We start from the raw sequence: 144,179 nt of genomic DNA on the forward strand, positions 1-144,179 counted from the left end.
AAAGGTATCTCAGATGACAGCACTGCAGTATAGCCATCATCTATGAGAACTACATATCTGTATCCATTTTATTTATTGATTAATTACATCTTTTGTATCTTCTGTTATTGCGCAAATCTTTGTCTGAACATTGTATTCTCAACGTTTACTCAGCAAACGATAACAGCATCAGTAACTCATATTGTGTGATACTGCTGTTTTCATTTTGGCAGTAACTTTATTTAAATGTTGATTGCAAGTGGTTTTTTTTAAAACTGCACTAATTTAAAAGTAGTCAGTTACATGTGTTAGCGGACACTACAATTTAAAATAAAACTAAAAAACGCTGAAAATAAAATCAAAAGACTCTTCTGTTATGAAAGCATAAGGAATTGTTTAAATAATATTTAACGACAATTCGTTGCCATTTAATGTAAGCGCACTTGTGTGGAATACTAGCTTATTTATTTATGGACATTCCTTTATTTGTAATTATTGTGAATGATCTGAGTGTGACGGAATATTTATAATATTTCTTTATTAAAATATTGTTTTAGTGTTGCTTTATTGTAGGTAAGGGGTCAAGATGAGTCAAATCAAGACTGGTGAGAATAGCGTTCAGACTATGATAAACAGATAGTAGCGGAACACTACAGGAGTCATGGGGAGACTAGGACTTTCTCGAGTGAAGAGTTCAAGTGAGCGATACTGGGCACTTTTATGTCGAGTCCTTGTATCTGCTGTGTTAATTTATAAATCATCAAGTTGAGCTCTGAACTGTTTTGAGTTGGTGAATCTTTCGTGTACTGCGATCACGAAATGGACTTAGGTTTCGTGTATCTTTGATGACTATTTAGTTTCGGGTTTTTGCAACCATTCTCGTAACGCTCTCAACGTAACTTCACTGCATTTGATGAGAGCATTTTTTGTTTGTTTGTACTTAAATTGAGTATCGTAGGACCACTTCCCATTATACGAGATGTTTCTTCTTGAATAAACATTGTTCTACGTAATTCTCTGCCATCTAGTAAAATTACAAAAAAAAAAAATGGTTCAAATGGCTCTAAGCACTATGGGACTTAACATCTGAGGTCATCAGTCCGCTAGGCTTAGAAGTAAGTAAACCTATCTAACCTAAGGACATCACACACACCAATACCCAAGGCAGCATTCTAACCTGCGACCGTAGCAGCCGCGTGGTTCCGGACTGAACCGCCTAGAACCGCTCGACCGGGTTGCGTTGTTTTTTAAGGAAGCAAACTATGCCCCACACTGTTACTTGTGAACTTATGCTGATGCATATCGTTCCCAGAATGCTGAAACCCTGTTTTAAATACAGTGGTTAAGAATGAAAGTAACTTTCGCATACTGATTCACTCCCAAGTAACATAGCTCGATGAAACTTGAACCATACACAGAAGGAACTTCTAGAGTGAAGTACAAGAAGGTAACTGAAAGAAATGCGCAATGAGACTAATAGAAATGATGGTTTTATTCAAAGACAATAATTACACTGAAGTCGCCGCCATTTATGAGTGTCCCCTGGACGTTACAAAAGGCTACACAAAGTTGTTAATAACGTGTGTATTCACCACAGACGGCTAGGCATGCTATGCTACATGTTCTGCCTGCCAGAGGGTTGGTGACGAGTTCTTGTGGTAGGATGTTCCTTTTCTGCACCAGCGCCGTTTGGATGCTCGCTACGAACGCGGACGTGCTGTAATACGCCTCTCCACCGCATCCCACACGTGCTCTATGGGATTTAAGCAGGAGAGCGGGCACGCCAATCCATTCGCCGAAGACCCTCTCGTTCCAAGGGCTCCTGCACTTGCGCTGAGCAATAGGGTCGCGCACGGTCGTCTATAAAAATTAAGTCAGCGTCGGATGCACCCCTGAACAGACCCAAGGGGGAAGAAGTATCGTATCACAAAAACATTACCGGTGACAGCACCGTCTTCACGGATTTGGAGGACAGTACGACCGTGAAATCTTATGTCTCCCCCAGTATAACACTGGATCATCAACTGACTGGCGCCGTCATTGCTTGATGAGAGTAAGATCATCATCGTGGGAAAGATAGAAACTTGTGCTCATCTCTAGATGAAAGATACAAATCAGCGAGCGAATCACGACGTAAATAAATCTGCAGACATTGTTTATTTTAAAGCGTTACGTGCATGTGTCGGGCACAGGGAGTACTGGATAGTACTGGATGTGCTTGTAATTATATTACTTCACTGTTTCACACAATGTACCCGCCAGGTTAGCCTAGAGCGGTAATGCGCTTCTTCCTGGACTCGGGTAGGCGCGCTGGCCCCGTAATGAACGACGAGGACTGGAGTGCTGGCCATCGTGGATGTGGTTTTTACTCGGTTTTCCACATCCCACTAGGTGAATACCGGGCCAGTCCCCACGTCCCGCCTCACTTGAACGACTCGCAGACATTTTAAAAACGTTCGCACTGTTTCATGATTTACACTGGACGCAGACAGCTGGGCTACACTAATTCTGTCTCAGGGGGTACAGGATGGCGACAGGAAGGCCATCTGGCCACCCTCTGACACTAACATCGCCAAATCCATAGTAACAATGCCGACCCTTCGTTGAAATGGGACAAAGGCCAAAAGAAAATGATGATGATGAGTGTTTCACACAATGACAAGAATTTGGTAAAACTCAGGTGTGAAATTCTGGTCAGGAACAGTCGTAGCAGGATAGCTTAGGATGATTTGTGTTAGCGTTTCTCAAGGTACTCATCGGACAGATGAAGATCTTGTGATTTGTGCATCAACTGCATTTTTAGTGACATACGGTTGCCATACAATATCACCAAAAGCGAAAGAAAGAATTAAAAGGGAATGTATCGAATTCTGTGTACTAACCTTGCGGCCATTTGAAATACTCAACATAGTATGACAGTCAAAGTTTGCGGAGGCTGCATTAAATACTGATACTTATATCGACAGGTCACTCCAAGAAATTACTACCTTATCTCACAAAAAATGGTTCAAATGGCTCTGAGCACTACGCGACTTAACTTCTGAGGCCATCAGTCACCTAGAACTTAGAACTAATTAAACCTAACTAACCTAAGGACATCACACACATCCATGCCCGAGGCAGGATTCGAACCTGCGACCGTAGCGGTCACGCGGTTCCAGACTGAAGCGCCTTTAACCGCACGGCCACACCGGCCGGCCCTTATCTCACAGCAATGTTCAGTACATAGCCTGGATACATCCACATTCATGTTCTGCGAACTACTGTGAAGAGCGTGGCAGAAGGTCTTTCTCACTGTAACACATTTTAGGATTCCTTGCCGTTCCAGTCACGTGTGGACGACGGGAAAAATGACTGCTTAAATGCTTCTGCGCCTATTGTAATCTGTCTCATTTCTCTCCACCGTCCTTACTGGAACGATACGTAAGGAAGTGAGAAACATCTCCAGAGTTCTTCCATAAATACCTAAAAAATTTTAAATAGGGTCTCGTGGGATTATTGGCGTCCGTCCTCAACTGTGTATCAGATCAGGTCTTTCAGCACTTTCGCAACACTCTCCCGTGAGTCAAAAAAACCTATGACCATTTTTGCTGCCCTTCTTTCTATATGTTGAATATCCCTTGTTTGTCCCATTTGGTACGGGATCCACGTACGTGAGCTATTTTCTATGATGGGTCGCGTAAGTAATTTGCAACCAGTGTCATTTGCAGACTTACTACTTTTTTCCTGCGTTCTGCCAAATGAACTGAGCTGGCCAGCTGCCTTACCTACTCGTGGCCGTAACTCATTCTAATTACGACTTACGGACGTTTTGGTCTTATGATGCTAGCTTCTGCGTTCTGTGTACTACAAACTGTACCTTCCTTGGCACCTACATTGATCAACTCAGCCGCAAAAATCCTACCTATTCGTGGCCGTAACTCATTGTAATTACGACTTACTGATGTTGTAGTCTTATGATGTCAGCTTCTACGTTTTGCGTATTACGAACTGTACCTTCCTTGACCCCTACACTGATCTACACAGCCGGAAAAAAAACAGAAGGGCAAAGTCATTTTAGTGACAACCAAAGTGCTAGGTAGTTCATCATTGCAGAAGTATATGATAACAAATTGTGACCAAATGAAACACACAATAACAATAAAGAGTGACCAAACAGTCGCATCAGTACCCAATGCATCAACCTGACGACAACGCAGGCGCGTATTCTAGCATACAAACGATCACCTGCAATAGACTGTCCCAAGCATTTTGTACCTTTTGATGTAATTCGGCTATAGTTGTTGCAGACCCTGGAGAACGAGTTAGAACCCGCTTCATCATGTGGTTTGAGATCTGGTGATCTTGCAGACCAGGGCAGTTGTTGTTCACCACGAATAGCACTTTGCGTCGCAGCAACCATATGTGGATATGCGTCGTCCTGCTGTTAAAACACATCACCTTCATGTCGAAGAAATGACAGTAGCTCGGGAATTACGGTATGTTAAATGTAGCGGGCACTGGTTGCTTTACACTATAGAAACACCAAATACGACTGACAGTTGTGACTTTTGGCCCCCAAGATCATGAAGCCTGGGATAGGACCTTCGGCTTGTGGACGAATGTTCACCAGGTCTACGCCTTATAAGCGTACGTCCACCACTCACTACACAAGACACAAGACAACACAGCGCCATTCCACACTTCAGTCGACTCTTAGGCGATGTCGTCCCGTCTGTGCTAGCCTGGCCAGCGGAAGACGCGATCGCAGCACTGGTACAAATACACCGTTCTCAATGGTCTCTGATGCCACAGCAGTTACAATATGTACCCTGATTTCTTCCCTGCATGATGTTCGGTCAAAAACTGCTTCGCCGTCCGTGGTGGCCGAGCGCTTCTAGGCGCTTCAGTCCGGAACCATGCAGCTGCTACGGTCGCAGGTTCGAATCCTGCCTAGGCAATGGATGTGTGTGATGCCCTTAGGTTAGTTAGGTTTAAGTAGTTCTAAGTCTAGGGGACTGGTGACCTCAGACGTTAAGTCCCATACTGCTCAGAGTCATTTAAACCATTTGAATCACTGCTCGGATAATGTGTCGCTCTTGACGTGTGTCTGTACTATGCGGACGTCCAGGTTGGTTTACCCTATTGAAAAACCAGTTATGACTATGCAGGAATATTCTACAGACCAGTGATGTAACCAGTGACACACTACCGTACATTGTGCCCAAAATTTGCAGCAATCCGTAGATACGTCCATCCAGCTTCCCGCAGGACGAGAAGTGACCCGTTGAAATGATTGGAGCTGTTCAATAGGAGTACATCTCGTCGGCGAGGCCTGATTATAACCTATGAAGAATGTTCCAAAACTGCTCACCTCTAAACTTAGTACAGTTACCGCCTGCAGAGTCAAAATGGAGGGTGTACTGACAGCCGTCCTGAGTGCAATCTGATCACCGACTACCATGACTCGTGAGTCACTAGCACTTCAACACCTCAGTATGCACATATTATACCCCGGTCCCACTGAACACAGTCCTTGAGTGTGATGCAGTGTATATCCAGTTGGCAATCTTTGCGTCACTTTGAAATCTTATCCAGATTTTTGCTGCATATGTCACACAATACTTCATAATACTGGGTGAGTTATTAGCTAATGCCACCTAGAGTAACTCCGAAAGTATGATACTAGCTGAAAAGTTTGTGAGACAAATGTTGCATGGGACAACGGCGGCCACAATATAACGTTGGTTTTCTGTTGTTAGGTGAGGTCACGTCAGAGATATGAAGGTAACTTTTTTTTTTAATGGGATACTATAGTTTGGTACTTATTTTCTGATAGCAGCTATCGGGACGAATCCATTGATGTTTAACAGTAAGGTCTTTGAAGGTCAACGGAGGTCACAAAGGATGCATGAACGTCCATTTACAGAAGGTGCTCGAAGTGATGACTATTGGTATTAGCGCAGTGCTGCAATCTTCTTATCATGGATTGAGTGGTATTCCTTATCACTTCGGCACTTATTGAAGCGCATGTTCTGACAATTCTCTCTCGTATATAGTGCAAATAGTAAATACTCGCCGAATGCGGCGTATCCATCTAACGTGCCACTGATATGTAACACCATTCGACGGTTTCGCAATACAACACTAATAGGAGCGATAAGAGTAGTATTGTCGAATCAGGCGAACGTGAATGATGTATTCCATCGATCCTTCGAAGAACAAGTCGATATGCTTCTCATTTATGGAGAATGCCAACGAAATTCAGTGAGATCTAGAGACTTATACGATGAAAGATATCCTCAACGTACTCACCCTACACGTCGTACATTTAAATATGTGTATGATAAATTGAGAACATCTGTATCTTTAACGCATCCGAAAAATATCCGGCGAAGGAAAGTTATTAACAAGGAAACGGAAATTGGTACTCTTGCCACTGTGGTTCGAGATCGTTGTGTTAGTTCGCATCAATTCTCAAGGGAATCTGGCATGAGCCAGAGTAGTGTTGTTCGTATTCTGCATCGCCATAAATATCATCCTTATGATATCAGTCTCCACCAAGAATTAACTGGTACGGATTGTATGCGAATTCTGCCGATGGGCCCAACTTCAGATTCAGAGGGCTGACACATTTATTAATTTGATTTTATTTACTGACGAGGCTACATTCACGAACCATGGAAATGTTAATTTGCATAACATGCATTGTTGGGCAACTGAAAATCCATTATGACTGCGGCAAGTTGCAAACCAAAAGCCGTGGTCGGTGAATGTATGATATGGGATTCTGGAGGACAGAATTATAGGCCCCTATTTCAACGAAGGAAATCTTAATGGTAGGAAGTACACTACATTCCTGTAAGAAACATTAGGTCTGTTATTGGAAGAAATACCTTTAGAAACAAGGAACGGAATATGGTATCAACACGATGGGTGTCTGGCACATTTTTCGCTGATGGCTAGAAATGAGTTGCAGAGACAATTCCCAAATCGTTGGATTGGACGCGAAGGACATGTGTCGTGGCCGGCTTGTTCGCCAGACTTGACGCCTCTGGATTTTTTCTTGTGGCGATTCGTAAAAGACATTGTTTTTAAAGACGTTCCAACTACACCTGAAGATATGCGAGAGAGAAATGTCAGAGCATGTGATTCGATAAGTGCCGATATGATAAGGAATACTACTCAGTCCATGATAAGAAGATTGCAGCACAGCATTGATACCAATGGTCATCACTTCTAACACCATCTGTAAATGGACGTCCATGCCACCTTTGTGACATTCGTTGACCTTCAAAGATCTTACTGTTACACATCATTGTATTCGTCTCGATAGCCGCTATCAGAAAATAAGAACCAAACTATGGCACCCCATCTATAAAAATAAAGTTGGCCTTCATAAGTCTGAAGCGACCCCATCTAGCAACAAAACACCAACGTCATATTAAGGCCCCCGTTGTCCCATGCAACTCTTGTCCCACAAACTTTTCAGCTCCTACCATACTTTCGGAGATATTCTTGGTGGCAATAGTTAGTGACTCACCCTGTATAAGGGGCGATAATCGCCACAAAAAGCTTCCATTCTGAGGCCACACTAACCCATTGCATACCTGTCGGTGCTTGTAAAATCGCATTGGAGTCCCGTTGCGTTGCATATACTCTGCAGTAACTCTCTCGAACGTAAATATTTTGATCGCCTTTTATAGGTAACTGCATCATCTACGAGCAGTCTCAGGTTGCTGTTAATATTGCGTGGCGGGTCATTTACGCATAAAATGAAAAGACCAATATCCTTAACATCGGTTTGTTGCAGGATTCTCGAACATATTCTCAGTTCGAATATAATGAATTTTCTTGAGACAGAGAAGTTGCTGTCCATGCAGCAGCACGGCTTTAGAAAGCATCGCTCCTGCGAAACGCACCTCGCCCTTTTTTCACATGATATCTTGCGAACCATGGATGAAGGGTATTAAACGGATGCCATATTCCTTGACCTCCGGAAAGCGTTTGACTCGGTGCCCCACTGCAGACTCCTAACTAAGGTACGAGCATATGGGATTGGTTCCCAAATATATGAGTGGCTCGAAGACTTCTTAAGTAATAGAATCCAGTACGTTGTCCTCGATGGTGAGTGTTCATCGGAGGCGAGGGTATCATCTGGAGTGCCCCAGGGAAGTGTGGTACGTCCGCTGTTGTTTTCTATTTAAATAAAGGATCTTTCGGATAGGGTGGATAGCAATGTGCGGCTGTTTGCTGATGTTGCTGTGGTGTACGGGAAGGTGGCTGTAGGAGGATACAAGATGACTTGGACAGGATTTGTGACTGGTGTAAAGAATGACAGCTAACTCTAAATATAGATAAATGTAAATTAATGCAGTTGAATAGGAAAAAGAATCCCGTAATGTTTGAATACTCCATTAGTAGTGTAGCACTTGACACAGTCACGTCGATTAAATATTTGGGCGTAACATTGCAGAGCGATATGGAGTGGGACAAGCATGTCATGGCAGTTGTGGGGAAGGCGGATAGTCGTCTTCGGTTCATTGGTAGAATTTTGGGAAGATGTGGTTCATCTGTAAAGGAGACAGCTTATAAAACACTAATACGACCTATTCTTGAGTACTGCTCGAGCGTTTGGGACCCCTATCAGGTCAGATTGAGGGAGGACATAGAAGCAATTCAGAGGCGGGCTGCTAAATTTGTTACTGGTAGGTCTTATCATCACGCGAGTGTTACGGAAATGCTTCAGGAACTCGGGTGGGAGGCTCTAGAGGAAAGGAGGCGTTCTTTTCGTGAATCGCTACTGAGGAAATTTAGGGAACCAGCATTTGAGCCTGACTGCAGTACAATTTTACTGCCGCCAACTTATATTTTGCGGAAAGACCACAAAGATAAGATAAGAGAGATTAGGGCTCGTACAGAGGCATATAGGCAGTCATTTTTCCCTAGTTCTGTTTAGGAGTGGAATAGGGAGAGAAGATGATAGTTGTGGTACGAGGTACTCTCCGCCACGCACCCTTATGGTGGATTGCGGAATATGTATGTAGATGTAGATGTCGATGATTCTCCATCCGAGATAACATTCTGTGTCTTGCCTTCAAAGAATTCCTCAACCCAGTCACTAACTTTGTTCGATAGCCCGTGTAATCGTACTTTCGTTAGTGAACGTTGCTGTGCTATTGCCGAAGTGGAAGCGCTGCACGTGCCATTGTGAACACGGCACTATACAGGGCCCTACCCACTAATTAGCAAATAAAGCACTCGTCAATTCGAGGGGGAAAATGAGTATTGACGACTTTAAAGGAATATATAAGAGAACACAATGTTAGAGATAAAGACAACGGATCTGTAGTCCACTATTGACATATTTAAGCATGCCCCCTGCAAAATCTTAAAGGAATAGCTCTGCAATATTTTAGAGGCTTCTTTGTATCTAATCCCGTCAAGATTGTTTCATTTTGACATATAACTATGGTCGTGATTCGGAAAGAGATTGAGGAATACCATATTATTATCGAGACAGCAAAAACATTTATGGCAGATGTGAACACGTTCATAAGTAAGGAACGAATGAGGAATATTGGTTTCTTTAACACTATCAGACAGAGGGGGGAAATGAGCAGCTGGTGAGTTCGTAGCTCTGCACACACTTTTCTCCTTTTCTTCGTGCCTTTTCCTTCATCTACATTGAACTTCCTAAGGGTGTGAGGAAACTTCACAAATCGACAGATATTTCATTTGTTCGCAGCACGATATCAAGTAACTTGTCGTAATATCGTCTTTCTTTTCATTCTTGACTTACACACTGACGAGCCAAAACATTATGATTACCTGCTTAATAGCTTGTTTGTGCGCATTTGGAACGAAATAGATCACTGAGTCTGCGTATCAGGGGTCCGACAGTCTGTTGGTAGGTTTGTGGAGATATGTGGCATTAGATGTCTACTTGTAATTCGCGTAAATAACGAACCGCTGATTTGCGTACGAGGGGATGGTTCCCAATAGCGGCCCAGATGGGTCCCATAGGATGTACATCAGGGCAATTTGCTCGCCGAGACATCAACGTCAGTTCACTATAATGCTCCTCAGATCGCTCCAGCACGGTTGTATCTACGAGACACGGACAATTATACTGCTGAAAGATGACATGGCCGTCGGAGAAGTCATCAATCATGAAGGGACGCAGGTGGTTCGAAGTTATCAGCGTCTCTTCGGTTACTACCACAGATCCCATGCAAGCGCAGGGGAATGTCTCCCATAGCAAAATACTGTTCCTACGAGCCTGCATCCATGACACCCTGCACGTTTAGATATGTCGTTCAGTTCAATGACGGCGTTTGTGGAGACGACCATCGATCTAGTGTAGCAAGAATGTGATTCACCTGAAGAGCCGACGGATTTCCACAGATCGACAGTCAAATCCAGAAGGTCCCGAGCCCACTTCAATCGTAAATAACGATGTCGTTGGGTCCACTTGTGAACACGTAGGTGTAGTTTGCTGCGGAGCTCCCAACAAATGTACAGTGTGCTCCGAAACACTTGACTGTGCACCGGCAGTGTGCTATTTCAGCAGAGACGCCACACATCACCATCTGTCATACTTTACAGAGCAGGCAAGCCTCCGAACCGCACGTTCTATGAACAGTCGTGGGCGTCCAACCATTTGACATGTAGTGGTAGTTTCACCGTCCTTCTACGTCTTTCCGTATACGCTTATGACAGAAGCACGCGAACATTCGACCAGCTTCGCCATTTTCGAGATGTTCATAGCCTCTGCGTAATAATAATCTGTCTTTTGTCAAAGTCGCTTATCTCCATGGATTTCCTCATTTGCAGCCCATATTTTCGCTAGGTTGATCCCCCGTCCGTGTCTGCTCCGCTTACATACTTTTGCTATCGCGTCACGTGCCCGCAACGCAATCAGGCGGTATGTAACGTCGCGGTGGGCAATGGTGATAATGTTTTGGCTCTTCAGTGCATTTTTCTCAACAACTGTATGTTTGTGAAGCGATTCCATGTAGAAGACAAGAGGTAGTTTTGAGATTATTTCCTCTTGTAAATAAAGTTCACAATTACTAGGTTGAAGATGACTATTGTTCAACTGTGATATTAAGTTTGAATTTATATCACTGAATAGTATTTTTATTTAAATGTATCTCATTGTTTTTCCCACTTTGATACTGTTTTAAATAACTTCACGTTTAGAGTGCAACTTTATTAATTCATTTGAGATATAGACTCTGAGTTCCATAAATTTCCTTTCCGATAAATCATCTTATGGGCCGGCCCATGTGGCCGAGAGGTTCTAGGAGCTTCAGTCCCGAACCACGCTGCTGCTACGGTCGCAGGTTCGAATTCTGCCTCTGGCATGGATGTGTGTGATATCCTTAGGATAGTTAGGTTTTAGCAGTAGTTCTAAGTCTAGCGGGCTGATGACGTCAGATGGTAAGTCCCATAGTGCTTAGAGCCATTTGAACCATTTTAATCATCTTATGTCACAGTTCATTGGACACAACGACTGACTGTTCTCTGAGTGCACGATACAAATAATATCAGCATGAACGGACCACATCCGTCGTCAGTCAGATATATAAGCCGACTAATCATTTTCATTAAGTTAATTACAAATGCAGTTGCAAAGCATTTGATTTGTATTAATTTAATTAAGCTAATAAAGTGCAACGCGGCTCTTGACAATCGGCGGCTAAAACATCATGTCAACAAGTACGGCAAAAATCCGCTTCGAAAAAGAAGTTCGAAACCGAGATGTCTCGATCTTGTAACCTCGATATGAAATAAAAAACAAACCAAATTGCAAGAGAATCTTCAAATAAATCTAATTGATGTACTCTGAAATATAACCTTATAAACGTTTGACTGATGTCCTTCTGCGGTGAGGTATGTGCTACCGTCAATGTGTGCAACTCTACAGAGCATCGACGGTAGATTAGCGATAAAATTTTATATTTGTTTGTATAGAAACAAATCCAATTTGCCGCAGCAACAATATATCCGTGGAGCAACTACACTGTAGGGATTAAAAGTGGAAATGTGATTATCTACCACGTGAAAAGCTTTTTACATTCGATTCTCAGTCGCATGTTGATGAGAGATTATTACTTTGCGTTTCCCGGTCAGGATACAAAAACTACAATCACATTGAACAGTGTTTCACCAACAGAGATCTTTCATTAAAGATATGTCCTCCAAAGACAATTAAATACCAGGTGAGCAAGGTAAAAATGGAACGGGAAGTATTTCATGCACCCTGAGGTAGGCAAATCAACATATTATCTGATCTGGGTATGAAAGATGTTAGATGTGTTGCCTATCTTCAGGTGCGCTAAATACACTCTAAGTAAAAAAAAAAAAAAAAAAGACCTACCACGAAGGAATTATCCGAACAGTACGGAAATCGGTGGATGTGACGTACATGTAAGGACAAATAAATAATTACTGTCTCAGAAAAATTGGTGATTTATTCAAGAGAAAGAGCTTCGCAAGTTGAGCAAATCAATAATATATTGATCCATCTCAGGCTCTCATGTCAGCTACTATTCGGCTTCACATTGACTGACAGATTTGTTGAATGTCCTTTGGGGGATGTGAAAAATTCTGGGCAGTTGGCCCGTTGGATCGTCAAAATTCCGAGCTGGCTAGAGGGCCCTTCGCATAATTCTTCAAACATTCCTATCTTGCTGGCCAAGGTAGGGTTTGGCAAGCACGATTACAAACAGTAGAAACTCTCGCCGTGTCCAGGCGGGCAGTATCTTGCTGAAATGTAAGCCCAGGGTGACTTGCTATCAAGGGCAACAAAAAGGGGCGTAGAATATCGTCGACGTACTGTTGTGCTTTAAGGGTGCTGCAGATGACACCAAATTCTGCTATGAAATGAAAATGCGCCCCAGACCATCGCTCTTGGCTGTCAGACCGTATGGCGGGAAACAGTGAGATTGGTATTCCGCTGCTGTCTGGGGCGTCAACATGCACGTCTTCGATGGTCATCAAGCTCAGTTCTGAGCGGGACTCACCACTGAAGACCATTCAACTCTACTCAGTCAGATTCCAGACCCCGATGATTAGCGAAGACCCCAGATAGCGGTGGGATATCTATCTGACTGTCGCCATCCATATGGCTCGACAATCAAGACTGATGGTGTGGGATGCCATTTCTCATTTCATAGCAGGCCCCTTTGGCCGTCATCTGCGGCACCCATGCTCATAAATGAAGGATAATTGCAGAATGTGGTGCCACACAACGTGGCACTACAGAAAACTGGCGCTAATAGCATAGGCATATAGGGAACACACACGACAAGGATGTGTAAGTCCACGGTATTGATGATAAGCTGAGAAAACTGTCCCGAAACACTTTTGCTACAAAACGCCACTGTTTCCTGTGCATGTACCCAGACATCAATACGGGATATGATCACCATGCACACGTACACAGGCCGCACAACTGGTTGGCATACTCTGGTTCAGGTGGTCGAGCAGCTGCTGGTGTACAGTTTCACATTCTTGCACCAGTGCCTGTCGGAGCTCCTGAAGTGTCGTAGTTGTTTGAAGACGTCGACCGAGAGCATCCTAGATGTGCTCGTTGGGGTTTATGTCTGGAGAACTGGGAGGCCACTCCATTCGCCTGATATCTTCTGTTTCAAGGTACTCCTGCACGATATCAGCATGGTGGGGCCATGCGTTATCATCCATCAGGAGGAAGATGGGACCAACTGCACCCCTGAAAAGGTGCAAAATGACGTCGCAATACACCTGTCAAAGTTCCTCTGTCAAAGACATGCAAGGGTGTACGTGCACCAATCATAATCCCACCCCACAACATCAAACCATGACCTCCATACAGTCCCTTTCAAGGACATTAAGGGGTTGGTATCTGGTTTATGGTTCACGCCAGATGAAAACCCGGCGAGAATCACTTTTCAGACTATACCTGGACCCGCCCGTGAACATAACCTGGGACCACTGTTCCAATGACCATGTACTCTGTTATTGACACCAGGCTTTACGGTCCCTCCTGTGACCAGGCGTCAGTGGAATGCACCTTGCAGGTCTCCAGGCGAATAAACCGTGTCTGTTCAGTCGTCTGTAGACTATGTGTCTGGAGGTAACTGTTCCAGTTGTGGTGTCACCGCCAGACACCACACTTGCTAGGTGGTAGCTTTAAATCGGCCGCGGTCCATTAGTACATGTCGGACCCGCGTGTCGCCACTTTCAGTGATAGCAGACCGAGCGCCACCACACGGCAGGTCTAGAGAGACGTACTAGCACTCGCCCCAGTTGTTCGGACGACGTAGCTAGCGATGCACACTGACGAAGCCACGCTCATTTGCAGAGCAGATAGTTAGAATAGCCTTCAGCTAAGTCAATGACTACGACCTAGCAAGGCGCCATTAGCAGTATATTGTCTGAAACTATAGAGTCTCACTTGTATCGTCAATAGCGATGTACCAAGGATGGATTAAAGTTAAGTATTCCAGAAGCTACGTACTTTTCTTTATAGCATTCATTACGTATCCTGTTTCAGACCTCACGCCATCCTGCGTGAGCTTATAGCGTGTATTTCGGTCACCTCAAACCACACTGTGTCGGCACTTCTGTCGACACATCACCACTGGCTGCGGTAAGGTCCCGAGGAAGGCTACCTGTAGAACTCCATGGCCGAATGCGGGCACTGATGGTGAAATATCGGTCTTCTTGTGGTGCTGTACGCTGTGGACGTCCCGTACTGTAGCGCCTGGACACGTTTCCTGTCTGCTGGAATCGTTGCCATAATCTTGAGATCACACTTTGTGACACACGGAGGGCCCATTCTATGTCCTCCAGTCGCCCTAGTATCTTACCCCTCATAACGTCTTCAATATGGGTTCTTTGAGCCATTTTCAACACACAGTCATCATTAGCACCTCTGAAAACGTCTGCACACTTACTCGCTACACGGTACTCTGACATGCACCAGCATACCTCTGCGAATGTGGACTGCTGCCAGCACCACCGTGCGACGATCGCAGATCAAATGCACCACATGGTCATACCCCTAGGTGATTTAAACCCGCAAGCCGCCCGCCAGAGCGTTGTTTCATCATGTATTAGCATCATCCTGAATTTATGAGCATGAGTGTAGGGTGCTAGGGAACCAGTCGACCACACCCAGTCCATCGATGCGAAAATGACCTCTTAAATTGACTACGAACAGCCAGTCCAAAATGAGCAGGCGTCTCATCATATTGGAACCTCATGCCATCCGTCACATCTGTTGAAAAATCTTCAAAAAAGCGGCGTTTCCATCCAGTACTCTCGTTTACAGCACCACCTAGCCGCATATGACAATGTTGGCGGCTATGGGTTGCTGTGCAATTCTGAATCCTTATGATGTGCCCCAGCTCCCCTAGAATTTTGTCGCAACATCTCTAGGTCTCCCAGTGAATCTGTATAGAGAGTACAAAGTATATGTCAGACGTGTCGTTGATTTTGGGCTTTCTAATTGACAGACCACAGGTCACATCACACTATAGGTATTTCATAAACTGTCCTCACTCCGTTATCTGCAACTATGTTTTTACACCTAGATACTATTTACATAGCAAAGATCCGTTTAGAAAGTTGACTCTCTTGTTGCATAATTTGATGATGTGATGTCTGTGGTCTTTTATTTTCAATTACGGTACAGCGAATACATTGAAAATGGTGTAGCATTTCCGCATGTTTCTCTTCTTAAGAGTACACATCATTCGCACTGCAAATGTGGGGTTTCAATGAAGTAATTAATACATACCAAAATGGACAGTATGCACGTTTGACGAGAACAACATCTGCACATGTTACATACAACATTTTGATTATTTCTGCTCTGTTGTAGTCCATTATCAAAAACCATATAGATCATCTTAGTCAGACGTTTGCCACCTTCTCCTACATTACGCTGTATTTTAATCACATCAGTGACGCTTATATTGGCGATTCGATGACGATTAAGTATGTGAAGTACCCTTAAGATATGGTCGGATGTCACAACACACACCATACCCAGGTACGTAAAACATTAGAGTTGAATTCACTGTGACATGTAGTCCGGCCACCAGAGTGCGTCATTGTTCTTCGAGTTTGGATTCGTTACCAGGCGTTGTAGGTTATATACCGGGTGATCAAAAAGTCAGTACAAATTTGAAAACTTAATAAATCACGGAATAATATAGATAGAGAGGTAAAAAATCACACACATGCTTGGCATGACATGGGGTTTCATTAGAACAAAAAAATGAAGTTCACAAAATGTCCGACAGATGGTGCTGGACAGCAAAACGTCAGTGACTGCGCATGACAATCGTGTATAAAAGGAGCTGTAATGAGAGAGAGAATCAGATGCGCCAGCAGTCGCAGCATGTTGACGTTTCCTGAAAAGGCGCTTTTAGTGAAGCTGTATTATCAGAATGGGGAATGTGCTAGTTCAGCGTTACGATCCTATCGCCATAGGAAGGGGATTTGAACGGGTAAAGGTCCGTTGACAAATGCAGCTGTGGCGAGAATGATTTCGAAGTTCGAAGCCATGGGTTGTTTAGACGATAGACCCCGCAGTGGCCGACCGAGCACAAGGCGTAATGCCCCTGAAGAAAGTTCAGGAAGAAATGCAGACTTCAGCGGGTTCGTCTATGCACGGGGAAGTCAGCGCTCGTGCAGTAGCACGTCGCACCGGCATTCCATACACTACTGTTTGGTTGGCACTGAGGCGTACCCTCCGATGCTATCCGTACAAAATCCATCGGCATCATGAACTGTTACCTGGCGATTTAGTGAAGCGGAGGGCGTTTGCGGTGTGAGCGTTTCGAAAGATGGCGGAAGATGACGATTGGTTGAGTAACGTGTTGTGGACCGACGAAGCTCATTTCACGCTCCGAGGGTCTGTCAACGCCCACAACTGCAGAATTTGTGCTACCGAAAATCCTATAACTGTCGTGGAAACTCCATTGCACGACGAGAAAGTCACGGTATGGGTTGGATGTACCACATCTACCATTATCGGGCCTTTTTTCTTCGAGGAAATGCGGGATTCTTGTTTTGTAACTGCTACCGTGACGGGTGAGAGGTACGCCGATGTGTTACAGAATTGCATCATCCCCAGCCTGGCTGATAAACACCTGCTGGAACGCACGATGTTTATGCAGGATGGGACTCCACCCCATATTGGTAGACGCGTGAAAGATCTCGTGCGCGCGTCGTTTGGTAATGATCGTGTGCTCAGCCGCCACTTTCGTCATGCTTGGCCTCCCAGGTCCCCAGACCTCAGTCCGTGCGATAATTGTCTTTGGGGTTACCTGAAGTCGCAAGTGTATCATGATCGACCGACATCTCTAGGGATGCTGAAAGACAACATCCGACGCCAATGCCTCACCATAACTCCGGACATGCTTTACAATGCTGTTCACAACACTATTCCTCGACTGCAGCTATTGTTGAGGAATCATAGTGGACATATTGAGCATTTCCTGCAGAGAACATCATCTTTGCTTTGTCTTACTCTGTATGCTAATTATTGCTATTCTGATCTGTCGGACATTTTTTGAACTTTTGTATTTTTTTGGTTCTAATAAAACCCCATGTCATTCCAAGCATGTGTATCAATTTGTACCTCTCTATCTACATTATTCCGTGATTTATTCAGTTTTAAAATTTATACTGACTTTTTGATCACCCGGTACACCGGGGTGACAAAACTCATGACATATCTCCTAATATCGTTTCAGACTTCCCTTTTGCACAGCGCAGTACAGCAACTCTTTTAGCATGGACTGAACAAGTCGCCGGAAATCCCCTGCAGAAATACTGAGCGATATATCCGTCCATAATCACGAAAGAGTTGCCTCTGCAGGATTTTGTGTACGAACTCACCTTTCGAATATGTCCGATAAATTTTCAATGGGATATAGATGGCCGAATCAATCGCTCGGATTGTCAAGACTGTTCTTCAAACCAGTCGCAAACAGTTGTGGTTCGGTGGTATGGTGCATTGCCATTACGTCCATGAATGGCTGCAGATGGTCTCCAAGTAGCCGCCTATAACGTTTTCCAGTCAATGATCAGTCCAGAGAACCAAGTCCATTCCACGTAAACACAACCGCAGCATTAGGGAGCTACCACCAAATCACACGGTTCTTTGTTGACAACTTGAGTCCATGGCTTCGTGGAGTCTGCGCCACACTCAAACCGTTCCATGAACTCTTAACAACGGAAATCGTGATTCATCTGAGCAGTGCACGGTTTTCCAGGCATCTAGTGTCCAACCGATTTGGCCACGAGCCTAGGAGAAGCACAGCAGGCGATGTCGAGACATTAGCAAAGACACTCGCGTCGATCGTCTGCTGCCATAGCACATTACGCCAGATTTCGCCGTCCTATCCTAACAAATACGTCCGTCGCACGTTGCACATTGGTTTCTACGAGTATGTTTATTTCTCGCAGTATTTTTTGTATGTCAGCACTGACAACTGTACGCAAACGCCGCTGCTCTCGGTCGTTACGTAACGGGCATCAGCCACTGCATTGTCCGTGGTGAGAGGTAATGCCTGAAAATTGACGCTCTTGTAACGCTTTTGACACTATGGACCTCGGAATATTGAGTTTCCTAACTATTTCCGAAATGAAATGTCCCGTGCGCTTAGCTCCAACTACGATTCCGCGTTCAGAGTCTGTTTATTCCCTTCTTGCGAGCATAATCACGTCGGAAACATTTTCACATGGAGCACATGAGTACAAATAAGAGCTTCGCCAATGCTCTGTCCTTTTATACCTTGCGTAGCGATTCTACCGCCATCTGCATACGTGCGTATCGCTATCCACGACATTTTGTCACCTCAGTGTAATGGGTGTGAACGGCGTCAGATGTCTTAGTCATTACTGTGAAGAACACGGAATGCCACATACTCGTGCTAAGCACCTCACATATTTTAAAGGGAGCCTCATGGAGGTCTCCATTTGGCCGGATAGCCGAACTGTGCAGTATGCAAATTTATAGGGTATTTCGATGTGTCTATGGCCCGGTGATTGACTGCAAGTCATCGTGTGACATTACATGTCACCTCTCATCCGACAATGCCGAGGTGCTATTTTTCACCAGGAGAATGCACATCGATGGATGTCACGTGTCTGTATGAACTTCGCAGGAGAGCTTCTGTGTAGTTTGGAAGATAGGCAGAACTAAAGCTGTGGGGACGGGGGATGAGTCGTTCTTGGGTAGCTCAGTTGGTAGAGCACTTGCCCGCGAAAGGCAAAGGTCTCGAGTTCGAGTTCGAGTCTCGGTGCGCCACAAAGTTTTAATCTGCCAGGAAGTTTCATATCAGCGCACACTCCGCTGCTCAGTGGAAATCTCATTCTGTCTGTGTGATGTTGAGGCACTCCCACAGACAGCAAGATCTCGAGACCTTTCCCGAATATAAGATAAATGCGACGAGTTCATATGTCAGCTCTGTCCCATTGCAGTATCGATGATATCAATGATAAGCCAACACGGTTGTTGTGGTAAACTTGCCTCAGGAGAGGGTACAACGGATCTATGACAACCTTCCTAAACTGGGTAGGACAGAGGGGGTGCAACCTCATACTGGAAAGCGGACTCGTGCTGCCAAGTTCTTCGCAATTTTGGCTCGACAGACACAAGGGGACCCTGAGAATCTTTCTCTCTTTTATAGTTTTAAATAGTGACAGTATTTCTAATAGTTGTAGTCGTTAGGATAAGTGTAGTTATGGGAATGAAGAGAGAGTATTTTTAAAGATGGACCGAACGCCGTGAAATACTAAACATGAATTTATGATACATCCTTGTACATACACTACTGGCCATTGAAATTGCTACACCACGAAGATGACGTGCTGCAGACGCGAAATTTAACCGACAGGAAGAAGATGCTGTGATATGCAAATGATTAGCTTTTCAGAACATTCACACAAGGTTGGTGCCGGTGGCGACACCTACAACGTGCTGAAATGAGGGAAGTTTCCACCCGATTTCTCATACACAAACAGCAGTTGACCGGCGTTGCCTGGTGAAACGTTGTAAGGAGGAGAAATGCGTACCATCCATCACGTTTCCGACTTTGATAAAAGTGGGCTTGTAGCCTATCGACATTGCGGTTTATCGTATGGCGACGTTGCTGCTCGCGTTGGTCGCGATCCAATGACTGTTAGCAGAATATGGAATCGGTGGGCTCAGGAGGGTAATGCGGAACGCCGTGCTAGATCCCAACGGCCTCGTATCACTAGCAGTCGAGATGACAGGCATATTATCCGCATGGCTGTAACGGATCGCGCAACCACGTCTCGATCTCTGAGTCAACAGATAGGAACGTTTGGAAGACAGCAACCAAATGCAGCAACAGTTCGACGACGTTTGCAGCAGCATGGACTATAAGCTCGGAAACCATGGCTGCGGTTACCCTTGACGCTGCATCACAGACAGGAGCGCCTGCGATGGTGTACTCAACGACGAACCTGGGTGCACGAATGGCAAAACGTCATTTTTTCGGATGAATCCAGGTTCTGTTTACAGCATCATGATGGTCGCATCCGTGTTTGGTGACATCGCGGTGAACCACATTGGAAGCGTGTATTCGTCATCGCCATACTGGCGTATCACCCGGCGTGATGGTAGGGGGTGCCATTGGTTACATGTCTCGGCCGCCTCTTGTTCGCATTGACGGAACTTTGAACACTGGGGGTTACATTTCAGATGTATTACGACCCATGGCTCTACCCTTCATTTGATCCCTGCGAAACCCTATATTTCAGCAGGATAATGAACGACCGAATTTAGCCGCTCCTGTACGGGCCTTTCTGGATACAGAAAATGTTCGACTGCTGCCCTGGCCAGCACATTCTCCAGATCTCTCACCAACTGAAAACGACTGGTCAATGGTGGCCGAGAAACTGGCTCGTCACAATACGCCAGTCACTACTTTTGATGAACTGTGGTATAGTGTTGAAGCTGCATGGGCAGCTGTACCTGTACACACCAAGCTGTGTTTGACTCAATGCCCAGGCGTATCAAGGCCGTTATTACGGTCAGAGGTGGATGTTCTGGGTACTGACTTCTCAGGATCTGTGCACCCAAATTGAGTGAAAATGTAATCACATGTCAGTTCTAGTATAATATATTTGTCCAATGAATACCCGTTTATCATCTGCATTTCTTCTTGGTGTAGCAATTTTAGTGGCCAGTAGTGTACGTAGGACAGAGGGGGAGCAACTTCATAGCGGAAAGCGGACTCGTGCTTCCAAGTTCTTCGCAGTTTTGGCTCGACAGAGACAAGGGGACCCTGAGAATGTTTCTCTCTTCAATGGTTTTAAATAATGACAGTATTTGGAATTGTTGTAGTTCTGGGAATAAGGCTAGTTGTGGGAATGAAGAGAAAGCATGTTTAAAGATGGACCGAACGGCGTAAAATATTAAACATGAATTTATGATACATACTTGTACATACATTTCTATTGGTTCAAAAATGTGTTTTGCATTCGGAATGTTCGTCCCGCTTGTACGACGGGCAGAGATCGGAGAGTATCAGTAGGGCCACATAAGCTATAACTTAATAGCGACAGATAAAATGTTCTACCAAATACAACCTTATTTTGCGAATCTGCTGGTCCTAACTGCCTGCTACACGGTATTGTTTCTTCAGCGTCATGTTCTTTGACATCCCTCAGACACCCTAATCTTAAAAAATTAACTATATTGAAATTCAAAGTTATCCAGATAAACGACCTTGATGTGTGGTAGAAACACAGCTCCTTATTTTAAAATCGTTTTATTTGGTTTTTGTTGTTCAAGCTTCGATTCTTCCTTTGTTGCTAACGGGGGCACTCTCACTTCATTGTGCCTTTTAGTATTTTTTATTGAATTGCTCTTTCCATAATCAAATGCCTGTTTTCTAGTAATTCAACTCCTTAAAAATATTGTCCAGTACAATGGCAAACATATTACTGCCGCTCAGTAACCTGCGCAACATGTTATGTGATATTGTGTGCGCTATAAACGTAACCGTATCTGTAAGTACGTCACGGCAATCTCTTTCAGACGGAGAGCAGACGTAAAACGTAGCCGCTATTGTGGCCTGCCGGACGGTCCAGTAACTGCTGTGCCTGTAGTGACGTCAGAGACTGAGTATTCACGTCACGCGCGAGGTGCGTCTTTACGGCCGGCTGGGGAGAAAGTCCACAACGAGGACTGACGGGCACAATTCTCTACGTCCAGTTCTCTGCCGTCCCTGCCCTTGCGCAGGAACACGAGTTATGGCGACACACTGCTCCCCTGTGTGCCGATGGGCAGACTGATCTCTTCTGACACTGCGTACCATCTCCTGGGCGGAAGGACCCTAGTTAAAGTATTACTTGCTGTCGACATATTTTTTGGGGGGGGGAGGGTGTTGGGGTGGGGATCATGTCTTGCAGCCGGTTTGGTGTGGTATGTCACGATTTTTTGCCTGACAAAAAGACCGAGTCAAACATAAGGGCGGCGTGGGGGGGGGGGGGGGGGAGAACATTTACCAAAAATTTGGTAATAGCAGTCCATTTATCAATATGACGTTGCACCCGGCTCTGACCTGGGTAAATGCACTGATTCGATGGGGAAGAGTATTTTAAAGCCTTGCTATCCTGTGCTGGAGCAAGTTCACCAGCAACTGTTCAACTAGTCCTTGATATTCTGGATACTGCCACTGGGACGGAGCTGATGTACGAACTGGTCCCACGCATTTTCTAGAGATCTTGCTGACCACGAGAATACCTCAACATCATATAAGCACATGACAGATACACCTCTCGTATGTGGATGAACTTTATCCTGTTGGAAAATGGCACCACGACATTGTGATATGAGAAGTAAGATATGAGGACGACAGTGTCTGTGACGAATCGTTGTGCCGTCATATTTTCCTCATCACGACCAGCTGTGACCGGAAGCCGTACCCCCTCCCCACCCCCCCCACCCCCCTGCCGCCGCAGCCAATGACTCCTCATATCATGACGGCAGGAATAACAATGGTGTGCCTCCCCAAGGTAGTGGAAGAATGGAACCTTCCCCCTGGTTTTTGCCATGCTCGCCAACGATGGTAATCCAGGTAAGTACACAACCGCGATTCATCTCTGGATTGAACGCGATGCAATTCATCAGCAACCCGCGTTTCCTGTCACGCTAGGACAGCCGTTTATGCTTTTACACTCCTGGAAATGGAAAAAAGAACACATTGACACCGGTGTGTCAGACCCACCATACTTGCTCCGGACACTGCGAGAGGGCTGTACAAGCAATGATCACACGCACGGCACAGCGGACACACCAGGAACCGCGGTGTTGGCCGTCGAATGGCGCTAGCTGCGCAGCATTTGTGCACCGCCGCCGTCAGTGTCAGCCAGTTTGCCGTGGCATACGGAGCTCCATCGCAGTCTTTAACACTGGTAGCATGCCGCGACAGCGTGGACGTGAACCGTATGTCCAGTTGACGGACTTTGAGCGAGGGCGTATAGTGGGCATGTGGGAGGCCGGGTGTACGTACCGCCGAATTGCTCAACACGTGGGGCGTGAGGTCTCCACAGTACATCGATGTTGTCGCCAGTGGTCGGCGGAAGGTGCACGTGCCCGTCGACCTGGGACCGGACCGCAGCGACGCACGGATGCACGCCAAGACTGTAGGATCCTGCGCAGTGCCGTAGGGGACCGCACCGCCACTTCCCAGCAAATTAGGGACACTGTTGCTCCTGGGGTATCGGCGAGGACCATTCCCAACCGTCTCCATGAAGCTGGGCTACGGTCCTGCACACCGTTAGGCCGTCTTCCGCTCACGCCCCCACATCGTGCAGCCCGCCTCCAGTGGTGTCGCGACAGGCGTCAATGGAGGGACGAATGGAGACGTGTCGTCTTCAGCGATGAGAGTCGCTTCTGCCTTGTTGCCAGTGATGGTCGTATGCGTGTTTGGCGCCGTGCAGGTGAGCGCCACAATCAGGACTGCATACGACCGAGGCACACAGGGCCAACACCCGGCATCATGGTGTGGGGAGTGATCTCCTACACTGGCCGTACACCACTGGTGATCGTCGAGGGGACACTGAATAGTGCACGGTACATCCAAACCGTCATCGAACCCATCGTTCTACCATTCCTAGACCGGCAAGGGAACTTGCTGTAAGTCAACTACCCTGGCCAGCAAGATCTCCGGATCTGTCCCCCATTGAGCATGTTTGGGACTGGATGAAGCGTCGTCTCACGCGGTCTGCACGTCCAGCACGAACGCTGGTCCAACTGAGGCGCCAGGTGGAAATGGCATGGCAAGCCGTTCCACAGGACTACATCCAGCATCTCTACGATCGTCTCCATGGGAGAATAGCAGCCTGCATTGCTGCGAAAGGTGGATATACACTGTACTAGTGCCGACATTGTGCATGCTCTGTTGCCTGTGTCTATGTGCCTGTGGTTCTGTCAGTGTGATCATGTGATGTATCTGACCCCAGGAATGTGTCAATAAAGTTTCCCCTTCCTGGGACAATGAATTCACGGTGTTCTTATTCCAATTTCCAGGAGTGTATATTAACGGCAGCCTACACAGGGGACGATCGATTCCGTAGCCCTGTTGCTGCTAGTATCTGATCAATGGTGCGGGCTGAAACAGAATGTTGCCAGGGTTCCATTACGTATTCTTGGATGACAGGTGCGAAAGCGAAGGGGCTACGGTGTGCTTGATGTACATTAGTGCCATCCTCCCTTGTGTTGGTCAGACGTGTTCGACTGGAACCTTCTCGACGAGTATGTTAACCCTGACGTTCCGATGCAGTCCATCATCGGCTCCATGTCACTTCCGTATGCGCCACAAATCTGGACAGTTCACGATTCGGCCAGCCGGCCAAATGGAAGTTCACAATGAGGCCGCTTTCGAACTTTCTCAGATGCTGATAACTCTGTCTGACACGAATATGTAGCATCTCCGTGTCCTTCACAATAATCACTCAACACCTGACGCTGTTCCAAGCACTTATATACCCACTAGGCATGGTAGCAATACTAAACACAAACAATACTAATGTACTCTGGTGGCCATTCTACCTGTCATAGATGACTGTCTCCCTCGCCATTTACACATCCGCCGATGGTATATATGTGTACAGTGTTACTTTGGCATCATACCATGTCTTTTGGATGCTTCACTTTTTTTTGTCAGGCACCGTGCTTATTTCACATTCTCCCTCTTCCGGTATAATTTTTATCCTCTACAAAAAGAATGGTTCAAATGGCTCTGAGCACTATGGGACTCAACTGCTGAGGTCATTAGTCCCCTAGAACTTAGAACTAGTTAAACCTAACTAACCTAAGGACATCACAAACATCCATGCCCGAGGCAGGATTCGAACCTGCGACCGTAGCGGTCTTGCGGATCCAGACTGCAGCGCCTTTAACCGCACGGCCACTTCGGCCGGCCTATCCTCTACAGCTCCCTTTAACACCATGGAAGTTATTCCTTGCTGTCCGAGTAAATGTCCTGTCACCCTGTCCCTCCTTGTAGTTTAGGTTCCCCACACATTCCTCCACTTACCAGCTCTCAAATGGTTCAAATGGCTCTGAGCACTATGGGACTTAACATCTGTGGTCATCAGTCCCCTAGAACTTAGAACTACTTAAACCTAACTAACCTAAGGACATCACACACATCCATGCCCGAGGCAGGATTCGAACCTGCGACCGTATGGTCACGCGGTTCCAGACTGAAGCGCCTAGAACCGCACGGCCGCACCGGCCGGCTACCAGCTTTATCAGTATACTTAATTTCCAGCGACAGATCTGCAACTCATCAGTTCTCCACTTTCACGGTTTTCACACTATCAATACGTTTCTTTCGTATAGTAGTGCAATGGTGTACTTTTGTTGCTAGTAGATATCTTTTTGCGTGGCACGGTCTCTTAGTCTCTCATAGTATGCCCTTTGGTCAAATCATCATATTCAAACGTAGGGTTGGAAATAGACAAATGGTGCATTAAACTGACCAGCATGAGGTCTATTTCTGCAATATTATACTGAGATATATCTTACTTCTGCCTACTTATCCAAGTGTCTCCCGGCTTTCTTTGTGTAATTAGCGGTGTAATCATACAGGTTTCGAATGTCTCTGTAAGTTTATTCCGTTTATAGTACTTAATCTTTGCAAATGATTCGTAAACGTTGCATTATAAAGCGTGTTTCACCAAAGGAAACAACTAAATTAACGGCAGATACCAAAATAGGAATCGTGTAGGTAACAACTCTCCGGTATACAACCCAATGAAAAGATGAATATTCAAGCTGATTCAACTGCCGCTACCGATATCGTTTTATGCAAACCCGCATAATAGAACAATGCTGTTGGCCGGTTTGCTCCGGAGACGCGAAGCACATAGTCAAAATGTCGCAGAATAACTGGTAAAGTATACGAAGACAGACCAATTGTACAAATTTTGTTTATGAAACTACTTCAGCACATTAATGCGGCAAGTCATGTATTAATCAGGATAATTAAGAAAAACTTAATGATAAGAGGGGTAAACTTAAATATTTCGCGAATAATGTCAAGGGTCAAACAATATCAGACCACATCATAAACTGAAACTTCTTGGCATTCTCTTGATCAATGTATTCTTCATGAAAATAGAATAACGATTGATATTTACATGTTTATATTTGAATATTCCGATACAAAACTTAAAAATAAAAAACTTGAAAAAAAAAGAACTGTCGAATATTTTGTGATCCGATACGTCTAAAACTAAGCAATAAAGCAGATTAGAGAGACATTTGATGCGCCTTGGAAAGATGCCCAAAATCATGTACAGCGAATGAGATACCGATTGAGAATTTATAATTCCATTTTTTACTTAGAATTTTAGAGTCTACTGGAGGGTACTTGTCAGGTGATGTTTTACTCAGTGGTCCCCTAAAGTCATTTATTTATAAGCTTATAAGGTGCTGTAAATGATTTCGAGCAGCATTCAAGGCATGTGAACTGTTTCTCTCTCTGTTTTATTTCCTACTTTGAGACAAATCATTTCACCAAGCATTTGACCATTTTCTCTTTTTAAACTTCTTTTATGTTGTGTAGTCCTTGGTTCGTACTTCATGCCCAGCCGGATTAGAGCGGTTGTTGCTGGCAAATGTTGCAGCTCTATGGACATTCTGCATCCTGTTAACACATCCCCACAGCCCACGTATTTTCCCTACTATACTGTCAATGGACAATAAGTAAGATTTCGTTTTTTTCCCATACTTACACTTGTCGCAACTTCAATGGCCACCTGTGTAATATGCTGTTGCCAGCTTTTAACCGCGAAACGCAAATGGGTGCCATTAGTGCTGGCTCGAAACCATAGTCGCTCAGAAGTGCGGCAATGTTGAGACGTTGCCGTAGAAACGTAAACAAAATCGAGTACACTATTGTTCGTGGTAGACGTACGTAGCAGTCCCGCAAAGCACTATTTTCTTGATGCGGATCTTTTCAGACCTTCTTTGACCAAATAGACTGTAGGTGCTTAAGAGGTAAGTCAGTAGTAGTACTATTATTAGTAGTAAATGTAATGTTGCAGTTTTGATCTTCACCTGAAGAGAAACGAGGTTATAGTGTCAAGTATTCCCGAACGGTCATCTTCCGGTGGGGTAGGGACGTATTAAGGATGCAATTTTAGAAAACCACATGAAAAAGGAATGCAAAGTATGTAAACATTGTCTAAGAGGAAAAAATTATATTAAAAGACATAAATTAATAATCAAGGTGATACACCATATTAAAAGCTTCTTAACACTTTTTAACTAAATTTACTTCTTAAGCGATGTGATCTGAGTGAGAATGTCGTAAAAGCATTCTATTTTTCATTTTAGATTTTGAGCCAAAAATGAACATTACTGCTCCAGTAGTCAATATATTCTGAAGTTGGAAGTGCTTTCATAGCGCAACAGAACTTGAACAAATATTCAAATGAACGCAGCATTACGAGCACAACCTGTAATATCCAGGCACAATTTATAAATGTAGTCGTGACCCATATCTCAGTCTGTAAATCTAACGCCCGTTCACAAATGAACATGAAATGCAGTAGTCACTTCGAACATATTCAGGAGCAACGTCAAGTTTCGAAGTTCTCGCCAACATAGGCTGACCATACTGGCTGCAATACGCATATAAAAAAATTAAAATTATATCTTCTGATGGCAGCTCCTTTCGAATGATTCAGCTGAAGGCAGAATGCATTTAATATCTCGTACTCAGATTCTACAATACTGTAGTATATTACACCAGTGTTGTGTGTGTTTTCGTTCATAATGGATAAAATTTTGTACCAAGAAACGACGGAACAGTAAATCAATGCAGTTATAATTAAACTTTCGCTCCTGCTCCAGTGTAGGCGGCAAAATATTTTCGTTTTAGGTACCTAACTTCATAAACTGGTACACCTGCCTAATATCGTCTAGTTAGCCCGCGAGCACACAGAAGTGCCGCAACACGACGTGGCATGAACACGACTACTGTCTGAAGTAGTGATGGAGAGAACTGACACCATGAATCCTTTAGGGCTGTCTATAATTCCGTAAGAGTACTAGGGGGTGGAGATCTCTTCTGAAACGCACTTTGCAAGGCATTCCAGATATGTTCAGTAATGTCCATGTCTGGGGAGTTTGATGGCCAGCTGAATTGTTTAAACTCAATACATTGTTCCTGGAGCCACTCTGTAGCAATTATGGACGTGTGGGGCGTCCCACTGCCCTGCTGTAACTGCCCAAGTCCGTCGGAATGGACAGTGGACATGAATGGTTGCTGGTGATCAGGCAGGATGCTTACATACGTGTCACCTGTCAGAGTCGTATCTAGACGTATCAGCGGTCCCATATTACTCCAACTGCATACGCCCCATACCATTACAGAGCCTCCATCAGCTTCAACAATTCCCTGCTGACATGCAGGGTCCCTGGATTCATGAGGTTGTCTCCATACCCGTACACGTCCATGCGCTCGACAAAATTTGAAACGATGCTCGTTCTACCAGGCAATATGTTTCCAGTCATTAAGAGTCCAATGTCGGTGTTGACGGGCCCAGGTGAAACGTAAAGCTTTGTGTCGTGCAGTCATCAAGGGTTCACGAGCGGCCCTTCGGCTCCGAAATCCCATATCGATGATGTTTCGTTGAATGGTTCACGCGCTAACACTTGTTGATGTCCCAGTACTGAAATCTGCAGCAATTTGCGGAAGTATTGCACTTCTGTCACGTTCAACAATAAATTCCCTTCAGTCGTCGTTGGTCCCGTTCTTACATGAAGCCGCAGCGATGTTGGAGATTTGATGTTTTACCGGATTCCTGACATTCAAAAAATGGCTCTGAGCACTATAGGACTTAACATCTGAGGTCATCAGTCCCCTAGAACTTAGAACTACTTAAACCTAACTAACCTAAGGACATCACACACATCCATGCCCGAGGCAGGATTCGAACCTGCGACCGGAGCGGTCACGCGGTTCCAGACTGAAGCGCCTAGAACCGCTCGGCCACACCGGCCGGCCTGACATTCACGTTCGTGAAATGGTCGTACGGGAAAATCCTCGGTTCATCGCTACCTCGAAGATGCTGTGTCTCATCGCTCGTGCACCGACTATAACACCACGATCAAACTCACTTCATAACTTGACATTGTAGCAGGAGTTACCGATCTAACAACTGCGCCAGACGCATGTTGTCTTATATAGGCGTTGCTGACCGCAGCGCCGTATTCTGCCTGTTTTCCTATCTCTGTATTTGAATATGCGTGCCTATACCAGTTTCTTTGGCACTTGAGTGTGGGGATGATGTTCAGAGTCTGCGCTGCAGGATTTACGTTGTTCGTGTCATGACTTGCCGTTAGGCACCGGTGTTGGTACGGAACTCGGACTCCAGGGTCCAATGATATGCAGCGTCAACGGCACACGCTACTGTAATCTCCCTTGCTATACGGGAGAGGGGTACTTTGGACTCCACTGCTTTAATGCTTGATAGAGCTTTTCCTCACATTGCTCGTGAGGTCACTCGGTTACTCCGTAACACATTTGGAGAAAACCGAATAACTGGCCGATCGGTCCAAACTGCGTGGCCTCCAAGATCATCAGATCTAAACCCGTCTGATTTCTGGCTGTGGGGTTACCTGAAAAACAGGTTTTATCAATGGGACACTAACACACGATGGAGGCTGGAGAAGAGCATAGTGAGGCTAGTAGCTAACAACACACCTGAGACGTTTCGGACAGCCGTGGAGCAACCTCTAGTGTGGTTACAGGCTGTCGTGAATGCAGATTGTCGTCACACTGAACAACGTTCGTAACCTGGGACGTAAACATGGTACGCAATTAACAAATGTTACACTCTTATGTCGAAATTAAAATTTGTTTCTTTCGATAGTTTAATCGTTATTTCTCTTCTGCATGTCGTAACAAATGGTTCCATTAAGTTTCGTTGTCCCACGATCACTTGTTTTTCGTGGGTAGCCTCTCAAACTACCCTGTCGTTAGAGCCCAGGTTCAAAACTCTGATGTTCAACAACGATTGTTTTGCATGGCGGATACACTGTTTTTGACGAAGTAAGCAAAATTGAGTAGGAAAACAAAAATGTAGGTACCTGATTTTATAAGTAAGCATGAAATGCGTGAATATCAGTGCACTTAACACTGGACTGCAGATCTAGTTTTCCTTAGTAATATTCCAGAAGTTTGTAGATATAGCGATTGACGCTGTTTCCCGGTTTCTCATTACAACTGAGGAGGAAATCTAAACGGATAACATTAGTTATCGAAGACTGACATAAACTGAAGACAATCTAGCATTTACAATCTCGTTATTAGCAACTGGAGACGTTTACGCTATCGATGGTTTAACATTTCAGTAGCTGCTAGGTACTCATGTTCATAGTGACATATGCTAAGTACTCCAGTAGTTTTACTAAAGTATGAATAAGGAATAAAATATCAATAAAATGTTTGTTACGTAAGACCTTTCACATAAAGTAAACGTAAAATCTGCCACATAGCTTATTAGGCGGCAGATAGCGTGATCCTGAGTAAACTATTTTTATTTTTAATCAAATATCCTTAACGTAGCAGTGATACATCAGCTATTTAATTACAGATCCCACGAACGTAACCAACGAGAATGATCAAGTCTTTCGTATATTTCCAGTTGCAGTCAGCATAATAGATATATTTCATAACCCATCTTGCTCGGTACAATGCCGCGAATGTGTAGTGTATTTACAGTAGGAGACTTCATACGAGACATTTTACTGAATGTCATTAAACTGCCTCTCCACTTGAGTAAAAGCAATATTGTTGTTTCCGCTGAGCACTCATCCCCTTACAACACGACTCGTCTTGTGACAATTCATTGCTGGTCACTCAAAAATACCTTACTTGCTGAAACCGGCTGCGACACTAAATAAGTTTTTACAATGGTACAGCTGTTATTTAATCAAACTGCTCACAACAGCTGCGGGTGCCCTGTGACCAAGAAGAGGCACATGCTGTACAAAATAGCATATATGGGGTACTTACAGTGTGTTAGTACCTCTTACCAGAGCTGACTGTAGGAAGTTATCCAATGAGATAAGAGAGTCTCACGGTAGAAAGAAGTTAAGTAAAGCTGAAGTATTTTACATGTAATGTGGTAGTGTTTATGTCTTACGTAACTACTTTATTAGGTGGAAAAAATTAACGCATCACGTGTTCAAAATCATAGCTTCTGACGCATGTCGATCATAGCCCATTATCAGAACATCCCCGAAATGAAGTTTAAATGTCATGAACGGCACAATATATACAAGACATTAAGAGTAAAAATATTTAGGAACATTCACAATTAAGTTTGCTTATCACATAATATGCGTTCCTATATAGCACTTATCATGCGATCACATGTATATGAATTAAGGTATTTTGTATGATATGTAAACTTAGTTATGAATGCTTTTAAATATTTTTACTCTTAAGGTCAGGTATACATCGTGCCTTTCATGCCAATTATATTTCATTTAGCAGACAATCTGATAATGGGCGTTAGGAAACATAACTTTGAACAAAAATTGATAAGCTGGTTTTAGTGACTTAATAAATCAGAGAGAGTTTACATTATCGTAGCAGGTCTCCTGTTCGAATTTACGTCGCAACTTCGGCTATATTGCTGCGCTCTTATCAAGAATCTGCGGGGAGACAATTCCTCTCTCCAAACGCCGTTGAATAAAGTTACAGAACTATTATTTTCGATACACTGCAAAAATTGTTCCTCTTATATTTTGCCTAACGACCGAAACAAGATAAGCGAAATTCAAGACTATAGTAGCGATAAGAGCACACAATTTTCTTTCGTACCCTACATTACACACGAGTGTACATAACGGTACGAAATAACCTCCACCGCTTACTACCTAGGCCCATACAAGGAGCTTATGTACGCTTATGTATCCTATTATGGGTGATTTGCTGAGCCAGCCATTGGACTATTTTCTAGAAATTCCTGGTCATCCTCACATTCAGTCAGCTTGTGCTAGACAAGTACTATCTAAGATGAAAATTTCGAATTTGCAATCTTGCGAAATGGCTTGTTATCAACAATATTACATGACATCACTCCACGAAAAAATGCATAGGAGTTTGTAATTTACACAACGACACTGGCAGAAGATCTAGTGAATAGAGACTCGAATTTAATATAACACCGCTTTGGGAGCCACAGCACTAGCGTTTGATAACGACATCGGCTACAGAGGCCAGTTAAATCTCGTTGTGCAATGGAAAAGTACTTACTGAGAAACACAGGTCAGGCTAGAAAACTTGATCCAACGCAAAATTACATTTTTATGGGTGCCTAGAGAGATTTCCATTCTTCTGTGCAAAGAGGCTGATTATATGATTGTTAGTACTCTAAAGACATTGTGTAGAATATGATAGTTTCGAATTTCATTTGACCATGGACACGTGAGAACCTGAGTGAGAAGAGTTATAAAGGAAGAGAGATACAGACTCGTCATGCAGGAACTCAGAAATGAAGATTATATTGCGTCAATTAAGATGATTCGTGTTACAGTAACTAACAACAGAGACAAAACTGAAAAGCAGTCGAAGGTTTCTTTAAACGTTTGTCCACTTCAAGAGATCAACCATAAAAACAATACCGACATCCAGGAAATATTTCAACATCAAAGATACAAATCCATTAGACATATGAAGAGAATAAAAGCACCAGGAGATGATGGTCTTTCTTTAGAAACGATTAACGTTGTAGACAAGTGATACAATGGGTACTTTCAAAATTATTTACAGAATTTTTTGAGAGAAGGACGTACCAGTTACTTCTCAGTAATACAGAATATGGTCACTAAAATTATCATCAGCTGCATAGAAAAAACGGTTTGTCGCGAAACCTATTCCCAGTAACCCTAGAAAAAGATTTAAGATGCCTAAACCGGGAAGATGGAGAATAAAATGTATCTATACTATCATAGTTTTATGATGACGTTGTTCTTTTACTTTTGTAGCGCCATATAAGCTTTAAGATTAGTGTCAGAGCTTGTAAGTAGGCTGTTTAGGTTTTTATGTTGGTAACGCCACGTAGCGCTCTGTATGAAAATCACTGACTGTGCTGTGTGCAGTCTGTGGCTGGTTTGCATTGTTGAAATATTTGCTATTGTAGTGCTGGGCAGTTGGATGTGAACAGCGCGTAGCGTTGCTCAGTTGGAGGTGAGCCGCCAGCAGTGGTGGATGTGGGGGGAGAGATGGTAGAATTTTGAGAGCGGACGATCTGGACGTGTGTCCATCAGAAAGAGTAAATTTGTAATATTGGATATCATGAACTGATATATATATATGATGACTTTTGAACATATTAAAAAACTAAAAACCCGCCTCGATTGCAAAAAAAGCACCTAGTGTTAACCCAGGTTTCGGCGTAGATAACTACACCTTTTTCAGAACAACAATAAAACCCACTAGTGCCTAAGAAGACTTTTGTCAATGATTAAAGGAGCACCACAGCTATACATTTACAGACAAAAAAGAAAAGGAAAACACAAACAGTACATATGTACAAAGTCTAAACCACTACTTAACTTAATAGTGTACGCTCCACCTCACACCGGCCTATGTTCGATGGGCAATGATCCGCCATAAACTGCAGTTTAGTGGAGGATCATAACTTTACCAAGTAAGTTTTTAGTTTATAATGAAACAGTTCGTATTCAGTCTTCATGATTTAGGTACAAAACACACACACACACACAATTTATGTCAGGGGCTGTGGCTGTACATTCTGACGTGCCTTTATAGGATGTTAAAAGAAAGTTGTCAAATATTTTGATAAACAGTGGTACTCATCGAACGACGAATGGTAACTCTAGTACACATCGGCTCATAACACATAACTGAGATCTGAAAACTTGTTCATAGGAAAAACTTAAACACATTCAGTTGAATATATAAGCAGACTCACTGCACTGATGCTCTATCAACAGGGTCAAGAGAATGTTTTGATATCAGCATCACAGCACTCTTGGTCCACTTTAGCCAGAGCATTAGGTAGTACGTAGGCAGTTGTGTTGTTGAGTTGTTTTGAACTTTAGTTTCATTTGTGCAGTTGTGCAGTAAACTACTCAGAACCTTGGGTATGTATTATGGAACATTACCTAGTTACACAGTGCATATGCCACCTAGTTTATTCCTCATTTTGAATAGATTATCTGAATATCAATTTCTTTTAGCTTGGTGTTTAATAATTTGCATCTGAAAAAAATGGCCTTGTGATCTGATGATATAATTTTATGGCCTTCAGCCGGCTGGAGTGCCCGAGGGGTTCTAGGCGCTACAGTCTGGAACCGCGTGACCGCTACGGTCGCAGGTTCGAATCCTACCTCGGGCCTGGATATGTGTGATGTCCTTAGGTTAGTTAGCTTTAAGTAGTTCTAAGTTCTAGGGGACTGATGACCCCAGATGTTAAGTCCCATAGTGCTCAAGGCCATTTTTATGGCCTTCTACTAAACAAGGAAACTTTCTGAAAGTCCGCACTACTGCCAATGCCTGCTTTTCAGTGGTAGATTAATTATGTAGACATTGGGTGAGCATTCTACTGGCAAAAACAATAGTTCTTCACACAATTTGCCCTTCCATCCCTTGACACTTGTTATAATATATCTCTTACGCAATAGCGTATCGTAAAGCATCTGCGGTTAAATGAAACCTCTCAGTGAGTTCAGGCTGGCATAACACTATACTGCTTTGTACTACTTCTTTTAAGTATGCTAATTCCTTTTGACAATCTTCTGTCCATTTCCCATTCGCTCCATTTACCAATAAATGAGTCAGATGAGTATAGTTTAGTAACTGCTTTCGTACAAATCCCCAACCCAAGACACAATTTCAGCTGCCTTATCTTCTTGCTATGGGTATTTCACAAAATCCTCTGCCTGTTTTAAGTCTGGCTCAATATCTTTACAACTGACTATGTGTCCTACATTTTTATTTCTCCCCGAGCAATACTTTTTTTCCAGCTTCAAAATGACATTAATTTTTAACAAGTCATTCTAACACTTCTTGTATAATTTTGAAGTGCCCCTCCCACATTCTAGCAGCAATGAAAATATCATGCACATGAACTATAATTATCTTTAGTATCATCCCCCCTAGAGCCTGATTCAGTGCCCTTGTAAATACAGACTCACTGATACATTTGACGATGAACTATAGTTTCCAAATAATGAAATTTCTTCCTGAAACTCAACTTAACTGTAATAGGTACAGATGTATTACCCAAAGTTACATATTGAAGTTTGTGCCAGTCTGGGACTTGAACAGATATTTCCCACTTATCACAAGTGGTCGCCTTACCACTTAGGTTATCCGAGAACTCTTAATAATCTATGAGAATGAATAGATAGGTGGATGACATATGGAAGTTGGGTCGGTCATGGAGAAGGTGCCTGGCTAGTCCAAGTGGTAAGGTGACGGCTCGCAGTAACAGTAAAATCCGGTTTCGAGTCCCAGTCCAGCATAAATTTGCGTATGTCGCTTTAGGAAATAAATGTATACCTACTACAGTTAGGTTGAGTTTCAGGAATGAATTCCATTATTTGAAAACTGTAGTTCTTCATCAAATAATACATATAAGGCGAAAATGATTCTATCATAAATATGATAAAGGTAGTTTACGACATTTCCTTGTCCTGACCCTAAAACCTGCACAGGAATCACAAGTGCGATTGAGGATAAATGAATTAGTAATCTATGAGAAGAAATATATAGGTGTGTGACATGGTGAAGTTGGCGTCGGTCTAGGGTGTTTGCTCAGATAGCCCAAAAGGTAAGGCAACCGGTCGCAATAAGTGGGATATCTGGATTCGAGTCCCAGTTTGCCACTAATTTTCATACGTCGCTTTAGGCAATACGTCTACACCTATTACAGTTGAGTTTCAGGAATAAATTTCAACACTAGATTGGTAACTCTTACCACCGAACAAGAATTATGTATATTTTTTCGACTCATAGGCCAAAGGAACCTGCCAATATTGTGCAGTCAAATTTAGTGAGCTAAAATATTTTACTCCCGAATTGTTAACATATCCTCCAAACTCATGATTTGATTCCCTTCAAGTTCTGTAAACTGATTTAATTTTCTCACATCTAGAACTAATGTAATATCCGTATTGGCCTTTTTACAGATACGGCAGTGTTGTTAATTGGATTGTGTTATCTTCCAATAATACCCTGTGGTATTATTTGGTTAACTTCAGCCTGGACAAGGACCTTCAAACTCAGTAGTATGAGGAAAGGTGTTTGTAAAACTGGGCTCCTGCTTTTATCTTCAATTTGCACTCGTTCCTAATAATAATGCCATGTCTCTCCAAAGAAAAAACATATCTACAGCTACGCAAAATTGTCTCAATCTCGAATTTTTGTTTAGGCTTACAATTCTCTGCAGTTTCACACTTTTACAAACAAAACGTCTTCCGCCGGCCGGTGTGGCCGAGCGGTTCTAGGCGCTACAGTCTGGAACCGCGCGACCACTACGATCGCAGATTGTAATCCTGCCTCGGGCATGGATGTGTGTGATGTCCTGAGGTTAGTTAGGTTTAAGTAGTTCTAAGTTCTAGGGGACTGATGACCTCAGAAGTTAAGTCCCATAGTGCTCGGAGCCATTTGAACCAAAACGTCTTCCAACATCCTTACTGTTCCTTGAGGCGATCAGTGTCCTGCGTAAAATTCCACTTCCATGATGAACTGTCGCTGGTTCAGCTTCTGCTTCCTGCTGGCTATTATTCTTACCTGTTCACATGTGCTGTTTCATGACATTGTTCATAGTCTCTGTCATCAAATAAAAATCATCTGCCAAAAATCCATGGACGTGCAATTACATACGAAGGAATTAAATTTAGAATTTTATTCATAATTCCTTATGATATCCATTTGTTACTGATTGTCATTTTGTTACAATATAAGATGTTGGAAAGAAAAATATAAAGGACACAAATACGTTGGTTCTAGTTATGTCAGAACAAAATATGCCTGACATTGTACAGTACATTTTCCTTTCTTATTTTCACAACTACGTCATAAGTGGTGCGTGGATACGATTGTCTACTGTGGTTTAGGAAATGGAAGTATCCTGCAAGCCCATGCCTTCTATGTAGGAACAATATTCATATCAAAGAGCACCATCTGATTATATGGTCGGCTAACCCTTCTTGCGTTTTAGAGGCAAAGGTCCCAAACACCCAAAGAGATAAATAGCGGATGCCTTGCTTAGTCTCATGCCAGAGGTGGAGAAGAATGCACAACATTTTGTGGACGAAATTTCTGGAACCAGTTTGCGACTATTAGCAGGAGCACAATGAGTTACTTGCCCTCTTGTTTGGATTGGTGTTATGTGATGAACAACTGCTGTACTTGAACGAGTACGTGATTTCTTACACCGAAAGGCAGAGGAATGCATTGCTATGGATGGAAGTCACGTCGAGCACCTCCCTTGAACGAGTCTTATAAATAGATGTCACATGAAACTTCTCCCAAAATAAGTATTCACATCTCAAAAGGTATGCATTCTCGAACATGTGTTTATTGGACTAGTTTTCCTTTTTTAGGCGGCTGCTACTAACTCTCAGAATGTTTGACACATTTTAAGAAACTTCTTATTATACGAGTATCTTCCACCTGCCCTGCAACATATATTAGACAGGTGGAGTATTAATAACTCATGGTTAGCAAGCACCGACAAGAAGTATTCATAAAAGAATTGAAAAACTCGTAGAAGCTTATCTAAGAGGTTAGTTTTGGTTCCACAGAAATGTAGGAACACATGAGGAATTTTTTATTCTACGACTTACCTTAAAACATAGGCTAAAAGAAACCAAACCTACGTTTATGGGAATTGTAGGTTTACAATGAAGCGCCAAAGAAACTGATGTAGGCATGGGTATTCAAATGCAGAGAAATGTAAACTGGCAGTACACGGCGCTGCGGTCGGCAACGCCTATATAAAACAACAGGTGTCTGGCGCAGTTGTTAGATCGGTTACAACTGCTACAATGGCAGATTATCAAGATTTAAGTGAGTCTGAACATGCTATTATAGTCGGCGCACGAGCGATGGGACACAGCATCTCGGAGGTAAGGATGAAGTGGGGATTTTCCTGTACGACCATTTCACGATTGTACCGTGAATATCAAATCTCCGACATCGCCGCGACCGAAAAAGATCCTGCAAGAACAGCACCACGGACGATTGAAGAGAATCGTTCAACGTGATGGAAGTGCAACCCTTCAGCAGATTGCTGCAGATTTCAATGCTGGGCCATTAACAAGTGTTAGAGAGCGAACCATTCAACGAAACATCATCGATTCGGGCTGTCGGAACCGAAGGCCCACTCGTGTACCCTTTATGACTCCATGACACAAAGCTTTACGCCTCGCCTGGCCCGTCATCACCGACACTGGACTGTTGATGTCTGGAAACATATTGCCTGGTCGGACGGGTCTCGTTTCAAATTTTGTCGAGCAGATGGACGTTTACGGGAATGGAGACACCCTCATGAAGCCATGGATCGTGCATGTCATCAGGGAACTGTTCAAGCTGGTGAAGGCTCTGTAATGGTGTGGGGCGTGTGCAGCTGGAGTGATATGGGACGCCTGATAGGTCTAGATATGACTCTGACAAGTGACACGTACGTAAGCATCCTGTCTAAAAATGGTTCAAATGGCTCTGAGCACTATGGGACGTAACTTCTGAGATCGTCAGTCCACTAGAACTTAGAACTACTTAAACCTAACTAACGTAAGGACATCACACACATCCATGTCCAGGCAGGATTCGAACCTGCGACCGTAGCGGTCGCGGAGTTCCAGACTGTAGCGCCTAGAACCGCTCGGCCGGCAAACATCCTGTCTGATCACCAGCATCTATTCATGTCCATTGCGCATTCCGACGGACTTGGGCAATTCCAGCAGGACAATGAGACATCCCACACATCCAGAATTGATACATAGTGGCTCCAGGAAAACTCTTCTGAGTTTAAACACTTCCGCAGGCCACAAAACTCACCAGTGCGCTGTTCAGAAGATATCTGCAGCTCTTCGTACCCTTACGTATTTATGGACAGCCTTGCAGGATTCATGACGTCAGTTATCTCCAGCAGTACTCCAGACATTAGTCGAGTCCATGCGACGTCGTATTGCGGCACTTGTGCTTGCTCGGGGGGCCCTACATAATATTAGGCACGTGCATCAGTTTCTTTGGTTATTCAGTGACATTGTTGACTGGAATAAAGTTCTTGAAATTGCAATGTCTCTGATAACGTCGCCGATGAGCCCCCATAAGCTCCGATTCTGAAAGTAGTGGACATAAAAGGTTATATACACCTTGTGCAGGGACCAGACTGTAGTTATGAGTCGAGAAGCATGAAAAGGGGAGAAGTGGTGGAGAAGAGAGTCAGTCAGGGATGAAGTATATCTGCAATGTTATTCAATCTGTGCAGTGAGCAAGCAATAAAGGAAATCTAAGGATAATTTGTAGAAGAAGTTAAAGTTCAAAGAGATGGAATAAAAACTTAGAAGGTTGGCAATGACATGGTAATTCTGTTACACAAGGCAAAGGACTTGGAAAAGTAGTTGAACGTAATGGATAGTGTCTTGAAAAGAGATTATAGGTTAAACATCAACAAAAGTAAAATAAGGGTAATGAAATGTAGCCGAATTAAATGAGGAGTCGCAAAGGTAAGTAGAATAGAAAATAAAACACTAAAAGAAGTTGACGAGTTTTGCTGCTTGGACAGCATAATAAATGATGGCAGAAGTAGAGAGAACGCAAAACGTAGATGAAATAAGAAGAAATTATTTCTGAAAGTAAAAATTTACTAACGTCTAACAGGCCTATAAGATGTTCTGAAGGAGTATGTAAGGAGCAAAGCCTTGTACGGAACCGAAACATGGATGATAATCAGTTCAGATAAGAAGGTAATATCTTTTGAATTGTCGTTCTACAAAAAACTATTGAAGACTAGACGGGTAGATTGAATAACTAACGAACAGATACTGAATCGAATTGAAGAGCTAATAAATTTATGGCTCTATTTGACTAAAGTAGGGATCAGTTAATAGGTTACATTTGTAGTCATCAAGGGACCTTCAACATCGTAATGGAGGGGAGTGGGGAGATTACAAATTGTGGAGGGAGAGCAGGGCTTGATAATGATACGAAAGTTCAAATGGATGTAGGCTGCAATAGTTCAGCAGAGGTGAGGGTGTTTACAAATGATAAGACTATAGTGGAGAGATACATCTAATAAAAATTACAACTGCATACCTTGAGATGAGTTCGTTCAGAACTGTATTATTCAAATTACTCCCTTGTAATAGTTTGAGATTGTGATATATTTTTATCTGCGTATGAGTATGAAGTGATAGAGAGATCAGATTATGATCCACGGACGCAAACAGTTTCCGTCTGTTCCAGCTCGTCAGAGGCTAACTTTCGATTTCGCTAAGATTGTTACGGATAACGAAATACGACAGACCTATCAACAGAATGACGTGTGTGTCTGTTACGCTGAGAGCGTAGATACAGACTGGAGGATTCATTTAGATGCGGGAGAGATACTGGCAGAGCACAGCTTCCGTCCGAGCGCTGACCTCCGCCCAAACCCCTGGTCGGCCATTAGTGTACGCCTAAATCCACTCCACCGCAACCAGCATTACCGCTGCGCTGCGCAAATAGCCGCACCGACGGTCGCAGGGGACGGCCACAGGCTTCCTCAGTTCATGAATATCAAGTGCAGCGGTTGCTGCCCAGCCATCTGATACGCCGACAGACGCATGGGTTACTGGCATACACACACAACTCCCCGCGCTACGACCTGCTCTTCATTCTCATTGCATTCAAACACCTGGGGATTGACGAACGGCCTCCGCTGATACTGGTTCTGACAACGTACACACCGTGCTTCGTTTATATCACACAGTAGCAATTACTTCACAGCGTTACTATTACTTTCCTTTTAGATGTTCGACATCTACAATTTTATCCTTACTAAGAGACAGAACTCTTTTTGCAGATGATACAGGTATTCCTATCAAATTACAATGAAATGAACACCCTTAGCTGCTTACAGGCTTTGACATACGTCAATGGGGACAGTTGAAAATGTGTGCCCCGACTGGGACTCGAACCCGGGATCTCTTGCTTACATGGAAGACGCTCTATCCATCTGAGCCACCGAGGGCACAGAAGATAGTGCGACTGCAGGGATTTATCTCTGGCACGCCTCCCGCGAAACCCACATTCTCAACCTATTGTCCCGCACTACATTCGTAGTGCCCCCGTCCATTATACTTATTACTCGCGGCGCGTTGCCGATTCCCGTAAGGGTTCGGGCACTGTTTGTGCATTCGCACAGAAGAAGAAGATGGTCAAGTGACCGGCGAGCCTTAACTATATATATACTAAGATGGTATCTGTTCTTTCGGACATGTCCGAAAGAACAGATACCATCTTAGTATATATATTCCTATCAAGCCGAGCAAAGAAACATCAATATAAAATGTAGTGTATTTTATGTACGTTGATATAGCAAAACATTATGAGCACTACCCATAGCGAGGTTTAATGTCTCCTGGTTGTACTGCGGGAACGTGACGCAGTAGGAAAAGAATGTAAGTGGAAGAGAGACGAATGGGCAGTCAATATAGCGAAGATACGGGCCGCAAATGCAGAAATCCTCTGATATAAGCGCTTTTGTTTTGTAAGGCGGCCAACCACAGACAAACTTCGACATTTTTCCAACGAAAATTCCGCACTGGCTGTATGAATGATTTTTATTACATCTGCGACCGGTTTCGCACCACTTATCGTAGCATCCTCAGGCAATATACGCTATTTATAACATAGTAATGTTGAACAATACCCTGTAGCCACTACCCACCATTCACGTCCAATATACCATCATCTGGTGAAAGCGGTAGTTAAAATTTAATTTTTTTTTCTTTTTTTGGGAGCGGCCTTGACCGTGCAATCTGAGAGGATCCGCGCGGCATTTTCCATTGAAGTTCTAGGCTTCTTTGTTGCAGCAACTTTCGGTAAACTGATATTTCGTCAGGATCTAGTCCGCCTGAATATTCGATATAGATTTAACGGTTATTCCATTAGCTTTTGGAGGTTTCCTTCGTTATTGTTCTCACTGTGTTTTTATTTTTTCACGCGCTCACTTCCTCCTACATCTATCAATTTCGAACATGTGAGACAGGCCTAAACAAGACGAAGCAATTTTGGATACAGCAATTTAGTATTTCGGCATTCACTTTGTCATCGTCCATTTCGAGGCCATAATGGACAACGAGAGCGCGGACAAATGTTTCAGATCCATTGGCTCGTTCTATATAGAGCCAAAATTTTGCAGGACCTTTTTCAATAACTCAGCAATTGCCCCAGAATTCAGTGAACGCTCCTAGCATAACTGTCTCTCTGTTTGATTCGAATATGTTCAATTTCTGTTTATCAGGAGAGATCCGGTTTCGGTTCACCCTGCTATCCAGCGCTCTCTGCTCGCGTAGGAAACGGCCAGTATTGTGACTGAATCAAGTTGCCTCTTCCCCATCCCTCACTGCCTTCCACGACAAAAAAGTGTCTAACATACACTACTGGCCATTAAAATTGCGCCCCCTGCGGGTTCGGGGGTAAGAATAGGCCCGCGGTATTCCTGCCTGTCGTAAGAGGCGACTAAAAGGAGTCTCAAACGTTTCGGCCTTATGTGATGGTCCCCTCTCGGGTTTGACCTCCATCTATCTAAATTATTCCGAAGAGCGAGCCAATTGGGGAAGGGCGCCTTACATGGTGCACTGTATCCTTCGTGCTATTAGACCTATAGCCGTCTTTCTCGTCGTTGCAATGGTGTCCCGCTCGTTTTCGATCTCTTGGGCGATTACCACGCTGCACTCTGCAGTGTTTCTTTTAACTGTGACGACGACCTTGGCCATTTTTGCACCTAAGATCCAGCACGGTAGCCAGTCCGTTGTGGTGGGGTCGCCATGTACCCTCTTGGTTGTAGCCCCCTGACAACACAGGGATCGCTCTACTGATGCCTGCGCCGTTCACTCCCCACGTATGCCAAGGAGTAGATGCCCATCTCCCTGGGGCATCAGGACTCCCGGCAATGGCCATCCTGCCAGGTGGCCTTTGCTGTGGCTGGGTGGCGCCCGTGGGGAGGGCCCTTGGTCGGAGTAGGTGGCATCAGGGCGGATGACCCGCAATGAAGCGTGGTACATCATCTATCGCTGGTGGGCCTCCTCCAGCAGTCTCTAAGCGATCGAGGTCTAACCTCAACGGGAAGAAATTGGATCAGAGATCGTTTCCCTCCCTAGCTACTCCATGGGAGGAACGTCTTGCTAAAGAAGGCAGTGGCGACTATTCACCCCGGTACCTTGTGTGTACGCGGGTTGATGGAGAATCGTTCGTGTCGACCAAGCCCCAGTTTTTTGTGGAGCATTTAGAGGACAAGTTCGGGGAGGTGGAGGGCTTGTCCAAGATGCGCTCTGGCTTTGTGCTCATCAAAACGGCATCCTCTGCCCAGTCACGGAGGTTGCTCAATTGTGACAAGTTGGGGAATGTTTCAGTTACCATCACGCCGCATAAGAGTCTCAACATGGTCCAGGGTATTATATTCCACAGGGATCTTCTTCTGCAGTCCGACGATGAATTACGCGCCAACCTCGAACGACGAGGTGTTCACTTCGTCCGGCGCGTCCATCGGGGTCCGAGGGATAATCAGGTAGCCACCGGTGCCTTCATCTTGGCCTTTGAGGGTGATGTCTTACCCGAAAAGGTTAAGGTGATGGTTTACCGTTGTGATGTGAAACCATATATCCCTCCTCCGATGCGGTGTTTTAAATGCTGGAAGTTCGGGCACATGTCATCTCGCTGTACTTCCAGCATCACGTGTCGGGATTGCGGACGTCCTTCGCATCCTGATACTCCATGTGCTCCGCCTCCCGTCTGTGTTAACTGTGGAGAACACCATTCCCCCTGCTCATCGGACTGTCGGATCTTCCAGAAGGAAAGGAAGATAATGGAATATAAGACCCTGGACCGCCTGACCTACACCGAGGCGAGGCGGAAATATGAGCGGCTACATCCTGTGCCCATGACATCCACCTATGCCGCTGCTGCAACAGCGGTCCGATCCTCTCCCGTGTCGTCACGTACTGTTGCCTCTCAGCTATGTCAAAATGACCCGGCCCCCTTGGTTGTGGGGAGCACTTCGCCCTCTGTTGCTCCATCTACTCCAGGAGCGACACCACCCCAACCATCGGGGACATTCGTCCCCCCTTCCCAGCCGGAGAAGCGTAGGGCTTCTTCGGCTACTCTAGCCAGGAAGGGGTCCCTTGGGGCCCTCCCTTCCCAGGCTTTGCCCAGTGTCAAAGCGGATACCCGCAAAGTTTTGAAGCAACAACCGGTCGCTGGTCATAGGGCTTCACGGTCGTCGTCCGTCCCTGAGACTGACCCAGTGGGGCCCTCCCAGCCAGACCCTCCCAAGGCACAGCGTGCGAAGCAGTTGAAGAAAAAGGCTCCCAAGCATCCTGACATTGCGGTGGCACCTGTCCCACCGCAACCTTCAAACTCTGCGTCTGAGGACGAGGTGGAGATCCTGGCGTCCGCTGAGGACCTCGATCTCGCCAGTCCCTCCGACGCCATGGAAAGCACTGGCACAGGTGCTCACTTGGAGGCAGCAGGTGACCCAGCGGCGTAATCTGCCTTCCCCGTCCCGTCACGCCTTTCCCACCAATGGCCAGTACCATCCTCCAGTGGAACTGCAGCGGTTTCTTCCACCATTTAGCTGAGCTCCTCCAACTTATCAGCCTTCGCCCTTTCTTCTGCATTGCACACTGCATTTGTGGCGACCACGGGGTCCCGAGCTGAGTCCTGGCATTGCTTCCGCTTACTTATGCCAGGCTCCTCACTTTTATCTTTCCTATTTGGCCACCCTCGGCCAACTCTTGTTCGTTTCCGACCCTGACGCTATTAGGTTTCGAGGGCTAAGGGGTCTTCCATTTCCAACCTATACTTCTACTGAGCCGAATATCTCCCAGGATAAGGAGATTACCTTCTATCAATTGCCAACGGCCTTCTAGGAGGGCGGATGAGCGGCTAGAAGGAAGGGCACTCTCTTGCCCTTGGGGTGGGAAACTGCTCCTAAAGGCGGAGGAGCCACAAGGTGGCCAACGGCATAGAATGGAGAAGGCAACGGGAAACCACTCCATTAAAGACCCGGGCGGGTATCCCAAGTATCAACAGCTTATGATGGAAAGCTCTTTGGTTAAATTCTCCGGAGGTAAAATAGTCCCCCGTTCGGATCTCCGGGCGGAGACAACTAAAGAGATACCAAAATCCAAAACCATTAATGTAAGAAGGATAGCAACATGGAACGTCAACTCACTTCTTAAATGTGGTAAACTGGAAAACTTGAAAATGGAAATGAAACGAATGGATATTGATGTACTGGGAGTCTCAGAAATGAGATGGCCAAACGCTGGCGACTTTTGGTCAGGGGATTACAGAATCATACACACTGGAACAGCACAAGACAATCCCGGGACTGCAGGAGTGGGAATTATCCTCAATAAAGAGATGGGGTTAAGAGTAAAAGGATTTGTTCAACATAGTGAGAGGATAATTTATGTCCGATTGGAAACTAAACCAAGAGACACAATCATAATCCAAGTATACATGCCGACTACGAGGCATGAGGATGATGAAATCGGCATGATGTATGACCACCTTGAAGAAGTAATTGGCAGAATTAAAGGAGCTGAAAACCTTGTCATCATGGGAGATATGAATGCCGTTGTTGGGGAAGGTAAAGAAGAGGATGTGGCAGGAAATTTTGGATTAGGATTAAGAAATGAAAGAGGGGATAAACTTGTAGAATTCTGCCAAAGAAATAAACTTTGCATTACAAATACCTTCTTTAATCGTCATCCAAGAAGAAGATATACTTGGAAAATGCCTGGTGACATTAACAGATATCAAATTGACTTCATATTAGTGAAGCAAAGATTTAAAAACCAAGTTAAGGACAGCAGATCATATCCAGGCTGTGATGTGGAAAGTGACCACATACTCGTTATGATGACGACTGAACTAAAATTCAAGAACATTAAAAAAAGAAGTACATGTAAATGGGTTTTGACAAACCTGAAAAACGAAAATACACTGAAGCACTATCAACTAGAAACAGGCAAGAAAACAAATACACAGGGCTGCAATGACATCCAAAGCAGCTGGGAAAAATAAAAACTGGTATTGTAGAAGCAGCAGAAGAAGTAATAGGAAAAGAAAGGACAGAGAAATGGAAGGAATGGATCACTAATGACCTACTAAATATGATGGAAGAAAGAAGGAAATTAAAAAATTCTGTGAAGAAGGAAGACCAAGAGAAATACAAGAGTCTGAAAAACAGAATCAACAGAGAGGCAAAACAAGCAAAAAAAAATACCTTGCTGATCTCTGTAGTTCAGTTGAGGACAACATGAGCAAGGGAAATATCGACAAGGCCTATAAATGTGTGAGACATTGCTTTGGAGACAGAAGAAACACGTGTAGGGCTGTGATGGATGAAAATGGCAATATGTTGGATGACGATGATGAAGTTGCAAGAAGATGGAAACAATATATAGGAAAACTGTACAGCGGACCAGACCTGTCTGAAAACATCATGGAAGAAGAAACAGAAGTAGATGCACACAACATAGGTGAACCTATATTAAAGGAAGAGTTTGAACTAGCTCTGAAAAAATTGAAAAACAACAAATCGCCTGGTATAGACAATATCCCAGCCGAACTTCTGAAATCTGGAGGAGCAAAACTGAATCAGGAGTTGTATAATCCTGTTTTCAACATGTACGAGCAGTGTAAAATTCCTACAGACTTTGAGAAAAACATTATGATCTCCATTCCAAACAAGGCAAATGCTACAAGATGTGAAAATTATAGGACGCTCAGCCTAGTTACTCACGCTTCTAAAATATTAACCTCAATTATCCTAAAACGCATAGAACAAAAAGTCGAAGCTACACTCTCCGAAGACCAGTTTGGATTCCGGAAAGATAGAGGAACCAGAGAAGCAATATTTGCTCTAAAACTAATAATAGAGAAACGACTAGATAAGAACCTGAAAACATACATAGCTTTCGTAGATGTAGAGAAAGCCTTTGATAATGTTAAATGGGATAAGATGTTTGAGGTACTCAAAAAAGTAGGAATAGACCATAAAGATAGAAAAATGATATGGAACCTGTACAAAAACGAGACAGCAGTTATCCGTGGACGGACAAAACAAGAAGAGGTGCAGATACGGAAAGGTGTCCGACAAGGTTGCGCACTATCCCCTGTTATCTTTAACGTATACATTGAAGAGGCGCTGAAAAAAGTAAGGGAAAATTCACAGACAGGTGTAGTAATTCATGGCCAACGAATAGATATGATACGATATGCCGATGATATAGCTGTCCTGGCTGAAAGTGAAGAAGATCTTGTAGTCCTACTGAATAGAATGGATAAAGTTATGGGTGAAGAATATAATATGAGAATTAATAAAGCAAAAACAAAAGTAATGGCATGCGACAAAGAGGATCAAGTGAAAGTCCAAGTTCATGTAGGCAATGAACTACTTGAACAAGTTGATAAATTTACTTATCTGGGCAGTAATATTACCAGGGATGGAAGGAGCAAGGCAGAAGTGAGAAGTAGAATAGCTCAAGCAAAGGTTGCTTTTAACAAGAAGAAAAACATATTAACATCTAAGAGCATCAGCCTTGAAATCAGGAAAAGATTTTTGAAATCATATGTGTGGAGTGTGGCATGCTATGGGTGTGAAACATGGACTCTCGGGACAGAGGAAGACCAGAAGCTAAATTCTTTTGAAATGTGGTGCTATAGACGCATGCTCAAAATAAAATGGATCGACAAGGTCACAAACAAAGTGGTTCTGGAAAGAGCAGGTGAGAAGAGAAGCTTCTGGAGTTTCATTGTTAAAGAAGAGTGCAATTTACAGGCTATCTATTAAGACATAAAGGACTCCTGAACACAATCATAGAGGGATATGTCGAGAGAAAAGACCAAGAGGAAGACCACGACTGAGGTACATGGATCAAATTGTGAAAGATGTGGGATGTAACACCTATAAAGAAATGAAGAGAAAAGCTGAAAGACGCACAGAATGGAGACAAGCTGCCATTGTAGCTGTTACAAACCAATCCTTGGATTGACCACTACAGAAGAAGAAGAATTCGGGCAAGTAGCTTATCCAAGGTGGAAACTGAACTAATGTATTCCTTCCTTTTGACATGTAGCCACAGGGAAGTTAAATCTGGCGAATGCCCTGTCCTTTCAAATTGCTTAACTTACCCAATTTCTCAAGGTGTCAACATTTCGCTGAGTTTGCCTATGAGTATAATGAGACTCCATCATGCTAGAACCAGGTTTGGTACAGACGCCAAACAGTAGTGTGTACAACAGTTCCATAATAAAATGGCAGTAAGTTGCTCCATTTAAGCATACAAATAGGATGTATAGGCCCTAGAAGATGATTGCCAACCATCTTTGGGCAAATGTTCACAGAAGAACGTTCTTGTGATATCTGACAACAGAATCACTTATGACGAGATTCAAATGGCTCTGAGCACTATGGGACTTAACATCTGAGGTCATCAGTCTCCTAGAACTTAGAACTACTTAAACCTAACTAACATAAGGACAGCACACACATCCATGACCGAGGCAGGATTCGAACCAGCGAGCGTAGCGGTCACGCGGTTCCAGACTGAAGAGCCTAGAACCACTCGGCCACCCCGGCCGGCCACTTATGACGAGGAAGACATAATAAGCTTTCTCATTAATAAATCACCTCACAAATTCGATACAAGCTGCAAAATTGGTAGGCCCCAGTGGATGCGCTTCTGGAATCCGTAAACAAGTAGACTGTACATCTGAAATATCTTCCACACGGTTACGTGACCTTGCTCCGCATCCTCATAATTTAGTGTTCTCAGAATACGTTTACACTTCCAACATACTCAGGAGGAAAACTCCCTCCTTTTCTAAAACGTTCATGAACTGTGGGATACGTACTGCCAAGAAAACGATGCAGATATAGAGATCCTCTCATCCTCCACCACCACCGCCACCAAAAATAAATAAATAAAAACTGCAGCTTTGAACTTTCCACCCTCAAAGTTCGTTGGCGGGGCGCTGAAACACCGTGAATGACCTTTTCGCATGTTCCTGCTAACTTTTTATGTAGTTCTGATTTTTGGTTCCTTAAGATAGCAAATCTTTTTTGGTGTTGCCAAACAGCCTCTCAACAGTTATGGCGTAAGCCTGCATAAACATTCACTAATACAACCTGCAACTATCAGTATTAAATTGCAGACTCTGAACTTCGTGGATACTGGGATTTCAGCCCTCGAAATCACTCAGAGCACACGATACCGGACATAGCTCCACTGTTCTTTGTACTGTTTACGTGTTTGAGAAGAAATATTACAATCCTATATAAAGTGCTGGATGAACGCAAAAGCTCTTATAAATCTGTCAAATATTTGCAAACGACTATTGAATAATGTCATTTGTATACACATTATTGTGCGAACCGTTCTAATGGTGAAATAAAAGTCTATGCGTGATTTATACATGATGTAGCTCTCTATATAGCATGGCGTGCTCCGCTCCATTCAGAAATAAAATATCGTTATGACAGACGGCGAATGTGTAGAACTGCTAGATGGCACCGTTACTTGCGTGGTTCAGTGTCGTTACGTATCATCTTCTTCCGGGAATAATTTGTGAAGTTGACTGTGCGATGACAGATAGGTGGTAGTCTCTTTACAACAAATTTTGCAAGTATCGACACAAACAGTAACTTGATATATGTGAAGTTTTTCCAGCGTGACTAATGTTACTGTTTTGCTCACCAATTGCTAGGTTGGTTTCTAGCAGTTCTTCATTCCTGTCACTAGCTGCTCTCTTCACTTAAGATAACTACAGCAGTCAATGATACATCTACGCCCTGTCTTACGTACTAGTACCACATATCTACAGTTGCCCCTGTGATCATTTCGTTTTACCAGTCTTCAAGCAATATAGCTTCTCACCTTCTTTCAGCACTGACGTTGATTTAAGTCCTCCCGGCTCCGGTGGGAGACGCGTTGTGCTCTAATCAGGGCGAGACCAATGAAGCTCAGTATATCCAGGGACGAGAGAAGACCTCTTAGAGAATTATGGGAAGCAGCACACTCAGCTGAAGAAGGGAATAGAATAAATGATAATTAATTGACACCCTCAGCTGCAGACAGGTGTTGTTGACGTACCTCGATGTGGACAGCTGAATATGTGTGCCCCGACCGGCGCTCGAACCCGGAATCTGGAGAACACAATAGAATAGCGCGACTGCAGGGACTTATCCCTTGCACACACCCCGTGAGACCCACATTCACAACTGTCCATAATCTACATGCGTAATCTATTAGGAACATAATGTATGGGCCGGCCGGAGTAGCCGAGCGGTTCTAGGCGCTACAGTCCGGAACCGCGCTACCGCTATGGTAGCAGGTTCGAATCCTGCCTCGGGCATGGATGTGTGTGATGTCCTTAGGTTAGTTAGGTTTAAGTAGTTCTAAGTCTAGGGGGCTGATGACCTCAGCATTTAAGTCCCATAGTGCTCAGAGCCATTTGAACCATAACGTAAGTAGATTGTGGACAGTTGGGAATGTGAGTCTCACGGGAGGCGTGCAAGGGATAAGTCCGTGCAGTCGCACTATTCATCTGTTTCCTCGGTGGCTCAGATATATAGAGCGTCTGCCACGTAAGCACGAGATCCTGGGTTCGAGTCCCGGTTTGGACACACATTTTCAGCTGTCCACATCGAGGTACGTCAACAACACCTGTCGGCAGCTGAGGGTTTCAATTAATTATCATTTATTCTATAGAAGCTGCAGGGTCATCAACGTTATCTGTTCATTCGAGAACAGTTACTGTTTTCATATAAAGCCTATAGAGCATTCACCTTCTCTTGGCTGACCTCTCTTTTGAGTAATCACTCTTGTGACTGGTTTAATGCGGCGCGCCACGAATTCTTCTCCTGTGTCAACCTCTCCATCTCGGAGTAGCACCTGCAACCTGCGTCCTCAATTACATGCCGGATTTATTCCAATCTCTGTCTTCTTTTACAATTTTTACCTTCTACGGCTCGCGCTAGAACCATGGAAGTAACTTCCTAATGCCTTTACTGATGTCCTACCGACCTGTCCCTTCTTCGTGTCAGTCTTTCCCACTCAACGATTCTGCGCAGAACCTCCTCCTTCCTTACCTTATCAGTCCACCTAATTTTCAACATTCTTTTGTAGCACCACATCTCAAATGCTTCGAGTCTCTTCTTTTCCAGTTTTCCCACAGTCCATGTTTGACTACCATACAATGCTGTGCTGCAAACGTACATTCTCAGAAATGTCTTCCTCAATGTAAGGTCTATGTCTGATACCTGTAGACTTCTCTTCCTTCCGCAAGTATGTTGTCACACAGGAGGCAAGGGAAAGAACTCTTCCGGAAGGAATGGAAGTGCCCCAACATTTTCCCAGGACCATCTAATGATATGATGTATTTTGGAACAAGTAAGAAGAATATATACAACTATCAAAATTAAATCTCTTTGTACTAAGGTTGAAGAAAGATATGCTTTCCGAAAACATAGTGAATGGATTAAAACTGTGTGCCGCACCGTGGCTTTAACACAGAACCCTAAGTTCTACCCGTATAGACAGTAATCTTGCGGTAAGGTCACCGATTTTGGGAGAAAGGCTATGTTTCAGGATCGAGTCTTGTCACCAGGAAAAAAGACCGATGAGTTTGGTCATAATGGAATAAAGCCAACTAGATAATTCGATTAAATGATGGAATATTATTTCTTGTGAATATTGCACCTGCGGACCTAACTACAATTTCTTCCTCTTTCTCCAGATAAATTTAGGCAACACTGTCCGTGGAACGCAGCGATCTGGTGCTATACTTTGGTAAAAAAACAACAGTGAGGATCGCAATAACATCTGTTTGTTATGACCGGCTTCAGCAATGGTTAAAGCAATCCTCAGATTGCGATAGTGTTATCACGTGAAAAACCGAGGAGCCGCCAAAATCAGCCATCGGGGGCCCTAAAAATATGAGGATGGCTTTAGCATAAGCCAAAGCCGGTCATAACAAAGACATGTTATTGCGATCTCGACTGTTGTGTTTAGCCAAAGATAAATGATAACTTACCTGGTGTTTCAGCCAGAAAATGTAGAATAAGAGACAGCAAAAGGCTACAAACAGCCACAAACATGTAACACAATATATATGTTGTTGTTGTTGTTGTTGACTTCAGTCCTGAGACTGGTTTGATGCAGCTCTCCATACTGCTCTATCCTGTGCAAGCTCCTTCATCTCCCAGTACTTACCGCAACCTACATCCTACTGAATCTGCTTAGTGTATTCATCTCTTGGTCTCTCCTCTGTACTTCGATCATCATCAGTTATTTTGCTCCCCAAATAACAAAGCTCCTTTACTACAATTATACATACATAGTTCTTATTGTGTGAACTAACCAAATTCAAATGGCTCTGAGCACTATGGGACTTAACAGCTATGGTCATCAGTCCACTAGAACTCAGAACTACTTAAACCTAACTAACCTAATGACGTCACACAACACCCAGTCATCACGAGGCAGAGAAAAGAACTAACCAGTGGCACCAGTTATTCCTGCACATTTGATATTATATATAGTTTGAAAAACAGTTTTAAATTCTGAGTAAAATTGAAGGAATTAGAACAGACGAAAATTGTGTTACAAGCTATCGTACAAGCAGCGGTATGTCAATAGGATCCGCAACCTCCCTGTTTGGTAACGTCCTTTCTTATAGGTTCCACATAAAAATACTTTACGGTTTACACATTTTGATATTAAAAGTAATAAACTTTCAGATACATTGTATATAAATGTGGGAAATATATTTTCCTCCAGAAGCTATATACTCATGTGCGACCTAGAAGGAGTGTAATCATAAATAAGTCGGTGCGCCTGTTACGATTGGCCCTAAGTAGCCGAATCCAAATAAGATTTAAATGATTGCCAAAAATGAGAGCTTTTCGCGGCCACTTCCACATTAAACAGTGTTCCACGAGACAACGCCAGATGGTAACAAATTTCGAATTCCTCCGACGAGTCCCCAAGCCTACTCTCCTCAAATGGATAGAGCATCTTCATAAGCGATGACGTAACTGGTACGCTATGCCCACTTTCAACAGGATGGCCAGCAAAGATAGATTTTTCTGGCGGTTTCTTTATCGATCTAAAGATACATGTTCACTCACTACACTGAAACTATTTTCCTTGCACTTTTTGCTCAGTATGTTGTTATAAATGTTGTTGATGTCATCCTGTGGGTACTCATTAACAATAATAGTATATTTTATTGAATTCAACTCGGATTCCTACCTCGCATTTGAAAGTGGATTTTTTTATAACCGTTGATGGCGATATTAAACTATGCTATCTTGTGATGACTGGAGTGATTGGAGGGGTAATTGATGATACTGTTAATGCACGTGCTTTTTCTTTAAGTTCCGAGTGCATGTTTCTTGTTTACAATAATAATGTTCAGATCTAGACAGCGTAACAAAATTAAAATATTGCTTTTCCGAAACCCCGTAATTGTCTTCCATTCCCATGCTAAGTTCGAAATTAGGCTCAAAGGTACCTACAACCTTACTCTGTAACGGTGGAAAAACATGGCGCCCTGTGACGTCACCCTCGGGCTCAGTGACGCTTCAAACAGCAAAGGGGTCGACGAATGCGAGAAAAAGGCCATAGCTCATAGTTTCGCATGAGCTGTAAGTTCGGATTGACACCAAATTTCGCCACAGTTTCACCACCTTTCACCCCTTCTTCCGCCGCCTCCGCGATAGGGTCAGAACCGTGACACAAAGCGTTAAAGTCACGCGGTTTTCTTATGGGTGGCCGAAGGAAACAGATACACTGCTGCTGATAATTGACATGAAAAGGTCTCCTGGTGTGCCATACAGGGCATCAAAGAAACCACCTTGGGGCGTTGATTCCCGCACATTTCCCTGTCTAAAACATCGGTTCGCACTCCGATGAAGAGCGGGAAGACGTTCTTGCCAACGATCGGTACTGCTGCCACCCCCTGGCCGTTTTAACCCAACTCTTAGCCATCATGGAGCTGAAACCACACTGAATGTGACCCGACTCCTTTGGAGTGTAGTGCGATCGCAATTTTTGCTCTGTTATCAGGACAGAACCACTATGGATCGTTCAAAACCATTTGACAGAATTTGAACGTCATTCGAAATTGCTGTTCTAGGCGCTCCAATCCGGAACCACGTGGCTGCTGCAGTCGCAGGTTCGAATCCTGCCTTGGGCATGGATGTGTGTGATGGCCTTAGTTAGGATTTAGTAGTTCTATGTTCTAGGGGATTGATGACGTCACCTCAGATGTTGTCCCATAGTGCTCAGAGCCATTTGAACCGTTTGAACCGAAACTGAAAAGGGGTTTTATGCTTTTCACGCCCTCCTACTATGGTTTGATGACGGGGAGGGGGGGGGAGGGGGGGAGGGAGGAGGGTGGATGTCTGGGTGTGTCTGGAAGGTTCCCCCGAAATCCCAGTTCAGCAACAGCCTCGGTGCCACCTATGCACCTTTGTTGAACACGTTGAAAGTTTACCCGTCGAATGGTTATGAACTATCCGTAGTGGTTCCATGTCGCATACCAGAGTGAAAATCGGTCGGATCACGTTTAATATGGTTTGACCTCCATGATGTCCTTAAAGTAGGGTTGACAGGCGCAGGCGGTGGCAGTAGTGTCGAACCTTGTCAAGAATGCAGACTGATGTTTTCGACAGCGAAATGTGTGGGAATCAACGCCCCAAGAGAATGGTTAGTTTCACTTGTGGTGTCACCGCCAGACACCACACTTGCTAGGTGGTAGTTTGTAAATCGGCCGCGGTCTGTTAGTATACGTCGGACCCGCGTGTCGCCACTATCAGTGATTGCAGACCGAGCGCCGCCACACGGCAGGTCTAGAGACACTTCCTAGCACTCGTCCCAGTTGTACAGCCTACTTTGCTAGCGATGGTTCACTGACAAATTACGCTCTCATTTGCCGAGACGATAGTTATCATAGCCTTTAGCTACGTCATTTGCTACGACCTAGCAAGGCGCCATTATCAACTGCTATTTATCTTGTGATGCATGTACCGTCAGACCGATGTTCACCAATTACGGATTAAAGTTAAGTATTCCAGGAGCTACGTACTATTTTTGCTACTATAAAGACCTTGTCAATTTCCAGACCCCACGCCATCCTGCGTGAGCTTAAACGCGTGCCTTTCGGCTACCTCGTAGTGGCTTGGCTGTCTCGCCAAGTCACATCATCACTGACGCCCTTTATCTCACCCCCTACGGCTTTTTTTGTGTCGTGTCTGTAATGTTTTTCTCCGACAGCAATAAGGAAACCTCGTGATTTCAACACTGGGTGTCGTGGTTTCAAGTGTATCGCAGCGGCGACAAAAGAAGGGAAGAAATAATGGGTAAGAGGGAGTGTGTCGACCTTCCCATCATGTGGCATGTGTGGCATGTCCACTGTAGCGTTATACAGAAGTATGGTCAAATTTGGTGCCAATGTGACATCATTAACCAACCTTACAGCTCGAGTGAACTTTCGAGATCTGGCCCTTTTTTGCGCATGTCGTCACCTTGCTGTCTGAATCGTCGCCAAGCCCGGGGGGGAAGTCGCAGAGCGCCACGCCTTTGAACCGTATAGAGGAACGATTTAGGCACCTTAGAGCGAAAATTCAAAGTTACGCGTCGGATCAGGAAACAACTACAGGGCATCAAAAAAGTGAACCTTTAATTTTGTTTCTCAGTGTAAAAAGTTATTTGACTCCATCTTTCAAGTGATTTTAATGTAACTACGTAGGCCGTTTAATTTGTTGACGCTTGGTTTAATATCTTCATCATTACCTCTACTTAATAACAGAGAATCATGAACGTCTGAATATCCTCGGCTGTGACGTTCACTTTAACTCAGGCTGTAGGCTCGCTGAAGACTGTCGCATATGGCTGGCGGCGCTAGTTGTAGTTCCACGAAGAAGGAAACACCCACCCTGGGTGATTTACTCTCGCCGGTCGCGATGGCAAGCTGGTAACTAGTCATCTAGCCGGGCGAAGTGATATCATGTGTCGTTTGATAGGAGTCTGAGGAGGGCGTGGCAAAGTAGTTTCCCCCGTCTGGAGTGTCCTCTCGAGGCAACTGTCGATGACTGATTTGCTCAACGGCCGCTCTTGTGAGGAAGGCCGTTGATAGCACCGTCACGTAAGGAGGGATGTCGTCTAGCATGAGCTGGGAATGAAACACAAAATAATTTAGACAGCTTACCATGTGAACTAATCGGTGGCCTCAACATTGCTACACATTTTATACACTGATGCGCCAAAGAAACTGGTGTAAGCACGCATATTCAAATATGTAAATAGGCACAATGCGGCACTGGGGTCGGCAACACCTATATAAGACAAAAAGAGTCTAGCGTAGTTGTTAGATCTGTTACAGCTGCTACAATGGCAGGTTATGAAGATTTAAGTGAGTTTAACTGTGGTGCTATGGTCGGAGCACGAGCGATGGGACACAACATCTCCGAGGTAGCGATGAAGTGGGGATTTTCCAGTATGACTGTTTCACGAGCGTGCCGTGAATAGCAGGAATCCGGTAAAACGTCAAATCTCAGACATCGCTGCTGCCGAAAAAAGATCCTGCAAGAACGGGACCAACGACGACTGAATAGAATCGTTCAACGTGACAAAAGTACAACCCTTCCGCAAATTGCTGCAGATCTCAACGCTGAGCCATCAACAAGTGTCAGCGTGCGAGCCATTCAACGAAACAACATCGATAAAGGATTTCGGAACCGGGGGCCCACTTGTGTGCCCTTGATGACTGCACGAAACAAAGCTTTACGCCTCACCTGGGCCCGTCAACATCAACATTGGACTGTTGATTACTGGTAGCATGTTGCTTGGTCGAACAAGTCTCGTTTCAAATTGTATCGAGCGGATGGACGCGTACGGGTACGGAAACAACTTCATGAATCCATGGACACGGCATGACAGCAGGGGATTTGAGGATTTGAAATGGTGTGGTGCATGTGCAGTTGGAGTGATGTGGGACCGCTGATACGTCTAGATACGACTCTGACAGGCGACACGTACGTAAGCATACTGTCTGGTCACCTGCATACATTTGTGTCCATTGTGCATTCCGACAGACTTGGGCAATTCCAGCAGGACAATGCGACACCTCACATGTCCTGAATTGCTACAGAGTGGTTCCTGCAATACTCTTTTGAGTTTAAACACTTCTGCTGACTGCCAAATTCCCCAGACATGAACATTATTGAGCATATCTGGAATGCCTTGCGATGTGCTGTTCAGAAGAGATCTCCAGAACCTCGTAATCTTACGGATTTTTGGACAGCCCTTCAGCATTTATGGTGCCAATTCCCTCAAACACTACTTCAGCCATTAGTCGAGTCCATGCCAAATCGTGGTCCGGCACGTCTGCGTGTTCGCGGGGGCCTTCACGATATTAGGCAGGCGTACCAGTTTCTTTGGCTCTTCTGTGTAGTTGCCCGTAGATGAAAAACTACAGGAAATCTTATCCAAAAGACCCACACTTTATGTTTTATAATGTCCTTTCTTGCAGGCTTCACACAAAATTATATTATAATTTATGCAGCTTGATGTTAAAAGTAAAAAACTTTCACATACACCCTGTATAAAGCTACAATTGACTACAAATAATAAAACATGTGAGGTCATCCAGAAGAATACTAAAAGGAATCCGTTGAATGTTGGTTACACAATAAAGTACCGAGTTATAAAGGCTGTAAATTTAAGTACACTACTGGCCATTAAAATTGCCAATGCCACCCTATACCATCACGCCGGGTGATACGCCAGTATGGCGATGAGAAATACACGCTTCCATAGTGCGTGCACCGCGATGTCGCCAAACACGGAAGCGACCATCATGATGCTGTCAACAGAACCTGGGTTCATTCGAAAAAATGTTGTTTTGCCATTCGTGCACCCAGGTTCGTCGTTGAGTACACCATCTGTCTGTGATGCAGCGTCAAGGGTAACCGCAGCCATGGTCTCTGAGCTGATACTCCATGCTGCTGGAAACGTCGTCGAACTGTTCGTGCAGATGGTTGTTGTCTTGCAAACGTCCCCATCTGTTGACTCAGGGATCGAGACGTGGCTGCACAATCCGTTACAGCCATGCGGATAAGATGCCTGTCATCTCGACTGCTAGTGATACGAGGCCGTTGGGATCCAGCACGGCGTTCCGTATTACCCTCCTGAACCCACAGATTCCATATTCTGCTAACAGTCATTGGATCTCGACCAACGCGAGCAGCAATGTCGCGATACGATAAACCGCAATCGCGATAGGCTACAATCCGACCTTTATCAAAGTCGGAAACGTGATGGGACGCATTTCTCGTCCTTACACGAGACATCACAACAACGTTTAACCAGGCAACGCCGGTCAGCTGCTGTTTGTGTATGAGAAATCGGTTGGAAACTTTCCTCATGTCAGCACGTTGTAGGTGTCGCCACCGGCGCCAACCTTGTGTGAATGCTCTGAAAAGCTAATAATTTGCGTATCACAGCATGTTCTTACTGGCGGTTAAACTTCGCGTCTGTAGCACGTCATCTTCGTGGTGTAGCAATTTTAATGGCCAGTAGTGTAAATACCAAAGTGTAAATACCTTAAATTGGAGCGATCACACAGAAAATGTTGTGAAGATGGTGGATCAAAGAATACTTAGAAGATGCAGCAGGTTTGCCAGTGAGACTGTGTACACTACGCTTGTCTGTCCTCTTCTGGACTATTGCTTTGTGGTACGGTATCCTTATCAGATAGGACCAACGCCACACATCCAATAAATTAAAACAAGGGCAGCTTGTTTTGTGTCACCGATAAGTAGGAGAGAGAGTGTCGAGGATATGAGGTGCGATTTGGAGTGTCGATCATTGAAACAAATACCTTTTTCGTTGAGGTGAGATCTTTTCACGAAATTTCATTCACCAGCTTTCGCCTCCGAATTTTGTTGACGTCCACCTACTTAGGAAGAAATGACCTATGTCATAAAATAAGAGAAGGCAGGGCACGCGCGGAATAATGAGTTCGTTTTTGACCCCCCCCCCCTCCCACATCCCCCGCTCCCCCCCCCCCCCCCCCCCCTCCCCAACTGCTGTTAGAGTGTGGAGCGTTACTGATAAATTCCGAAGGTTGTTTGACGAACACTCTGCCAGGCACTTAAGAGTGAATTGCAGAGAAGTCATGGAGGTGTAGATGTAGATGTAGATGTCTTTACGTGAGTCACCGTGAAGACTGATGGCGCTGCAGTTCATTAAGCAATGCTCCGCCAGCCCGCGTTCCCAGATACCGCGCCTATCTCTTCGCGAACGTCGGCGGCGCTTAGGCGCGCAGCCCGCCCCCTCTTCACGCCGCAGCCGCTGCGCCCCGTGGCAGGCAGTCACGCGACGCTCCGCCCTTTGTCTCGGTCGTAATGACGCAACAGGGTGGCGTTTTGTCGGCGGTAAGAGCGTCCTCAGCTCTGGCGCCGGGTCGATACTCGCGGAGTGTGGTTTACGTGTCCGTCGCGTGCGGGCGCGCGTAATTTGCCTATCGCGGTCTCCATTGGAGCTCAGGGGCCACACGCAGGCTCAACTTGTGCGGCTGCGGCGCTGCCCGGTCACGCAGGCCCGGCCACGCCCCAGGCGGGGAGTCCCCGAGCCCCTGGGCTGCTCCCGCAACAGGTACAGTCTTTCGGGACACTGAAATGCAAGCAGCGTCTCTCGTTGGGGAGGTGGGCGATCCCCGGAGGACGCCACAAGTAACTTACATACAGATATGAAATGGGAAAGTCAGGGAGAAAAATGTTTCAAATGGCTCTGAGCACTATGGGACTTACTTCTGAGGTCATCAGTACCCTAGAACTTAGAACTACTTAAACCTAACTAACCTAAGGACATCACACACATCCATGCCCGAGGCAGGATTCGAACCTGTTACCGTAGCGGTCACGCGGTTCCAGACTGTAGCGCCTAGAACCGCTCGGCCATCCCGGCCGGCGAAGGTCAGAGAGGCTAAGTCGTAGGTAAAGCAGGTGGCACACTTTCGTTTGTTGATAAAAAATTGTCCCAGAATTCACGCAAGATTTTAATATTGCACCATTTGCCCGGTAAAAGGTTGTGTAGCGGGACTTCGAATTTCGCCGCGCTACACTCGTTCCCTCAGGTATAAATTATACCGTCGCAGCTGTATGAGCGCTCGACGGCACAGAAAACATTTATAAGAAAATGAAGGCACAAAAATTGTAACTCTTTTTGTTTTCTACCCGCTATTGCCTCATTAGAGCGTAAGCTTAATTTAACTTATTCGCTAGTCTTGGTATGATTCAGACGTAAAAAAATTATTCGTTAGTCTTGGTCTGATTAAGACGTAAAAACTTATTGATGTACAGACATATAGTATTGTGGAAGCTTGTATGAAATTTGGAGGATGGAAGCAGCCGTAAAATACATTTCATTCAAGATCAAGATGGTTTTAATTTGTAGACATTAGTAATTCCTGGACGATGAAATTTACTGCAAGATTTTGGATCAGCTACGACTTTTTCATGCAGAAATGAAGCAGGAGATAGAAGAAGAACAAGACGTGAACGTCGCACGAGAGAAGACATATTAACATGGTAATGAATGTACTCTTATCTACGCCATTTCTCCTGTTAATCACATTTTGTTATTCTCTGTTCTCTTTCAAATAATTTTTGTAGTGGAAATCGGTTCGATTTTTGCTCAGAAACGCCACAAAGACCACCCCAACAATAGCTTTTCCGAATCAGGAAGTCCGATTTGCATTTCATTCTTTCCCTTTTTCACGGTCATTAACGATTTTAAAACCCCATTTTATTCACCATTTCTTCCCACATTTTCAACCTTTTCTTTTCTTCTCTTTTTCTTTTTTATTAACCACTACAGTTGCCAACGACAAAATAAAATGATCGTATGGCATTTTTGGCCAGGATGTTCGGCGGCCAAGTGCAAGTCTTATGTCAGTCGGCGCCACATTGGGCGATGATGAGGACGAGGACAACAGAACACCCATTCCCTGAGCGGAGAAAAGCTCCGACCCGGCCGGGAATCGAACACGGGCTCACTGCATGGGAGGCAAGCACGTTACCACCCAGCTTAACAGGCGGACACCAACTATAGGAAAAGACGGCGTGAGTCTGCCTCCGGAGCCGAGCTCGATTCCCGGTACTGCCAGGGATTTTTCCTGAGTGGGAGGAGTGGTACAGGCTGCACTCAGACTGGCCGAGCGGTTCTAGGCGCTACAGTCTGGAACCGCGCGACCGCTACGGTAGCAGGTTCGAATCCTGCCTCGGACATGGATGTGTGTGATGTCCTTAGGTTGGTTAGGTTTAAGTAGTTCTAAGTTCTAGGGGACTAATGACCTCAGAAGTTAAGTCCCACAGTGCTCAGAGCCATTTGAATTTTGCAATCATACTCCTCAGGCCAACTGAGGAGCTACTTGGTTGAGAAATAGCGCCTCCAAGACCTCAAAAGCTGAGAATGGCTGTCTAGCGGCATGCTGACCACATGCCCCTCCAAACTGCATCCAGTGACGTCATTGGCGGAGGATGACACGGCTGCCGGTCCTGACAGGCCTCTGCACAGAATTCAGTGACAGCTAACGATTCAGGGTTGTTAAATACACTGACGGAAAAAAATCAAAACCCAAAAGATTATTAACCTAGGGCAACGAAATTTCAGGAATACATTTGTCTAGGTAACACATTTAAGTGATTACCATTGCAAGATCACAGGATAATGTAAGCGCCAGATAACCCATTTCAAATGTGAAATGCTGGTACATTACCAGCCGATGTAACCGCCAGATAGTTGAATGCAACCACGTAAACTACGGCAAGAAAGGAAGAATGAATGGATTGTTGGTGTTAATAACGATCATCCTGCTTTACCTCCTCTGCATTACTGCAGATGACGTGTCACTGAGCACATTTGTCCTGTGCATGCAGTACACGTGAGGCGCCTGGTTGTTTCCACTGCACTGTGTGGAATAGGAAGGTTCTGTTATAGTTCATTAACCTGCTGTCTTCAAGTCGATGTCCCCAGCGCAGAAAACAGCTCGCAGGTTGTAGGTTCTGTATCTTGAGGCTGAAACTGACTTTTAGCGAGCTTCTGTTCTGAAATAATGTATCACTTCTTTGGGATGCCACTCGCGTATTTTAATATAGCCACACGGGAAGACTACATGATCTTACTACAACACCTTCTGATACAGCAAAGTACATGATCAAACACAATGCTTACGAAAATGTATCTTTACACTATTTGCGGCACGTGTCTGTGCCTCATGACTACCGGAGTGAATCTTTTAATACTGAATACTGGCAAACACATCCTGCCACATACAACATGTCTGTTCTTCTCGACTGCCAAATCCAGAGTGGCGAACAGCCCGAAACACTTCGCGCGCCATACCAGAAAAGGCGTGACCCAAACGCTTCCGAAGTGCTTCGTCTGCAATTTCGTCAGTCTTTTGTTTTTCATATAAATTGTTTTTAATAATTCTAAAATGACTGATTGATAGTCAGCTGTTGATAGATATTTATATTACAAAGTGAAGTCATTCCAATGAGTAGTTTAAATAATAATAATAACTGTTCTTTAACGTTTTGGCGCCCTTGCTCCGAACACAGCAGCCAATCACAGAGCAGTAGCATTATGCACGAGGTCTTTCTCACGAGAATGGTACCGAATCTAACATCTGTTACAGGTACCTCACACCAAATTTCGTCATCTATACAGGGTGAGTCACCTAACGTTACCGCTGGATATATTTCGTAAACCACATCAAATACTGACGAACCGATTCCACAGACCGAACGTAAGGAGAGGGGCTAGTGTAATTGTTTAAAAAAGATACAAAAATGCACGGAAGTATGTTTTTTAACACAAACCTACATTTTTTAAATGGAACCACGTTAGTTTTGTTAGCACATCTGAACATATAAACAAATACGTAATCAGTGCCGTTTGTTGCATTGTAAAATGTTAATTACATCCGGAGATATTGTAGCCTAAAGTTGACGCTTGAAACATTGTCCTCACTTCATTGTAGGGGCCCAAACAGCTGCAACATACATGCGTTTCTACAGAATGATCTGCCAACGTTGCTCGAAAATGTCCCACTGGAAACGCGTCGACGTACGTGGTATCAGCATGATGGTGCACCTGCACATTCCGCAATTAACACTAGGCTGACCCTTGACAGGATGTTCGACGGGCGTTTCATAGGACGTGGAGGACGCATAAATTGGCCAGCCCGTTCTCCTGATCTTACACCTCTGGACTTCTTTCTGTGGGGTACGTTAAAGGAGAATGTGTACCGTGATGTGCCTACAACCCCAGAGGATATGAAACAACGTACTGTGGCAGCCTGCGGCGACATTACACCAGATGTACTGCGGCGTTTACGACATTCATTACGCCAGAGATTGCAATGGTGTGCAGCAAATGATGGCCACCACATTGAACATCTATTGGCCTGACATGTCGGGACACACTCTATTCCACTCCGTAATTGAAAACGGAAACCACGTGTGTACGTGTACCTCACCCCTCATGGTAATGTACATGTGCGTCAGTGAAAAAAACCAATAAAAAGGTGTTAGCATGTGGACGTAATGTGCTGTTCCAGTCTCTTCTGTACCTAAGGACCATCACCGTTCCCTTTGGATCCCTACGTAATTCGGTGCTCTCCGATACACACGATCGAACAGCGGAGGAGTGGTAGTCAAGCGTCAACTTCAGGTTACAATATCTCCGGATGTAATTAACATTTAACAATGCAACAAACGGCACTGATTACGTATTTGTTTATATGTTGAGATGTGCTAACAAAACTAACGGGGTTCCATTTAAAAAAAAACGTAGGTCTGTGTTAAAAAACATACTTCCGTGCATTTTTTTATGGTTTGTAGTAACCAGTTACACTAGCCCCTCTGCTCACGTTCGGTCTGTGGAATCGATTCGTCAGTATTTTATGTGGTTTACGAAATATATGCAGCGGTAATGTTAGGTGACTCACCATGTATACCTCTTGCATCTCCACTGCTCTGGGAACAGCTTCTTGGAGCCTAATATGATGGCTGACTTAGCCTGAAATATTACAAAACTTCCATGCCTTGTCTTTTACAGCTTCCAGATGTCAGTTTGTACGATGGAGTTCCATTCCTGTTGCACTTGGTAGGTCAATAAAGTGAAGGGTAATGCTGTTTGTGGATGACGCTGGAGCTGGCGTCCGATGATCTCCCATATGTGCTCGATTAGAGACAGATCTAATGTTCGATAAGCCAAGGCAAGATGTTTGGTTACAACAGCATTATGTGGGCGAGCGTTATCCCGTTGGAAAATACCCCCTGGACTGCTGTTAATGAATGGCAGCTGAACAGGTCGAATCAACAGACCTTTACAGTGAGGGTGCGAAGGATAACTGCGAGAGTGCACGTGCTGCCGCACGAAATCGCACCCCAGACAATAACTCTAGGAATAGGTCCAGCGTCTCTATCACTCAGACAGTTTGTCATCACATGGCCATCTCTCTCACCGGGGTATAACCGGCTTTTATCAGAAAACAGACCTCTACCCTGTCTTCCAATGAGCTCTCGCTTGACACCACTGAAGTCGCAAATGGCGGTGGTTTGGGGTCCGTGAAATGCACGCTACTGGGTGTCTGACTCGGAGCTGTCCTTAGACTAACCGATTTGTGACAGTTGATTGTGTCGCTGTGGTACCAACTGCTGTTCAAATGGCTGCTGCAGATGCAGTACGATGCGCGAAAGCCATATGCCGTATATAACGGCCTTCCCTCTGGATAGTGCCGCGTAGCAATCCGGAGCCCGATCTTCTTGCGAACGTTAATTCTCGTGACCATTGGAGTCAGCGCTCATGTACAGTGGCTATATTTCTGCCAATAGTTTCTGCAATATCGTAGTATGAACATTCAGCGTCTCGTAGGCCTGTTACGCAGCCTCGTTCAAACTCAGTGAGATGTTGAAAATGGCGTCTTTGTGATCTCAAAGACATTCTTGACTAACATCAGCTCATCACGTCCAATTTCAAAGGTGACTAACGCTCACGACCGTTACAGCGTGTATTTAAAGCAAACTTGATTTGCATCCTCACAGTGGCGCTACTAGCAACATTCTTATGCGACTGGCCTGACATTTGAATAGATATCATCTTTCAGATATGGAAACACGCCAACGAAGTTTCGTTTAAGTCCCACAAGTCCTTCCTGGCGTTGCGATCTCTTTCCCGTCGCCGTACGTAGCACAATACAAATGAACAACACGTTTTTATTGTTGAGAAATAATTTAAAAATAATGAGGGATTCACAGCTACTGTTCGCAATTTTTTTAGAAAATGCAGTCGGAATAGCGATTTAACGTCGTAACTGTGAAGAGATTAATTTAAAAAATTAGACAGACTGGCTCAGTAACTGATCTGAAAACCTCCGGCCGTCCTTCGCCAAATCATTGAACACAAAACATCGTAGCATTTCGTGAGAGTGTTACTGAGAGTCCAGGGACGTACGTTTCTGGGTCGTGGTCGCGAATTGGACATTCCGAGAAGCTCTCTCTAGCGTATTCTCACAAAAAATTTGCATCTTCATGCTTACAAAGTTCAACTGACTCAAGAATTGAACCACTGTTGCATTTAGGATTCAGAAAATCGGCTAGTAATTGTTGGGAAACAAATGCTTGCACAACATGCCACTGTTTTGTGCGGTTTTTGGGCTGGAGAAATCACTGAACCACTTTTTCTCTCGAAAATGCGGCTGGTAAGGCAATAAAACTAAATAGTGCTCGGTACCACGATGTGTTAATCTCGTATTTTTTTTGCCTAAATTTCAAGATACGGACGTGAATGAAATCTGATTTCAACAAGACGGTGGCACACGGCATACAGTTCAAGAAGCCATTCAATTACTGCATGATTCATTTACTGGTCATATAATGTCCTGTTTTTATGATGAGAATTGACGGACCAAACCAAGAGATTTAACACTGTAAGACTTATTTCTTTACGAGTTTTTTGAAGTCTAAATTTTATGCCAACAAGCCCACGACCATTCACGCCTTGAAGGAAAAAACTGATCATTGTATCACTGAAACTGAGCCACATTAATGCAAAACTGTCATGGAAAATTTCAACATAAGCGTGTTATGTACCAGCAAAGCTGTTGGGGCCATTTACCCGATATGTTATTCGGTATGTGTCCGTATACCGTACTGTAAACGTTATGAACCAACAAAAAATTACAATTTTTCATTAATAAAGCTGTTTCTCCTACCAAAATTTTGAGACAACCGATAAAATGTTAACGAAGGTTCAAATGGCTCTGAGCACTATGGGACTTAACATCTGAGGTCATCAGTCCTCTAGAACTTAGAACTACTTAAACCAAACTAAGCTAAGTACATCACATACATCCATGCCCGAGGCAGGATTCGAACCTACGGCCGTAGCAGTCGCGCGGTTCCTGACTGAAGTGCCTAGAACCGCTCGGCCACCCCGGCAGGCAATGTTAGAGAAGTGCAGTGAGTCTACAGAGAAGGTTGTTTACAAATAACGCGTACAAATCGTTCTAGAATATTTCTCGTCTGTGAATGATTCGTACCACATAGAACAAGCAGGGCAGCACCAACTGTAACATGTTTGCTTGGCAGGTGTGAGAGTGTCAAGAGGTTCTGAAGAAACGCAATTGGCAGATACTTGAAGACAGACAAGAACTTTTCCGAGAACGCTTATTTATTACAGGTATAGTTTCTCTAGAAAGCGGGCGCCGGCCGCGGTGGTCTAGCGGTTCTAGGCGCTCAGTCCGGAACCGCGCTACTGCTACGGTCGCAGGTTCGAATCCTGCCTCGGGCATGAATGTGTGTGATGTCCTTAGGTTAGTTAGGTTTAAGTAGTTCTAAGTTCTAGGGGACTGATGACCACAGATGTTAAGTCCCATAGTGCTCAGAGCCATTTGAACCACTACGGTGAATTTCATTCCGGCGCCCTGCTAGTATAGCACAACGTAATTTCTCCAGTGATTTTAGAAGATTATATGGCGCATTACAACTACAGAATTTCTCCCGTAAATTGCAAGTTGGCTACATAAACGATCCCTTTAATTTTGGACCGCGGATAGCGTGATGCATCGCAGTTTCAGAGCAGCGTGGGGAAGATAAGCATTAGGTGCTAAAGCACGAGCTGTGTGAGCCTAATGTGACGCGCACGCAATAGAGAGTAAGGATCGTTATGTTGCAGAGCCGGTGACTCACTCTTCAATAAGTACGAAAATATTAGGAGTTAAGCGCTTTCATTTTATACCCAAAGATTCAGTATCTAAAAGTAGGCACTTCCCGGACCCCAATGGCTACTTCGACCAGTCGTAAGCGATGCTCTTACGATAAGCATAATAAATTATTCATAACTTCAGCTTGAGTCACGTAGGGGATGAAAGTCTCAACTACTCGTAATAGCGTCGTCAGGTGTGTCGCTATAGAAAACACTCACGCAAATACAAGCAGCAAACTATCTGAATCAATCACAATCCCAGTGCATACACAGCAATATTTTAGGCTAGAAAGAGAGTGTACCGCAAAAGAGAAGTGTGTAATTCGCTGTTAATGCGTATTCACGTTCGAACATTGCAATTTTAAAACCCCTGTTTACTTTTGCAAAAGAAAACGTTTGTTTTGTGCGTAATCACATCGGGAAATCTAAGGCTTTGCTCTGGACTGGGACGGGAATCTCGATTCCTGATTTTGGCGGGTAGTCCGCCATGAATTACGTGAATCACCTCACGAATTGAACGAAGCCTTCATTTTGCCACGGGTAGCTCCATTCTTTCCAAACTCTGCAGAGCTTCTGCGACTGAACTGTGACATACTTCTCATTTGCAGTAACTTCACGAGAGTGGCCGACAGAGTTTTTTTAATTGACAACAATATTTTATCCAAGTTACTAAAAGTTAATCACATACAGGCGTCGTACAGCAGTACGGATTAAACATGCAGCACGCATAAGACAAACGAATTACAAGATCCATTCAACAAAAAGCTGGACTTTTTTAAAAGAATCTATTGAAAGACTTCAATACAACACTTATCTTCCAGCGTGATGCCCCTCGAGTTCTATGCCCTTATCCCAGCGGTGGAGAAGTTTCTCAATATCACGTGCAAAGAATTTTTGGAAACATATGTGTAATCATTTACAAATGTGATAGTGTGAAGGAACCATGTCCGGAGCGCACGGGAGGTGGGGCACGTAGACGAACTTCAAGTCTCCCTGCACACATCCAAGGGCCTTTCGTTCACTCCTGATCTCAAACGATTGGGAACCCAACTCGCACACACTTTCTTGAAGATCAGTACGTCATTAAACAATATGATGGGCTGATCCGTAACTGACGTAATACCACTTACCGTAATTCTCCTGTATCAACTGACTATCGCAATGTTGTTCAAAAATGGTTCAAATGGCTTTGAACACTACGGGACTCAACTTCTGAGGTCATCAGTCCCATAGAACTTAGAACTACTTAAACCTAACTAACCTAAGGACATCACACACATCCATGTCCGAGGTAGGATTCGAACCCACGACCGTAGTGGTCGCGCGGTTCCAGACTGTAGCGCCCAGAACTGCTCGGCCATCCCGGCCGGCCAATGTTGTTCTCCGTAACTACACAGACAGAGCGTCCTGGGCATGGCCAATCTTCAAAACTTGTTACACGTCATTTGAACTTACCTGTCCAATCCTACACTTGTGTTCGTCTCACTGTCAGACAACATTCACCATATTGTAATTTATCCTTCGTCGGGCGGCAGTGAGCAAATATCAAAATGATAAAGTTAAATGAATCTGATCAACAGTATGAAGTGTATAAATGAAATGACTGCCATCGTAAAGACACATCACAGAATCGGAGGTATGACGTATTGCATTTACCCCCTGACATACGAAAAAAATTCACTATCTCATTGAGTATTAATGTGAATTCCTATAAGGAAAAAAAAATTAAATTGGTATCGCTTACTGACTGGCGTGGTTCAAATGGCTCTGAGCACTATGGGACTCAACTGCTGAGGTCATTAGTCCCCCAGAACTTAGAACTAGTTAAACCTAACTAACCTAAGGACAGCACACACATCCATGCCCGAGGCAGGATTCGAACCTGCGACTGTAGCGGTCTCGCGGTTCCAGACTGCAGCGCCAGAACCGCGGGGCCATTTCGGCCGGCGACTGGCGTGTGTATCAGGCCGTGGTACTGATGAACGTACTATTGGTCGATAAGCCGATTGACCGTGGAAAGTCTTACTTTAATTTCCACCTTAAATAGTGGTTGGCCGGCTGGAGTGGTCGTGCGGTTCTAGGCGCTACAGTCTGGAGCCGAGTGACCGCTACGGTCGCAGGCTCGAATCCTGCCTAGGGGATGGATTTGTGTGTTGTCCTTAGATTAGTTAGGTTTAAGTAGTTCTAAGTTCTAGGGGACTGATGACCTCAGATAGTGCTCAGAGCCATTTGAACCATTTTTTGAAACAGCGCCTGACAAAAAACGTTAGGCACTAGGAAGACCGGTTCGGATGTCAGTGAATGTCAGACACGTTCACATCATTGGCATGTATGTAAATCACTCTTGCAAGAGTTGTTGTTACAGTTGGAACGGCCACCGGAGTACGTTATTATTCTTGTTTAGTGTTGTTATCAGACGCAATGGGTGTGTAAGGTGTATGAACAGCATCACATGTTGAGTGATCACTGTGCTAAAGAGACGCCGTGTAGTCGTATGAGGCAGCGTTGTCAGCACGTAACAGAGTTTGAAAATGGCCTCATTTGACCAGCTGATCGAATTGCACAGTATCAAGACTTGTGGGACATACGGATATAACAATGGCCCAATGTCGAACAGAAGGGGAAGAATCCTAAGGAAATGCAATCCGAAAACAAAGGAAGTAGGTTACAGTACGCTCGTTCGCCAACTGCTTGAATACTGCTCAGCAGTGTGGGATCCGTACCAGATACGGTTGATAGAAGAGAGAGAGAAGAGCCAACGGAGAGCAGCGCGCTTCGTTACATGATCATTTAGTAATAGCGAAAGCGTTACGGAGATGATAGATAAACTCCAGTGGAAGACTCTGCAGGAGAGACGCTCATTAGCTCGGTACGGGTTGTTCTTGAAGTTTCGAGAACATACCTTCACCGAGGAGTCAAGCAGTATATTGCTCCCTCCTACGTATATCTCGCGAAGGGACCATGTGGATAAAATCAGAGAGATTAGAGCCCACACAGAGGCATACCGACAATCCTTCTTTGCACGAACAATACGAGACTGGAATAGAAGGGAGAACCGATAGACGTACTCAAAGTACCCTCCGTCATACACCGTCAGGTAGCTTGCGGAGTATGGATGTAGATGTAGATGTAGAAGGGGAGCGTGAGGATACGCTTACTCGTCATCAAGGTTCCGGTCGACCACGTTGCCTACTACTAGGAAGAATAACCGTTTTGAACACATAGCCGGCCCTTCAAATCTGCACCTCTCATCCCAGAGGAGAGCAACGTTCTGCGTCATCCCGCACCATTGGTCGGAGACTTGCAACAGCTATGCTGGGGAATTTGCATCCCACGTGTAGTCTGCTGTCACCACAACAAAGACAGCTGTGTCTGGGACCAGTGCCGCGGCCGGGAAGCATAGACTGCTGATGAAGGTCGTCTCACTGTGACCAGCGATGGCTCGCGGTCCTGTACTGCCCCAGATGACCATGCATGGCGGCTACCTGGGCAGAGGTCCCATACTTCCAAAGTTTTGGGGAGGCAAGGCAGCGTTGCTCCTGGTATCACGATGTGGGGAGACGTCGGGTACGACGTCAGGTCACGGGTGATCGTGGCTGAGGGAACTCTGATGGCACGAGGTTGCCCCACGGACATTCTGTGTCTTCACGTGTTACTTCTCGTTCGCCCGTATCGTGATGCTTCATTGCGGCACGCGTCAATATGAACTGTCTGTGTGATGCTGATGTACTCCCAGTGTCCAGGACTGTCACCGACAGAACATGTGTCAGACCATCAAATCCATCCTAGTGCCAGCATCAAGGATATCAAGGACCTGCTACAACAGCTGTGTCCCAACTTCTCTCAGGAGGGAATACGACGGCATTATGACGCGCTTCTGCGTCTTCCATTTTTATGTACTATCGTATTTTAGATTACTCTATGTAAAGAACTCCTGCGAAATTAGCATGCCATTGCTACAGGACATAGAATTTTTAATGCCAGAATCAGAACTATCAAAATATTAATATTGAATGTCAGTCAATGATACGATGGTTGGAACTTTAATAGTGGAAATTATTTATTTACAGCTCGTACAAAATAGAAACGTTTTTCCAAGTTTTACTGACCTTCAAAGTAGTCGCCAGCATTATGTATAACCCGTTGCCAGTGATGCGAAAGTCGTAGGATACTCTTAGCAGTGCCAGTTGTGTTGACAGTTCGAGCGGCGCGGTCTATTGCCCGACGAATTCGTAGTAGTTCTGAAGCGAATGGCCGGCCGCTGGTGGCCGAGCGGTTCAGGCGCTACAGTCTGGAACCGCGCGACCGCTACGGTCGCAGTTTCGAATCCTGCCTCGGGCATGGATGTGTGTGTTGTCCTTAGGTTAGTTAGGTTTAAGTAGTTCTAGGGGACTTATGACCTCAGCAGTTGAGTCCCATAGTGCTCAGAGCCATTTGAACCATTTTTTGAAGCGAATGACGTGAAGTGTTTCCTTCAGTTTAGAAACTGAGTTGAACTTACGAGGGCTTAAGTCAGGGGGGTGCAGTAGGTGGTACAGCACTTAGCAGCCACATCAGTCAAACAAATCAGTAACAGCTTGCACTGTACGTGCTTGAGCATTGTTCTGCAAAATGATGATCAGGTCATGCAGAAAGTGTCATCACTTCTGTCTCTATGTTGTTTATTTTTGGAACACAACCTATGGCCAGCATAGAGACATAAATGATGACACTTTCTACAGGATCTCCCAACATTTTGCAGGACAATGCTGAAGCACGTACAGTGCAAGCTGTTCAAATGGCTCTGAGCACTATGGGACTTAACGTCTGAGGTCATCAATCCCCTAGAACTTAGAACTACGAGTACTTAAACCTAACTAACCGAAGGACATCACACACATCCATGCCCGAGGCAGGATTCGAACCTGTGATCGTAGCGGTCTCGCGGTTCCAGACTGAAGCGCCTATAACCGCTCGGTTACAGCGGCCGGCCTGCAAGCTGTTACTGATTTGTTTGACTGATGGGGCTGCTAAGTGCTATACCGCCCAATGGACTCCCCTGACTTAAGCACTATTGAGTTCAACTCGATTTCTAAACTGAAGGAAAGACTTCACGGCATTCGCTTCAGAACTGCTACGAATTCGTCCGGGAACAGATCCCGTCGCTCAAAGTGTCAACACAACTGGCACTGCTAAGAGTATCCTACGATTTGCACGTCGCAGGCAACGGGTTATATCCAATGCTGATGACTACTTTGAAGGTCAGTAAAACTTCGAAACACGTATCTATTTTGTACGAGCTGTAAATAAATAGTTTCAACTACTAAAGTTCCAGCCCTCGTACATCAAAGCATAACAAAGATATATAAGGACAGAGATTCAAGAGTGAAGGTTCAGTCACCATGTTGACTCCCATTTGTATTAAGTACGTGGAAAGTTTAGGTCCAGCTAGTTCAGTCTTGTAGACTCTCATAAATACCTGCACTCCATAGGCGCCACTCCTCCAAATCTCCGCAACATGGAGCGAACTGTTAGTTCAAGGTGCAACCTCAAGACTGGCTTCTAACTGTCTGAAAATAGTCACTAAATAACAACAGTTCTAAAAAAGTTGGCTCTAATTATTTAAATTTAATAATAATAAAATATAGGATTAAAAAAGTCATTTGAAAAAAAAAAACATTACAAATATCAATGGTGCCCCTCCAAATCCTAAAATTCACAATAATACTGCTTTAAATACCTGTTTTAAATACCTAGAGAATGGATAACAAGCAACACAAAAGAAAAGATAGTCATAGAAAATAGAGTACATGAAATGGGAAGGACATTCCAAATGACAAAAAACATATGTAACAAAAAGTCTTTATTCTGGAACGCAAAATTAAGACACTATCAAACAGCGGTAATGCGCGAAACATTGTACCCAGCAGAAAAACTTAAACTGACAAGATTTAGGGATCTTTAAAAAGTTGAAAGAGGAATTCTACGCAAAATACTGGGACCTAGAAGTAATAGTGATGTCGAATACAGATTAAGATCCAACAGAGAGCATTACTTGAAACTGGAAAAGCTAACTGGTGCAATGAGGAAAAGAAGACTACAGATTTGTGGCCACATACACCGAATGGATAGCAACAGACCAACCAAGCAGATCTTCAAATTACTGAATAGCTAAAAATACAAACCCACATGGTTCACCAAATTTGATAAAGATATGAAAAACACGGGAATTAGGATGGGCATAACACATAACAGAATACATTTTACAGAAGCAACACTAAAGGCAGGATTTCAGGAAATAAAGATGTCTGAAATATGAAAAAAGTCGACCCAGGAAGAAAAGGAACGACACTCTCGAAGCATGAAGGAAGTCTGGGAGCAACGAAAATAAAACACAGAGAAATATAACCAAAGTTGATTTATGATACTCTCCAAAAGGGTTATTCGAATAAATAAATAAAATATCGGAGAGACTCCTGATAATTTAAGTGGTTGATTTTAATTACTTAATTTTAACAACAATAAAATATCATACAAATTTCCTGATGATATAAATTCTACAATAATTATTGAAACGTGTGTTCTAATATATCTCTTTGAGTGGAGCTACCCCTGAAACTGAGCAACAGATATAACTTTACGAGATATATAAATAAAACGGGAAGTATACTTTTTTTACAAGTAATTTCATGAACTCGTCTAATTTACTGTCCGGGCTAGATATTACAAACTTATGCCGGCGATCCACGGAACACTTGTGCAACTCGATCTCAGGGATAGATTTTAGCTCTCTCAGCGATGCATTTTTTATCTTGTCTATGCTTGTAAAATGACGACCCTTTAAGGGCTTTTTTTAAGTGGGGGAGGGGGGACAGGTGCTACGCGGGATTAGCCGAGCGGTCTCGGGCGCTGCAGTCATGGGCTGTGCCGCTGGTCCCGGCGGAGGTTCGAGTCCTCCCTCGGTTATGGGTGTGTGTTTGTCTTTAGGATAATTTAGGTTAAGTAGTGTGTAAGCGTAGGGACTGATGAACTTAGCAGTTAAGTCCCATAAGATTTCACACACATTTGAACATTTTTTTTTTTTGGGGGGGGGGGGGACAGGTAAAACTCGCAAGGGACCTCGCATGGCAAATATGGTGGCTGGAAAATCATTACAGTATTGCATTTGACTAAAACAAACAGGCAAAAAAGAGAGAGTGGGCGCGTTATAGTGATGCAAAAGCCACAAAATGTTTCGTCACAAAACCGGGCGTTGTTCCTATCCGGGCTGCTTCATGGAAAACGTACACGTACGTACTGGTCCTTATTGATCTTTCGATCTTGTGGCAAAACCGTATAGTGCACAGCATCGATAGAATCTATAAAATCATAAGCTTCACATTCGACCGCTATTGTCGAGCCTTTATCGATCCTGGTGATCCAAAACACTTGAGTGAATAAAACTCCAGGAAATGTTTCATGGTATGAGCCAGTTCACATGCCAACATCGTTACCGACTTCTCCTATTGTGATTCGGCGATCGTTCGTGATCATTTCTTACACTTTTTCCATCAGGAGGAAGGTGGAACCCACTGCACCCCTGAAAAGGTGGACATACTGGAGGAAAACGACGTCCCGATACACCTGACCTGTTACAGTTCCTCTGTCAAAGACGTGCAGACGTGTACGTGTACCAGTCATAATCCCACCCCACACCATAAAACCACGGCCTCCATACAGGTCCCTTTCAAGGACGTTAAGGGGTTGGTATCTGGTTCTTGGTTCGCGCCAGATGAAACCCGGCGGGAATCGCTGTTCAGACTATACCTGGACTCGTCCGTGAACATAACCTGGGACTACTGTTCCAATGACGGTGTAATGTGTTCTTGACACCAGACTTTACGGGCTCTCCTGTGACCAGGTCTCAATGGAATGCACATTGCAGATCTCCGGGCGAATAAACTATGTCTGTTCAGTCGTCCGCACAGACTGTGTGCCTGGAGACAACTGATCCAGCGGCTGCGGTAAGGTCCCGAGCAAGGCTACCTGCAGCACTCCGTGGCCGTCTACGGGCACTGCTGGTAAGAATCGGTCTTCTTGTAGTGTTGTACACTGTGCACTTCCCGTACTGTAGCGCCTGGACACGTTTCCTGTCTGGTGGCATCGTTGGCGTAATCCTGAAATCACACTTTGTGGCGCACGGAGGGCCCGTGCTACGACCTGCTGTGTTTGACCAGCCTCCAGTCGCCCTAGTATTCTACCTCTCATAACGTCATCAATGTGTGTCCTTTGGGCCATTTTCAACACACAGTCACCATTAGCACGTTTGAAAACGTCTGCACACTTACTCGCTGCAGCGTACTCTGACATGCAACAACACACCTCTGCGTATGTGGTCTGCTGCCAGCGCTACCGTGCGACGACCGCAAGTCAAATGCACCGCATGGTCATTCCCCGAGGTGATTTAAACCCGCAAACCGCCCACCAGAGCGTTGTTTCACCATGTATCAGCATTAACCTTTTGATTACAGATTCAACATCTACACTCTGCATGTCACGTTACAGTGTGTGTCGGAGGGGACATTGTGTACCTCTTCCCTCCTTTCGCCGCTGTTAATATTACCTGTTAGAAATCAGACCGTTGAGCACCTCAGAAGGAAAAAAAATGTTCAAGTGTGTGTGTGAATCTTTATGGGAACGAACTATGGTTCAAATGGCTCTGAGCACTATGGGACTCAACTGCTGAGGTCATTAGTCCCCTAGAACTTAGAACTAGTTAAACCTAACTAACCTAAGGACATCACAAACATCCATGCCCGAGGCAGGATTCGAACCTGCGACCGTAGCGGTCTTGCGGTTCTAGACTGCAGCGCCTTTAACCGCACGGCCACTTCGGCCGGCCGGGACCGAACTGCTAAGGTCATCAGTCCCTAAGCTCACACACTACTTAACCTAAATTATCCTAAGGACAAACACACACACCCATGCCCGAGGGAGGACTCGAACCTCCGCCGGGAGCAGCCGTACAGTCTAAGACTGCAGCGCAATAGACCGCTCGGCTAATCCCGCGCGGCTCAGAAGAGTAATAATAGCACCGTATATGTAGGTTTGCTCCAAAAATTTTGCATTGTTTTCCGATTACTTCTAGCATCATCGGTAAACTGTTTGAGCTTCCATGCACAATGAAACATCACCCCGTATAACACAAAGGGCGAGATGTTTCCGTTCGAAGACACTACAGTCCAGAATCGGTATGCCAATCAGACAAAATTGCCGTGGGCGTTGAGACAACCATCCCATCGACGCAGCACTTGAAGATACCCGTTTGGTGAAATACTATGTGTGCTGCGTGAACAAGTAGATAATTGCTTTCCGCACATCCTCGTCCAACAGGAATGGTCGGCCCTTGAAATAAGGACTTTTTCAAGACACTGAATGCGTGATAACTGCATGGGGAGAAATGAGGTCTCTAGGACGGATGCTTCAGTGTCTCTCACATGAATTGGCGAACTTCTGCGTTACGGCATGAAGCAACAACTCCCCTTGTCGCATTTTTCCCGGACGTTTCGCTTCAACTGCAAACATTCTTAATTCTCCGATGGATGCCTACCGGTGTTATTTCTTCAGCCAATAAAAGAATAATAGCACTTTGGTCCTGTTTGGACTCATTTGGTAATAACTTCGCCATAGTTCACGTTTCTGTGTTTACCGCACCGCACATCGGAAAGACGTTAGTGCCACACTAATGCCTTACTTATATGTCAGTGCTTATACAGCCGCATCTGAGTCGCGCTGCGTTGCGTATACGCTGCACCTGGCACCATCAATCGGGAAGTTTTTGAGTGTCCCTTAAATTATGATCAGCGTGCTACGGTGTCATGTTCCCTGGACTTGGCCTTGTCCAACCTGGCCCTTGTTTCTTCTCTCATGAAGCACCTTGTTTATGTCAGCGTTTAGAGGCCTGCCACTATAACGTATAACGTAAGAGTGCTTTCCACCGAGGCGCTGGCTGCAGCCCCTCGCTCGCGTGAGGACGTGGAGGCGTGGCGCTGATAGCATCGCCAGGACTCACAATCAGCTCTATAAATCACCGGCTGGCGGGCGCCACTGCACTGTCACGACCGCTTCGCTATTCAGAGAACCTAACGACAGGATTTTACGCAAGCGATTGCGTGGCGGTCAAGTGCAGTGCTGGCACTCACCGTGCCGATATCATTCTGACAGCACGAAAACTATACAAGAAATATATTTGTCATTATTTTCTGGTAGAAGCCAGTCTCTCATCTAGATATGCGCCATTATATCTGCATAATTGCGTCGTCCAATGTCCTCAATGACATGTACTTAATTCGCCTATTTTTAACGCCAGCCGGCCGCGGTGGCCGAGCGTTTCTAGACGCTTCAGTCTGGAACCGCGCGACCGCTACGGTCGCAGGTTCGAATCCTGCCTCGGGCATGGGTGTGTGTGATGTCCTTAGGTTAGTTAGGTTTAAGTAGTTCTAAGTTCTAGGGGACTGATGACCTCAGATGTTAAGTCCCATAGTGCTTACAGCCATTTGAACCATTAAATTTGTTGATTATTTCGCGGTATACAGAATGCGAAAAATATACTAGTATGCAAAACTTAAGCACTATGCCCGATATCCTGATGATCACTGTGGACCCCCTTACGCATAGAAGTATTCCACAACTCTTGCCTTTTCACTTGCGCGTGATCCTACCACGTGGAAGATAACGCTATATAGTGTATTTATGATGCTGTTTCATTATTGACTGGAATACGTCATCACGGTGAAGGTACAGGAGACAAAAGATTATCTGTAACTTGTACAGAAACCATATTGCAGTTGTTAGGAGTCGAAGAACATTGGAGATTGCAGTAACTGAGGAGTTCGTGGGACTCTGTTTCAGCAGATCCCCCACGTTATTCAAGCATACAAGGAGGAAGGCGTAACCGCGCGGGATTAGCCGAGGGGTCTATGGCGCTGCAGTCATGGACTGTGCGGCTGGTCCCGGCGGAGGTTCGAGTCCTTCCTCGGGCATGGGTGTGTGTGTTTGTCCTTAGGATAATTTAGGTTAAGTAATGTGTAAGCTTAGGGACTGATGACCTTAGCAGTTAAGTCCCATAAGATTTTACACACATTTGAACATTTTTGAGGAGGCCGTAAAGGAAACCAAGGAGTAACTTGGGAAACGAATTATAGCTCATAAAGAAGACGTGGATGACATTATAATCCTGCCAGTGCGTCAAAGGAATTCTAATATCAGTTGAACAGAATACATAGTGTCTTGGAAAGAGGAAATAATTTGACTATGGAGTTAAACCGAGTGATGCTGAAGGCGTCAGATTAGATTAGGAGAAGGACTTTGTTATTTCGGCAGAAAAATTACCTTACTGAGGCAGAAACAAAGACGATATGAAATGCAGAATGGAATATAAAGAAAAGTGTTTCAGAAAAATATAAATTTGTTAGCACCTAATAAGAGTTTAAATTTAGGAAGTCGTTTCCGAAAGTTTTTGACAGGAAGATAGCCTTGTACCGAAGTGAAACGTGGAAGATAAACATCTTTGACAAGAAGAGAACAGATGTTTTTTTAAACATTTTGCTATAGACGAGTGTCGAAGATAACGTGGCTAAATCAGATCATCATGTACGAAAATAATCTGAAATTCACAATTAAGTACATGTGGGAGGGTCATGAAATCACATTCAGACTATTTCTCGAAAAGCGAGCGGAAAGAACGCACACCTGAATCTTTCCATGCAAGCTGTGATTTCTCTTATTTTATTATTTATAATTATCGTTTCTACATACGCAGGTGAACATCAACAAAACATTTTTCCCGTTAGGAGAATAAAGTGACTGAAAATTCGTAAAAAGCTTATTCGCAACAGGAAACGTTTTTGTTTTAACTATTTCCAGCCCAGCTCGCGCTTATCATAATCATGACACTCTCTCCCTTGTGTCACGGTAATAAAAAAAGAGCTGCCCCACTTTGAACTTTTGCGATGTCCTCCATCACTCCCATCCGATACGTATCCCATACCGCTCAGCAATTCTACATAAGTCGACGGACAAGCGTGGTGTAAGCAGTCTCTTCAGTGGATTTGTTGCATCTTCAAAGTGTTCTGTCAATAAATTGCAGTCCTTCGTTGGATTTCCCCACAACAGTATCTATGTGATCGTCCCAGTAACTGTAACCCTTAAGTATTTAGGTAAATGGTGCGTTTTACTGTGTAACCGAAATTTAACGGATTCCTTTTAGTACTCGTGTGGTTAGATACGATAGCCACTTTTCACACGATGCAGATATCTTGTCTAAATCTTTTGGAATTGATTTCGATCTTCTGTTGACTGTACTAGACGATAAATGACAAAATTATCTGCAAACAATTTAAAAGGGCTTCTCAGAGTGCCTCCTAAATCATACATATGGATCAGAAACAGCAGAGGACCTAAAACACTTCCTAGGGAACCATCTGGTATCACTTCCATCTGACACAGTGACTTTCCGTCGATTACCACGATCTGCGATCTTTCTGACACGAAATCACGAATCTAGTCGCACAACTGAGTCGATATTGTATAACCACACAATTTGATTAGAAGTCGCTTGTCAGGAACTGCGTCAAAAGTGTATTGAAGATCGAGAAATATGGAATCAGTTTCAGATCATCTGACTTTGGCGCTCATTGATTCGTGTGAATAAATACCCAAACTGACGAACGGGGACGTACTGAATCAAATAATGGAAAACATTTTTAAATCAAACTAAGTAGAAAAAGGGAAAGAATCGTAAGGGATATACTGAGGCGTCATTGAACAGTTAATTTGGTATTTGTATCGAGGGAGAGGTTGGGGGGGGGGGGGGGGGGGTGGTAAAAATTGTAGAGGTAGACTAACGCTTGATTATAGTAACCAGGTTCAGATGGATTTAGGCTGAAGTAATTTTTTGTGTGTGTGTTTTTTAACGTCCCGTCGACAACGAGGTCATTAGAGACGGAGCACAAGCTCGGATTATGGAAGGATGGGGACGGAAATCGGCCGTGCCCTTTCAAAGGAACCATCCCGGCATTTGCCTGAAACGATTTAGGGAAATCACGGAAAACCTAAATCAGGATGGCTGGTTGAAGTAATTATACAGATAAAGAAATTCGTATAGGATAGTCTAGCGTGGAAAGGTGCACCAACCCAGTATGAAGTCTGTGTTATCGAAGTAATACTTCTGTCTTCTAATAATTAGATCCTTGGTGCTGGTTATATGAGTGCAGCATATCAGCCGTATATAAAACATCTGTAGCGGAAGAAAATCGACGTGATTCTGCATTTTTTTCATCTTGTGTCGCAGAATGGCTGTAGAACGGATGCTTGCGATTGAGCCAGCCTTATTAATGAAGCTTTCGTAACATTGCGTAAAAGACGAAAAGTGAAGCGTAGCGTCAATATTCTTTGATCGAGGTTAGAGCCAGTTCTCTATTGAATGGCACTGACTTGCATTGCAACCAAACGTGAGGGTGCATTGGTAACACGCTGAACTCGCACGTGGGAGGACGGTGGTTCGAAGTTCCATAGTCAATCCAGATTCTTTATCTTTTAAATCGTTTAAGGCAAACGCCTGGGTAGTTCCTTTCTCAATCCCAACTCGCGTTCATTCTATAATAACCCCGCCGTCAACGGGGTGTTAAATCCTTATTTTCTTACATGCACAATACACGAAAAATTGGTCATCCCGAGAATATGTCACGTTATGAGCCGAACTCGGCGAGGAAGAGAGTCCATAAACTTCTTCACCTATACTATATCCAGCTGAACGTGAAACCATTCATCAGATTAGATACCAAAAAGATACCAAACTGCGAGAATGCTGATAGCTACGTTTCACGTGTTGTTCAAAAAAACCAGAAATTCTGTGGGACTCAGATCCGGTGCCGGCCGGGGTGGCCAAGCGGTTAAAGGCGCTACAGTCTGGAACTGCGCGACCGCTACGGTCGCAGGTTCGAATCCTGCCTCGGGCATGGATGTGTGTGATGTCCTTAGGTTAGTTAGGTTTAAGTAGTTCTAAGTTCTAGGGGACTGATGACCTTAGAAGTTTAGTCCCATAGTGCTCAGAACCAATCAGATCCGGTGATTTAAGAGGCCAGTCGAGGATCAGTGGGATGCTAGAGCGTTCATCAAAATCATGCATGGGCAACCTTTGGTGATCAGCGGGTGTGATTCATATACCTTTTTAAGATGGTGGCTGTCTTGTCACGTGACGTGACAGCAGTGCTCTAAGCACTTAAGTCAAGCTATAGCGTCCCTGACGTTAATATTTATGTGGTGACGCACTGATATGACTGGCACCCCTTTCTCGACACGACACGCTAACGAATTCTGCCTCACTCACGTGTTTTTGAGGGTCATTCATTTTATATTCACCCTATCATCATACGTTTACACTTATTTACGAATCGTGAATATTATTTCTTTACTTACGATTTTTGATAATAGCTACCTTAAAAACTTCCGTTACAAAATTCTGCGACGCCGTTAGTAAAGAAACAATGTTCAGGACATTTAAAAAAATGTCATCATCTGAAGATGGGATCCAGACACATGGAAATGTCATCAACTAGTTTCAGCTAATTCATTACAAATTATTTTCAGGCGCAACGGCTAGAGTGTTCTAATATTTCCATGACGGATAAGAACAAGATAAGAATTACATAATTATGGAAACATTTATATACGACATTCTGGCATTGATAGCGCCACATTTGCAGCTGGTGGCCAAAATTGGAACTAATTTTTTTTTTCTAGCGTAACGCATTTCTCTGCCATACGATAGTTACAGTGAACGCTAGATCTCTGTGAGTAGCTGCAATATAATTATAACCACCCAGTACGAATACGTGCAGCCCTGGAACACCAGTGTTTTTATCTTGGAACATCGAAATGTCCGCACTGTACTATTCGTGAAGATGTTGAAGGAAAGAGAACACTGAGTCACCGAAAGTGTCGAAAGAGAGATCCTGATCATGTGGAGGTAACCTGACTGATTGGGGTCCCTATATTTGAACGAAAATAGGTACTTAAAATAAAAACGGAAAAATTTTGTCTCGAAAAGTACATCAAGGTGTGCTCAAAGCAGATTACAGAAGAATGTACTGATAGATCGGCGTATTTGGCTAGTGTGTCTGTGTCTGTCTGCAGGGTTTAGTTACTTTTATTGTACATTTATTACACGCTCTGAATTTGTTCACATAATATTTATTCACTAACGTAGCGGATATCTTTGCATAAAACACAGAAATAAATACAGTACGAACGAATAAGGAAAAAATTAATAAATAAAAATCGATAAAAAAGAAAGCACATGAGCAAATCACAAATTTTTTGGGTGTCATATTAGCAAACTCGATGTTATTCGGGACACTGTCACTTCGTCGTAATAGGAAACGATTTCCTAACGCTGTTACAGCATAAGTCATTAAAACAGAGATTCGTTAATTTGATCAAATGAAAACTGTTGTTGCTGTCGCCTGCAGACTGAAGCCTAATTTTATACAATTCTAGTCTATCCTGTACAAGCCTCTTCATTTCAGTAATTTACATCCACTTCCTCCTTTCGTTTCTTTTATTCAAGTTGTCCATAAATTTCTTTTATACCCATTTCGATACAGTACCTCCAAAACTCATATACTAAGTTCATCCTACCACCGTAGTAACTCTCACTATTTCTGACTCCAGCCTATCCCTTTCCCTTTTTAAATTCTCTAACCTACCTACTCGATTAGATTATTCACGCTTTAACCCGTAGGACTGACGAGTTTTGTATTTCCTGATGACGACGTCCACTTCATCTATCACCGCCGGTAGTTCCGAAGCTGGGTCTGTTTTAGGACCAAAATATTTTACCCAGTAGGAGGTAATCTTCATTAAACTACACAGTACAGCTGCATGCTGTCGGAAAAAATAGCAGATGTAGTTTCTCTCTGCTCTCAGCCCTTCCCAGTCCCAGTATAGCGAGGCATTTTGGCTGATCCATCAGTGATGCATACTTTTGTCCCTGCAGCTATTGAAATAGCTGCTACCCCTCTTCAGGAACCATAGGTTTGAACGATTTAAATATGGTGGTTGCTAGCTCCCATTTTCATATAACGAAAAAAATTGTGAAATCAGAACTGTGACAGTTGTCATTTAGCTTTTCTAAATGTTTAGACAAGTTCATTAAATGTCCTGAATGAAAATTGCTGAGAAGAATCTCAACTGCCCTACTAAGCCAACCGGTCTTAATGCCATACAAAATGCCTGGGACTGTTTGCAGAAGCGGATTGAAGATGATAGGTCTACGGGACCTATCATCAGTGGATGAAAGAACAACATTTTTCCATCAGACTGCGTATAATTTCTTTATTTTGCTTTTTTCAAATTACTGGTTTCTGGTATTGCTCATTCTCAAGTGTGTCTGAAAATATAACAGCACATTTACCAAAAACAGCTAAACCCAAATCACGTAAGTAATTCGAACTACCATCACCCAGAAATAACATTTATCTCCAGTAACGTATACGACTGAATCTTTGTCATTAAGTTAAAAACTGCAAAGCAAGTTCTCAAATGTTCTCATCTAACATATAAATGTGCATGACATGAAAGTGCTTATGAGAACGAAAGTATTACCACGTTATTTAAACGTCACATCCAGCCATAAATGCTAATAAAAAAAATTGCAGTATTTCCTGCTATATACTCAGTATACACTCACTCAACGAACTGCCACATGTGCAATTACGTGGGAAATTTTCAACTATCAGTCAGAGAATAAAAATAAAAGGATCTTACAACTATCGATACAGTTTCAAAAATATCGTTGTGTTTTGGTTTCATTTATGTGAAAACGTATTATTAAATAAACCAGTGTTGCACATAAGCACCGCTATAGAATCTTTATTACATATGTTGAGTCAAATTTTACGGACTGGACAAAAACTATTTCCACGGTACATATTCAGTATAATATTGTTGATCGGTGTAATATAATGTCAAAAAAAATGGTTCAAATGGCTCTGAGCACTATGGGACTCAACATCTTAGGTCATAAGTCCCCTAGAACTTAGAACTACTTAAACCTAACTAACCTAAGGACATCACACACACCCATGCCCGAGGCAGGATTCGAACCTGCGACAGTAGCAGTCCCGCGGTTCCGGACTGCAGCGCCAGAACCGCTAGACCACCGCGGCCGGCAATATAATGTTAAATCTCAGTTGTGTATCTTAGTATGTAAAGTACAAACATGTAAAAATATGTCCACATCTTTAGGGCAAAGAGTTGAGCTAGTATATATGAGTACAGTGTGTTTCGTAGGAAATGTTGCAAGTTTTGTGTTCTTAATGCGCATGGCTGGATGTGACATTTAAATAACGTGGTAACAGTGTTTTCTCATAAGTACTTTCATGTCATGCACATTTATATTTTAGATGTGGTAGTTTGACGACACTTACCCATATGACACGTAACTCCTTACCCTCCACTTTCCCCATTGACTGTATTTTTAATTATCCATCTCAGTCCTACCTTTCATTTCCATATTCTTCCACGTACACCCCTCAACCTCATGGTGTGGAAACAGCTCTCGCCCTAGTGCAGGTCCTTGAGATTTTAGGTGAAGTGTAGTGCTTCGAAGTTTTTATCAGAAGAATTTCACCTTCCTGTATCGTGTTTTTGTAATGTACATATTTCCGTTTTTAACTGTCTTTGATTCTTAATTTAAAGTAGAAGACAGCCCCTTTATATATATATATATATATATATATATATATATATATATATATATATATATTTTTTTTTTTTTCATTGTATTTTTTTTTTTAATTCGCTTGCCTCAAGAGTGGAGAATTCTACTGCTGATAGACCATCCCCTGCCCGCATGAAGCGAGGGGCATAAATAACAATTAACAAAACGTTTGGCGACTGTGTTTTGCACAGTTATGTATGGCACCCGATTTTTATATTAATGACGAAGTTGGAGCCACATATGTCACCAGAGGGAAGTATCATCTTTGTGTAATGGTACGTTCAATTAGCTATACGTTATTTGTTTAGTTATTTTTTCTATGGTGTGTTATGTTTTCATACACAGCTGAGAATAGCCAATGTGTGAAACCAGTAGTGTGGAAAATAAATTTTTTTTATGCACAATCTAGTCGAGAAACATCATTTTTCATATTTATTGAAGCTGTGGGACCCACACGGAAGAAAATGAACAACAATTGGCTTTTGGTGTATATGGCGTACAAATTAGTAAGTAGTAGGATAATGGGGTCTCTACACCACTTTATTAGTGCAGATTGCATACATTCAGATGCAAGCATACATTCAGGGGCAAACCTATTGTCATGCTAACTGGTTTATGATGGGAGTTGATTAATGACCTGCTGGGGACAATCCATCCTTCTGAGAAACCCTCCACCTCCACCTCTGCAGCTCCCTCCCCAAACATTCTACCCCCTAACAGACACAAGGACACTTTTGATATGAAATTACTTTACTAATTAATTAAACTGATCAATTAACCACCCCCTCTGCCTCCAAGGAAAACCCTCATCCCTCCCCTACCCTTCCACAGTCTCCACCTTCCCTCTCCCACATGGAAATTAGTGGGAGAAAGACTCAATCTGTGCTGAAGGGAAAGGATCTCATGATACTAAATTGAAATCATTGTCAACTACATAGCAGAGGATATATTGTTTACTTATAAAATTCAATTTGCAGATGTTGGATCTCTTTATTTAGTGGGAAAAACTCGTGATTCTCTGCTGTTATTTAATTGTGGAGGATGCAGGTCTTGTAAAATACATCGAAAAGAAGTAATTAAATAGGTCACTTTTTTTTGATCACTCAAGGAACAGTATATGAAATCGACATCACCACAACTCACCACCTGTAATCACACTGTTAAAAATCGAAGGTTAAATAAACAGCAGAGAGTGATGACCTTTTCCTGCCAAATAAAGAGATCCAACTCCTGCAAATTGAAGTTCATAAATAAACAGTATATACTCTGCTATGTAATTGATACTGATTTCAATTTCATATCACAAGATCCTTCCTCTCCACCACAGATTGAGTCTTTCTCCCACCAATTTGCAGATGGGGGAAGAAAGGTGCATAGTGCAGGAGGGGTGGGGAGGGCTGAGAGATTTCCCAGGAGGCAGAGTGGGTAATTAATTGATCAATTTAATTAATTATTCAATTAATTTTATGTCAAAAGTGTGGTTGTATCAGTGAGGGGGGGGGGGAAGGGCTGGGGTATCCCTGGGGGGGGGGGGGAGGGGAGGGTGATGGAGGAGGGAGATAGGTGGAGGAGGGGTTTCTCACAAGGATGGATCATCCCCAGTAGGTCATAAATAAACCACTATGGGCTTATAAATCAATTAGCATAACAACAGGTTCAGGGAAGTGTATGCTTGTGTCTCTATATATGCAACCTGCACTAACAATGTAGTGTAGAACCCCCATTACACTGCTTCTTTTGTATACCCTCTTTGTTGCCATATTGAGTGCATTATCGTGGTTACAATTGGTGGTATATGGTGTCAGCGTGATATCGCCAACGGGTGAGTAATTATTTTGTCATATGTGCTTATTTCAGAAAAAGAAGTCGCGACCCGCTTCCAGAACGTAAGATGAAACAAAATTAAAAGCTGTTGTTTATTGTCTGCATTGAGAGATGAATACAATGAAAGAAGCTGATAAATAAGGACGTGGAAGTAGGAGCTGACAAGCGACAATGGAAGGGTGCTGCAAAATCGCTTTCCCAGCAGGGCGGCGGGGAAGGGGGAACGTTCCATTGTGCCGTCAATCTTCACGAGAGCCCCACTTTCGGGAACGGCAGCGCCGGCAGCCGCATTTCAATTGTGATTCCAAAGATACGACCGGGTCGCTCGATTGATACCGCGCCCGACGGCGTTACAATGCGGAACACACTTTTTAGTGCTGACAGCTTTATAGAGACCACTCATCCAGCAGTCTCATCGCGACGTTCGCCGTTTTGCATGCTTCATACCGTGCCTCCAGACAATACCTTCGTTTACGATCGGAATCTACATTGGACAACGCTATGAGTATAGCTCCAGAGACAAGTGACAATGGAAAGTGCGCCGTCGTACACAGTGCTGTGGACACAAGTGCAACTCCATAATATTTTCCTTCTCTCAAAAATAATTCAGTAAAATCTCCACATCCTTGTTTCTCAAATCATTAGCACGTTCTTTTGCGTAATAATATGCAAAGTATATTTTTACAAGGAACTTTGGTATGATTCATCCAGCTTTAGAGGTAAGAAATAAAAACTTTGAAATTTGCCCATGACGTAATTCTGTCAGAGACGGCAAAGGAAGAGCTATTGTATTGAATGCACAGTGTCTTGAGAAACAGTTGTAAGATGCAAAACGACGAAAGTAGCTACAACAAAGGTAATGGAAAGCAGTTGAATCGGGCAATGTAGTGCGAGTCAGATTGGGAAATGAGGCATTAAATGTAGTAGATGACTTCTGTTACTTGTGCAAAGAGATAGCTGACCATAGCCAAAGTAGAGAGGATATAAAACACAGGTTGGCAACAGCAAGGAAAGCCTCTCTGGAAAGGAGAAACATGCTAACATTGAATATAAAGTTTTAAGTGTTACGAAGTTTCTTTCTGAGACTACAGTCTAAAACAAATAAAAGTTGCACCACGAAGGAATTATCTGGATGGGACGGAAATCGGTGTATGTGACGTACATGTTGTAGCATTACATGAGTATGTCCAATATAGTCGGATCTACTTTGCGTCACGTGAGTGTAGGAGAGTCGAAACAAGTAGTGAGCCATGACCTCATATCAACTTGAGATTTTTTATACATGTAATTCATTTCTAAATTTTATTTGTTATTTGCAGACTGAAGAATTTAATTATGTACAACATTTAATAGGTAATGAGTTTTAATGAGACAGATGTAAATATGTTTTGACATAGCAAATCACCTTGTTGCATTATGCATGATATGTTTTCTCTTTGTAAGAAAAAAATCTTCCGTGTTGCTCGAGTGCGCGATCAAGCAGTCGTCGACTGCGGATCTTCCGTAAATTTCATGAATGAGCATATATTTGTTAAGTTACGACCCAGAGTTGATTTAAAAAGAATTCTAGGGAACCACGGCCCGACTTTGGTGCAAATAAATCGCGTGCGAATTCTCAAATATCGGCGTGGAGTTTAAGATACGCGGCTGGATATCGGGCGTTACCGTCGCGTGTAAGATTCACTAACATTAACCGCAATTTGCGGACATTAGCTTCATAAAAACTGTCTAAGACTTGTATGAGAGGCATAGTAATGGTCTTGATGCTTAAAGCAAGCGAGAAACGATTTACTGTCGGGATACGACAAATATTAATCATTGCATAGTCAGCTTGTTGTTGATACGATGCGTAGCAACTCGTAAACGGACAGTGACAGAATTACTGAAACGATCATTTAGGTATCAATGACCACTACACACACATCAGAAACTAATTACTCTAACTGTGAATGACTTCTGGATTGGAAGAGTTTTTTTTAATTTCAGATAATTGGCATTAATAAACGTCTTTCGAGGTTGAAACTTCATCAATGGTGTCGCGCTCATTCAGTTTATTAGAACGATAGATAATACTAGCTACGCCACTATTTATAGTTTTAAAAGAAGAGAGAGCACATACTTGTTTTTCTTTTGAGAAATGTTCGTACTTCAGTCATCAGTCTTCTTAAACCAGAGGCACGAGTGACGCTGCCTCACAGCAGTACGATATCGTGAACCATCATAAACGTGTGCCCCCTTCTCACTACATTTCTGCATTGACAACCATGAGATGTAGCCGCGGTACGTAGAAGGAAGAAAGAAGAGGAAAGATCAGCGAAAGAAACGGAGCAAAGAGAAAAGGGGAGGTCACAATGTACAGAGAAACAAGTGATTGCAATTTCAGAAAAACTGGACAATTTATTGAAGAGAAAGAGATTCACAAATTGAGCTAGTCAATAACGAGTTGGTCCACCTCTGACCCTTATGCAAGCAGTTATTCGACATGCAGTTGGTTGACAGAGTTGTTGGTTGTCCTTTGAGAGATATCGTGCCAAATTATGTCCAACTAACGCGTTAGATCGTCACAATCCCGAGCTGTTTGGAGGGCTCTCAATTGGGGAGAGATTCAGCGACCATGGTGTCAAAAGCAGGGTTTGGCAAACAGGAAGACAAGCAGCAGAAGTTGTCACCGTACGTGGATGGGCATCATCCTGAAATGAAAGCCCAGGATGGCTTGCCATATCGGGTAACAAAACGCGGCATAGAATATCATCGACGCGCCGCTCTGCTGTGAGGGTGTCGTGGATGACAACCAAACAGATCCTCCTATGAAATGAAATGAAATGGCATTCCAGACCATCACTCGTGGTCGTCGGTCATATGGAAGGCAACAGTCAGGTTGGTAACCCTCCGATGTTTGGGGCATCTCCAGACACATCTTAGCTGATCAACCAGGGATCAATTCGAAGCGGGTCTCATCACTGAAGACAGTTCTACTCCAGTCAATTAGATTCCAGGCCGAAGACATGCTTGCAGACGCCCAGGACAGTGGTGGGATACCAATCCGACTGTCGCCCGCCATGTGGCTGATAAGCATGAGTGGTGGTCTGGAGTGACATTTCATTTCATAACAGGACCAGTTTGGTTGGCCCGATAAGCAGGAGTGACGGTAAGGGTTGTAATTTATTTTCATAAAGAATACATTTGGTTGTCATCTGCGGTACCTTTACAGCACAGTCGTACGCCGACGATATCCTACGTCCTCGCAAGCCAACCTGGGCTTACGTTTCAGCAAGATAATCTCCGTCCGTACGCGGGGAGCGTTTCTACTGCTTGCCTTCGTGCTTCCCAAACCCTATTGACAACCAAGGTAGCGGATCTCTCACCAACTTAAAACGTTTAAAGTTGACGATCTAACGTGCCAGTTGGACAAATGGTTCAAATGGCTCTAAGCACTGTGGGACAACATCTGAGGTCATCAGTCCCCTAGACTTTGAACTAATTAAACCTAATTAACCTAAGGACAATACACACGTCCATGCCCGGTGCAGGATTCGAACCTGCGACCGTAGCAGCAGCCCGGTTCCCGACTGAAACGTCTAGAACCGCTCGGCCACAGTGGCCGGCGCCATTTGGACAGAATTTGGCACGATATCCCTCAGAAGGACATCCAAATACTCTGTTAGTCAAATGCATGTCGAATAACTGCTTGTGTAAGGGCTAGAAATGGTCCAACACGTTACTTAAACTTGCTCAGTTTGCTAAGCTCTTTCTCTTCAATAAACCACTTTTCCTGAAAGGGTAAACATTTGTTTGTCTGTACATGGACATCACATCTACCGATTTCCGTCCTATTCGGATAATTTCTCCGTGGTACGTCAATGATAAGCGCAGACGAGAAAAGAGTAGAATTTTTCCAAATATGGTGCTACAGAAGAATTACATGAGTAGATACAATGACTAATGACGAAGTACTATCGGGGAGAAAAGAGATGTATGACAAAACATGATTAAAAGAAGATAACGGTAGATGGGGCATATCCTGAGGGTCCAGAGAATCGTACATTTCTTTGTGGAGAGGAGTGTGTGGGGGGGCGTAAGAGGGGGGAGAGTAAAAATTGTAGGGGGAGACCAAGGGTTAACTATAGTATGCAGGTTCAAATGAGTGTAGGTGCAGTGGTCATGGTGAGATTGAGATTAAATACCCGGAATGAACGATCTCTTTTGAATTACGAGGGCGTGCTGCAAAGTAATACCTTCGAAATTTTTATGTGACAACGAGAGATGTGACGACTCATCCCCGTGCTCACAAAACCAGCCCTGGACGATGCTAACTATGTGGAAAGATCCCCTGAATGAATGAATGAATGTTGTGTGACTAGGGCCTCCTTTCGGGTAGACCGTTCACCAGGTGCAAGTCTTTCGATTTGACGCCACTTCGGCGACTTGCGCGTCGATGGGGATGAAATGATGATGATTAGGACAACACCCAGTTCCTGAGCGGAGAAAATCACCGACCCAGCCGGGAATCGGACCCGGGCCCTTAGGATTGACATTCTCTCGCTCAGACCACTCAGCTACCGGGGGCGGACAAAGTCCCTGTAGTCTTGGAACGCATCATCACCATTGGGAAACAAACACTATATCCAACTGCTGGGGTCATCGCTCCCTAGACTTACACACTACTTAAACTAACTTGACGCTAAGGACAACACTCACACCAATTCCTGAGGGACGACTCGAACCTCCGGCTGGGATGGACCTGATCATCCAGAATGGTCAGATAATCCTTGCCAGTAATGCGACCTTGCAATGTGCCCAAGAGGCTCATCGAACACCAAGATACGACACCACAAACCATCACCCAGTCTCTAACACGTTTCAGTCTCAGGACATAAGGTCGGCCCGAAACTGGAAACAGTGCGCTACAAAACTCATCCGATCAAATGACTGTCTGCCATTACTCCACAGTCAAAGTTTTTTGGCTTTGACAATATGTCCTCCTGTTAATGCCATTCTCTCACAAGTGTTTTTGTAACTACAGCTCGTCTCGCATTTCCCTTTTTATGGAACTCCCTTCGTATTGTTGTGTTGCTGACAGGGTTTCCACGTGGGACATTCACTTCTGCTGTGACTTTTGCAACTGTCGGCTTTTTACTTTTCGTCACGCTCATCTTCAGTGACCATTTTTCACCGTCACTCAATTCAGGCCGGCCGGGGTGACCGAGCGGTTCAAGGCGCTACAGTCTGGAACCGCGCGACCGCCACGGCCGCAGGTTCGAATCCTGCATCGGGAATGGATGTGTGTGATGTCCTTAGGTTAGTTAGTTTTAAGTAGTCCTAAGTTCTAGGGGACTGATGACCTCATAAGTCCCATAGTCCTCAGAGCCATTTGAACCATTTTTGAACTCAATACAGATCTTCGCCCTCGCTGTGACTTTGCCGATGACGTTTTTTCCGTTTTCGCTGTGTGCAGTACAAATCTTCGATACGGTGCCTCTTGAAACATTCTGGCCTACCTTGGTTACTGTAGCACCCACCACACGGACACCAAGAAATTCCCTTAAGTCCAACTTAAAGCACCCAAAACCATACGCCGGCCGTGGTGGCCGAGCGGTTCTAGGCGCTACAGTCTGGAAGCGCGGCCGCTACGGTCGCAGGTTCGAATCCTGCCTCGGCCATGGATGTGTGTGCTGTCCTTAGGTTAGTTAGGTTTAAGTAGTTCTAAGTTCTAGGGGACTGATGACCTTAGAAGTTAAGTCCCACAGTGCTCAGAGCCATTTCAACAAAACCATACGGAATACTGTTCTGACCACGACTTATACTTGCAACGTATTGAGGACATTCCACAAGTTCTCTTTGAGGTCAAATACAACAGTGCAACTGTAGGTTTTGCTAGCGTCTGTGTTTACACCGAGGTTACAAAAGTCATGGGATACCTCCTAATATCGTGTCGGGCCTCCTTTTGCTCAGCTTAGTGCTGCAGATCGACTCGGCACTGCAGAAATATTGAGACATACTGCTCAAGTATTGCCGGTGCAGGATTTTGTGCACGAACTGACCTCTCGATTATGTCCCATAATGTTCGATGAGATTAATACCATATGCATAATTGCTATGATTAATCGATTATCAAACCCACCTTTGGAAAATGACGCCATACAAAAAGAGATACACTACTGACCATTAAAATTGCTACACCAAGAAGAAATGCAGATGATAAACGGGTATTCATTGGACAAATATATTATACTAGAACTGACATGTGATTACATTTTCACGCTATTTGGGTGCATAGATCCTGAAAAAACAGTACCCACAACAACCAGCTCTACCCGTAATAACGGCCTTGATTCGCCTGCGCATTGAGTCAAACAGAGCTTGGATGGCGTGTACAGGTACAGCTGCCCATGCAGCTTCAACACGATACCACAGTTCATCAAGAGTAGTGACGCCGGTCAACTGCTGTTTGTGTATGAGAAATCGGTTGGAAACTTTCCTCACGTCAGCACGTTGTAGGAGTCGCCACCGGCGCCAACCTTGTGTGAATGCTCTGAAAAGCTAATATTTGCGTATCACAGCATCTTTTTCCTTTCGGTTAAATTTCGCGTCTGTAGCACATCATCTTCGTGGCGTAGCAATTTTAATGGCCAGTAGTGTACAAATCCTAAAATACGTAGTAGAACGAAATGACTTTGGTCCTAAAATTATCACATACCTGGACGATAAAACCAATAAACCCGTAAAACTCACCACACTTAAGAAAATAACGCTGACAAGAGAATTACCAACAAAACAAAAATTTAAAATATACCCGATACAATCAAGGAACGATATCTCACGCAGTTAACGCATTGCTAAAACACACTAACATAAAATCTGTGTGCCAGACACGACACAGTTTTAGAACACTACTACAGGCCGGGCAAACGAAATCAGCCATATACGAGGTGCAATAATAAAGTAATGAGACTGATGTGAAAAAAAATGTTGCTTATTGTTTTAGTCAAGTTTAGTGTTGTCTCCTTCAAAGTAGTTCCCTTCTGATTGTACACACTTTTTCCAGCGCTCCTGCCATTGATGGTAACATTTCTGGAACTCATCTTCTGTAATATCCTCCAAGACCCTCGTCACAGCTTTTTGGACATCCTGTGTTGTTTGAAAATGGTGTCCCTTCACCGCTGCTTTGACTCTTGGAAATAGAAAAAACTCGCACGGAGCGATATCTGGTAAATAAGGTGACTGTGGTAGTACTGAAATTTGTTTTGAGATTAAAAATTACTCTGCTGACAGAGCAGTATGGGATGGCGCATTATCGTGATGCAGATATTCATTTATTATTAGACTAACCGTTTCTCGATTGATGTTCAGTTCTTCTGCAATCATTTTCACGGATAATCTTCATCAGATCGTACGAGTTCACACACCCTGACCAAGTTGACATCCATCCGTGAGGTTGATGGTCGTCCACTGCGGTCTTCATCTTCAACATTCGTTCTGCCGTCACTAAACATTTTACGCCAACGAAAAACTTGAGCTCTTGACATAAAGCCTTCTGAAGCTTCCCGCAGGTTGTCATAGCGTTTTCACCCAGTTTAACTCAAAAAGAAATGTCATATCACTGCGCTATATTATGTGGTTCCATTTCAGTGACGAGAGACACAAACATGTGTTAACTTATTACAGCACAACTCACGACTGAGCAGTTGTATCGATGTGGTGCTTGGACTAGAAGCAGCTTATAGGTCAAGGTCAAAGATATTGTGCCTACGCAAACCTGCAGGGTTGCCACATCTTACAAAGAAAATCAGTCTCATTACTTTATTGTCACACCTCGTATTCTAATCCATGCACATATAAAATTAAATGTAAAGTATGTGATAAATTCTATATAGGTCAGACGGGACGGAATTTCAATATTCAATGACGAGAACACATTAGAGAGAGCGACAGTAACCCATTAATTTTTTCCACCACTTAAAGATAGAATGGCACACAGCAGACAATACAGAACAGGCTTTTTAGGTTTTACTAATTGCACAAAAAGGACCAATAATGAATATTTTCGAAGAGATCGAAATACACTCCTGGAAATGGAAAAAAGAACACATTGACACCGGTGTGTCAGACCCACCATACTTGCTCCGGACACTGCGAGAGGGCTGTACAAGCAATGATCACACGCACGGCACAGCGGACACACCAGGAACTGCGGTGTTGGCCGTCGAATGGCGCTAGCTGCGCAGCATTTGTGCACCGCCGCCGTCAGTGTCAGCCAGTTTGCCGAGGCATACGGAGCTCCATCGCAGTCTTTAACACTGGTAGCATGCCGCGACAGCGTGGACGTGAACCGTATATGCAGTTGACGGACTTTGAGCGAGGGCGTATAGTGGGCATGCGGGAGGCCGGGTGGATGTACCGCCGAATTGCTCAACACGTGGGGCGTGAGGTCTCCACAGTACATCGATGTTGTCGTCAGTGGTCGGCGGAAGGTGCACGTGCCCGTCGACCTGGGACCGGACCGCAGCGACGCACGGATGCACGCCAAGACCGTAGGATCCTACGCAGTGCCGTAGGGGACCGCACCGCCACTTCCCAGCAAATTAGGGACACTGTTGCTCCTGGGGTATCGGCGAGGACCATTCGCAACCGTCTCCATGAGGCTGGGCTACGGTCCCGCACACCGTTAGGCCGTCTTCCGCTCACGCCCCAACATCGTGCAGCCCGCCTCCAGTGGTGTCGGGTCAGGCGTGAATGGAGGGACGAATGGAGACGTGTCGTCTTCAGCGATGAGAGTTGCTTCTGCCTTGGTGCCAATGATGGTCGTATGCGTGTTTGGCGCCGTGCAGGTGAGCGCCACAATCAGGATTGCATACGACCGAGGCACACAGGGCCAACACCCGGCATCATGGTGTGGGGAGCGATCTCCTACACTGGCCGTACACCACTGGTGATCGTCGAGGGGACACTGAATAGTGCACGGTACATCCAAACCGTCATCGAACCCATCGTTCTACCATTCCTAGACCGGCGAAGGAACTTGCTGTTCCAACAGGACAATGCACGTCCGCATGTATCCCGTGCCACCCAACGTGCTCTAGAAGGTGTACGTCAACTACCCTGGCCAGCAAGATCTCCGGATCTGTCCCCCATTGAGCATGTTTGGGACTGGATGAAGCGTCGTCTCACGCGGTCTGCACGTCCAGCACGAACGCTGGTCCAACTGAGGCGCCAGGTGGAAATGGCATGGCAAGCCGTTCCACAGGACTACATCCAGCATCTCTACGATCGTCTCCATGGGAGAATAGCAGCCTGCATTGCTGCGAAAGGTGGATATACACTGTACTAGTGCCGACATTGTGCATGCTCTGTTGCCTGTGTCTATGTGCCTGTGGTTCTGTCAGTGTGATCATGTGATGTATCTGACCCCAGGAATGTGTCAATAAAGTTTCCCCTTCCTGGGACAATGAATTCACGGTGTTCTTATTTCAATTTCCAGGAGTGTATATTAGCAAACACAAAAGCACCCTCAATAAATTTTAATGAATAGATCGATTTGAAACACAAACATTACGTAGAAAATGTTATTGAAATTATCCTCGCAAACACGAGATGAGCTGAAAAATAAAATCTGGTAAACAGATAGGTCATGTTAGCATGAAAGTAAAAATGACAACTGGAAAGCATACGTTTCAGAATAAAACAACACCAATAAATATAAATTAAAAAGAAGGGAAAATCATTAAGACTAAATTACATATGAGCGTAGAACCACATCAACACGAATCATACAGGCAATAATATAGCTGGTAAGAACAGAAATATAACCTACAGAATACCGTAGAAACAAATAGGCTGTAACCGTAAAACATCGCTGACTTAACTGTCAATACTGCTGTCAGGGAAATTCATTATGAAATAAACAATCATAATTGGAAAAATTCAGAGATAATTCATCCAGCTTCAGTTTGATACCAATTACAGCACATTCAACATCAAATGAGCAAACTCACACAGTAGTGACAGCAACTAAGACATCACGACCACCTGATGTTCGTAGCAAAGCATAATTTTCTACTTAAAAATGTAAATTATCTAGTTCAAAATATCAAATACTGTACCGAAATATTTATTTTCACAGATAACCTGACGATAGCAATCACGCTGAAATAGACCTATTGTAATAAAAAATATAATCGAAGACACCATCCTATTGGTCTCAAAGTGTAGTATACTAGTATAATGTCCTTATGCAAAATACGCGACACAGTGGGCCTAGATGAGTACAAAATATCAACCTTTTACTTTAATTTTAGTTCAATAGTCCTGAAAATTATTTTTTGTGAGGGACCGAACCGGCACTAAATGAATGTGTTTTGTCAGTGAACCGGACCATTATTCTGTGATAAATAGCCGTTCTAGTTTCGCTAGTTTTTATAGAAATAGAGAGTATACGACGCCCGCCTCGTTATAAAACCAATCATTTCTCTAGATGGGCTTATATATTGCAGTTCCATTCTGTCATCGATATTTGGAAACAGTTCGTAAACACGGCAGCCGGTGTTCCTATTGTCCCAGCCCCCTTTGAGGACTTAATTGGATATTGTTCGGGATTTGGTCTCCACCGCCTCACCCCCTTCAAATCATGTTTCGCAAACAATAGCAAGCAGATGTGTACCTGACAGTTATTCACAGAATGACCATCAATTCTTCAACTGAGGCTGTACCAAATGCTGCTGTGAGTATTTAAAATTCCTCCCTGCACATTTCTGATATTGAATATCGGACATTTGTAGCGTTACTAATACATCTTTATGCTTGATGCGGATCCAACAATAACAGTTGCGAGGGTGGTCTTATGTTTTCTCGGTTTCGCCTACAGACAGCAGCACTATCTTTGGGATTTTTCTTCTCAAAGACTGGGACAACTTTCAACCGGCTGCGCATGAAATTGCATGTCATTTCATCCAGTATTTGGTTATGGACAGAAACCTGTTGGCTTCTGTCTCGAATTTTTCGGCCGACGTTTGTTCGATGATTTTTCTGACATTTCGCCAGATCCCGAGACAGATGCTAATAGGCAGTTTGTCAGTAGGTGTCCATGAAAGCCTCTGCAATTTTGTGTTCAAAATGGCTCTGAGCACTATGGGACTTAACATCTAAGGTCATCAGTCCCCTAGAACTTAGAACTACTTAAACCTGACTAACCCAAGGACGTCACACAACACCCAGTCATCACGAGGCAGAGAAAACAATTTTGTGTAGACAGCAGCTTGAACAAGATGGAGTGCGTGAATTCCCGGAAATGGAGATAATCGAGTATCGTGCAGAGATGTCTTTTGTGAAATAAGGCCTGATGCCAGCCAAAGTTAATTCGAAGGTCATAAATTAAATGTGTATGATGCTTCATTTCTTTCAAAACTGGGTTTGGTTTTTTTTAGAATGTTCATGTATTACAATTCCCAAACTATGGATAAGTCGAGAATTGCTTCTCGGCTAAATAAGAACCAATATACTTATTTTTTTGCGTATGTAAAAATTCTCCCCATTTCAAAGTAGATTTTCTGCTTATGTTCAGTATACCTGTCAGTAGTAATTATATTTTCAATGTAAGCAATACTGAGGCGTAACCACGTTATAAAGCTTTAATTGTAGTCTCCTCTTGTTCATTGGCTCTGGAAGCCCTTTAGCTGCCTTACTTCATCCATCTAGGAGTTATGGCTGCAAAATTTTCATCGATGAAATGATAGTACAAAAAAAGATAAAGTAGCAGTCTAGATGATTGTAGCTCAATTTTGCTTGCTACCAATGTTTTCGAACGCTTTTTCTAAGTGCTATGTACAAAAGAGTAGGAACACCCGTTAGCACACACATTTTATCTGTCATGTAGTGTGGCCTTGAGAAAGGACAAACCTATACTCGTATACAGTGGTAAATTCTTTGTTTTCGTGTTTTATTTATTTTTTCCCCATTGAGCAAATTATTTGGTAACTCTCATCATGACAGACATCCTGGATCACAAAGTCCTGTACAACCTGAAAAAATAACAGAAGAAAAAAAGATAAAACGACGTCCACTGCACGAAAATATGAATAAATAGTGGATCTACCTTTGCCGCAAAACTTTTATCGTCAGAATAAGCACGTCCAGTCTTTTGGCAATGAGAGAAGCACTCATCGCTTTGAGTTCTACCTATATTTATTTCCTGGCATATAATACAGACCCAATTCGTAGATACTCAATTCCAAAAGTACTGTGGACATACGAAGACTTACCTCAGTGTATGTCTTCTCATCCAGAGTTACATGTCCAGGGCTGCATTTGCAGTCTAGCATGATACTGAAGTTTGAATCACAGAATATTTGTTTGTTGTCAGCATCCAACACCAAGGAAACCATGTGTCTGGATTGCTCCAATATGACTGCCATCAATGTTGCCACCATACTATTTCTCGAAAAAGCAAATACCGCATGACCTGGAGTGACATACTACTGTTGCTGTCAGAGCAGCGGCGCCATTCTTGGTAGTCTTTCAAACTCTGCTGCACTCCCTATACCGTTTCAGTTGCCTCAGCTTCTTTTGTACTGCTGGTTACTGACATCATTGTTGTGAAGGCAACCAAGCCACGTGTGAGAATTACATGTCTTTTGCATCAGATTTACTATACATAATTTTAAATTACACTGAATGTCTTCTTTTATGGAAGATTCAGTGCATCAGAATAAAAAATTTAGTTTTTTCACACATTGGCAAACCTGTTTGGATGCAAATAATATTTTTAAATACTGGTTACACCCATAACGACATAAGAATAGAAGGGCTACAAGTATGCAAAGAAATCACTATAATCGTACCAAAATAAAATTTATTAGAACAATGTTAATCTGAAATCGGATTTCCTCAAGGAAACGTACTCTGCTGGACAAAAAATGCAGCATCCTCTAGGACTATATTCAGTGGCAGCAGCGTATAATATGTGCATACTGAGATGTTTTGGTATTACTGATTCATCGTCACGGTCATCGGTGATCAGATGGCACGCAGGTGGCCTGTCTGTGCATTCTCAGTTTTGACTCTGCAGGCAGTAACTGTGCTGAGTTTAGAGGCGAAAAGTGTCTGCAACATTTTTTCTAGGGTACAGCTTTGTCCTATTGACGAGAATGTTCTCCCATTGAACAGCTTCAGTCATTTGAACCTGGTTTGCGGGAAGATAGATGGACGTATCGATAGATTGTTGCATGTGTTGGGCGCAATGTATTGGCGATGTGTTGCTGCATTCAACAGTGTTCTGTGGAACATTCCCACATCTGTAGACCAGATTCTGAAGGTCTATGTAGTACAGACGAATGTCTAGAACTACACAGCGTGCGAGCAGTGATGGCCCATCTGAAACATTCCCTTAGAAAAATTTATGAATGACTGTGCTAATAAGCCTCTTACATTATTTCATTTTCAAACAGCTGAGCAGAACTGAACGTACTCAGACATGTCGCTCTTTACCTATACTGATCAACACTAAATTGACACACAATATTTTTAGCGCAACGCAATCTGACTTTTAATAATCTCTACAAAAGAATGGCCCTGACTAACAATAACCTATACCTTTCATGACTCACTTACCTCACAAAAATCTTCGTTACTCAAACTAGTGCAATACAGCGAGCGCCAATACTGCCAGGTAAATAAAAGATTATAACTACTGAAGTCACTAACTACTGATAGGCATAGTTAGCAAATGAAAGATTTTGATAAAGGACAAACAATGTATTTACCTTAATAGTGTTCAAAAGTCATAATATACAGGGTGTTACAAAAAGGTACGGCCAAACTTTCAGGAATCATTCCTCACACACAAATAAAGAAAAAATGTTATGTGGGCATGTGTCCGGAAACGCTTAATTTCCATGTTAGAGCTCATTTTAGTTTCGTCAGTATGTAATGTGCTTCCGCGATTCACCGCAAGTTGGCCCAATTGAAGGAAGGTAATGTTGACTTCGGTGCTTATGTTGAAATGCGACTCATTGCTCTGCAGTACTAGCATCAAGCACATCAGTACGTAGCATCAACAGGTTAGTGTTCATCACGAACGTGGTTTTGCAGAAAGTGCAATGTTTACAAATGCAGAGTTGGCAGATGCCCATTTGATGTATGGATTAGCACGGGGCAATAGCCGTGGCGCGGTACGTTTGTATCGAGACACCTGCAATGGACGAGGCAATTCTTCGTGCAGTTGACGATAACCCTAATGTCAGCGTCAGAGAAGTTGCTGCTGTACAAGGTAACGTTGACCACGTCACTGTATGGAGAGTGCTACGGGAGAACCAGTTGTTTCCGTACCATGTACAGCGTGTGCAGGCACTATCAGCAGTTGATTGGCCTCCACGGGTACACTTCTGCGAATGGTTCATCCAACAATGTGTCAATCCTCATTTCAGTGCAAATGTTCTCTTTACGGATGAGGCTTCATTCCAACGTGATCAAATTGTAAATTTTCACAATCAAAATGTGTGGGCTGACGAGAATCCGCACGCAATTGCGCAATCACGTCACCAACACAGATTTTCTGTGAACGTTTGGGCAGGCATTGTTGGTGATGTCTTGATTGGGCCCCATGTTCTTCCACCTACGCTCGATGGAGCACGTTATTATGATTTCATACGGGATACTTTACCTGTGCTGCTAGAACATGTGCCTTTACAAGTACGACACAACATGTGATTCATGCACGATGGAGCTCCTGCACATTTCAGTCGAAGTGTTCGTACGCTTCTCAACAACAGATTCGGTGACCGATGGATTGGTAGAGGCGGACCAATTCCATGGCCTCCACGCTCTCCTGACCTCAACCCTCTTGACTTTCATTTATGGGGGCATTTGAAAGCTCTTGTCTACGCAACCCCGGTACCAAATGTAGAGACTCTTCGTGCTCGTATTGTGGACGGCTGTGATATACGCCATTCTCCAGGGCTGCATCAGCGCATCAGGGATTCCATGCGACGAAGGGTGGATGCATGTATCCTCGCTAACGGAGGACATTTTGAAGATTTCCTGTAACAAAGTGTTTGAAGTCACGCTGGTACGTTCTGTTGCTGTGTGTGTCCATTCCATGATTAATGTGATTTGAAGAGAAGTAATAAAATGAGCTCTAACATGGAAAGTAAGCGTTTCCAGACACATGTCCACATAACATATTTTCTTTCTTTGTGTGTGAGGAATGTTTCCTGAAAGTTTGGCCGTACCTTTTTGTAACACCCTGTATATCAGTTCATGACATCCAGTCTTACAAATTTACTGTCTCTGATGGGCACACGTCCAGATCATCCGCTCTCAAAACTCCGCCATCTCTCTCTCCACATCCACCACCGCTGGCGGCTCACCTCCAATTGCGCAATGCTACGCGCTGTTAACAGCCAACTGCCGAACACTACAATAGCGTATACTCCAACAATGCAAACCAACCACAGCCTTCACACAGCACAGTCAGTGATTTTCATATAGAGCGCTACGTGGCGTTACCAATATAAAAACCTAAACAGCCTACTTACACATCGAACAGCAAGCAGGGTTGAAATCCTGGCATATGTTGGACCTGCTGCGTCCTCAGGGACCATTGAGAACCGTCTGCTGCAGTGGGAACAAGGTCATGTATGCCTCTGGTCACGCTACCTCTGACACACGTCACCGCCGATATCGGCTACTATGGTATCATGAAAAAGGCGACTGGGTAGTGGAATGGCGCTCTTTTGTCTTTAGTGATGAGATCTGTTTTTGTTTCTATGCATGAGATGGACGTACACTTGTAAGGCGTGGACCTGATGAGCTGCCTATTCCAGAGTACATTCACTCGCAACACACCCCTCCTATGCCAGGATTCATGGTGTGGGGGCCAACAGTTACAACTAGCAGTCACATTTGGTGTTTCTGTAGGGTAAATTAACCAGTGTCAGAAACACTGCACAGGTTGTTATCCCTATGTAACTACCCTTTATTTGACGGAAGTATGATGTCTTTTTCAGCAGGACACTGCACGTCCACATAGGGCTGCTGCAACGCAACGGGCTCTTGGTGGTGGATAACAATTGCCCTGGCCAGCAAAACCACCAGATCTTTCGCCAGATGAACTCGAATGGGAATGGGGCAGTATGAAATGGGAACGTGCTCGTTCTCGAGGACCTGCAAGAGCCATTGCCGAAACGCAACAAAAGACGCGAGCTGCTTGGGACAATCTACCGCAGAATGTCATTCGGCACCTTTATGATTAATTGTGTGGGAGCCTACATGTCTCTACTGCCGACAGAGGGAGAAACTCAGTGTATTGATGCGACTGCTTGGGTACTCTTGACTGTGACAGGCGTGTTTCGTTTGGTCTGAATACTCCTACAATGATGAACTACTTGTTACCTCGCTTGTCAGTAAAAGAACCTTGGCCTTAAGGGTGTTACATTTTGTTTTTCCGGCAGTGCATTTCGAGAGTTATTGATGCTTTTTATCGCCGTTTAATTGATATTGATTAAAACACCGTGTATTGGATAAAACAAGTTATATAATTCGAGGATCTTTGACCTCGTGCTTCGAGTGAATTACTTCGAAGCATGTTTTAAAGAAAGAATGTGTAAATAAAGAGTGGTTAACAGGATTCTTTGTATCAGGCTTCGTGGGATTAACGTATGGAAGTTATCCCACTTAAAATATGTCACTGCGAATCGTTTCGAGTACATACTCGTAATGTTTGAGAAAATTCCAAAAGAGAACACCAAAAGCGAAAACTTGAATAAAACTACGAGAACTGATTGCATAAATATAATTACAATGATCGCTATCAAAAAAGAAGAATAATTTCAAGCAGTTTTATAATTTTGTGTTGTAGATGAAAGTATCTGTTATTTTACATCATAACCAACTTTTATTTACGTGAAATTTTAGGTTATGACGAAAAAAGAGCCGTGCGTTTCAAGCAACCGACAAGATGTAAATCGAATGTTGTCTGTCTTAGGAGAAATAGTGGGAAATTCAGGAGAATTATGGGACGACTGTTATAACGAAACGTGCTGTGGCTGTTGTAACTGTGTAGTTAGTTCTTCACCGAACACATAAGACAAGGCTTGGAGGCTCAAATACACTATCAGATCAAAATAACCGGATACCTACTGTTGGACATTAATATGGAGTGTGTCCACCATTCGCGTTTATGACGGCTAGATCTCTGCCGGGAACACTTTCAGTGAGGTGCCTGAATACCATGTGGAGGAATGGCAACCCATTATTCTCCGAGAGCGGAGCCGGCCACGGTGGTAGTGCGGTTCTAGGCACTTCAGTCCGGAACCGCGTGAATGCTGCGGTCGCAGGTTCGAATCCTGCCTCGGGCATGGATGTGTGTGATGTCCTTAGGTTAGTTAGGTTTAAGTAGTTCTAAGTTCTAGGGGACTGATGACCTCAGAAGTTAAGTCCCATAGTGCTCAGAGCCATTTGAACCATTTCTCCGAGAGCGGAAACCAGAGCAACTTTTCATGTTGGACGATGGGGCCTGGAGCGAAGTCGACGTTCCAACTCGCCTCAGAGGTGTTCCGTTGGTTTCAGATCGCGACTTTCGGCAGGCCAGTCCTTTTTGTTATCGTCTACAAACCATTGCCTCACAGACGCTGATTTACGACAGGGTGCACTGTAATGTTGATACAAACAATCAACATCTCCGAACTGTTCCTTGACTGCACGCACTACTCAAAGTTGTAAAATATGTTCATATATCTCCGAATTTAGGGTTTTCTTAAGCTCAATAAGGGAACCACACCCTAAACAAGGCCGGCCAGGGTGGCCGAGCGGTTCTAGGCGCTACAGTCTGGAACCGCGCGACCGCTACGGTCCCTGGTTCGAATCCTGCCTCGGGCATGGATGTGTGTGATGTCCTTAGGTTAGTTAGATTTAACTAGTTCTAAGTTCTAGGGGACTGATGACCTCAGAAGTTAAGTCCCATAGTGCTCAGAGCCATTTGAACGCCGAACAAGGAAAACAGTCCCATACCGTAACACCACGTCCTCCGTGTTTCACTGTTGCAACCAGACATCATGAAGGTAGGTTTCTACAGGCACCCTCGAAACGCCGATCCTTACTTCGGATTTCCACAGAGTACAGCGTTTGATAATTCCAAATGACTCACTTACAGTCATCTACTGCCCAGTGGCGTCGCTTTTTACACCAACCCAGGCGTCGCTTAGCGCTGACTATAGAAATGTGTGGCTTATGACGAGCTCCTCGACCACTGTACCCCATCGCCTTAATAGCCCTGTACACGCTCGTTATGCTAAGTGGAGTGCTGGCAGCACTTTGCAGTTCACAGGTAATTTATTCTACTGACTTCTTGAGGCGTTTACGACCACCCTCCGCAATGCTCGACGCTCTCTGTCCGTCACTACATTAAGTCTGCCTGGTCGTGGTTTAGCTGCCGTGTTTCCACTCCAAAATAACCAGCAATTGGTTTGGGAAGCTTTGGAAGTATTGAAATGTCACTGATGGATCTGTTACTCAGGCGGTATCCAATGACAAGTTGCTGAGCTCTCCTCGCAGACTCATTCTGCAGTTAGTGCTTCTCTACTGACAATATAAGACACCCCGCCAGCTGAGTCCGCCTCTCGTAATATCCAGTGAGCAATTCCGCATTACAAACCGGTCTAAATGGTTCAAATGGTGCTAAGCACTTGTCTTTCTGCAAGAGTAATATTCTTCAATACCGCTGGTAATTCGTCGTGCAGAAACACCTGGTAATCTGTTTGGTAAAGTGTATGGGCCCACGAGTCTGTCACCGGGCATTCCTGCTCATGCACTGATACTGAAGCAATCCTGATCCTCACCCCTTCGAATTTTCATAGATTTGCATCTGTCCACACGTATTTATTGTGATTTTCTGTGCTATCTCTTGTAAATCCTGCGTCATTTGTAAATAAAATGGAGGCTGTAAAACGATTTCCAGACTTATAATTACAGAAATGTTTCTTCTGGTTCTGAACAATGCTATCCTCTGTAGGAATAAGTCACACCTTGTATTTTCTGTTTTCATCTATGGTTCACACCATGTCTTGCAAGAATTGGACAAGCTAAGTTCCAAACGAGTGATGTTGTCTAAATCCTCGTTTATTTGGGGAGAGAAGCTTTTTGTACTCATTTCCTATTTCTTTTGCCAGTTTCAAAGTTTCGTGAAGTAACTTGCCGACTTAAGTCCGCCTGGTTGGCCGTGCGGTCTAACGTACGGCTTTCCGGGCGGGAAGGAGCGCCTGGCCCCCGGCGCGAATCCGCCTGGCGAATTTGTGTCGAGTCCCAGAGAACCGGCCAGTCTGTGGATGGTTTTTAGGCGGTTTTCCATCTGCCTCGGCGAATGCGGGCTGGTTCCCCTTATTCCGCATCAGTTACACTCGTCTGGTGTGAGACGTTCCCTCGGGGGTCCACCGGGGGCCGAACTGCTCAATAACCCTGCGGCGATGTGGAACGGCGGAGGGGTGAAGTGGACAGTGGTAGTCAATTGGTTCAAATGCCTCTGAGCACTATGGGACTTAACTGCTGAGGTTATCAGTCGCCTAGAACTTAGAACTACTTAAACCTAATTAAGCTAAGGACTTCACACACATCCATGCAAGAGGCAGGATTCGAACCTGCGACCGTAGCGGTCGCGCAGTTCCAGACTGTAGCGCCTAGAACCGCTCGGCCACCCAGGCCGGCACTGCGGTATCGTCGTGTGGTTGTGGACCACTGCGGCTGCGGCGGGGACGGAGCCTCTCCGTCGTTTCTAGATCCCCGGGTTAACATACGGTACATACATACATACATACAAATTACCGACTTAGGAGTTAATGTCAGACTACAATTCAAAAGGGCTGATACTCCGCAGTCGGTCCTAGACTCGGCGTCTGCCAGTTATCGCTCCTTCATCCTCTGACAGTGATTTGTTATGAAAAATTCAAGTTGAAACGTGCTTTGCTCTTCTAACTGTAGATCCCTCTCTATCTGGGTATTTAAACTGGTGCAAAGCTCTCTTAGAGTTGAGGCTCGTGGTTTGTTGTGCAACACTGAGCTGTATGCAACTACTTAAGCAGGACTTTTTAATTGGCTGGGGCAGAAGAGAAGGATGTGCTACCTCCAAAGGTCCATGCTTCGTACAGTACTGCAATGTTCTACTCAAGCTCCACAAATACCTGGAACTTCTTCGTCTGTCTTATGTTTATCATCAACATGAGTGACAATACTCCATTGTACCCACCATAACTGAGAATCGTGGTTTGCTGCGACGCCTCTACCACTACATTCCACCTTGTTTTCACTCGTTAACTAAAGGGTTCAAATGGCTGTGAGCACTATGGGACTTAACATGTGAGTTCATCAGTCCGCTAGACTTAGAACTGCTTAAACCTAACTAACCTAAGAACATCATACACATCGATGCCCGAGGCAGGATTCGAACCTGCGACCGTAGCAACAGCGCGGTTCCGCACTGAAGCGTCTAGAACTGCTCGGCCACAAGGTCGGCACAAAGCGGTCTCTGGATACTTCTGATTAGATAGTTTATAGTAAGTACCAAATGTCAGAAGCACTGATAATAATATTCTTAAACATATTCACTGAAGTGAACGGAACAGACCGATGGGCTGGTGGTATAACGAACAGTCCTGAACAGTAAACAGAGGAGTATTCTGAAAAGCGTCCGTAAGCGAGGCGTAACACAGTATAACTGGATCCAGCCGTGAGAACAATAGTAAACTGACATGGCCAATTGATCTGTGGTTCTGTCTACTCTCCACCTTCTGTCTGCAACACGATGCGATGGTCGAGAGGCCCTCGCTCCCCAACCCACCCCCCTACCGCCCCTATGTCGCCCCGTTGTATTGTGCACGTAGCACTACAACTGCATCCAGTATGCGGCATGCCTTCTTTTAGGAACAGTGAAGATCTGCGTCCGGAGCAAGTATCGTGGGTCTGACACACCGGTGTCAATGTGTTCTTTTTTCCATTTCCAGGAGTGTAGTTTAAGGCGAGTGGCAGGAAGGTTCCATTGAAAGCGCACGGCCGATTTCCACCCACAGTCCGAGTTTTTGGTCCGTCTCTAATAACGTCGTCGTTAAAATCTAATCTGCTTCATTCTTTATTTTCATTTTCGTCGTCGTTCTAAGGGATTGAGTGAATATCTGCCTCATTTCCCTGTCTTGTAAGCTACCACGGAACACACTACGTTAGTGGTTGTCAAAGGGGTTTGGATCCGTGCTCTCCTCGAATAAAGTTTTCGTTTAAGGACGTTGCTGCAGCGTGTACGCATTGTAAAGTGACTCCGACGCGGTTGTATAAGCACCGACATGTAGCCAAGGGCTTAGTGTAGCATTTGACCCTTTCCGACGTGAGTGCCATAAATACGGAAATGTGAACTATGGCGACGTTATTACTAAATGCGTCCAAACAAGACAGATGGGGTATTATTCTTTTCTTGGCTGCTGAGGGGCAAACAACGGTGATATCAGACGGAGAGCGAAGAATGTGTATGGGGGCAGTATGTCTGACGAAAACCAGCTTTGAGGAATGGGGCGCAAGAACAGGCGCTGCTGCATCATGATAACACACGTCCCCATATCGCAAATGTCGTAACGCCAGCTTAAGTGGGAGGCACTCGAGCACTCCCCTATAGTCCTGATCTCTCCCCACAGAATTATCACGCCCTTGGTCCCTTCAAAAAGGCCTTTAACAGTCGACGATTTGTGTTGGGTAAGGATGTGCAGCAGGTAGTTACGGACTTCTTCACGCAGCGGGTCACGGTGTTTTACCAGACGGGTATCTTCAACCTGGTGAGTCGATGGGATGACTTCCTCAACGCTCATGCCGATTTTGTCTCATTGGTGTACCTATTCTGGACTTACTGTCTTCGAACGAAAACTTTTTTATTGCTTCTTATACAGAGGAGTCCAAAAAATGTACCCACTGTTTAAAAGTCCATAACTGGCCAACTAATTGACGGAGTTGTCTCATCTCCGGCAGTGTAATAGTTTGTAGTTCCAGCAATCGCCACACTAGCGTTGTATTGCGTTATTTTGTTTTGTCAGATGACAGTCACCAGATAGTCAGTGTTTTGTTCTTAGTTGCACCTAGTTACTCGAGTAAACATGGCTGGTGCAAGGCTTTCATTCGATGAGAGGAAGTCAGTTTTGAAGTGGTATTTTAAGTACGAAAATATTAATGAGGTTCAATGGCAATGGCGAGATGAGTATCAAACAGAGCCACCGACACGTTTAACGATTCGTCGCATTCGAGACAAATTTGAACCCGAAGGCTGTGTTGAAGATGTACACAAACAACGATTTGGACGACCTGTAACGGTACAAGTCCAGCTAACTCCCGTCGTGTGTTCACTGGCTCACCACAGAAGTCTGTGAGACAGTGTGCCCGTGAAACTGGAGTGAGTTGCTCAAGGGTTCGGTGAAATTTGAAGACAGCAAATTGGAAGCGCTACATCCCACGACTGCTACACCCAATGAACGAGGACGACCCATATTGTAGAATGGAGTATTGCTAGTGGTTTACTAACATAGTGCGCAACGATGAAGAGTTTGCAGAGATGATTTTGTGGTCTGATGAGGCACAGTTCAAACTCCATGGTACAGTAAATCGCCATAACTGCATTACTGGGCCGCCGAAAATCCGAACGTCCATATAGACAAAGCCGCGAATTTGCCAGGAGTAAATGTGTGGTGAGGGTAATCTTACCGGGGCTTGATTGGGCCATTCTTCTTTGACGGCACAGTTACCGGTCAGGTGTACCTTCAGAAGCTTCGGACATCCGTTTTACCTGACATCCGAGACTTGTATGGAGACGGAAGAGTTTACTTTCAAAAAGATGGTGCCCAGCCCACTACCAAAATCGTGTTAGGGCGTATCTCGACGAAAATCTACCAGGAAGATGGATAGGCCGTAGAGGTGCTGTGGAGTATCCACCACGTTCCCCAGACCTAACTCCTCTGGACTTTTACCTGTGGGGAACACTAAAGAACGTCGTTTATCGACAAAAGCCAAGCACATTGGGTGAACTTCGAGAATCCATCGTACACTCATGTGCAAATATCCAATTGAACACGTTGCAGTCAGTAGTTCGCGCTGCAGTTCGGTGGCATCGTTTGTGTGTGGATATTAATGGTGACCATTTCGAACATCTACAGTGGTATCTTTAAGTTGGACTTTAAGGTGCACTTTCACCAAAAATGAGACAACTCCGTCAATTAGTTTGCAAGTTATGGACTTTTAAACAGTGGATACATTTTTTTGGACCCCTCTGTATATCACATTGTTTTCACAGTGCCATAAGTCTATCCAGCAAAGTTCTGTGCGCAGTTGATGCGGCTGAAAGTCGTCTGCTGTTAGGTACTTTTCTTGCCACGTGTTCGAGCACTCATCGATAAACACTTACCTGTGTCAAGTGTCATCTGGGCTTGCAGGTTGACATTTCCATTGAGTCATCTGGGCTAGCAAGTTGATCACCTCATTGCTTTTCCACACGTCTCAAACAATTTTGTGGAACGAACTAAATTAGTTTTCACTATATTTCAAGCAGAAGAAGAATGAACTGCCTTCAGCGAAGATGGCACTTTCTTGTTTTCAAATTAAATATTCAGTTAGTAAGTTCGTGTTGGAGCGACTGAGACTTCGATATTTCGCTACCTCACTACCTTACATCTTTCCATTTTATCACGTGTTGAAGGGTAAGTGAGTGGAAACGAATTGCCACTGCACAAATTACACCTGTAAAGTATTATTCGCAGACTCAGATAGCGAGCAGCTGCATGAGATCAGATGTAAAGAGTGTGGTTTCAATTTTGACTTGGTTTGCCTTATGTTAAACCTGCTTTTAATTATTATGTTGTGTTATGAGAAAGATCATTGTGACCATTAAATCTAAAGTTATATTTCGTTTTCTCACCTATAGGTCGAATTTCATATAAAGGAAAATCGTTCAGGGCATCGAAAACTGGGATCATAATCCTTCATGAGCTAACAGGCTAAAGTATAAAGCACTAACAGGCTTTCTCGGCCAATTTAGGTTCCTGTGTAACAATAAAACATTCTCAGACTTGTAGCCTCGTCAGTTCAAGGTAAAACCTCAGTCGTCAACCTGAATTGAAGTCTGATAATGTTTTATACGAGAGTGTCGTCGCGAAAGACTTGGGTCTCTTTGTTGTTGTTGTTGTCTTCCGTCCAGGGACTGGTTTGATGCAGCTCTCCATGCTACCCTATCCAGTGCAAGCCTCTTAATCTCCGAGTAACTACTGCAACCTTCATACTTCTGAATCTGCTGGATGATCTTCGAGGATCCATCGCACAGTCATGTGCAAATATCCATATCTCTTGGTCCACCTCTACGATTTTTACCCTCCACGATTCCTTCCAATACTAAATTGGTGATCCCTTGGTGCCTCCGAACGTGTTCTACTAAACGGTCCCTTCTTTTAGTCAGATTGTGTCACAATTTCCTCTTCTCCCCAATTCTGTTCAGTACCTTCTCATTAGTTACGCGATCTACCTACCTAATCTTCAGCATTGTTCTGTAGCACCACATTTCGAAAGCTTCTATTCTCTTCTTGTCTAAACTAGTTATTGTCCATGTTTCGCTTCCATACAAATACTTTCAGTAAAGACTTCCTGACACTCAAATCTATACTCGACGTTAACAAATTTCTCTTCTTCAGAAACGCTTTCCATGCCAGTCTACATTTTATATCCTCTCTGTTTCGACGATCGTCAGTTATTTTGCTCCCCAAATAGCAAAACTCATCTACTACTTTAAGAGTCTCATTTCCTAATCTAATTCCCTCAGCATCACCCAACTTCAGTCGACTACATTCCACTATCCTCGTTTTGCTTTTACTGATGTTCATCTCATATCCTCCTTTCAAGACACTGTCCATTCCGTTCAACTGCTCTTCCAGGTACCTTGTTGCCTCTGATAGAATTACAATGTCATTGGCAAACCTCAACGTTTTTATTTCTTCTCCATGGATTTTAAACCCTCCTCCAAATTTTTCTTTTGTTTCCTTTTCTGCTTTCTCAATATCCAGACTGAATAACATCGGGAAGAGGCTACAACCCTATCTCATTCCATTCCAACCACTGCTTCTCTTTCATCCCCCTCGACTCTATAACTGCCATTTGGTTTTTGTATAAATTGCAAATAGCCTTTCGTTCAATGTATTTTACACCAGCCACCTTCAATATTTTAAAGAGAGTATTCCAGTCAACATTGTCAAAAGGTTTTACCAAGTCTACCAATGCCAGAAACGTAGGTTCGCCTTTTCATAACCTATCTTCTAAGATAAGTTGTTAGTTCAGTATTACCTCGCATGTTCCAACATTTCTGCGGAATCCAAACAGATCTTCCTCAAGTTGGGCTTCTACCAGTTTTTCCAGTTTTGTTTTTTGGGTCCCTTATGAAAAAATAATTTAGACAAGTATTTCAAACTCACTAACAGTCTATCATACAGGTTTACCAGTGAGACAGCCTAGCAGATTAAAACTGTGTAACAGACGTTAACTCGCATCATCTGGAACTTGTGTTTCGCAGGCAGTGTTCTTACAAACTGAGTTACCCACGCAGGATTCACGACCCACATTCACGGCTGTACTTCAACAATTACCTGTTTTTCTATCTTCCAAACTTCACTGAAGTTCTCCTGCGTACCTTGCTGGACTAGTAGCTGGAAGAAAGAATATCACAGAATCACAAAGAATTTGATTATTCACAGCGTAGCAAGTTGTTTCTAGAAATAAGATAGGAGAAAGGTAGTGGAGGAAGTATGGTGAAAATATTCCAAATCAGTCGTGCCTCGATGGCTCAATCTGTAAGAGCATTATCGACGAAGGGCAAAGGTTCGCGTTCATATCCCGGTCCGCATACCGTTTAAACCTGCATTGTATACAATGCCGCCATATCTGACAGATTGCCTTCTCGACAGAACTAAACATCAAAAGAGCAAAAAAAAAAAAAACAGGTACACCAACTTAATGTCGTGAATTGCCCCCGCTAGCGCGCAAAAGTCGCGTGAAGTCGACTAATGTCTGAAGTAGTGCAGGAGCGAATTGAGAACAGGAATACGAAGAGTGCATGAAGAGTACGTGGGGGTGGAGAGCTCTTCTGAATAGCACGTTGCAAGGCAGACCAGATATGCTCAATGTTCACGTCGGGGGAGTTCGTTGGCCAGCGGAAGATTGTTCCTGGAGCCACTCTGTCGCAATCCTGAACGTATGGGGTGTCGCACTGTCCTGCTGGAATTGCCCAAGTCCGTCGGAATGCACAATGGACATGAATGGATACAGGTGAACAGACAGGATGCTTATGTACGTGTCACCTGCCAACTGCACACGCCCCATACCATTACAGAGCTTCCATCAGCTTGAACAGTCCCCTGCTGACATGCAGGGTCCATGGATTCATGAGGTTGTCTCCATACCCGTACACCCCCATCCACTCGATACAACTTGAAACGAGATCGTGCGACCAGGCAACACGTTTCCGTCGTCAACAGTCCAATGTCGGTGTTGACGGGCCCGGCGAGACGTAAACCTTTGTGCCGTTCAGTGATCAATAGTACACGAGTGGGCCTTCGGCTCCGAAAGCCCATATCGATGATGTTTCGTTGAGTGTTTCGGACGCTGACACTTGTTAACGGCCCAGCATTGATTTCTGCAGAAATTTTCTGGAGGGTTGCACTGCCATGACGTTGAACGATTCTCTTCAGTCGTCGTTGGTCCCGTTACTGCAGGATCTGTTTTCGGCCGCAGCGATGTCGAAGATCTGATGTTTACCGGATTCGTGATATACACGGCACACGCGTGAAATGGTCGCACGGGAAAATCCCAACTTAACCGCTACCTCGGAGATGCTGTGTCCCATCGCCCGTCGCCGACTGTAACACGTCGTTCAGATTCACTTAAATCTTGATAACCTGTCATAGTAGCAGCAGTAACCGATATAACAACTGCGCCATTTTTTTTGCCTTTATTATAATTTTAATCACCTATACAGGCGGGCTGGCAGCAGCACATTACGCTGCTCTTCAGCCTTAAGTGGAACATGACAGAGAGGTGATACAGACAATACAAAAAACGGCGGGCAAAAAATGGAGATACAAAAAAAACAATAAACATGAAGCCGTTCACGTTGGACGATAAAAACACTAACACTTGTGGACACGGCGCACAAAACACGGAGAACGGCGACGGCACATGTGAACAGTGGAGTCGTAACTGCACGAAACACAAAACGAAGCACACACACGAGATACTGATGTCGATGGCGGAAGCCACCTTGGGAGAGGGTAAGGAGGGTGGAGAGATGGAGACCGGGTGGGACGTGCGAATACAGGCGCGGCAGCGGGTGGGGGTGGGAGAGGACCGTGGAGACGAGCGGGTGAGGAGGATCGAGTTTGCAGGAGGTGTACAGGATCCGTATCCTCAACTGCGCCAGACACCTGTTGTCTTATATAGGCGCTGCCGATCGCAGCGCCGCACTATGCCTGTTTACATATCTCTGTACTTGAATACGCATGCCTTTAACAGTATATTTGGCACTTCAGTGTTGTATGCACTGCGGAAGACACCACGCGGAAAGGCAGCGTCAAACTCCTTGCGCTATTTCCTTACACCGCTCACGTGTCCGGAAAGCAAAGAAGCAAATTTAGAGTCTAACGTCCCGTCGACATTGCCTTCATTACAGACGGACAACGAGCTCGGCTTACGAAAGACTGGGGAAGGAAATCTGCCGTGCCGGACAGAATGCTAACACCACGCCACATTGCTCGGTGAGTCAAAATATAGTGCGGGACATGTTAAGTTCCTCTCAGCCAGTAATTAGGAAACCGCACGGCTCCAAGCTAGTAGTTCCGCTTGCAGAGCTAGTTAGGATTACAGCTGCGAGTTACCTCTGAGCGAGCAGGCAGGCCACCGATCACCGGAAAGCCATCGATCGACTATCCAGCTCTCACCCTCGACAAGTGTTTGTTTTTGATTTTGTCTCTAAGTTATCATCCAACTCCCTTAGTTTTGCCTTTGCGTCTGAATGATTATTTGCCTATCTTGCTTTCGACTTTGAGTGTAAGTGATCATTTAACTCTCTTTGCCTGGACTTTGCGTCTAAGTGATCATTTAACTTTCTTATTTTGCACTTTGTGTGAAGTGTGATCATTTAACTCTACTACTTGGAGGTAGCGTCTACATGATAATTATTGGAGTTGTGTGATTCACATTCAGGCACTTCACACGAGTTAAACTGCAAGCATTGTAACTTTAATAACTGTGCCGATATTAGCGAGGCTGTCGTTGGAAGTTACATAGTCACCTTGGAGAAACTGGCAATTTAGGGCGTGCGGTACAGGACTCCTTAACTGCTATAAGAACAGTACACGCCGCACTCAATACTGAAAGATTCATCCATGTTTATCGCTTGTTGTTCAGTGTATATCTTCTCCAAATCGGAGTCAAACTGGATACAACAGCTACCCCGTTTTCCTATTCCACCTCAGTTTTCTTTACCCACTGCGATCGCTGAAATCCATGGGATGCTACAAGTGAAATTAATATTCACTGAACTTTACCATTAAGAAACGGATCTTCACCTTTTACTTCCATCCAGAAGACATGAATTCCAATTATGTCAGATCTGAACTTCAACTTACTGTCAAAAGACTACTCAGTAGAATTTTCTTCTACTAAAGAAGTAATTTCTGATGTAGCTTTGGCTTTAAATGTGTCTCCGATCCATTCAAATTTCTCGATACTATCTTCTTCCTTGTATTTTTCAACCATTTAATAGGTTGTGGTAAAATCATCGAAAGCAAATTTCAATTTTCATTGGAAATTACAAGCGTGACACCGATCATCGATGGCATCTTCGTTCACTTTTCTTTTCAACCTATACAAATAAAAACCTAAATGTTCGTTTGTTCTTAATTGTTTATCTCCGAAAGTTCTTCACCGATGGCTTTGAAATATTAACGTAAAGTTGCATCCTAATACAGGCCTGCTTTTAGGAACCTACCTCTTGTGTGTGTGTGTGTGTGTGTGTGTGTGTGTGTGTGTGTGCGTGTGTGTGTGTGAGTGTGTGTGTGTGTGTGTGTGTGTGTGTGTGTGTGTGTGTGTGTGTGTCGCTTTTGAGATTTTTTTATAACAACCTAACCTATTATTACCCTGTTACTAAATGTATAAAAAATATATACTACTTACATTAAAATTGTTATATAAAAACACACGCGTATTTCAATGCAATGTTTTGTCAAACTTTCGAAGAATTCAGTCAAAAACTTTTGGAGATGTGTCGTTAGGAACATTTATAGTTTCTATCTACTCGTAGATGTCCGTTTCCTCAAAATCTCAAATCTCCGAAAGTTCTTTACGCACTGCTTTGAAATTTTGCCATAACGTTACATTCGTGTACTTACCTGTTTTTATACATCTACTGGAACGCCATCTGATATATTTGTAACAAACGGGGAAACTTTATAAAAATGAAACTGTTGATATTTGTTCAAAATCGTTAATCTCCGGATGTTCTTCACCAACTGCATCGAAATTTTGACACATCATTTAAATCTAATACGGGCGTGTATGAAGGTACTTATTTAATATGTGTATATTTTTGATGCATAACATATATTTATTTATTTATTCGTATGGCTCACGTGCAATTTAACAATGCACGTATATGACATTAGTATATGTATACAACAAGAATCCGAAAATACAAAACTACATATAAAACTAATTAAATGTCAATATCCATATAAGAGCTGAATCATCAGCTTTCATGAGGTCACTCCAATTCCCCTGATAGAAACGCATGGGTCATTCATCTCTAATGTGCTTGATTGTCTGATTCGGAGTCCCACAGTCACAAACCAGAGACTCTGTATCACCCCATTTGTAAAGAGAGTCTGCGCATCATCCAAGCGAGCTCTGTTCAATTTGACCCATGGTCTCCTGTCGAGATCCGTGCCAGCAGAATCACATTTATTTTTTCGGAACCACTCACGCTCTTCAGGATTTGCAATGAGCTGACAGTTCTGATCCCACAGGTCTCTCGCTCCAGTATTACTGGCATCTAGCTGTTGTGCTTGCCGTAACGGTGGGTTTCTTGAACAGAATCTATTTGATCCTAGACTTATGTCTTCTTCTATGGGTAATTCCAGGTTCTCCTGTAGCTTGCGGAATTCCCTGAGCAAGGCCTCGCTTCTACGGATTGCGGGTGGATAGATGTTGCTCAGCAGAGGAAGATAATAAAACAGTGTTCATCGGATTGTCCCAGTTATTAAGCGCAGCTTTTTAGCCACACTGGGGCGCAATACTCGGCCGCTGAGAAGACCAGCGCAATGGATGATGTGCGCAAGGTATCGTCTTAAGCTGCCCATGTCATTCCACACAATTTTTGAATAATACTGTTGCGAGTTTTTATGTTGGCAGCATTATTTTCGAGATGTTTTGTATATGAAAGGGTGCGGTCAAGGATGACGCCAAAGTACTTAGGGTACTCGTCACGACAGGCAGTGATTCCGTTAAGTTTCACTCTGAGCTGCACGTTAGCTTCTTCGTTTTTCAGAACGAATGTGCACATTTCACTCTTACTTGTACTGGGTTTAAATCGCCAGTTTGAAAAATAGGACCTTATAACGGCCAGATCTTCTGTGAGAATTGTCTCCGCTTATCCGTGATCCTTGATTCAACAAGCAAGAGTGGTATCGTTCGCATAGCTGTATTTTGTTGACCTGGTATAGGGGGGACTAAGATGGAGCCCTGTGGTAGACCATTACTTAATTTCCTCTCCTTGCTCACATTTTCTCTCAAGTGAACAGGAGGGTGTAAACTAGCTCGCGGCCGTAGTGGAATACTACACGTGCACCCCGGCTAACGCTAAATGAGATAGAACGAATCAGCAACCACACCAAATACTGGATTTCCTGGCTACAAACATGCAGACAAATCAAAATCAAAATGACTTAAAATGAACCTTTTCGGGACCATCTGATTAAGACACTTGGCTTTTCAATCCGAGTATAAAACATATAAATACAGGGTGTTTCAAAAAGAATATACGTATTCCGAATGCATATATTTATTAAACTTTAAGACATATAAGAAACTTTACACTCACATTTACGAACCTCTCAAGTTCAGATTACAGTTGTTCAATATGTCCTCCATCAGCGACACGAACAATATCACATCGATACTCAAATTCCTCCCATACTGGGCAAGCATGTCCTTCGCCACTGACGTTATGGCAGTACGGATCCGGTTCTTCAATTCTTCCACCTTCTGTGGGAGTGGTGGTGCATAAACGTCGTCTTTACGCAGCTCCACAGGAAAAAGTCAGAGGGTGTCAAATCCCGTGACCGTGGAGCCCAGCTGAAACATGCTAAGTCGCCACCTCCTTAGCGACCAATCCAACGGTTCGGTAGGATTTCATTCAGATATTCACGCACTTGGCGACTCCAGTGAAGGGGTGCCCCGTCTTGTTGAAAATTAAGTTGTCTTCATGCAGCCTCGGACTGTTGACCGTGTTTCTATCAAAGAAGAATGGGCCGTAAATAGATGATCGGGATATCGCACAAAACACGTTGACTTTGGGTGAATCTCGTACATATTCAGTAACTGCATGTGGGTTCCGTAGGCCCAAAATTCGAACATTATGTTCGTTTCCTGACCATTAACAACATGGAAAGTCCATCACTGGACACGATGCGTTGTGCGAAAGTATTATCATTGTCAACAGCATGAAGAATCTCGTTAGAAAATGCCATACGTTTCCGTTTGTCATCAGGACGCAGAACTTGTAACAGCTGTAACTTGTACGGCTTCATAACCAATCGATGTCTGAAAACATATCACATTGTTGTTGTAGGCAGTTGTAACTCCCGATTGGCACGACGAATTGATTTTGAAGGACTACATTGGAAAGCAGTTTGGACTCGTGCAATATTTTCTTCAGGAACACGAGGGTGACCAGAACTCTTTCCTTTACATACACATCCTGTATCTAGAAACTGTCGATACCATCTGCAAATGTCCCACCCATTCGGAGGATCAATTTGATACCTCAACCTGAAACGTCTTTGCACTGCAATCACGGAATTGCACTTCGCAAACTCGAGAACACAAAATGATTTCTGCTGTGGAGTAGCCATTTTAAACATATGACGATTACCAAGCAAAACAGAAGACAACTGACATCTAGCGGCTATTAATATAAACTAGACTATGTATTCGTTTCTCCAATAGCCGAGCCGAGGCGCAGCGATCGATAATTTGGACAAAATAATACTTTGTAACACGTATATTCTTTTTGAAACACCCTGTATATATAGATTACGTAATTTATAAAAGGAAAATAATGCTACAAAATTTCTCAAAATATACCTTTTCGATTTACTTCAGATTTTCTCACGTTTCTGTAAGAAACGTTTAGACTTGTACAGACTATATAATTTTTAATATACATACATGCAATAGTGAAACGTATTAAGCGAACAGGAAAGTTGATTTTGTGGCTTATTGGTTTATGCTCAGAATACCACTACAGAATCCGAATTTGCAATAATAATAAACAAGGCTCAAAGAGATGGGCGAAGAGGAGATGGGTGGGGGAGGGGGTCTCAGAAGTGAACGGGGAAAACGGGAAAGAGGACATGGACAAAAAGAGGGGGCTGAAGGAGATGGGAGAGAATACAGAGGGGCGAGCTGAAGATGGAGAGAGAGAGGGGAGTAGGGGATGGCCAGACGGATGGGGAAGGAGGAGGAGACAGAGAAAGGAAAGGGAGGGGGAGATGGACAGAGACAGTGGAGAGAAAGAATTATTACGTACACTATGTGATCAAAAGTATCCGGACACCCCCCCCCCCCCAAAAAAAAAAACATAAGTTTTTCATATTAGGTGCATTGTGCTGCCACATACTGCCAGGTACTCCAGATCAGCGAACTCAGTAGTCATTACACATCGTGAGAGAGCAGAATGGGCCGCTCCGCGGAACTCACGGACTTCAGATGTGGTCAGGTGACTGGGTGTCACTTGTGTCATACGACTGTACGCGAGATGTCCACACTAATAAACATCCGTAGGTTCAAATGGCTCTGAGCGCTATGGGACTTAACTTCTTAGGTCATCAGTCCCCTAGAACTTAGAACTATTTAAACCTAACTAACCTAAGGACATCACACACATCCATGCCCGAGGCAGGATTCGAACCTGCGACCGTAGCGGTCACGCGGTTCCAAACTGAAGCGCTTAGAACCGCACGGCCACACCGGCCGGCCATCCGTAGGTCCACTGTTTCCGATGATAGTGAAGTGGAAACGTGAAGGGACACGTACAGCACATAAGCGTATTGGCCGACCCCGTATGTTGACTGACAGAGACCGCTGACAGTTGAAGAGGCCCGTAAAGTGTAATAATCAGACATCTATCCAGACCATCACACAACAACTCCAAACTGCATCAGGATCCGCTGCATGTCCTACGACAGTTAGGCAGGAGGTGAAAATACTTGGATTTCATGGTCGAGCGGCTGCTCATAAGCCACATATCACGCCGGTAAATGCCAATCGTCGCCTCGCTTGGTGTAAGGAGCGTAAACATTGGACAATTTAGCAGTGGAAAAACATTGTGTGGAGAGACGAATCACGGTCCGATGGCAGGGTGTGGGTATGGCGAATGCGCGGTGAACGTCATCTGCCAACGTGTGTAGTGCCAACAGTAAAATTCGGAGGCGGAGGTGTTATGGTGTAGTCGTGTTTTTCACGGAGTTGTTTTGCTCGGCACTACCACAGCACAGGCCTACATTGATGTTGTAAGCATCTCCTGCTTCCCACTGTTGAAGAGCAATTCGGTGATGGCGATTGCAACTTTCAACACGTTCGAGCACCTGTTCTTAATGCACGGCCTGTGGCGGAGTGGTTACACGACAATAACATCCCTGTAATGGACTGGCCTGCCCATAGTTCTGTCCTGAGTGGTATAGAATACCTTTGGGATGTTTTGTAACGTCGACTTTGTGCCAGGCCTCACCTACCGACATCGATACCTCTCCTCAGTGCAGCACTCCGTGAAGAATGGGTTGCCATTCCCCAACAGACCTTCCAGCACTTGATTGAACGTACGCCTGCGAGAGTGAAAGCTGTCATCAAGGGCAAGGGTTGAGCCAAAACCATACTGAATTCTAGCAATACCGATGGAGGGCGCCACGAACTTGTAAGTCATTTTCAGCCAGGTGTCCGGATACTTCTGATCAGACAGTGTACATCCAATTCCCATACGTATTAGAAACGTGTGCTTTCTCTCTTCTTTCTTTTCCATTTACGTAGACTGGCCACAGCAAAGCGTGGGCACGTACAGCTAGTATTTTATATTTTTGTGAGAAATGAAACTTTCTCAATTGATTTTAAACCACGCATAGCGCGCCCACGAAGGAAGAGATTCGGCGCTTTTAATTTATCAAACATATTTCGTAAATGTGCGAGGGAAAGCCAAATAATCTTTTTGAGCAAAGATATCGTGATGCTAGCGTTTTCCTTCAATAAGAGAAGTGTACATGTCGTGCCGTGTACGTGATGATACATTCCTTCAAGGGAGCCATTGTGAGCTGCAACAGTACAAAAAAAGACGTATTCGGCTCTCGTACCATCACATGGTTTTTTAAAACGTTTGCTTTCACTGACAGTGTTTGTAATATGTTTCACTACGTTGACCACATGTTTTAAGACTATGTTAAGGACTCAAAAAGTCTTAAGCTATTTCTTTTCTGTAAGTGATGCAGTCGTGCACAGGTACAGGTCCCTAATACTGGCATATTTTCACGCCGCCCTGTAGCTCAGTTTGGGAACAACTGTGCTAAGCGACAGTTATTTCTAGCCCACATACGACTGAGATAGTCTTGGTAGGAAAAGCAGTTGACGGGGATGACATCAGCACGGAAGTTTCAAACAGCGGTATGAGTTGCTACACGGAGCTTGGACATACTGTTTTATTACGGTTGCTACAACTATTATAGCCTTATCACCTTTACTTCGGCTCCTACTAAATGAATGAAACGTACGAGAAAGTGCAAATCAGCTACGGCATCTGCGGTCGCGGCTAGAGGGGACCTGGGACGGGGCTGCAGCACGCAACACCGTCCCCTGCACGACATGCTCGCCAGACACGCAAACCTTGTAATAGTGAGTAATGAAAGCCTCCGTTATTAACGTGTACAAAAGTGAACACAAACAATGGGAGAAGTGAAACTTACCTGTAATAAAACGAGTTACTTGGTGCGTTTTCTAGATTGCTACCACTCAACAGAACTATTCGAATTCACAGGTTTTTTTTTCTTTTATAACCTCTCCACGATGGTAGGCTGTCAGCTGTCGCGTTGCCCCTCTTCAACCTAAATGAAGATATTAGAACTTACAGGAATATTTAAAATGTTAAACGAATGTATTAAGCGTATAAAATCTCTCTAGGAATATGGCGATGTACACTATGTGCTGCATTTAAATACAGGAAGGTAGCTTCCTCTGGCAATAATTGTATGCGGGTGGATAAGTGTGTACCTAGGAAGTGAGGGATAGCAGGAGTTTGGATGGAGTTTGTGGTAAAGCTGGAGACCGAACTGTTTGTTGGTATTAAATTAAGATCCAGTGAGTAGACAAAAATATGGAAAAATCAAAAACACGACACATGTCTAACACAGTGTAGGAAATCCTTGGCATTCAAAACAGATGCTGTGTAGTTTTCAAGGGAATCTTATACTAACAACATGAAAATCGCTAGTTGGCTTCTGTTCTGCAATATTACTTTTATTGTGTTATCCGGTTTTCGGCTTACAAGGCCATCTTCAGACATTCACTGACTGTTGTCGCCAAAGAAGTTACAATGTTTTTAAACGACAATGGCAAAGAAGTTACACATCTAGACTGAAGCAGAGAAGTGCAGAAAATAACATCCTTGACAGCGTTGTGGTAACGCAATGTGAAAAGTAAAAAGTTGAACAGTAAATAAATATAAAGAGAGTAAACAGGAAAAAACTCTAACACAAAACTGGAACAGCAAGCCTACATAGCAGGTTATATTAAAAAACAAAGCCAATAAAGTAAAACAGTATTAGTACTTGATAAGGCTGTTTCAGGAGGTATAAAATATGGAGAGTGATTGACAAATCAATTAAAAGAAAGAATGACCACTGTAACTACAGAATATATGAGGAACTTAAGCAATATCCGTAAGGTAAACAGAAATGAGTAAATGCAGGAAAATGAAGGAGTGTGAGGGAACATACAGTAAATGCCATCTTTGAGAGTTTTGTGGTACTGCATTTTAGAAAGTAAAAAGCTGAGCAATACACAAATATAAAAGGAGCAAACACGAAAAATAGCAACACTACACCCAAAACTATGTATGTCACAGTTTGCATTAAATAAATGAACCAAGTAAAATAAAAAGTTCAAGAGGTATTAAACATGGAAAGTAATATAAGTACCATTTAAAAGAAAGACTTAACAGTTGTAACTAAGGTCTGTACGGATTACATAGACAATTTCAATTGAATAAAATAACTGAATGAATACAGGAAAATGGGAGAATATGACTATGTGGGAAGTGATGAAAAACAGAGAGGATTTTGTGAAGTTTAGTAGAGGGGAAGTATTAAGCTGTGTCTGCTCATTGAAGATTAGCTCTGAACTGTGAACTACATGTTTGTTAATTTGCAGGGCTTCCAGCAGGTTCCGTTTTTGGCCTTTGTTTGCCAAGTGAAGGATTTGGGACTCTGGCTGGTAACCGCGGCCCTCAGTCAGTACATGCTCAGCAAATGTGGAGTCAGAATTCTGCAACCTCCAACTGTGTTCATGGTTCAAATGGCTCTGAGCACTATGGGGCTCAACTGCTGTGGTCATAAGTCCCCTAGAACTTAGAACTACTTAAACCTAACTAACCTAAGGACAGCACACAACACCCAGCCATCACGAGGCAGAGAAAATCCCTGACCCCGCCGGGAATCGAACCCGGGAACCCGGGCGTGGGAAGCGAGAACGCTACCGCACGACCACGAGATGCGGGCAACTGTGTTCATGTTTCGGCAGCGTAACTGCTGTGTCTCTGCCTTACTGACCACTGTAAAACTTGTAGCAATCACAACAGGTAATTTTGTGTATCCCACTGTTGGCTAATAACTGAACCTTACCTTTGCTATTGAAAATAGGCTGGGCTGTGGCGTTCTTAACCTAGTAGGAAACCCTACACTTGCAGGATTTCGGTGTTTCTACTACAATCTGTGATACCTCTCCTAGACATGGTAATGTTTACCACTTTTTGCAGACAGTGGAAAGGGCGGGAGATGGAGCGTAGAGGAGGGGTATAATTTTTAGTTTTTGTTTCCTATGCAAGATGTGCGAATCAGGACTGGATTGTAGCCATCGCTTGAGCTAATAAACTTTATTGCATCTAACTCTGCTTTAAAATCATATGTGGACATGGGGACAGATATGAGACATGGCACCACTAAGTGGAGGTAGGACAGCGAAACTACCACTAGGTGCTAAATGGTTGAAGTCCACGATTCTTCACAGAACGTGGGGTTCGGAGGCTTGTCTGCTCTGTAAACTAGGATATATGGTGATCTGTGGTATCTCCGCCGAAACAGCACAATGCTGGTGCATGCACAAGTGTTTTTGAGCACACTGTTCATCGTACATTGTTGAACATGGAGTTCCGCAGCATGTTCACATGTTGACCCAACGACATCGTCAGTTACGATTGCAGTGGACAAGGAACCATCGCAATTCCACCGTGGTCAATGGAAACGTGTCGGGTCTTCGGATGAATCACATTTTTGCTACACTAGATCGTCTCCACAAACGTCGTCATCGAAATGAACGGCGGCTCGAAACGTGCAGCGCCCTATGGACACAAGCTGGAGGGAGCAGTATTAGGCTATGTGTGACATTCTTCTGGTCTTGCATGGGACCTGTCGTGGTAATCGAAGACACGCTTCGAACCATCTGCATCCCTTCATGCTTGATGTTTTCTCCGACAGCGGTCTCAACTTTCAGCAGTGAAATTGTCCATGTCTCGGAGCCAGAACCATGCTACAGAGATTTGACGAACGTTACAGTGAACCCACGTTGATATCTAGGCGATCAAATTTGCGGCGATCAAATTCGCCTCATGTAAATACTATGGAACCTATCTGGTCCGCTATCGGGCGCCATCTGACGCCCGTTATTTGCGCGAATTACACGACCTGTGCTTTGACAAATATGGCCACACACTTCTACAAACATACCAACAAACTGTCGGAGTCCTGATACGCAAAATCAGTGATATATTTCGTTCCAAATAAGGAAAAACAAGCTATTAAGCAGGTGGTCATAATGTCTTGGCTCATCTGTCTACATAATACGAGTTCCTTGGCAGGCCGTGAAGGCCCAAGACATGTCTACCGGCCGCCGTGTCATTCTCTGCCCTGCGGCGTCATGTGGACAGTTCCCACGGAAGAACCCTGTAAAAATGTTGAAGCTCCAAACTTGCCGCTCGAGGGAGATAGCACACACTCCCACGAAAACAAAGCAAGCACGCACACTTGTCAACCACGGAGTCTTCGAAAGAAGGTGGAAGTTTTATACTTAAATGTCCCGTCAATAGCGCCTTCATTAGAGACGGGGCACAAGTTGGATCAAGAAAGGATGTGGAAGGAAACCTGCCGTGCTATTTTCAAAGGAACTATTCCTGCATTTGGCTGGAGCGATTTACAGAAATAATGGAAAACCTGAATCTGAAGGGACGGACGGGGAATTGAACCGACGTCCTCCTCAGTGTGCTAAACACTGTGCCACTTGGCTAGGTTTCAAAAGAAGAGCAAAGAGGTGTAGCGCGTTTCCTTACAGCGGAGCGAGTGTGTGGATCAGAAAGTCATCGAAGAATGGCACAATCCCAGCGCTCAGTCCGACGTCTGGGGCAATAGCTGCCACCGTGAATCACCGGTCTTCAACAGTAAGGGCATCCACCTGCTGGACAGTGGTATCGGCAGAGCGTTGTGGCGTTTCAGATCGTGTGTCATCGACCAGAGACGTCCGTCCTTTCTTTAATCTTGTGCCGCGCCTTGGCTCTTGCAACGGAAATGCTGCGTTCTTTGTACAATTGTGGTATTCTTTGATGAATGTCTGTTCCCCGCACTCCATCCGCTTTCAGGAAAAGCAATAGACCCCTTCGCTCTGCTTTTGAAGCCTTCACTGTTTTGAGCACTGCCGAGTGCAGCGGACGGTCAACTCCTGCACGTGCTCGCTTTGTCGTCATGTGTGTGTGTGTGTGTGTGTGTGTGTGCGTGTGTGTGTGCGCGTGCTCGTCTAGCGGTGAGTTGAGATCTCAAAACTCTTTTGGGGATGACGGATTCTTCCGTAGGTAATGGCACTATGATTCCTTCAGCAGTTTTCATTTCACAGCCTCCAGCTCGTTTCTTTTTGAATGACTCTAATAGATTCGTGCAGAAGTTGGGGGGTGTGGAATGGGAGATGGAGGCATAGGACTATGGCTGATAGGTAGGACGGATTTATAAACAGACTTTTGGATCAAGACGCGGAAGATAAATAAATTTACATCGGGAGAGGATACTGAGTATGAGGAGGTAAGAGGAAGCGGTATGTGTTGGTACATACGCAAGATAGGTGAGGGATAAGGAGGCAGAGGGGTTTTACTGATCAGTATTATAAGACGTACGGACATAGAGATATTTATTCTTATTTTTGGTGTCCAGTGAAAGTGATATGAGCTCTCTTTTTATTCCAGCAATCAAACTTCGTATTTGCACGCTGGTTATTTCCAAACAGGAAACTTCAGTGGTCAATATGTTACGCCACAGAGGTTCTGAGTACAAACAGTGCGAACTTCGATTGTCTGCATCACTGTCGCTGCCAGCAGTATTCACTGAGAAGTAAGTGAGGGAGTCAGATACTGGTCACGCTGCAGTGCAGTCTTGAAATAATTTGCAGAACATAGAGATTGAAATGCAGTAGATGTTGCTTTTTGCAAATATGTTTTGGTAAAGACTGACTTGAGAAATGTGAAGCTTTTAAGGTAACGCTGCTGTGTTGCTTGCTCACACGGAATTTACCATTAGTTTCAGAGAGACAAATACTTAGCAATTTTTTCTTTATTGGTTTGGGTCAGTTAGTCTGGTTGTGCAGACATGAGTAGAGTTGTAGTTCCACCACTGCTTTATCATTTCAGGAACTTATATTTTGTCACAGTATTTTTTTTCATAAGAAGTGATCTTTGTAAAAGATTATTGCAATTGTTAAGAAATCAAGTTCGTAATACCATTTTCAATGCGTCTTTTGGCAATCATTTACTAAGTCGAGCTTTTACCACCGTCTCCTCACGCATATTTTATTTACTAACTGTGTGTCGCCGCATTGCACTGAACGTAGCGCGGTTTTCCAAAGTAATGCATGATGCGCTTACTATAACTGCTTCTCCTTGAATGGTAAATGGACAAGGTTTCTTTTCTTTAGCTTGTTTATGCTGAGCTGTAGTTTAATATTCACCACTTTCGATCAGCACCGAATTTCCGTTGCCGCAAGGCAATTCACTAATTGTTAGGGGCAGTTTAACATCAGTCAGGGCGTAGAAAGATCGTTCACAGTTAAGCATTGCATTTCAAAATTAATATCAGGTTCAGCTTAGGTTCAGGTCAGATCTCATTTCGTATGCAAACAGTCTTACTATTACACCGCAGTACTACATTTGCGTGTACATCATTTAATGCTTGGAATTTTATTTGGTTTTGGCACATAATTACAGGACTTTTTCATAGAAACATTTTGGACACTCACTCTTTAAAATTCGAAGAATTTCACTGAACAGCTTATTTATAATATATACAGTTGTAAAAATTAATTGGAATACAGTTACACAAATTCACATGCGAACTCTACCATCAGATCTTACCAAGTAACATCGGGACTCATTTGACCAGGCTTCGGTTTTCGTCGTCTACTGTCCAAACGATATGGTGACGAGCCCAGGACAGGCGCTGCAGGCGATGTCGTACTGATAGATCGGCACTCACTCAGTGTTTGATAATAAGAGTACTTATTGACTTCAAAAGTGTAAGTAATGTACTTTTTAGAAAACGGTGATGGGAGCTTATTACCGACAAAACAGTCAGAAACCCGTACAAGAATTTCAGACAGTTGAGATCTGCCAAGTCGTCGTATAGTACTAGTGGTATATGACCGATCCAGTCATGAACGCTTTTCAGTCGTTGTCCAGGGCCCGCAGGGTAGGATAACAGCGAAGCTCCTTCAGACCTCTGCCCGGATCCCTACGGATCGGCAGGGCTATCCCAGGCGGCTGTGCGTTGATTGACTCACGTGATCCTGCTCCAGCTTGACGGGACCTAACGCAGTGCCGAAGGTGCTACAACCGCCGACTCCTTTCAGAGTCGAGGTGACCCTCTGCGCCACTTCAACACGGGTATCAGTGCCGTAACACAGAATCTGAAATGTAGACAGGTCGTGCTGCCGAACAACCTCCATTGCGATGTAATCCAACACGACTCTAGGAGGGAAAACGCTAGACGATCAAAAATTACCACGTATGCTTATATACTAAACTGGCGTCCTGGCTGTGCCCATCCATAAAACAAAAACATTCACGAATTCTTTCTCTGTTGCTGCCGTCCGCCTCTGGAACTAACTACTCTGTACTGAGTTGAATACCCTCTTGCATTTAAGAAAAAGCTATAGCACTTTTCATTTCTTTACTTTCATATCTTCCCATAAAAAATTAACATAACTGCCCAGTTTTCTCTCTGTTGAACAGTTAAGGAAATTCCTTCATCTCCTCATGATTAAGGTTCTCTTTCTTTCCGATTTTCAGTCAGTAACGTCACTTTCTTTCGCCCTCCCTTCATTACCTGTGTGCAGTCCTAAGGCATCGACTTCATACCGACCAGAGCAGCCTCACTAAAAGGCAGATTTCTAGAGCATCAGTATTGAGTAATAGGAAGATGATACTTTGCCCGTGTTCTGCGAGTAGTAATAGTGGGTAAAGTAATTGCATGTAGGAGGCACAGGAAGGACGTCCAGCACATCAAGCCACCTCATAACGTGAAGTTAAGTTATGTTTCTTTCCTTTTTAGAAATAAAGAGCTCTGTTAATCTGCAAGTGTATGTACAGATCATTTTGGATTCCTGCCATTGGCCATCGCAACTTCTCTCCCTCCTCGTTGGTGTCGGTGCTGACTCCCACAGTAGCCCTTTCGAGTCCTATCCCACTCCTTCTCTCACGGCCATCTGCCAGTGCCCTTAGTTTCGTCTAGGAAACCGTCGCCATTCCCCACCATCAATCCCTTAATATATCGAACTCCTGTTTATAAAATAACTTCAAAAGTCTGATTATTTTTACGAATGAGTTAATGTATTAAATATTTGACTTGAAATATGTAAACTCTTTAGGGTGAAAGGCGCAAAAGCCTACTTACGATGATGGAAAATTCTCATGTTAAGGAACAGCGATCTGCTTTAGCTGTCTAAGATGTTCATCAATGAACAGAACATGTCACGCTATCGTCAACAGATGTGTTATTGTACAATGTGCTGTGTACTGTGTTTTTAATAATTAAAAATCAACTTTTACCGCTACATATATCTGCATGGCCACGTGCACAAGGTGCTTTTTGATTGTAAAAGTTTTATTTCTGACCAACTCCTGCATAATGTTCAACATTTTATCCACTAATATGACAAATTGGCATGATGTTCCATCTCATAATGCACATGTTTTCTAGGAATCACAATTGAAGACCAGAAATTGACAGCAAAGCCTGTCCAAACTAGGTACCGAGAGTAAATAAGTATTTATGCGACCTTGGTTACCGAAAGTTTTTTTTTTTCTAATTGTGTTGGCGTATTAGTTTCGGATTATACCCCGTATCTCCTGTGTAGTACCTGCCAGCGGAAGTCGAGACTGGTGCAGAGGAACTAGCATGGGTATCACAGAGGGATAGTACACAAGGCCCACACGGAGACGCGTGGGAGCCACTGACTCAGGTGTTCAGATGCCAGCGGCAATACGCCTGGCCCGGCACTTCTAACTACCGCGGGTGACCTGTCTCACCCACATGGGGCTGGGACACAGGCGTTATCCTGCCCACCTGTAACGGTCGAAAATCATCGCTTCTGGACACTGCGATCAAGATACAACAGCGATGGCGGATCTGAACTATGTCATATCGGCGTGTACCAAGTACTCGGCCGCACACGCGATGTTGTACAAAAAATTGGTTGTAAGATGCAACACCGCTCCGCACAAGTGCAACTAATTTACTTCACAGGCTCTCGATGTACACTGATGGAAAAAAATCGCTACACCAAAAAGTAATTAATTTCCGGAGTACATTTAACTAGATAACATATTTATACGATTGACATTGCAAGATAACAGGTTACTGTAAGAGCGAGATAAGCCACTGCAAATTTGAAATGATAGTACATTAATAAGCGGTGTACCATCCAGAATTTTGAATTCAATCATGCAAACGTGCATGCATTCTGTTGTGCAGGTGCCGGCTGTCAGTTTGTTGGATGGAGTTTCATGCCTGTTCCACTTGGTCGCTCAATGCAGGGACGGTTAATGCTGGTTGTGTAAGACGCTGGAGTAGTCTCATGGTGTCCCGTATGTGCTCCATTGGAGACAGATCTGGTGATCGAGCAAGCCAAGATAACATGTCGATACTCTGTGGCGCTTGTTGGGTTACAACAGTCATGTGTGGACGAGTTGTTCATGAATGGCAGCACAACAGGTCGAATCACCAAACTGACGTACAATTTTACGCTCAAGGTGTGTTTAATAACCACAAGAGTGCACCTCCTGTCGTACGAAATCACACTCGACACTACAGCTCCAGGTGTAGGTCCAGTTTGTGTATTACGCAGACAGGTTGGTTCCAAGCCTTCAACTGGCCACTCCTCCTAACCAACATACGTCCATCACTGGCACCGAAGCAGAACCAGCTTTCATCAGAGAAGACAACAAACATCCAACCTGCCCTCCAATGAGCTGTTGCTTGACACCACTGAAGTTTCAAATGGCGGTGGTTTTGGGTCAGTGGAATGCACACTACAGGGTGTCTGGCTCGGAGCTGTCCTCAAAATAATCGATTTCTCGCAGTTCGCTGTGTCACTGTGGTGTCAATTGCTGCTCAGACTGCTGCTGCAGATGCAGTACGATGCGCCTGAGCCATATGCTGAACACGGTGGGCCGGCCGCTGTGACCGAGCTGTTCCCGGCGCTTCAGTCCGGGACCGCGCTGCTGCTACGGTCGCAGCTTCAAATCCTGCGTCGGGCATGCATGTGTGTGATGTCCTTAGGATAGTTAGGTTTAAGTAGTTCTAAGTATAGGGGACTGATGACTTCAGATGTTATGTCCCATAGTGCTTAGAGCCATTTTAACCATTTGAACACGATGGTCTTCCCTAAAGATTGTGCCACGTGGCCATCTGGAGCGCGGTGTTCTCGCAACCATACGTTCCCCTGATTACAGCTGCCAGCAATCATGTACTGCCAAGTCCTTCTGCAATCTCGCAGAAGGAACATCCAGCCGTATTACACGACCTCTTCCAAACTCAGTGAGGTGTTGATAACGCCGTCTTTGTCGCCTTAAAGCATTCTTGACTAACATCAGCTCACCACGTCCAATCTCAAAGGTAACTAACACTTCCGACCTTCACAGCGTGTATTTCAAGCAAACCTGTCTTGTAGCCTCACAGTGGCGTGAAATTGTAACACACATCATCTTTCAGACGAAGAAGCACGCCTACCAACCTTCCTTTTATATCGCACAGTTCCTTGTTGGTGTTGCGATTTTTTTCCGTCAGTAGAGTTTCTTCCAAAAGCTGCAATGTAACGAAACAAGTATTAAACTATTATGAGAAGATAAATAGCAGGTATATATGGTGTCCCAAGAGGAATGATAAGTTTTCATGGATGTGGCAGGAACGATCATTCGAAGCAAAAATGTCTAATAAACATGGGCTCTAAGCTTAAGTGCCATGAGCATTTCATCTTCTATGAGGTGAGATAAATCTGTTCTACCTTTGTGAGAAAGTAGTATTGACCAAAATAAGAACAAAATGTCTAGTAGTCATGGGTTTTAAATCGCATACCTTAAGCCCTATGAGCACTTTTTCAGTAGAAGAGTTGTGTTTCACAGCAGCGAAGGTGAACAGGTGCTCAAAGCTGTTATGGTATCCACTTCAGAGCCCCTGTTTGCTGGACTTTTTTTGTTCTTTCTACTACCTCTCAAAGTATGGAATGCAAAGAGTCTGCGGTACAAGAGCTTCGTTCCGCAGTATCGAAGATGAAGTAGTGCTCGTAGCTCTTAGGGTCTGTATTTTAGAACTCATGTTTACTAAACATTTTTGCTTCGAAAGATCGTTTCTCCAAATGTAAATGTAAATGCCTTGTGGCTAGGGTCTCCCGTCGGGTAGACCGTTCGCCTGGTGTAAGTCCTCCGAGTTGACGCCACTTCGGCGACTTGCGTGTCGATGGGGATGAAATGATGATGATAAGGACAACACAACACCCACTCCCTAAGCGGAGAAAATCTCCGACCTAGCCGGGAATCGAACCCGGGCCGATAGGTATGACATTCCGTCGCGCTGACCACTCAGCTACCAAGGACGGATATCGTTTCTTTCATATTCCTGGATATTGAGTTTTCCTCCTGGGACACCCATTATAATACGACTGAGACAGCTGCAGCTTCATTCAGAGTAGCTGCCTTCTGTCTACGGTACCACGTTACATCCAGCTTGCGAAAGCATAAAAAGTTTTATACATTAATGTGGTAGATTATTGCTATTAAAATGTAGCGATTAATGTTGCAAGAGTTGGTCACCTTTTTCATAGTGTATACTCTATCTCGTTAAACATGCTTGAAAATTCTTCTTCTAGGTGTGATCTACTGAATGTGGTGAATGAACTCTTGAACGGCTGAATTAATGAGTGATATTACCTTCTTTTGCTTTCTTATCGCAGAAAACTGTACTGCGTAGAATGTTTTCCATCTTTTGTAATTCTGTTCAGTACTTTCATGCCATAACATACTGCATTACTTTTTTTAATACGTTGGCTTAAGAAAGAAATACTTTCAACATTAATTTTACTCAGCTCGCTCTTTGTATCTTCCACAGGTATGTGCTCTCCGTTTTCGCCTTGGATCACTGCTTCTCTCGTAGCTTTTGCAGTAAGTATACATTAAAATAGTCCTTTATCAATTTTTAAAGAGAAAAGATAGCAAAAGGAGACATAGATGATGGATATTGATCCATACAATTACAGATGGAAACGTTGTGTGAAGTTCAAGCTGTACTGCGGTTGTAGCACTTTGAATCTCTAGCAGTGTTCAGTACCATTCGCGCTCTGTTACATTTGACTTTTGGTTTACTTTCTTAGTGCGCATTTATTGTACGTAACTTGATATCTACGATAAAAAATTTGGAATTTTGGTTAAAAGTAAATGTAATACCAGTCGGTGCTCAGAAATTTAAAATGTTTTGTATGGCTTTGAAACTGATCTCGGTCTCTACAACTACACATTGGGAATTATTTTCTTTTTCTCGGTGTTTCGTGCCATCATCCACAAACTATGGAGAAAACGAGAAGAAAATTTTTATTAAGCACCATGGTGTACCATGTGCACTCCAAAGGACAGCTGTTAATGGTTGCTTCTCCGGCATCTTCAGTCAGTCTTGAGGCTGCAAATGCACTCAGGGCCCAGCACCAGCAGGCAGTGCCCTCTGAAGTGGGCTGTGTGCGTTTACAGTCTCAGGACTGATTGAGGCCGGCTGAGAGGCAACCATTAACAGCTGTAGTGGATACGGCGGACGACAGGGTTAAGGAACGTTTTCTTTCTAGCCTTAACTATAAACGTTGTGGAAAATATGCCTATAAGCTTTTAAGAATGAACGCCAAGTGTGCCCTCCTGACATTGTACTAAAGGCATGTACAAACAAATTTAATATTGGTTATTAGTGCGAACAGATTTACTATTCGTGCTCGAACAGTCCACGGATGTACTGCCGGTTCATAGTGTCCAACGGACACAATATTTCGGCGATCAAACATGTCGCCATCGTCAGGTGCGCTGACGAACTGAGCTCCTGAGGGTGGGCGGCCGTCTTATATCCCCTCCCCTCGCGAGGCGTTCTCTCCGCGGTTCGCGCCCGCGCGTCAGCGGTCGGTGAGACGCTGGCGTCGGCGTCTGTGGTGGCGTCGGTGTAATTGCCTCGTCCGCCCTAGTCGCCCGTTCGTTTCCTTTGCTGAGCGTCTTTTTAATTAGACTCAACGCTGGTTCCCATACCCTGCTGAGGTTGTAGCCGCCCAGTATTTAGATGTCTGTGCCAAGACCCTGGTATGTTGGTAGTCCATTTCGGACAAACAGTCCTCTGAGACCGCCGAGTTGTTGGGGTACCCAAGTCTAGTACGCCTCTAATGTTCTCGGCAACGATTTTCGATGGTGCGCACTGTGTGTCAATATAAGTCTTCCCACATTAACACAGAATCTGGTATATGCCGGCTTTCCGAAAACCGAGATCGTCTTTGACACTTCCCAATAAGTCTAATTAAAAAGACGCTCAGCAAAGGAAACGAACGAGCGACCAGGGCGGAAGAGGCAATTACACAGACGCCACCACAGACGCCGGCGCCAGCGTCTCAGCGACCGCTGACTCGCGGGAGCGGACCGCGGAGAGAACGCCTCGCGAGGGGAGGGGATTTAAGACGGCCGCCCACCCTGAGGAGCTCAGACAATACGACCACGTTTCTCTGTCCGTTTTCGTAGAGTCACTAGCAGTGGCCTGTTATCGTCTAGCCACTTTTTTCATTGACCATAGAGTTGGCGCATTACTGCACACTTCCTCTGTACTTCCACCGTCGGAGGATGCCACGTAACTAAGTTCCAGCGCCGCACCTTCAACGTGCTATGCTAGGCTGTTATTCAGCTGTTGCTTTGAGTCTCCTCTCACCTGTCCACCGAGACAGTTGGACCGGATCTGAACCGGTGACACTGTGATTAGTAAACTGCCACAAAAAAAAGAGCTCAGTTCGTCAGCGCACCTGGCGATGGCGACACGCCTGATCGCCGAAATATTGTGCCCGTTGGACACTATGGACCGGCAGTACACACGTGGACTATTCGAGCAAGAAATACGCCGGGAGGAACTGAAAAAATGTTCAAATGTGTGTGAAATCTTATGGGACTTAACTGCTAAGGTCATCAGTCCCTAAGCTTACACACTACTTAACCTAAATTATCCTAAGGACAAACACACACATCCATGCCCGAGGGAGGACTCGAACCTCCGCCGGGACCAGCCGCACAGTCCGTGACTGCAGCGCCGCAAACCGCTCGGCTAATCCCGCGCGGCGAGAAACTGAAGAATCACAGATTTGCTATTGGCGTTCATACATATTAGCAGAGCCTCATTACATGACCGATACATTAACAGCAGTGACCGCAGGTATGTCGAACACGGCAGGACTGCGAGAAACGCAGCATTGATTCAGGCAACCATCTCAGCTCTGGCCACAATTTGAGTAAGCTTCATGGCACAGCTGCCACGCTTCCACGGAAAAAACGGGAAAGGGATGTTAGGTCAGGATGGTAAACAGTTACACATGCTGACAGATGTACTCCACAGTAAACCAGAAATCAACCCCGCCCTTCCCCCCCCCCCCCCCCCCCCCCCCGACGATTGTTCAAAGAATCAAACTTCCTTGTCTTAAATAGCGCCAAACGAATGAGTTAGTGCATTAAATTAAACTTCCTGGCTGGCTGATTAAAACTGTGTGCCGGACAGAGACTCAAACTCGGCACCTTTGCCTTTCGTGGGAAAGTGCTGCAGTGTGAAAATTTCATTCTGAAAACATCCCCCAGGCTGTGGTCAAGCCATGCCTCCTCAATTATCTTTCTTCCAGGAGTGCTCGTTCCGAAAGTTTCGCAGGAGAACTTCTTTCAAGTTTGGAAGGTAGGACATGCTGTACTGGCGGAAGTAAAGCTGAGAGGATGGGTCGTGCGTGGGCAGTTCACATGGTAGAACAGTTGCTCGGGAAACGCAAACGTCCCGATCTACAGTCTCGGTCCGGTACACAGTTTTAATTAGTTACGAATTTTCAAATCATCGCACAAACCCCTGCAGAGCGAAAATTTCAGTCCAATGCGTTAAATACATTACTGGCCCTTACAACTGGCACACCAAGTAGAAATGCAGATGATAAACGGGTATTCATTGGGCAAATATATTATACTAGAACTGACATGTGATTACATTTTCACGCAGTTTGGGTCCATAGATCCTGAGAAATCAGTATCCAGAACAACCACCTCTGGCCGTAATAATGGCCTTGACACGCCTGGGTATTGAGTCAAACAGAGCTTGGATGGCGTGTACAGGTACAGCTGCCCATGCAGCTCCAACACAATACCACAATTCATCCAGATTAGTGACTGGCGTATTGTAGCGAGCCACTTGCTCGGCCACCATTGACCAGGAGTTTTCAATTGGTGACAGATCTGGAGAATGCGCTGGCCAGGGTAGCAGTCGAACATTTTCTGTATCCAGTAAGGCCCGTACAGGACCTGCAACATGCGGTCGTGCTTTATCCTGCTGAAATGTAGGGTTTCGCAGGGATAGAATGAAGGGTATAGCCACGGGTCGTAACACATCTGAAATGTAACGTCCACTGTTCGAAGTGCCGTCAATGCGAACAAGAGGTGACCAAGACGTGTAACCAATGGCACACCATACTATCACGCCGGGTGACACGCCAGTATGGCGATGACGAATACACGCTTCCAATGTGCGTTCACCCGGATGTCGCCAAACATGGATGCGACCATCATGATGGTGTAAACAGAACCTGGATTCATCCGAAAAAATGACGTTTTGCCGTTCGTGCACACAGCTTCGTCGTTGAGTACAACATCGCAGGCGCTCCTGTCTGTGATGCAGCGTCAAGGGTAACCGCAGCCAAGGTCTCTGAGCTGATAGTCCATGCTGCTGCAAGCGTCGTCGTGCAGATGGTTGTTGTTTTGCAAACGTCCCCATCTGTTGACTCAGGTATCGAGACGTGGCTGCACGATCCGTTACAGCCATGAGGATAAGATGCCTGTCATCTCGACTGCTAGTGATACGAGGCCGTTGGGATCCAGCACGGCGTTTCGTATTACCCTCGTGAACCCACCGATTCCATATTCTGCTAACAGTCATTGGATCTCGACTAACGAGAGCAGCGATGTCGCGATACGATAAACCGCAATCGCGATAGACTACAATCCGACCTTTATGAATGTCGGAAACGTGATGGTACGCATTTCTCGTCCTTACACGAGGCATCACAACAACGTTTCATCAGGCAACGCTGGTCAAGTGCTGTTTGTGTATGAGAAATCGGTTGGAAGCTTTCCTCATGTCAGCACGTTGTAGGTGTCGCCACCGGCGCCAACCTTGTGTGAATGCTGTGAAAAGCTAATCATTTACATATCACAGCATCTTCTTCCTGTCGGTTAAATTTCTCGTCTGTAGCACGTCATCTTCGTGGTGTAGCAATTTTAATGGCTAGTAGTGCCTACGAGTGAGAAAAGATTTCAAATTTTATTGGAAGTCGCTAAGTGCTCTAATTCTCCACTGCTGGGTAATTGGCTCGCTGTGACTCACGCTTCGTCAAGCCATATACACAGTTTCTAACTGTAATACTTATTGTGTTAAACCTTTGTTGGGCGATGTATCGGTAACAGTGAGTTCTCATAGTTCACAACATTACTGTTTCGATTGTTAAAATAATTGGCTCACGTGAAGTAGCCGCTATCTAGTGAACAGTACACGAGGAAAGCGTTATCATTCCCTTTTTAATGTAAATTCCTCAAAAAAAAAAGATTCCATACAAGGCGCGAAATTGTATGGCTTAGGAGCGTACAGCATCACCAGGTGGTACACGTGTAAGCTGCACTTCCTCAACACATTCGAACACGTTCCCTGAGGCGTGGTCGTAGAATGTGTCTCAGCGTGCGTACTGGTTGAATATGCGTAATTATATCTCAATATGATACCAGTCCGGTGTTCTAATATCATGCACTACACTAACAAACGTACTTAGGCTCAAGACTCTTTTTCAGAGGCGCCCATAAAGAGCAGCAGAGGGTCTGCGGTTTGTAAGTCTCACGTCAGGAAAAAAATGTCTGTAAGTGTCTTCTCGCCTCACCATGACAAACAATAATGTCTGTGAACTCAAACAATTAGCTGTCATTTCTGGAACCGAACATCATATCTAAACAACAATTCTTGTACGAAACACTGTACGATTAAAATGAGAATAGCAATATTTTCTTCATTTAAAAATTACACTTCGTGTGCGACTTATCGCCCCTCACTTTTTGTCAGTTAAACGACCTGGTGTTAAATGTGATGACATCCCATTCATGGCTGATGCTGTCTCTGCATACATGCCTATGCTTTAGTTGCTCCTCTATCTCTAGAGGATGCCAAACGGTACTTAGAAATTACGGATGTAGAATGAATGCACTAATCTGCTATTGCTTTGCAGTTTCACAAAAAAAGATCTGTGTGCTGTTCCCTTTAAAAAAAAAAAGTAATGGTATTCTGGTATTTTTACATTACCAGGTTATCATATGCAGTAATACTCAGTCATTCTGTCAGTGATAACAAAACGTACGACTTCATTAAGCAGCGGTAAATATAAAGACACCTAAAGACCTTCAACTTTTGTAGTCCTGTCATCCTCAGTTGGGTGTAGTATTACAGTATATGCCGCGCGAGATTAGCCGAGCGTTCTAGGGCGCTGCAGTCCGAGTCCTCCCTCGGGCATGGGTGTGTGTGTTTGTCCTTAGGATAATTTAGGTTAAGTAGTGTGTAAGCGTAGGGACTGATGACCTTAGCAGTTAAGTCCCATAAGATTTCACACACATTTTACAGTACATCCTCAATTTTTATTTGGTGACGGTCGAACTACAACTGAAAAAAACGCAATTTTCGCGACGTACGCGTTTCGCCTTTATTCTAAGCAATGCATCTTCAGTCGCCTGTGCGGCTGGTCCCGGCGGAGGTTCGAGTCCTCCCTCGGGCATGGGTGTGTGTGTTTGTCCTTAGGATAATTTAGGTTAAGTAGTGTGTAAGCGTAGGGACTGATGACCTTAGCAGTTAAGTCCCATAAGATTTCACACACATTTTACAGTACATCCTCAATTTTTATTTGGTGACGGTCGAACTACAACTGAAAAAAAACGCAATTTTCGCGACGTACGCGTTTCGCCTTTATTCTAAGCAATGCATCTTCAGTCGCCTGGAATACGTACATATTTTCACGATTAAGTTTACAAAAAAATGGGTCAAATGGCATTGAGCACTACGGGACTTAACTTCTGAGGTCATCATTCCCCTAGAACGTAGAACTACTTAAACCTAACTAACCTAAGGACATCACACACACCCATGCCCGAGGTAGGATTCGAACCTGCGACAGTAGCGGTAGCTCGGGTCCAGACTGTAGCGCCTAGAACCGCTCGGCCACCCCGGCCGGCATTTACTTTACATTTTGGGGAAATGTATATATAGGTTATAAACAGTTCTAGGGGTTGGCTTTTCAATGGCGTAGAATTTTTAAATTCTACTTACAGGTTCCATTGATATTTTCTACATGTTGTGTTTTTGTTCAGTTTTTGGTGCTGTTCTTCTTATAAGTGCCATTTGGTTTTTGTTTTCCACAATAAACAGCACTTGGAACTGAACACTTGTTCTGATCCTATGTTTTGGTTTGTGTTGCCGAATGTCGGATGTTATTGGCAAATATCGAATGTTATTGCCAACTTTCGAGTTTTTCCCCAGTTCGAGAGCTCATCTGAGGAGTTAGCATCATAGAATAGGACCAACGTGATGCTTAAAGTTTCATGTGAACTTGTAGTGTTGTTAATGCTGAACATTGTACTCCAACTGAACAGTTTGTTAATTACTGCATCAAGTGATGCTTTGCTAATCAGTTTTAAATGATGCAGTGCTCCTGTGGCAAAGTTAAGTAAATCTTTTATTCATTTCTGTTGAACTAAAATGCTATGTATTTTAGGGTGCTGAGGCTTCTCCCAAAGCAATAAAAGAAACCACAGTTTTGGACTAAACTAGCTTTGCCTGGTCACAACATAATTAATGATAATAACAAAGACCTTGTGGATTAAACGAGAGCGAGTGTCAAGCGACCAGATGCAATATTTGTCAGTGGATTTGTGTCAGTCTAACATACTGCTGACGACCTCCACGTGACTGAGCATGAACACGATGACTGCATACTCCAAAGCTCTCATGACACCCGTTTGTCTCGGCACCCGGACTGGGTGGGGGATCTAAACCACTGTCAGATGCAAAACAAGCCATCAGCCCACATGGGTGCATCTCCTCATTGTGCATCACATATCATACATATTGTTACATCTACATCTATATCCATACTCCGCAAGCCACCTGACGGTGTGTGGCGGAGGGTACCTTGAGTACCTCTATCGGTTTTCCCTTCTATTCCAGTTTCGTATTGTTCGTGGAAAGAAAGAGTGTCGGTATGCCTCTGTGTGGGATCTAATCTCTCTGATTTTATCCTCACGGTCTCTTCGCGAGATTTACGTAGAAGGGAGCAATATACTGCTTGACTCCTCGGTGAAAGTATAATCTCGAAACTTCAACAAAAGCCCGTACCGAGCTACTGAGCGTCTACTAACTGGACTGCATTTCCTTAGGATTCTTCCAATGAATCTCAGTATGGCATCTGTTTTACCGACGATCAACTTTATATGATCATTCCATTTTAAATCACTCCTATGCCTACTCCCAGATAATTTATAGAATTAACTGCTTCCAATTGCTGGCCTGCTACATTGTAGCTAAATGATAAGCGATCTTTCTTTCTATGTATTCGTAGCACATTACACTTGTCTACATTGAGATTCAATTGCCATTCCCTGAACCATGCGTCAATCCGTTGCAGATCCTCGTGCATTTCAGTACAATTTTCCATTGTTACAACCTCTCGATATACTACAGTATCATCCGCAAAAAGCCTCAGTGAACTTACGATGTTATCCACAAGGTCATTAAATATATTGTGAACAGCAACGGTCCTACAACACTCCCCTGCGGCACACCTGAAATCACTCTTACTTTGGAAGACTTCTCTCCATTGAGAAGAGTGAAACAACACCACCATTGGACTCCCAGGCCATGGAAAAGCGGTGCTTAAACTCATAAGTTATGGCCCGTGTTGGTACATGCCGATGGCAAGGTACAAGATTGTCAAATACAACATTAGGTGATATGGGTCAAAGTGCTTTGAATATTACATGAATTTAAAATTGTACTTGTGGAATTATAATTAAAAAATTACGAAAATTCTCCTATTAGACCTATTCCAAAAACCTCATGAGTGAAGTTTACGACATATAAAGAGATGAAACAGAGTGAAAATAATTTTTATTTTTAGTCACTCAGAAGCACACTGCACCATACCTCGTATATCATCCTCTTGATTTTTTTTTTTTTTTTTTTTTTGGGGCTCCTTAACGGCTAACTGTGCTGCATAGTCTGCTTTATCAATGCAAACCTTGTCCATCCGTTCAAGTTCTCTGATGCAGTTTGCTCCAGGATTAACTCCCATATGCTGTAGCACTTTCATCCTACCAGTGTTGCCGTCATTAAAAGCAATAACAGCATCACTGACCCCCACTTTAGTGTCTTCATTCCAACAGAAACATTTTTTGGTAAGCGAGTCCATATAATATTATTGACGAATCATTGGGATTTTAAGTCTGACCATGCAGACACTTCTTCAGTAATTCAGGATTTGCCAGCTCTCCGTAAATAGGTTTTATGATATCCGTGACTGCTGCTGGAATGGAATATTTATGGCTGTATGAAATGTTTCAGTTCTGGGTACTGCGATAACTGCATCATGAATCAGATCCAGGAGGGGAAAGGTGGAGTACTGGTTTTTCATCAGTTGGCAGTCTGTGGAAGAAGGTAGTCCATACTGCCTGCTTCATTTTCAACAACTCAGTATTATTTCTAATGGCCGTCCCATAATACTGCTGTAGTTCATCAATCGTTTCGTCTGACAGCCTGCCTCATGATTTTACCATCAGAAACTTTCTTGTCTCTCAAGCTTTGTTTCAACTTCGTCAACCTGGTGCCCATCCACAGTCTTCTATATAAAAAATTACCGAGTTTAGTAGATGTTGAAGTAATGTGCGTAAAAATTTTAACATTTTCAACCGGTGTAGACTATATTTTTAAAAATAAAATACTTCCCGTATTAGTTTTGTATGTATTATTCAGGAGACCATGCACAATAAAGAAACGGTAAGCGTAGAAAAATTCCGTGGATAAAGTTCCTGAATTTTTCGAACAGACCTTGTACAGCGCCAGCACATGCACGCGTCGACCGTCGAATGCACTTAAGTGGAGTTAGAACGGAAAACTAAAATTTTTCACATTTCCGGATTTTTATCTCATTATGAAATTTGCAATTTTTCCGCGCCGTCCGCGAATTTTGTTTTATCTCGTCCACCGTTACAAATCTGCGTCCTTTCAACGGGGTTTTCAACTTGGGGAATAAAAAACTGTCCACAGTGGCCAGGTCTGGAGAGTACGGAGGATGAGCCAGCACTGTGATTTCGTATTTCGTGCACTAGTCACGCACCAGTAGGGATGAATGGGCGGGTGAGTTATCGTAATGCAAGAGCCACGAACTTTCTCGACACATTTCAGGCCGTTTCCTTCTCACACTTTCTCACAGGCGTCGTAACACGTCCCGATAATACCATCGATTAACACTATGCCGTTCGGCGACACAACAGTGGTGTCGTGCGCGAAATACCGGTCAGTGGTGTCGTCTGCATGGTATCGCTCTGTGGCCGGCGACAGCATGTTAGTAACTTTTGCAATGTATTGGTATTTTGTTTAGATAACAACAAGTAACACACGTCGACAAGTGTTTTGGTTTTTTATAAGTACTTGTGCCCTTTCATCATGGCGGACGAAAGAGACAATAGGATTATTTACGACGAATGCGCGGACGTGTTATCTGACGTTGGGCAGAAGACACTGGATATCAAAAAAATGAAAGTGAAGCAGATTCGTAGGAAGATAGTGAAATACGTCCAAGAAGAATTCGGCGAACGCTGCGGTTGCCAACTGATTCGGATGAATCAGACGAAGAAGACAGTGTGCAGTGGTCAGACTTTGATTTACCGAGGACCAATAATAAATTTGAAGGATCCCCGGTCCAAACATATTTCCCAAAGATACACAGAGCGTCGAGGATATCGTACAGTTATATATTGGGAACGATTTATTTAAATATATTAGCAACGAAACCAACAAGTACTAAAGTCAAAATTGCAGTAGAAGGAAACGATTTAAAAAATATCAGATTTGTCGACGTTACGGGACCCGAACTTAGAAAATGGTTTGGGATTGCTATCCTTAT

Source organism: Schistocerca americana, chromosome 3 (assembly GCF_021461395.2).
Source record: "Schistocerca americana isolate TAMUIC-IGC-003095 chromosome 3, iqSchAmer2.1, whole genome shotgun sequence".
In the NCBI taxonomy this organism is placed as follows: domain Eukaryota; kingdom Metazoa; phylum Arthropoda; class Insecta; order Orthoptera; family Acrididae; genus Schistocerca; species Schistocerca americana.